At 47.0% G+C, this 142,661-nt stretch overlaps 3 protein-coding genes and 6 long non-coding RNA genes across 23 annotated transcripts in view; 1 reads left to right on the forward strand and 8 right to left on the reverse strand.

The window, feature by feature from the left end:
* Positions 1-2,959: 2,959 nt before the first annotated feature.
* On the reverse strand, positions 2,960-4,307 carry LOC148377972 (uncharacterized). Its single transcript, XR_015856272.1, has 5 exons — positions 4,046-4,307; positions 3,891-3,961; positions 3,650-3,754; positions 3,392-3,505; positions 2,960-3,310 (listed from the first exon to the last, which is right to left on the reverse strand). It is a non-coding gene; the product is annotated as an uncharacterized LOC148377972 (long non-coding RNA).
* Positions 4,308-6,549: 2,242 nt separating this feature from the next.
* On the reverse strand, positions 6,550-85,467 carry LOC148377973 (uncharacterized). Of its 7 annotated transcripts, none has more exons than XM_088368060.1 (25): positions 85,437-85,467; positions 83,801-83,847; positions 83,600-83,677; positions 81,865-82,035; positions 63,952-64,029; positions 62,217-62,387; positions 62,016-62,093; positions 60,281-60,451; positions 41,589-41,666; positions 39,854-40,024; positions 39,653-39,730; positions 37,918-38,088; positions 20,023-20,100; positions 18,288-18,458; positions 18,087-18,164; positions 16,344-16,514; positions 16,143-16,220; positions 14,400-14,570; positions 14,199-14,276; positions 12,266-12,354; positions 10,229-10,258; positions 9,871-10,038; positions 9,682-9,758; positions 9,038-9,214; positions 6,550-6,689 (listed from the first exon to the last, which is right to left on the reverse strand). In XM_088368060.1, the coding sequence occupies exons 1-22, from the start codon at positions 85,450-85,452 to the stop codon at positions 10,011-10,013; spliced, it is 2,280 nt and encodes a 759-aa protein (XP_088224186.1). In that variant the 5' UTR covers positions 85,453-85,467; the 3' UTR covers positions 6,550-6,689; positions 9,038-9,214; positions 9,682-9,758; positions 9,871-10,010. The 7 variants fall into 7 exon arrangements, 6 of the variants coding, with proteins under 6 accessions (XP_088224186.1, XP_088224185.1, XP_088224188.1 ...); XM_088368061.1 differs by lacking the exon at positions 6,550-6,689 and adding an exon at positions 8,755-8,910; XM_088368059.1 differs by lacking the exon at positions 6,550-6,689 and having other exon boundaries at positions 8,744-9,214.
* On the reverse strand, positions 23,283-24,630 carry LOC148377974 (uncharacterized). Its single transcript, XR_015856271.1, has 5 exons — positions 24,369-24,630; positions 24,214-24,284; positions 23,973-24,077; positions 23,715-23,828; positions 23,283-23,633 (listed from the first exon to the last, which is right to left on the reverse strand). It is a non-coding gene; the product is annotated as an uncharacterized LOC148377974 (long non-coding RNA).
* LOC148377975 (janus kinase and microtubule-interacting protein 3-like) lies at positions 26,324-30,316 on the reverse strand. Its single transcript, XM_088368065.1, has 5 exons — positions 30,185-30,316; positions 29,996-30,072; positions 29,352-29,528; positions 26,770-27,012; positions 26,324-26,623 (listed from the first exon to the last, which is right to left on the reverse strand). The coding sequence occupies exons 3-5, from the start codon at positions 29,475-29,477 to the stop codon at positions 26,339-26,341; spliced, it is 654 nt and encodes a 217-aa protein (XP_088224191.1). The 5' UTR covers positions 29,478-29,528; positions 29,996-30,072; positions 30,185-30,316; the 3' UTR covers positions 26,324-26,338.
* On the reverse strand, positions 45,832-46,748 carry LOC148377976 (uncharacterized). Its single transcript, XR_015856273.1, has 4 exons — positions 46,487-46,748; positions 46,332-46,402; positions 46,091-46,195; positions 45,832-45,946 (listed from the first exon to the last, which is right to left on the reverse strand). It is a non-coding gene; the product is annotated as an uncharacterized LOC148377976 (long non-coding RNA).
* Positions 68,183-69,099, reverse strand: LOC148377977 (uncharacterized). Its single transcript, XR_015856274.1, has 4 exons — positions 68,838-69,099; positions 68,683-68,753; positions 68,442-68,546; positions 68,183-68,297 (listed from the first exon to the last, which is right to left on the reverse strand). It is a non-coding gene; the product is annotated as an uncharacterized LOC148377977 (long non-coding RNA).
* An 11,777-nt stretch (positions 85,468-97,244) lies between the features above and the next one.
* Positions 97,245-105,914, forward strand: LOC148377978 (uncharacterized). Its single transcript, XR_015856284.1, has 6 exons — positions 97,245-97,410; positions 97,534-97,611; positions 99,456-99,544; positions 105,349-105,378; positions 105,569-105,736; positions 105,849-105,914. It is a non-coding gene; the product is annotated as an uncharacterized LOC148377978 (long non-coding RNA).
* Positions 105,915-118,448: 12,534 nt separating this feature from the next.
* LOC148377979 (uncharacterized) overlaps positions 118,449-142,661 on the reverse strand; it is a 69,315-nt gene continuing 45,102 nt past the window's right edge. For 2 of the 9 annotated variants that reach the window (XM_088368070.1, XM_088368071.1), the window contains exons 14-18: positions 139,282-139,370; positions 133,445-133,474; positions 133,087-133,254; positions 132,898-132,974; positions 132,019-132,430 (exon numbers count right to left, since the gene is read on the reverse strand). Coding sequence is in view for 2 of the 9 variants with exons in the window: in XM_088368073.1 (XP_088224199.1) it covers positions 118,476-118,568; positions 120,413-120,490; positions 120,614-120,784; positions 122,349-122,426; positions 141,416-141,586 (591 nt within the window). In the remaining 7 variants the exon portion in view is untranslated. Of the gene's footprint in view, positions 118,569-120,412; positions 120,491-120,613; positions 120,785-122,348; positions 122,427-131,997; positions 132,431-132,897; positions 132,975-133,086; positions 133,255-133,444; positions 133,475-139,281; positions 139,371-141,214; positions 141,293-141,415; positions 141,587-142,661 lie in introns of those variants that run through there. The other 7 variants (XM_088368075.1, XM_088368073.1, XM_088368067.1 and 4 more) reach the window with 7 other exon arrangements.
* LOC148377980 (uncharacterized) lies at positions 126,566-127,530 on the reverse strand. The gene is made up of 3 exons (XR_015856282.1): positions 127,259-127,530; positions 127,104-127,174; positions 126,566-126,967 (listed from the first exon to the last, which is right to left on the reverse strand). It is a non-coding gene; the product is annotated as an uncharacterized LOC148377980 (long non-coding RNA).

Raw genomic sequence — 142,661 nt, forward strand, 5'->3', positions numbered from 1 at the left:
ATCATTTACAACCGTTGACCAGAAAGAATCGTCGAAATTCGACGTCCCCCACAAACGCCACGCTCACTCGCTTTTCAGGGCAACAAAAGTACTTCTTTTTAAAAACGATGAGTTGTACTTACCGTGTACGCTCTGGACGGTCCAGTTGCAAGCAGAAAATAAAAATATTTCTCTTGTTAGTCGTATGTTACCATCCGCTGTGTCTTTGTCAACATCGCCGCCATTTTCCTACTTCCTGCTGCGAGCCACGCCCACGGATTTAAATTTGGGCGGAAGCTCTTTCCATTGGCGTCGTTTTCGCGTATAGCAAATCCGATTGGTTGGGAAGGGGGCACGGTTATGCAGCCGAGGAGTCCTGTGATCGGTGGGATGTAAAGTAGGCGTCGACGTCACGTCCGCGTCACGTGACCACGACGTGGCAGACGTCAAATAGCAACCGCTGTTTTGTTTAGTAGACTTACAGTTGTTATGCATTGACATAATGGCGCACACACCAAATAGATTTAAATAAATTAAATAATTCTTCTGCCCACTCTCTTTTAAACAAGTTAACTCTCCCCGCGGATTTGAATTCCGGCGAAAGTTACGCCCATCGACGTCACGTATGTCACGTGACCACGACGTGGCAGATGTCATATAGCAACCGCTGTTTTGTTTAGTAGATTTACAGTTATGCATTGGCATAATGGTGTGCACTCAAAATAGATTTAAATAAATTAAATATTTCTTCTGCCTACTCCCTTTTAAACAAGTTAACTCTGCCCACGTCCATTGACGTCTTGTCTGCGTCACGTGACCACGACGTAGCGACGTCATATAGTAACCGCTGTTTTGACCAGTAGACTTAGTTATTATGCGTTGACATAATGGCGCACTGGTTAGCATGGCCACCTCTTAAGCATGATGATGCGGGTTCGACGCCTGATCAATGTTAGCATGGAGTGAGCTGAAGTGCATGGCGCTGAAGATTTGAATCTTTGAAATGCGCTGAGGTCTGACATATCAGGCAGAATGGTTTGCCATCACGTTCAACAAAAAATAGAAACTTTCCCACTCTGATTAAAACGTCCTGTGTTCATCTACGTATTTTCGTTTTGCTGTGCATCTTTTCCCTGCCATTTCGAGAGCCCAATTGACACTCATAGTTTAAAGAAATGTGTTTGCCCATCCTACTTTGTGGAATTTCACCACATGCGCTTTTGACCAAAATACCAAATTGAACTCAAGTGAAGCCAACACGCACAACCCCCCCCCCCCCCCCCCACACACACACACACACACAAATGTTGATATGAACATAAAAGAGCCGCATGCGGTTCGGGAGTTGCGGCTTGGCCAAACCTGTACTATACAACTTTATTTGTATAAAATTTTCACAACAGCTGTCACACAAACAAAGCGGGAAAAACCGAAGACGTGCGTGTTCCGCCCACGCTGGATTTATTTGCACCTTTGAAAAGACACCGTATTGCCGCAGATGTGGCAAAGAGTACTTTTGGGCATCTGAGACGGAAGGATGTCCAAAGCATCACGTCACCTGCTCTGGTAGGCATGGTGGTGGGACGTTGAGGTCAACCGCTTTGGGGTTGGCTGACTCTTTGATCGCAGGATGCCACACACTTGAAGACAGAAGCAGAAAAGCAGAGCTAAATGCAAAATGTACTCACCGGTGACTCCAATTTTTTTCCCCCCTGAAGAAACAGCTGGACGGGTGGCCCCGGCTGGCCAGTGGGACTCTTGTTATTCTGACCCTTTTTAGTGCGCGTTTGGGGCAACAACCGTTTTTTGTGGCGCTCTCTTCTGGTTCAAAAGTGCCCTGCATGTGAATTTGCTTTTCCTGCCTTCTGATTGGATGAGCGCCGGTGTGACGCGGTGCCTCTGTCACCGTGGCGGGGGGTATACGTTGGCATCGGAGCGTCTGCCAACGTCTGAGACCGGCTGGCAGTGTATCGGAGGTGTCGAGTGCGGTGCCGCTGGAGCTCACTCACCAGCTGGTGTTAGGGCCACAGAATGAAGGCCAAGGAGAAGAATAGAAAGAGAAACAGAAACTTCTCCTCCAATTGTTTGATTTGTCTCTTCTGAGCTTCGATGAATTCTTTCAGCTCTTTGTTCCTCTAGGACGGACAAATGGAAAGTGGCATTCAAAAGCCAGTAAGCGTGCAAGTAAGTGCCGGGCTGGCTTTGGGCCCTTACCTGTTGCGCGCTGTGCAGCAGATCCATTCTCTCTTGGAGGATGCAAGCGTCGCGCTCCCTCAACTCGCACATCAGGGCTCGCTTCCATTGGTCCACGGCGCTCCTAAGCTCTTCTCTCTGATCCGCCGTCAGCACGTCATTCACGCCAGCGTGGCTGGCTTTTTCGCCGTCCGTGGCGGGGCAGTCCCGCTGCGGTAGCGCCTCGTACAACATGGCCTCCAGCTCCAGGATCCTCTGGGCCGCAATCCTCGTCCATCAGTGGTCCGGCGGGAGATTTGAGGGCGGCTTACCTTATGAGCCTGGTCCATGGAACACTTCCTGAAGTCCAACTCTTCATCCAGGTAGCCCTTCTGCTTGCAGAACATATCCTAGCACAGCTCAAGGTCAGAATTGTTGGGGCACATTGCCGGAGTTCCCCTTGGCTGATGTCGCGTGTCTGTCTACCTTCTCACTTTCAATGTCCAACATCTTCTGTTGAAGTGCTGACTTGGTCACTTTGATGTATTCTAACCACTGAGGAAAGGCTGCTGTCACATAAGCAGAATGCGAGAGCGTGCGTGGACGTGCGCGTTACCTTCTCGGCTAGGGTGAGAAGGGTCCTGGCGTGAATCACGACCACCTGCTCCTCGTTGGTGAGATTCTGCAAGAGCCCAAAGGCACAGCGTCAACAAGCTTCTTTCAGCGCAAAGCCTTCCAAAAGTCACATTTGAGCCGCCGAGTCTCGTGGAGTGCGAACATAAGGAGTTCGACATACACTTACGGCGTTATAGCCCAGGATGTCCAGCTTCTTCATCAGATCACTGATGACGATGTCCGGGGGAAAGGCGCAAGGAGCAATGTAAGGTGTTCTGGGACCTCGGGTTAAGGTTAGGGTTGCGAGGGACGCCTTACGTACGCTCACGCCCTCGGCCTCGCAGTAGATCTGCAAAGGGCTGAGGCCGTCTGGGAAACGGACTTGCAGAAACTTCAAGACGGGGGAGCGCCACTCCCTCTCCTGAAAGGCAGAGGCATGCATCCGTCCGTCCGTCCGTCCGTCCGTCCGTCACATCTCTGGCCTCAACACGCTTGTGCGAGTCTTCCCACCTCCAGCTCCAGGATGCGGAACTCAAGCAGTCTCCTTTCAGACCAGAGAACACCCGAGGCTGGGTGAGAACGGGGAGGCTGCGACCCGGCCGGGGGTTGCGGGAAGGGGCGCCACCTTGATCTCCTTCTCGGCGTCGTAGTCCCCTTTCGCTGGTCTGGGCTAGCAGAGCGTAGGCTCGTTGCAGCGCTTGATATTCTTGCGTCAGCTGGCGGTAGCGAAGCTCCGCCTCTTCATGCACACACCAATGCAACACAGCACTAGTACCAGAATCAGTCAGACCGGCGACAAAGCACCCGCGACGCAAAGACGAGTCCGATTCCAGGCTGAAGAGGAATGTTTGGTGCCAATACGCTGGCAGAAATGGCGGGCTACCTCTTCGGGTTCCGTGTCGGGGGTTCTGTCGGTGTGAAAAGACAAGGACGATCCGTCCGAGTCCACCAACACGTCTTCGTCGTAGCCGTAAAATGTTTCGATGACCTGCGGGCGCGGAAGCAAACATCTCTCTGAACAAACTGAAGCGACACCTCACGATGAATCGACGAGAGGAAGGATAGCGAGAAAAAGGCCATTTCATCTTGCGCAACACCAAGCAGCCGCAAACAAACAGACTCACCTTGCAGGACCTCACGCTTTGTTCCTCCTCAGAGATTCTCGACGTCGGTATCGTAGCAGCAAATCTCTCTCCTGTCGACACAAATAATCCGCCTTTGAGATTCTTTGGATGCAAAGGGAACGAACGGCTCCGGCGCAGAAACAAACGCGACTCACAATGACATTTCTGACATGAGCTCCTGTCTCCAGAGCCTGAAAAACACGTCACCGGCGATGATTGGAGGGACGCTCGTCTTTTCCAAAAGTGACAACTACAGGGTGTGTCAGGGTTTTCCAGATTATCTTTATCGTATCATTGTGTTGCTTTGACTTTGACTGCGACCTGTAATAAATAATATTATTTATCCCTTATTTATCCCTATCGCTTATCCCTTCCTACACAAAGTCGTAAAACACCCCTTGCTATGTTTTGACTAGAGGTCAAGGGCTTCCTCTATTCAATCCACTCTTACACCCACCCTGTTTCTCTTAATTAAAATGCTCGTGCAGGAGCCGAGAGTCAGACTTCATTCGTACAACGGATGGACTCTCCACCTGCAGGTGTCCAAAAGAACTTACTTGTCTCCCGTGTGGTTCTTGCAAAATAAGTTGGAGCGAGCGCAACTCTAACAGGGTGCATTTTGCCACTAGCTGCCTACGGACAATGACGTCGCGCTCGCGGCTCATGGTTGACGGGCTGAGCAGCCGGGCAAGTCCGTCGTTTTCAGCGCACAGCGAGTGGCAAAGGCGCTGACAAAACGGGAGCTTTGAGCTGCTGAAAACGGCAAAACAAGTCTAAAGCGTGTTCAAACGCGTGCGCACAATGCTCCTGCTTGAAAGGTCGGAATTTAAGGGGCCAATTTTTTGGATGGCGGCCGCCGGCCAAGCTTTGGACGGAAAAGGTTTCCTGGCGACAGCGAGCGAGCGCGGCGCTGCCGTACGTGCACCGAGTCGCCTGCCTGAAGACCTTGGACAAGTCGTCGATGATGTGCCGCTGCTCCACAACTTGAAGGAACTCCATTTCACCGTCCTGCTGGCCGCAACCGCGGTCCAGGTCATTGAGCGAACTAGGCCTTCTCTGTGGAACACAAATGCAGTGGACTCTGTTGGCACGCCGCCGTTGTCCGCGTCGACTTACCAAGCTTGCCATCTCCTCGTTCTCCTGGGTGACAAAGCGCACTTTGTTTTCAAGGCGACACAGCACCAGCGAGAGTTCTTCATTCTTCCTGCTCAGGCGTTTGTTTTTGTACAGGAGTGGCAGAAACTGGCTTTCTGTTTCTCTCAGTCGCTTTAGCTGCAAGCATGAAGTGCGGGATGTGAAAGACGCACAACACGCGGGCCAGAACGTATCCATTCCTTTTGCATCGGTTTGAACGGAATCGTGGCTTTGGCTCCCAATAAAAGACATCTACCAGGCAACCGACTCGCCGCGCCGCTCAACTAATAAGCAAGCGCAATGGGTGCCTCGCTGGATGGCGCGCATCAAACGTAGCGCAAACCTTCAAGCGTGCCGTCAATAAATTACCAGTTCATTGCGCTCTTCAGAAAGCAGGGCGTTTCGATCCTCCAGTTTCCTGATGACTGCGCTGAGCTCAGCGATTTTCAGATGAAACCGTCGCGTGTCCCGATCCTCCTGAGACTGAAAACGCCCCGCAACACACACACACAAGCACTCGTTCAAAGTTCAAAACTGTTTTTGTGCTACCTTCCTCCAGCAACGAACTAAGTCATGCGTACTGCAAGTGTGTGATGAGGTGGCTTACGCAATGAAGAGGATTGCTAGTAGCGGCGTTGACCCCACTTCCAGGGTAGTTTAGGCCCGCCCTTTGGGAATCCCTCAGGGCAGCGATCTGCTGCTCGGCAGCCTGAGTCTGCAGCTGAAGGCGGTGGACGTGGCCGGCCCCAGGGCTTCATCCAAAACACTAACCGCTCTGTCTTTCAGCTTGATCTCATCCGTCTGGATGTACAAACGGGGAGCGCTCAGGCAGGCGGGCAAACTCATTTGCCAGAATTGTGACAAAAACAAAGAGAGCAACCGGCCAATTTTTTTCTGGAATCGACTAGAACACCTTTGCTGTGACAAAAGCGAAGCGAGCAACCGGACATTTTCTTCTTGTGAAATAGAATAGAATAGAATGCCTTAGGTGTCATTGCACTGCAGGTATACAACGAAATTGGGAACATAGCCACGCACCGCGCATCTGATCAGTCCTACCAGTCGGCGGATCTCCCTCTCGCAGTCTCTCTTGGTTCGGCTCAGCTCCTCCCGATGCTGGTGATGAGCCGATCGGAGCTCGGCCGCTCGGGACTGCCAGGCCTGCTGGGCCGCTGCCAGGGCTTCTTCCGCGCTCCTGGTGGAGGCGACACCGCTCGGTCTCCCGACACCGCCGCGTCTCCTCCACCTCCGCCAGCAAAGCGCCCCCCCTCCTCACCTGAGCAGACATTGCGCCACACCGGGCCGTTGAGACCGCAACGGAGCGCCGCGACGCTTACTGGGGACAAGCTACACAATACGGTAGCGGCCGCATCGAAGCCCGACGTGGCGTGCGAATAGTCAGACACGGATAGAGCGGATCACCTTGTCCATGGAGCCGTCCCTCAGGCTGAGGACCAAGGCATTCAGTCGCTGGATCTCTCCATCTTTGATTTTGATCACTCTCATCAGCTCCATTTCATGCTGCCGCAGTAATGTCTCCCTGGTAATGGCTAACTCTTTCTGCTTCTCCTCATGGAGTTTGCTTTTGAGTTCCGTCATGGCGGCGGTGGCACGGTGGTGCTCCGCCCGCAGGTCCTGACTTCTCTCTCTCTCCAGACAGCTGACCTGACATGACTTAGACTTAGACAAACTTTATTGTCATCTTGTCTGCACATGGTGCATACAAAACGAAATTCCGTTGCATACGTCTTACAACAAAGTAGTGATATTGCAGTTGAATAGAAGTAACATATCCTATGAAAATATATATATATACATATATACTATATATATATATATATATATATATATATATTAAAAATAAGTATAAAGTGCAGCAGTGATAATTATGCAATAGTGCAAGTAGGCAAAACAGTATTCAAGAGTGTGCAGAGGAATGCTAAACCATGTATTAAACTTCTATTTAAAGGGTTTATACAAGTTCAGTAAAGTTGGTAGTGCGAGATAGTGCAAGATAGAGGTCCGTAGTGTCATAAAGTACAGTTCTGTGAATGTGTGATGCAGAGTTCAGTTTAGAGCTCAACAGTTCTAGTGTTCAACAGTCTGATGACAGCAGGGAAAAAGCTGTTGCAGAACCTGGTGGACCTGCAGCGGATGCTGCAAACCTCTTCCCAGAGGGCAGCAGGGAGAACAGTCCATGGTGGGGGTGTGATGGGTCATTGATGATGTTACGGGCACGGGACATGCAGCGCTGAGCTGAAATGTCCTGAATGGAGGGAAGAGGAGCCCCTATGATCCTCTCTGCTGTCCTCACCACTCTCCTCACGTTCTTCCAATCGGAGGCGGTGCAGCCTCCACACCACACAGAGAGACAGCTTGTCAGAATGCTCTCTATGGTGCTCCTGTAGAACGTCCTCATGATGGGTGGGGGCAGGTGGGCTCTCCTCATCCTCCGCAGGAAGTACAAGCGCTTCTGTGCCCTCTTGACCAGTGCCGTAGTGTTCATAGTCCAGGTGAGGTCTTCTGTGATGTGGACCCCCAGGAATTTGGTGGTGCTGACCACCTCCACAGCTGAGCTGTTGATGATCAGTGGAGCGTGGTGAGGCTGTTTTTTCCTGAAGTCGACGATGATCTCCTTCATCTTCTCCTCATTCAGGATCAGGCTGTTTTCTCTGCACCAGCCCACCAGCTGCTCCACCTCCTCTCTGTAGTCCAGGTCGTTGTTGTCTCTGATGAGCCCCACCACCGTTGTGTCGTCTGCTGACTTCACGATGTGATTGGTGGTGAACCTGAGGACGCAGTCGTGTGTCATCAGGGTGCACAGCAGGGGGCTCAGGACGCAGCCCTGAAGGGAGCCTGTGCTGAGGGTGATGACATCAGAGGTGTTCTGTCCGACCCGGACTGACTGAGGTCTGTTGGTGAGGAAGTCTAGCAGCCAGTTGCGAAGGGGGGTGTTGAAGCCCAGGTGTTCCAATTTTCCTACCAGATGCTGTGGGATGATGGTGTTAAACGCTGAGCTGAAGTCCAGGAACAGCCTCCGCACATGGGTGTTCTTCTCCTCCAGGTGAGCCAGGCTCAGGTGAAGAACGGAGGAGATGGCGTCCTGAGTGGAGCGGTTTTGCCGGTCGGCAAACTGGAACGGGTCAAATAATAGGGGGAGTCTGGAAACGATGTGACCTTTAAGCAGCCTTTCGAAGCACTTCATCATAACCGGAGTCAGTGCAACAGGCCGGTAATCATTAAATGAGGTGATTTGAGGTTTCTTCGGCACCGGAATGATGGAGGCAGTCTTAAAGCACGCCGGCACTGTGGCTTGGCCCAGCGAGGTGTTAAAAATGTCTGTGATGACCCCAGCCAGATGACTTGCACATTCCCTGAACACACGCCCAGGAATGTTGTCGGGGCCAGGGGCCTTACAGGGGTTGACTCTCCTCAGGGTCTTCAACACATCGGCGGAGTCAAGGCAGAGTACCTCCTCTTCCTGATGGGGGACAGTTTTAACTGCTGGAGTGCCGTTTAGTGCCTCGAACCTCCCAAAGAAGTTATTTAGACCATTTAGAAAGTCAGCATCAACTACACCCACCGGGGGGGGGGGAGGGTGAGTTGTAGTCTGTAATCGCCCGTATGCCTTGCCACATACTCCTGATGTTTTTGACGTCGTGGAAACGATCCTGAAATTTTCGACTGCGGTCTCGCTTCGCTATCCTGATGGCACGGTTCAAGTTGGCTCTCGCTGTCCTCAGTGTCTCCTTGTCGCCAGACTTGAAGGCAGAGTTCCGCGCTCGTAGCGTTTGACGTACCTCCTCAGTCATCCAGGGTCGTTGGTTGCCCCGGGTGATGATATTCTTAGTGGTGCTGACGTCCTCGGTGCATTTGTTGATGTAGGCTGACACAGTCATGGCACACGCATGTCTAATCTACATCGGGAAAACTGGGAGGGAGGGAGGCAGGCAGGGAGGCAGGCAGGGAGGCAGGCAGGGAGGCAGGCAGTGTCTGTCTGTTGAGGTTTTCACCTTGTTCTTCTCCTGCTGAAGTTCTAACTGGACGTCCATCAGTTTGGTTCTCAGCTCGTCATTGGCGGCCTGAAGGGCGTCCGTTCGCTCCGCCTTGGCCCGCCCTGCCGGAGCTCGTTTGGACATCTCTTACTCGAGTCTCGCCCGGTCGTCAGTCAGAGATCACAACATTTGTACCTGGAGAGCACAAACGCAGCGCTGTTTTCCACTGGCTTCGAACTCAACTTCAATCGGTACCGTAACTTACAACATCATAAACATAGAACTAGCTTGACTTATTCATTGAATAAATGCATTTGGTTCTTCAAAACTGCATCACGCAACATAGCGTGACCGAGACGGCCGTTATCCACCTGCGTGAAGTTATTTGGTGAAATGAATGAGATGTTTAAGACACCATCGTTCTGTCTCTATGTAGATGAAGGTAAATAATCGATTGCTGAAGGTCCAAAGGTGTTGTGATAAACAAATAAACATATTAGTGATTAGTGACATATTTGTGATAAACATATTAGGCAGGATAATCACATATGTTAACGTGACTGCCCACACTGTATTTATTTATGGTTATTTGTTAAATCGAGTACTGTTAGACATGAAATAGGAAGTGTTTAACATAAATGGAAGACGAAAGGGGTACTCACCATTGTAGCTCCTGCTGGTCAATGATACGAGCCTCTTCTTGCAGTGGAAAACATACAGCCAACAAACACCGTGGAACCTAAAGGAATGAAATTAAACATTAACATTTAGCCTCAACCAACATTCACAGATACAACGCAACGCAAACTACACAAACGTAAATCTTTTTAAACACAATGAGTTGTACTTACCGTGTACGCTCTAGACGGTCCACTTGCAAGCGGAAAATAAAGATATTTCTGTTGATAATCGTCGTGTTTGTATCCGGTGTCTCGCTCAAGGCCATTGCGCCCACAGATTTGAATTTTGGCGAGAGTTCAGCCTATTGACGTCATTTCCGCGGTGTAATACCCGCATATCTGAAACGGCAAAGTTAAGAGTAGAGTTAAATAAAGTTTTTAGTCAACGCAATAATTTACAACCGTTGACCAGTCGAAATAATCGTCGAAATTTGGCGTCTGTGGCTGGAAGCAGACGCCGAGTTCGACATTCCTCCCAAACGCCACACTCCCTTGCTTTTCAGGGCTAAAAAAAAACAGTTGTAATTACCTTGTACGCTCTAGACGGTCAAGTTGCAAGCTGAAAACAAAAATATTTGCCTTGTTAGTCATCGTGTTACTAACAGCTGTGTCTTGTTTGCCAGAACTGCCGCTTTCCTACTTCCTGTTGCAAGCCACGCCCACGGATTATAATTTTGCCGTGAGTTCCGCCTATTGACGTCATGTCCGCGTCACATGACTGCGACGTAATATTATCTAAAACTGTTTGTGCGGTATTGTGTTGTTCTGTGCGGTATTGTGTTATTCTGTGCGGCGTCGTGTTGTTCTGTGCGGCGTCGTGTTGTTCAGTGCGACGTCGTGTTGTTCAGTGCGGCAAGGTGTTGTTCAGTGCGGCATGGTGTTGTTCAGTGCGGCATGGTGTTGTTCAGTGCGGCATAATGTTGTTCAGTGCGGCATAATGTTGTTCAGTGCGGCATGGTGTTGTTCAGTGCGGCATGGTGTTGTTCAGTGCGGCATGGTGTTGTTCAGTGCGGCATAATGTTGTTCAGTGCGCCATAATGTTGTTCAGTGCGGCATGGTGTTGTTCAGTGCGGGATGGTGTTGTTCAGTGCAGGATGGTGTTGTTCAGTGCGGCACGGTGTTGTTCAATGCGGCATGGTGTTGTTCAGTGCGGGATGGTGTTGTTCAGTGCGGCATGGTGTTGTTCAGTGCGGCATAATGTTGTTCAGTGCGGCATGGTGTTGTTCAGTGCGGCATGGTGTTGTTCAGTGCGGCATGGTGTTGTTCAGTGCGGCATGGTGTTGTTCAGTGCGGAATGGTGTTGTTCAGTGCGGCATGGTGTTGTTCAGTCCGGGATGGTGTTGTTCAATGCGGGATCGTGTTGTTCAGTGCGGGGTGGTGTTGTTCAGTGCGGGATGGTGTTGTTCAGTGCGGCATGGTGTTGTTCAATGCGGCATGGTGTTGTTCAGTGCGGGATGGTGTTGTTCATTGCGGCATGGTGTTGTTCAGTGCGGCATGGTGTTGTTCAGTGCGGCATGGTGTTGTTCAGTGCGGCATGGTGTTGTTCAGTGCAGGATGGTGTTGTTCAGTGCGGCATGGTGTTGTTCAGTGCGGCATGGTGTTGTTCATTTCGGCATAATGTTGTTCAGTGCGGCATAATGTTGTTTAGTGCGGCATGGTGTTGTTCAGTGCGGGATGGTGTTGTTCAGTGCGTTATAATGTTGTTCAGTGCGGCATGGTGTTCAGTGCGGCATGGTGTTGTTCAGTGCGGCATGGTGTTGTTCAGTGCGGCATAATGTTGTTCAGTGCGGCATAATGTTGTTCAGTGCGGCATGGTGTTGTTCACTGCGGGATGGTGTTGTTCAGTGCGGGATGGTGTTGTTCAGTGCGGCATGGTGTTCAATGCGGAATGGTGTTGTTCAGTGCAGGATGGTGTTGTTCAGTGCAGCATGGTGTTGTTCAGTGCGGCATAATGTTGTTCAGTGCGGCATGGTGTTGTTCAGTGCGGCATGGTGTTGTTCAGTGCGGCATGGTGTTGTTCAGTGCGGCATAATGTTGTTCAGTGCGGCATGGTGTTGTTCAGTGCGGCATGGTGTTGTTCAGTGCGGCATAATGTTCAGTGCGGCATAATGTTGTTCAGTGCGGCATGGTGTTGTTCAGTGCGGGATGGTGTTGTTCAGTGCAGGATGGTGTTGTTCAGTGCGGCATGGTGTTCAGTGCGGGATGGTGTCTTTCAGTGCGGCATGGTGTCGTTCAGTGCGGCATGGTGTCTTTCAGTGCGGCATGGTGTCGTTCAGTGAGGCATGGTGTTGTTTAGTGCGGCATGGTGTTGTTTAGTGCGGCATGGTGTTGTTCAGTGCGGGATGGTGTTGTTCAGTGTGGCATGGTGTTCAGTGCGGCATGGTGTTGTTCAGTGCGGTATCGTGTTGTTCAGTGCGGTATCGTGTTTCTCAGTGCGGTATCGTGTTGTTCAGTGCAGTATCGTTGTGTTGTTCGTATTGTGTTTAACACTTAGCCTCTAACACTTAGCCTCTAACACTTAGCCTCTAGCATCTAGAAGGTAAATAAATAGGAAGGAAGGACTCACCGGTGACGTCTTCGCCCACGTCCAAGCGTTGTACTTTGTATTTTCATCCTTCTGACAGTGGAAAACATAGCCAACAAACACCGTGGAACCTAAACGAATGAAAGAAAACTATCATTTGGCCACAACCAACATTCACAGATACAACACAATGTGACGTGCGGGGTTGAGGTTAAAGGTTGAGTGAAGGGCCCTCGTTTTAAACTACTTTTTTGAAAAGGATTGGGAACAAGTAAGACGTATTTAATTTATTTAATGGGAAGTAGTAAGAGCTATTGAATTTAATCTATGTATTATATTCTATTGTATTGTATTCTGTTGTATTCTTTTGGATTGTATTCACACTAACCCCACTAAAACTTCAGCCCACAAAAACTCGCCTCTGGCGCCTAGCCTCTGGCACTTAGCCTCTAACACTTAGCCTTTAACACTTAGCCTTTAACACTTAGCCTTTAACACTTAGCCTAGAAGGTGAATAAATAGGGTTAAAGGTTGAGTGAAGGGACCTCGTTTTAAACTACTTTTTTGTAAAGGAGTGGGAACAAGTAAGACGTATTTAATTTATTTAATGGGAAGTAGTAAGACTTATTAAATTTATTTAATCTACTTTTCTTCCCAGGCAAAATTTGATGTGCTGCAATTCCAAATTTCCAAAGTGAATGAAGGAATGAAGTCCTTTAAATTATGATTTTGTATAAATACTAGGCATTAACACAAAATCGACGGCACAAAATGGGCAGACTTTACTTGTTTGAAAAGGACTGGTTACAAGACAGACTTTTTTAATTTATTTAATGGGAAGAAGACTTATTTAGTTTAATTGATCTATTTTTGTTCCCTGGCAAAATTCGATTTGCTGCAATTCCAAATTTCCAAAGTGAATGAAGGAAAGAAGTCGTTTAAATTATGATTTTGTTTAAATACTAGGCATAGACACAAAATCTACGGCACAAAATGGGCAGACTTTACTTGTTTGAAGAGGACTGGTTACAAGACAGACTTTTCTGATTTATTTAATGGGAAGAAGACTTATTTAGTTTATTTAATCTATTTTTGTTCCCTGGCAAAATTGGATTTGCTGAAATTGTATTTTGCCAAATCTTGCCTTGAGACCTGATAGGAAGTATTAAACGCTTAGTTAAATCAATACAAGTTGGTAATAAGAGCGAGTAATGTTGGTTGAACCGATGAATGAAGGTTGAAAGCAATTTAAATTATGACTTTGTATAAATACTAGATATTAACAGAACATCTACTGCGCGAAATGGGCAGAGTTTACTTGTTTGAGAAGGAGTGGCTTATTCAAAACTAAGATTTATTTAATCTGTTTGTTCCCAGGCAAAATTGGATGTGATGCAATTCCAAATTTCACCACATGATGGTGCCCAATTTTGACTTCATAGGACATATTAAACACTTAGCTTGTTATTATGTTCAAGGTAATCAGATTTGTTTATTATTCTAATGGCCTCTTCAAAACTATTCTGGATTACTACTTTGGATCTATTCTACATTACTTGGCAACAACATACTCTGTAACAGATTAGGCAGTATAATCATATCTGTTAACTTGAGAGTGCCCACACTCAATCTACTTATCGTGATGTGTTAAATCAATTACTGTTAGACATTATTTGTCTGATAATCTACCAAATCTTTGAATTGAAGAATTTGTGATTTAATTAATAGCTTGTTGTTATGTTAAGGGTAATCAGACTTGTATATAATTCTAATGGCCTTCTTTTGAAAACTATTCTGAATTACAACTTTGGATCTTATATTACTTTGCAACAATCTACTCCGTGACAGATTAGGCAGTATAATCACATATGTTAACTTCAGTGCCCACACTGTATTTATTTATGGTTATTTGTTAAATCAAGTACTGTTAGACATGAAATAGGAAGTGTTTAACATAAATGTTATGGCTACTCACCATTGTAGCTCGCTCCTGGTCAATGATACGAGCCTCTTCTTGCAGTGGAAAACTTGCAGCCAACAAACACCGTGGAACCTAAAGGAATGAAATTAAACATTAACATTTCGCCTCGACCAATTTTCACACGTACAACGCAACGCGGCTACACTTCTGCTATTACAAACGTAAATCTCCTTAAACACAATGAGTGTTACTTACCGTGTACGCTCTAGACGGTCCAGTTGCAAGCAGAAAATAAAGATATTTCTGTTGATAATCGTCGCTGCTCAGTGGCTCACGGCCATCGCGCCAACAGATTTGAATTTTGGCGGAGGTTCGGGCAATTACGTCATATCCACGGCACATGACTGCGACGTAATACCCGCTTATCTGAAACGGCAGTTAAAAGTAGAGTTACATCAAGTTTTCTTGGAACCTAAACGAATGAAAGAAAACTATCATTTGGCCACAACCAACATTCACAGATACAACACAACGTGCGGGGTTGGGGTTAAAGATTGAGTGAAGGGCCCTCGTTTTAAACTACTGTTTTGAAAAGGAGTGGGAACAAGTAAGACGTATTTAATTTATTTAATGGCAAGTAGTAAGACTTATTAAATTTATTTAATCTACTTTTCTTCCCAGGCAAAATTTGATGTGCTGCAATTCCAAATTTCCAAAGTGAATGAAGGAATGAAGTCCTTTAAATTATGATTTTGTATAAATACTAGGCATTAACACAAAATCGACGGCACAAAATGGGCAGACTTTACTTGTTTGAAAAGGACTGGTTACAAGACAGACTTTTTTAATTTATTTAATGGGAAGAAGACTTATTTAGTTTAATTGATCTATTTTTGTTCCCTGCCAAAATTCGATTTGCTGCAATTCCAAATTTCCAAAGTGAATGAAGGAAAGAAGTCGTTTAAATTATGATTTTGTTTAAATACTAGGCATAGACACAAAATCTACGGCACAAAATGGGCAGACTTTACTTGTTTGAAGAGGACTGGTTACAAGACAGACTTTTCTGATTTATTTAATGGGAAGAGGACTTATTTAGTTTATTTAATCTATTTTTGTTCCCTGGCAAAATTGGATTTGCTGAAATTGTATTTTGCCAAATCTCGATTTGAGACCTGATAGGAAGTATTAAACGCTTAGTTAAATCAATACAAGTTGGTAATAAGAGCGAGTAATGTTGGTTGAACCGATGAATGAAGGTTGAAAGCAATTTAAATTATGACTTTGTATAAATACTAGATATTAACAGAACATCTACTGCGCAAAATGGGCAGAGTTTACTTGTTTGAGAAGGAGTGGCTTATTCAAAACTAAGATTTATGTAATCTGTTTGTTCCCAGGCAAAATTGGATGTGATGCAATTCCAAATTTCACCACATGATGGTGCCCAATTTTGACTTCATAGGACATATTAAACACTTAGCTTGTTATTATGTTCAAGGTAATCAGATTTGTTTATCATTCTAATGGCCTCTTCAAAACTATTCTGGATTACTACTTTGGATCTATTCTACATTACTTGGCAACAACATACTCTGTAACAGATTAGGCAGTATAATCACATATGTTAACTTGAGAGTGCCCACACTCAATCTACTTATCGTGATGTGTTAAATCAATTACTGTTAGACATTATTTGTCTGATAATCTACCAAATCTTTGAATTGAAGAATTTGTGATTTAATTAATAGCTTGTTGTTATGTTAAGGGTAATCAGACTTGTATATAATTCTAATGGCCTTCTTTTGAAAACTATTCTGAATTACAACTTTGGATCTTATATTACTTTGCAACAATCTACTCCGTGACAGATTAGGCAGTATAATCACATATGTTAACTTCAGTGCCCACACTGTATTTATTTATGGTTATTTGTTAAATCAAGTACTGTTAGACATGAAATAGGAAGTGTTTAACATAAATGTTATGGCTACTCACCATTGTAGCTCGCTCCTGGTCAATGATACGAGCCTCTTCTTGCAGTGGAAAACTTGCAGCCAACAAACACCGTGGAACCTAAAGGAATGAAATTAAACATTAACATTTCGCCTCGACCAATTTTCACACGTACAACGCAACGCGGCTACACTTCTGCTATTACAAACGTAAATCTCCTTAAACACAATGAGTGTTACTTACCGTGTACGCTCTAGACGGTCCAGTTGCAAGCAGAAAATAAAGATATTTCTGTTGATAATCGTCGCTGCTCAGTGGCTCACGGCCATCGCGCCAACAGATTTGAATTTTGGCGGAGGTTCGGGCAATTACGTCATATCCACGGCACATGACTGCGACGTAATACCCGCTTATCTGAAACGGCAGTTAAAAGTAGAGTTACATCAAGTTTTCTTGGAACCTAAACGAATGAAAGAAAACTATCATTTGGCCACAACCAACATTCACAGATACAACACAACGTGCGGGGTTGGGGTTAAAGATTGAGTGAAGGGCCCTCGTTTTAAACTACTGTTTTGAAAAGGAGTGGGAACAAGTAAGACGTATTTAATTTATTTAATGGGAAGTAGTAAGACTTATTAAATTTATTTAATCTACTTTTCTTCCCAGGCAAAATTTGATGTGCTGCAATTCCAAATTTCCAAAGTGAATGAAGGAATGAAGTCCTTTAAATTATGATTTTGTATAAATACTAGGCATTAACACAAAATCGACGGCACAAAATGGGCAGACTTTACTTGTTTGAAAAGGACTGGTTACAAGACAGACTTTTTTAATTTATTTAATGGGAAGAAGACTTATTTAGTTTAATTGATCTATTTTTGTTCCCTGCCAAAATTCGATTTGCTGCAATTCCAAATTTCCAAAGTGAATGAAGGAAAGAAGTCGTTTAAATTATGATTTTGTTTAAATACTAGGCATAGACACAAAATCTACGGCACAAAATGGGCAGACTTTACTTGTTTGAAGAGGACTGGTTACAAGACAGACTTTTCTGATTTATTTAATGGGAAGAGGACTTATTTAGTTTATTTAATCTATTTTTGTTCCCTGGCAAAATTGGATTTGCTGAAATTGTATTTTGCCAAATCTCGATTTGAGACCTGATAGGAAGTATTAAACGCTTAGTTAAATCAATACAAGTTGGTAATAAGAGCGAGTAATGTTGGTTGAACCGATGAATGAAGGTTGAAAGCAATTTAAATTATGACTTTGTATAAATACTAGATATTAACAGAACATCTACTGCGCAAAATGGGCAGAGTTTACTTGTTTGAGAAGGAGTGGCTTATTCAAAACTAAGATTTATGTAATCTGTTTGTTCCCAGGCAAAATTGGATGTGATGCAATTCCAAATTTCACCACATGATGGTGCCCAATTTTGACTTCATAGGACATATTAAACACTTAGCTTGTTATTATGTTCAAGGTAATCAGATTTGTTTATCATTCTAATGGCCTCTTCAAAACTATTCTGGATTACTACTTTGGATCTATTCTACATTACTTGGCAACAACATACTCTGTAACAGATTAGGCAGTATAATCACATATGTTAACTTGAGAGTGCCCACACTCAATCTACTTATCGTGATGTGTTAAATCAATTACTGTTAGACATTATTTGTCTGATAATCTACCAAATCTTTGAATTGAAGAATTTGTGATTTAATTAATAGCTTGTTGTTATGTTAAGGGTAATCAGACTTGTATATAATTCTAATGGCCTTCTTTTGAAAACTATTCTGAATTACAACTTTGGATCTTATATTACTTTGCAACAATCTACTCCGTGACAGATTAGGCAGTATAATCACATATGTTAACTTCAGTGCCCACACTGTATTTATTTATGGTTATTTGTTAAATCAAGTACTGTTAGACATGAAATAGGAAGTGTTTAACATAAATGTTATGGCTACTCACCATTGTAGCTCGCTCCTGGTCAATGATACGAGCCTCTTCTTGCAGTGGAAAACTTGCAGCCAACAAACACCGTGGAACCTAAAGGAATGAAATTAAACATTAACATTTCGCCTCGACCAATTTTCACACGTACAACGCAACGCGGCTACACTTCTGCTATTACAAACGTAAATCTCCTTAAACACAATGAGTGTTACTTACCGTGTACGCTCTAGACGGTCCAGTTGCAAGCAGAAAATAAAGATATTTCTGTTGATAATCGTCGCTGCTCAGTGGCTCACGGCCATCGCGCCAACAGATTTGAATTTTGGCGGAGGTTCGGGCAATTACGTCATATCCACGGCACATGACTGCGACGTAATACCCGCTTATCTGAAACGGCAGTTAAAAGTAGAGTTACATCAAGTTTTCTTGGAACCTAAACGAATGAAAGAAAACTATCATTTGGCCACAACCAACATTCACAGATACAACACAACGTGCGGGGTTGGGGTTAAAGATTGAGTGAAGGGCCCTCGTTTTAAACTACTGTTTTGAAAAGGAGTGGGAACAAGTAAGACGTATTTAATTTATTTAATGGGAAGTAGTAAGACTTATTAAATTTATTTAATCTACTTTTCTTCCCAGGCAAAATTTGATGTTCTGCAATTCCAAATTTCCAAAGTGAATGAAGGAATGAAGTCCTTTAAATTATGATTTTGTATAAATACTAGGCATTAACACAAAATCGACGGCACAAAATGGGCAGACTTTACTTGTTTGAAAAGGACTGGTTACAAGACAGACTTTTTTAATTTATTTAATGGGAAGAAGACTTATTTAGTTTAATTGATCTATTTTTGTTCCCTGCCAAAATTCGATTTGCTGCAATTCCAAATTTCCAAAGTGAATGAAGGAAAGAAGTCGTTTAAATTATGATTTTGTTTAAATACTAGGCATAGACACAAAATCTACGGCACAAAATGGGCAGACTTTACTTGTTTGAAGAGGACTGGTTACAAGACAGACTTTTCTGATTTATTTAATGGGAAGAGGACTTATTTAGTTTATTTAATCTATTTTTGTTCCCTGGCAAAATTGGATTTGCTGAAATTGTATTTTGCCAAATCTCGATTTGAGACCTGATAGGAAGTATTAAACGCTTAGTTAAATCAATACAAGTTGGTAATAAGAGCGAGTAATGTTGGTTGAACCGATGAATGAAGGTTGAAAGCAATTTAAATTATGACTTTGTATAAATACTAGATATTAACAGAACATCTACTGCGCAAAATGGGCAGAGTTTACTTGTTTGAGAAGGAGTGGCTTATTCAAAACTAAGATTTATGTAATCTGTTTGTTCCCAGGCAAAATTGGATGTGATGCAATTCCAAATTTCACCACATGATGGTGCCCAATTTTGACTTCATAGGACATATTAAACACTTAGCTTGTTATTATGTTCAAGGTAATCAGATTTGTTTATCATTCTAATGGCCTCTTCAAAACTATTCTGGATTACTACTTTGGATCTATTCTACATTACTTGGCAACAACATACTCTGTAACAGATTAGGCAGTATAATCACATATGTTAACTTGAGAGTGCCCACACTCAATCTACTTATCGTGATGTGTTAAATCAATTACTGTTAGACATTATTTGTCTGATAATCTACCAAATCTTTGAATTGAAGAATTTGTGATTTAATTAATAGCTTGTTCAGGGTAATCAGACTTGTATATAATTCTAATGGCCTTCTTTTGAAAACTATTCTGAATTACAACTTTGGATCTTATATTACTTTGCAACAATCTACTCGGTGACAGATTAGGCAGTATAATCACATATGTTAACTTCAGTGCCCACACTGTATTTATTTATGGTTATTTGTTAAATCAAGTACTGTTAGACATGAAATAGGAAGTGTTTAACATAAATGTTATGGCTACTCACCATTGTAGCTCGCTCCTGGTCAATGATATGAGCCTCTTCTTGCAGTGGAAAACTTGCAGCCAACAAACACCGTGGAACCTAAAGGAATGAAATTAAACATTAACATTTCGCCTCGACCAATTTTCACACGTACAACGCAACGCGGCTACACTTCTGCTATTACAAACGTAAATCTCCTTAAACACAATGAGTGTTACTTACCGTGTACGCTCTAGGCAAAATTGGATGTGATGCAATTCCAAATCTATCTGAAACGGCAGTTAAAAGTAGAGTTACATCAAGTTTTCTTTTTTAATCAACACAATCATTTACAACCGTTGACCAGAAAGAATCGTCGAAATTCGACGTCCCCCACAAACGCCACGCTCACTCGCTTTTCAGGGCAACAAAAGTACTTCTTTTTAAAAACGATGAGTTGTACTTACCGTGTACGCTCTGGACGGTCCAGTTGCAAGCAGAAAATAAAAATATTTCTCTTGTTAGTCGTATGTTACCATCCGCTGTGTCTTTGTCAACATCGCCGCCATTTTCCTACTTCCTGCTGCGAGCCACGCCCACGGATTTAAATTTGGGCGGAAGCTCTTTCCATTGGCGTCGTTTTCGCGTATAGCAAATCCGATTGGTTGGGAAGGGGGCACGGTTATGCAGCCGAGGAGTCCTGTGATCGGTGGGATGTAAAGTAGGCGTCGACGTCACGTCCGCGTCACGTGACCACGACGTGGCAGACGTCAAATAGCAACCGCTGTTTTGTTTAGTAGACTTACAGTTGTTATGCATTGACATAATGGCGCACACACCAAATAGATTTAAATAAATTAAATAATTCTTCTGCCCACTCTCTTTTAAACAAGTTAACTCTCCCCGCGGATTTGAATTCCGGCGAAAGTTACGCCCATCGACGTCACGTATGTCACGTGACCACGACGTGGCAGATGTCATATAGCAACCGCTGTTTTGTTTAGTAGATTTACAGTTATGCATTGGCATAATGGTGTGCACTCAAAATAGATTTAAATAAATTAAATATTTCTTCTGCCTACTCCCTTTTAAACAAGTTAACTCTGCCCACGTCCATTGACGTCTTGTCTGCGTCACGTGACCACGACGTAGCGACGTCATATAGTAACCGCTGTTTTGACCAGTAGACTTAGTTATTATGCGTTGACATAATGGCGCACTGGTTAGCATGGCCACCTCTTAAGCATGATGATGCGGGTTCGACGCCTGATCAATGTTAGCATGGAGTGAGCTGAAGTGCATGGCGCTGAAGATTTGAATCTTTGAAATGCGCTGAGGTCTGACATATCAGGCAGAATGGTTTGCCATCACGTTCAACAAAAAATAGAAACTTTCCCACTCTGATTAAAACGTCCTGTGTTCATCTACGTATTTTCGTTTTGCTGTGCATCTTTTCCCTGCCATTTCGAGAGCCCAATTGACACTCATAGTTTAAAGAAATGTGTTTGCCCATCCTACTTTGTGGAATTTCACCACATGCGCTTTTGACCAAAATACCAAATTGAACTCAAGTGAAGCCAACACGCACAACCCCCCCCCCCCCCACACACACACACACACACACAAATGTTGATATGAACATAAAAGAGCCGCATGCGGTTCGGGAGTTGCGGCTTGGCCAAACCTGTACTATACAACTTTATTTGTATAAAATTTTCACAACAGCTGTCACACAAACAAAGCGGGAAAAACCGAAGACGTGCGTGTTCCGCCCACGCTGGATTTATTTGCACCTTTGAAAAGACACCGTATTGCCGCAGATGTGGCAAAGAGTACTTTTGGGCATCTGAGACGGAAGGATGTCCAAAGCATCACGTCACCTGCTCTGGTAGGCATGGTGGTGGGACGTTGAGGTCAACCGCTTTGGGGTTGGCTGACTCTTTGATCGCAGGATGCCACACACTTGAAGACAGAAGCAGAAAAGCAGAGCTAAATGCAAAATGTACTCACCGGTGACTCCAATTTTTTTCCCCCCTGAAGAAACAGCTGGACGGGTGGCCCCGGCTGGCCAGTGGGACTCTTGTTATTCTGACCCTTTTTAGTGCGCGTTTGGGGCAACAACCGTTTTTTGTGGCGCTCTCTTCTGGTTCAAAAGTGCCCTGCATGTGAATTTGCTTTTCCTGCCTTCTGATTGGATGAGCGCCGGTGTGACGCGGTGCCTCTGTCACCGTGGCGGGGGGTATACGTTGGCATCGGAGCGTCTGCCAACGTCTGAGACCGGCTGGCAGTGTATCGGAGGTGTCGAGTGCGGTGCCGCTGGAGCTCACTCACCAGCTGGTGTTAGGGCCACAGAATGAAGGCCAAGGAGAAGAATAGAAAGAGAAACAGAAACTTCTCCTCCAATTGTTTGATTTGTCTCTTCTGAGCTTCGATGAATTCTTTCAGCTCTTTGTTCCTCTAGGACGGACAAATGGAAAGTGGCATTCAAAAGCCAGTAAGCGTGCAAGTAAGTGCCGGGCTGGCTTTGGGCCCTTACCTGTTGCGCGCTGTGCAGGAGATCCATTCTCTCTTGGAGGATGCAAGCGTCGCGCTCCCTCAACTCGCACATCAGGGCTCGCTTCCATTGGTCCACGGCGCTCCTAAGCTCTTCTCTCTGATCCGCCGTCAGCACGTCATTCACGCCAGCGTGGCTGGCTTTTTCGCCGTCCGTGGCGGGGCAGTCCCGCTGCGGTAGCGCCTCGTACAACATGGCCTCCAGCTCCAGGATCCTCTGGGCCGCAATCCTCGTCCATCAGTGGTCCGGCGGGAGATTTGAGGGCGGCTTACCTTATGAGCCTGGTCCATGGAACACTTCCTGAAGTCCAACTCTTCATCCAGGTAGCCCTTCTGCTTGCAGAACATATCCTAGCACAGCTCAAGGTCAGAATTGTTGGGGCACATTGCCGGAGTTCCCCTTGGCTGATGTCGCGTGTCTGTCTACCTTCTCACTTTCAATGTCCAACATCTTCTGTTGAAGTGCTGACTTGGTCACTTTGATGTATTCTAACCACTGAGGAAAGGCTGCTGTCACATAAGCAGAATGCGAGAGCGTGCGTGGACGTGCGCGTTACCTTCTCGGCTAGGGTGAGAAGGGTCCTGGCGTGAATCACGACCACCTGCTCCTCGTTGGTGAGATTCTGCAAGAGCCCAAAGGCACAGCGTCAACAAGCTTCTTTCAGCGCAAAGCCTTCCAAAAGTCACATTTGAGCCGCCGAGTCTCGTGGAGTGCGAACATAAGGAGTTCGACATACACTTACGGCGTTATAGCCCAGGATGTCCAGCTTCTTCATCAGATCACTGATGACGATGTCCGGGGGAAAGGCGCAAGGAGCAATGTAAGGTGTTCTGGGACCTCGGGTTAAGGTTAGGGTTGCGAGGGACGCCTTACGTACGCTCACGCCCTCGGCCTCGCAGTAGATCTGCAAAGGGCTGAGGCCGTCTGGGAAACGGACTTGCAGAAACTTCAAGACGGGGGAGCGCCACTCCCTCTCCTGAAAGGCAGAGGCATGCATCCGTCCGTCCGTCCGTCCGTCCGTCCGTCACATCTCTGGCCTCAACACGCTTGTGCGAGTCTTCCCACCTCCAGCTCCAGGATGCGGAACTCAAGCAGTCTCCTTTCAGACCAGAGAACACCCGAGGCTGGGTGAGAACGGGGAGGCTGCGACCCGGCCGGGGGTTGCGGGAAGGGGCGCCACCTTGATCTCCTTCTCGGCGTCGTAGTCCCCTTTCGCTGGTCTGGGCTAGCAGAGCGTAGGCTCGTTGCAGCGCTTGATATTCTTGCGTCAGCTGGCGGTAGCGAAGCTCCGCCTCTTCATGCACACACCAATGCAACACAGCACTAGTACCAGAATCAGTCAGACCGGCGACAAAGCACCCGCGACGCAAAGACGAGTCCGATTCCAGGCTGAAGAGGAATGTTTGGTGCCAATACGCTGGCAGAAATGGCGGGCTACCTCTTCGGGTTCCGTGTCGGGGGTTCTGTCGGTGTGAAAAGACAAGGACGATCCGTCCGAGTCCACCAACACGTCTTCGTCGTAGCCGTAAAATGTTTCGATGACCTGCGGGCGCGGAAGCAAACATCTCTCTGAACAAACTGAAGCGACACCTCACGATGAATCGACGAGAGGAAGGATAGCGAGAAAAAGGCCATTTCATCTTGCGCAACACCAAGCAGCCGCAAACAAACAGACTCACCTTGCAGGACCTCACGCTTTGTTCCTCCTCAGAGATTCTCGACGTCGGTATCGTAGCAGCAAATCTCTCTCCTGTCGACACAAATAATCCGCCTTTGAGATTCTTTGGATGCAAAGGGAACGAACGGCTCCGGCGCAGAAACAAACGCGACTCACAATGACATTTCTGACATGAGCTCCTGTCTCCAGAGCCTGAAAAACACGTCACCGGCGATGATTGGAGGGACGCTCGTCTTTTCCAAAAGTGACAACTACAGGGTGTGTCAGGGTTTTCCAGATTATCTTTATCGTATCATTGTGTTGCTTTGACTTTGACTGCGACCTGTAATAAATAATATTATTTATCCCTTATTTATCCCTATCGCTTATCCCTTCCTACACAAAGTCGTAAAACACCCCTTGCTATGTTTTGACTAGAGGTCAAGGGCTTCCTCTATTCAATCCACTCTTACACCCACCCTGTTTCTCTTAATTAAAATGCTCGTGCAGGAGCCGAGAGTCAGACTTCATTCGTACAACGGATGGACTCTCCACCTGCAGGTGTCCAAAAGAACTTACTTGTCTCCCGTGTGGTTCTTGCAAAATAAGTTGGAGCGAGCGCAACTCTAACAGGGTGCATTTTGCCACTAGCTGCCTACGGACAATGACGTCGCGCTCGCGGCTCATGGTTGACGGGCTGAGCAGCCGGGCAAGTCCGTCGTTTTCAGCGCACAGCAAGTGGCAAAGGCGCTGACAAAACGGGAGCTTTGAGCTGCTGAAAACGGCAAAACAAGTCTAAAGCGTGTTCAAACGCGTGCGCACAATGCTCCTGCTTGAAAGGTCGGAATTTAAGGGGCCAATTTTTTGGATGGCGGCCGCCGGCCAAGCTTTGGACGGAAAAGGTTTCCTGGCGACAGCGAGCGAGCGCGGCGCTGCCGTACGTGCACCGAGTCGCCTGCCTGAAGACCTTGGACAAGTCGTCGATGATGTGCCGCTGCTCCACAACTTGAAGGAACTCCATTTCACCGTCCTGCTGGCCGCAACCGCGGTCCAGGTCATTGAGCGAACTAGGCCTTCTCTGTGGAACACAAATGCAGTGGACTCTGTTGGCACGCCGCCGTTGTCCGCGTCGACTTACCAAGCTTGCCATCTCCTCGTTCTCCTGGGTGACAAAGCGCACTTTGTTTTCAAGGCGACACAGCACCAGCGAGAGTTCTTCATTCTTCCTGCTCAGGCGTTTGTTTTTGTACAGGAGTGGCAGAAACTGGCTTTCTGTTTCTCTCAGTCGCTTTAGCTGCAAGCATGAAGTGCGGGATGTGAAAGACGCACAACACGCGGGCCAGAACGTATCCATTCCTTTTGCATCGGTTTGAACGGAATCGTGGCTTTGGCTCCCAATAAAAGACATCTACCAGGCAACCGACTCGCCGCGCCGCTCAACTAATAAGCAAGCGCAATGGGTGCCTCGCTGGATGGCGCGCATCAAACGTAGCGCAAACCTTCAAGCGTGCCGTCAATAAATTACCAGTTCATTGCGCTCTTCAGAAAGCAGGGCGTTTCGATCCTCCAGTTTCCTGATGACTGCGCTGAGCTCAGCGATTTTCAGATGAAACCGTCGCGTGTCCCGATCCTCCTGAGACTGAAAACGCCCCGCAACACACACACACAAGCACTCGTTCAAAGTTCAAAACTGTTTTTGTGCTACCTTCCTCCAGCAACGAACTAAGTCATGCGTACTGCAAGTGTGTGATGAGGTGGCTTACGCAATGAAGAGGATTGCTAGTAGCGGCGTTGACCCCACTTCCAGGGTAGTTTAGGCCCGCCCTTTGGGAATCCCTCAGGGCAGCGATCTGCTGCTCGGCAGCCTGAGTCTGCAGCTGAAGGCGGTGGACGTGGCCGGCCCCAGGGCTTCATCCAAAACACTAACCGCTCTGTCTTTCAGCTTGATCTCATCCGTCTGGATGTACAAACGGGGAGCGCTCAGGCAGGCGGGCAAACTCATTTGCCAGAATTGTGACAAAAACAAAGAGAGCAACCGGCCAATTTTTTTCTTGAATCGACTAGAACACCTTTGCTGTGACAAAAGCGAAGCGAGCAACCGGACATTTTCTTCTTGTGAAATAGAATAGAATAGAATGCCTTAGGTGTCATTGCACTGGAGGTATACAACGAAATTGGGAACATAGCCACGCACCGCGCATCTGATCAGTCCTACCAGTCGGCGGATCTCCCTCTCGCAGTCTCTCTTGGTTCGGCTCAGCTCCTCCCGATGCTGGTGATGAGCCGATCGGAGCTCGGCCGCTCGGGACTGCCAGGCCTGCTGGGCCGCTGCCAGGGCTTCTTCCGCGCTCCTGGTGGAGGCGACACCGCTCGGTCTCCCGACACCGCCGCGTCTCCTCCACCTCCGCCAGCAAAGCGCCCCCCCTCCTCACCTGAGCAGACATTGCGCCACACCGGGCCGTTGAGACCGCAACGGAGCGCCGCGACGCTTACTGGGGACAAGCTACACAATACGGTAGCGGCCGCATCGAAGCCCGACGTGGCGTGCGGATAGTCAGACACGGATAGAGCGGATCACCTTGTCCATGGAGCCGTCCCTCAGGCTGAGGACCAAGGCATTCAGTCGCTGGATCTCTCCATCTTTGATTTTGATCACTCTCATCAGCTCCATTTCATGCTGCCGCAGTAATGTCTCCCTGGTAATGGCTAACTCTTTCTGCTTCTCCTCATGGAGTTTGCTTTTGAGTTCCGTCATGGCGGCGGTGGCACGGTGGTGCTCCGCCCGCAGGTCCTGACTTCTCTCTCTCTCCAGACAGCTGACCTGACATGACTTAGACTTAGACAAACTTTATTGTCATCTTGTCTGCACATGGTGCATACAAAACGAAATTCCGTTGCATACGTCTTACAACAAAGTAGTGATATTGCAGTTGAATAGAAGTAACATATCCTATGAAAATATATATATATACATATATACTATATATATATATATATATATATTAAAAATAAGTATAAAGTGCAGCAGTGATAATTATGCAATAGTGCAAGTAGGCAAAACAGTATTCAAGAGTGTGCAGAGGAATGCTAAACCATGTATTAAACTTCTATTTAAAGGGTTTATACAAGTTCAGTAAAGTTGGTAGTGCGAGATAGTGCAAGATAGAGGTCCGTAGTGTCATAAAGTACAGTTCTGTGAATGTGTGATGCAGAGTTCAGTTTAGAGCTCAACAGTTCTAGTGTTCAACAGTCTGATGACAGCAGGGAAAAAGCTGTTGCAGAACCTGGTGGACCTGCAGCGGATGCTGCAAACCTCTTCCCAGAGGGCAGCAGGGAGAACAGTCCATGGTGGGGGTGTGATGGGTCATTGATGATGTTACGGGCACGGGACATGCAGCGCTGAGATGAAATGTCCTGAATGGAGGGAAGAGGAGCCCCTATGATCCTCTCTGCTGTCCTCACCACTCTCCTCACGTTCTTCCAATCGGAGGCGGTGCAGCCTCCACACCACACAGAGAGACAGCTTGTCAGAATGCTCTCTATGGTGCTCCTGTAGAACGTCCTCATGATGGGTGGGGGCAGGTGGGCTCTCCTCATCCTCCGCAGGAAGTACAAGCGCTTCTGTGCCCTCTTGACCAGTGCCGTAGTGTTCATAGTCCAGGTGAGGTCTTCTGTGATGTGGACCCCCAGGAATTTGGTGGTGCTGACCACCTCCACAGCTGAGCTGTTGATGATCAGTGGAGCGTGGTGAGGCTGTTTTTTCCTGAAGTCGACGATGATCTCCTTCATCTTCTCCTCATTCAGGATCAGGCTGTTTTCTCTGCACCAGCCCACCAGCTGCTCCACCTCCTCTCTGTAGTCCAGGTCGTTGTTGTCTCTGATGAGCCCCACCACCGTTGTGTCGTCTGCTGACTTCACGATGTGATTGGTGGTGAACCTGAGGACGCAGTCGTGTGTCATCAGGGTGCACAGCAGGGGGCTCAGGACGCAGCCCTGAAGGGAGCCTGTGCTGAGGGTGATGACATCAGAGGTGTTCTGTCCGACCCGGACTGACTGAGGTCTGTTGGTGAGGAAGTCTAGCAGCCAGTTGCGAAGGGGGGTGTTGAAGCCCAGGTGTTCCAATTTTCCTACCAGATGCTGTGGGATGATGGTGTTAAACGCTGAGCTGAAGTCCAGGAACAGCCTCCGCACATGGGTGTTCTTCTCCTCCAGGTGAGCCAGGCTCAGGTGAAGAACGGAGGAGATGGCGTCCTGAGTGGAGCGGTTTTGCCGGTCGGCAAACTGGAACGGGTCAAATAATAGGGGGAGTCTGGAAACGATGTGACCTTTAAGCAGCCTTTCGAAGCACTTCATCATAACCGGAGTCAGTGCAACAGGCCGGTAATCATTAAATGAGGTGATTTGAGGTTTCTTCGGCACCGGAATGATGGAGGCAGTCTTAAAGCACGCCGGCACTGTGGCTTGGCCCAGCGAGGTGTTAAAAATGTCTGTGATGACCCCAGCCAGATGACTTGCACATTCCCTGAACACACGCCCAGGAATGTTGTCGGGGCCAGGGGCCTTACAGGGGTTGACTCTCCTCAGGGTCTTCAACACATCGGCGGAGTCAAGGCAGAGTACCTCCTCTTCCTGATGGGGGACAGTTTTAACTGCTGGAGTGCCGTTTAGTGCCTCGAACCTCCCAAAGAAGTTATTTAGACCATTTAGAAAGTCAGCATCAACTACACCCACCGGGGGGGGGGAGGGTGAGTTGTAGTCTGTAATCGCCCGTATGCCTTGCCACATACTCCTGATGTTTTTGACGTCGTGGAAACGATCCTGAAATTTTCGACTGCGGTCTCGCTTCGCTATCCTGATGGCACGGTTCAAGTTGGCTCTCGCTGTCCTCAGTGTCTCCTTGTCGCCAGACTTGAAGGCAGAGTTCCGCGCTCGTAGCGTTTGACGTACCTCCTCAGTCATCCAGGGTCGTTGGTTGCCCCGGGTGATGATATTCTTAGTGGTGCTGACGTCCTCGGTGCATTTGTTGATGTAGGCTGACACAGTCATGGCACACGCATGTCTAATCTACATCGGGAAAACTGGGAGGGAGGGAGGCAGGCAGGGAGGCAGGCAGGGAGGCAGGCAGGGAGGCAGGCAGTGTCTGTCTGTTGAGGTTTTCACCTTGTTCTTCTCCTGCTGAAGTTCTAACTGGACGTCCATCAGTTTGGTTCTCAGCTCGTCATTGGCGGCCTGAAGGGCGTCCGTTCGCTCCGCCTTGGCCCGCCCTGCCGGAGCTCGTTTGGACATCTCTTACTCGAGTCTCGCCCGGTCGTCAGTCAGAGATCACAACATTTGTACCTGGAGAGCACAAACGCAGCGCTGTTTTCCACTGGCTTCGAACTCAACTTCAATCGGTACCGTAACTTACAACATCATAAACATAGAACTAGCTTGACTTATTCATTGAATAAATGCATTTGGTTCTTCAAAACTGCATCACGCAACATAGCGTGACCGAGACGGCCGTTATCCACCTGCGTGAAGTTATTTGGTGAAATGAATGAGATGTTTAAGACACCATCGTTCTGTCTCTATGTAGATGAAGGTAAATAATCGATTGCTGAAGGTCCAAAGGTGTTGTGATAAACAAATAAACATATTAGTGATTAGTGACATATTTGTGATAAACATATTAGGCAGGATAATCACATATGTTAACGTGACTGCCCACACTGTATTTATTTATGGTTATTTGTTAAATCGAGTACTGTTAGACATGAAATAGGAAGTGTTTAACATAAATGGAAGACGAAAGGGGTACTCACCATTGTAGCTCCTGCTGGTCAATGATACGAGCCTCTTCTTGCAGTGGAAAACATACAGCCAACAAACACCGTGGAACCTAAAGGAATGAAATTAAACATTAACATTTAGCCTCAACCAACATTCACAGATACAACGCAACGCAAACTACACAAACGTAAATCTTTTTAAACACAATGAGTTGTACTTACCGTGTACGCTCTAGACGGTCCACTTGCAAGCGGAAAATAAAGATATTTCTGTTGATAATCGTCGTGTTTGTATCCGGTGTCTCGCTCAAGGCCATTGCGCCCACAGATTTGAATTTTGGCGAGAGTTCAGCCTATTGACGTCATTTCCGCGGTGTAATACCCGCATATCTGAAACGGCAAAGTTAAGAGTAGAGTTAAATAAAGTTTTTAGTCAACGCAATAATTTACAACCGTTGACCAGTCGAAATAATCGTCGAAATTTGGCGTCTGTGGCTGGAAGCAGACGCCGAGTTCGACATTCCTCCCAAACGCCACACTCCCTTGCTTTTCAGGGCTAAAAAAAAACAGTTGTAATTACCTTGTACGCTCTAGACGGTCAAGTTGCAAGCTGAAAACAAAAATATTTGCCTTGTTAGTCATCGTGTTGCTAACAGCTGTGTCTTGTTTGCCAGAACTGCCGCTTTCCTACTTCCTGTTGCAAGCCACGCCCACGGATTATAATTTTGCCGTGAGTTCCGCCTATTGACGTCATGTCCGCGTCACATGACTGCGACGTAATATTATCTAAAACTGTTTGTGCGGTATTGTGTTGTTCTGTGCGGTATTGTGTTATTCTGTGCGGTGTCGTGTTGTTCTGTGCGGCGTCGTGTTGTTCAGTGCGACGTCGTGTTGTTCAGTGCGGCATGGTGTTGTTCAGTGCGGCATGGTGTTGTTCAGTGCGGCATGGTGTTGTTCAGTGCGGCATAATGTTGTTCAGTGCGGCATAATGTTGTTCAGTGCGGCATGGTGTTGTTCAGTGCGGCATGGTGTTGTTCAGTGCGGCATGGTGTTGTTCAGTGCGGCATAATGTTGTTCAGTGCGCCATAATGTTGTTCAGTGCGGCATGGTGTTGTTCAGTGCGGGATGGTGTTGTTCAGTGCAGGATGGTGTTGTTCAGTGCGGCACGGTGTTGTTCAATGCGGCATGGTGTTGTTCAGTGCGGGATGGTGTTGTTCAGTGCGGCATGGTGTTGTTCAGTGCGGCATAATGTTGTTCAGTGCGGCATGGTGTTGTTCAGTGCGGCATGGTGTTGTTCAGTGCGGCATGGTGTTGTTCAGTGCGGCATGGTGTTGTTCAGTGCGGAATGGTGTTGTTCAGTGCGGCATGGTGTTGTTCAGTCCGGGATGGTGTTGTTCAATGCGGGATCGGGTTGTTCAGTGCGGGGTGGTGTTGTTCAGTGCGGGATGGTGTTGTTCAGTGCGGCATGGTGTTGTTCAATGCGGCATGGTGTTGTTCAGTGCGGGATGGTGTTGTTCATTGCGGCATGGTGTTGTTCAGTGCGGCATGGTGTTGTTCAGTGCGGCATGGTGTTGTTCAGTGCGGCATGGTGTTGTTCAGTGCGGCATAATGTTGTTCAGTGCGGCATGGTGTTGTTCAGTGTGGAAAGGTGTTGTTCAGTGCAGGATGGTGTTGTTCAGTGCGGCATGGTGTTGTTCAATGCAGGATCGTGTTGTTCAGTGCAGCATAATGTTGTTCAGTGCAGCATGGTGTTGTTCAGTGCGGCATGGTGTTGTTCAATGCGGCATGGTGTTGTTCACTGCGGGATGGTGTTGTTCAATGCGGGATCGTGTTGTTCAGTGCGGCATAATGTTGTTCAGTGCAGCATGGTGTTGTTCAGTGCGGCATGGTGTTGTTCAGTGCGACATGATGTTGTTTAGTGCGGCATAATGTTGTTCAGTGCGGCATAATGTTGTTCAGTGCGGCATGGTGTTGTTCAGTGCGGCATGGTGTTGTTCAGTGCGGCATGGTGTTGTTCAGTGCAGGATGGTGTTGTTCAGTGCGGCATGGTGTTGTTCAATGCGGCATGGTGTTGTTCAGTGCGGGATGGTGTTGTTCAGTGCGGGATGGTGTTGTTCAGTGCGGCATGGTGTTGTTCAGTGCGGAATGGTGTTGTTCAGTGCGGCATGGTGTTGTTCAGTGCGGCATGGTGTTGTTCAGTGCAGGATGGTGTTGTTCAATGCGGGATCGTGTTGTTCAGTGCGGCATGGTGTTGTTCAGTGCGGCAAGGTGTTGTTCAGTGCGGCATAATGTTGTTCAGTGCGGCATGGTGTTGTTCAGTGCGGCATGGTGTTGTTCAGTGCGGCATGGTGTTGTTCAGTGCGGCATGGTGTTGTTCAGTGCGGCATAATGTTGTCCAGTGCGCCATAATGTTGTTCAGTGCGGCATGGTGTTGTTTAGTGCGGGATGGTGTTGTTCAGTGCAGGATGGTGTTGTTCAGTGCGGCATGGTGTTGTTCAATGCGGCATGGTGTTGTTCAGTGCGGGATGGTGTTGTTCAGTGCGGCATGGTGTTGTTCAGTGCGGCATAATGTTGTTCAGTGCGGCATGGTGTTGTTCAGTGCGGCATGGTGTTGTTCAGTGCGGCATGGTGTTGTTCAGTGCGGCATGGTGTTGTTCAGTGCGGAATGGTGTTGTTCAGTGCGGCATGGTGTTGTTCAGTGCGGGATGGTGTTGTTCAATGCGGGATCGTGTTGTTCAGTGCGGGGTGGTGTTGTTCAGTGCAGGATGGTGTTGTTCAGTGCAGGATGGTGTTGTTCAGTGCGGCATGGTGTTGTTCAATGCAGGATCGTGTTGTTCAGTGCAGCATAATGTTGTTCAGTGCAGCATGGTGTTGTTCAGTGCGGCATGGTGTTGTTCAATGCGGCATGGTGTTGTTCAGTGCGGGATGGTGTTGTTCAGTGCGGCATGGTGTTTTTCAGTGCGGCATAATGTTGTTCAGTGCGGCATGGTGTTGTTCAGTGCGGCATGGTGTTGTTCAGTGCAGGATGGTGTTGTTCAGTGCGGCATGGTGTTGTTCAATGCAGGATCGTGTTGTTCAGTGCAGCATAATGTTGTTCAGTGCAGCATGGTGTTGTTCAGTGCGGCATGGTGTTGTTCAATGCAGCATGGTGTTGTTCACTGCGGGATGGTGTTGTTCAATGCGGGATCGTGTTGTTCAGTGCGGCATAATGTTGTTCAGTGCAGCATGGTGTTGTTCAGTGCGGCATGGTGTTGTTCAGTGCGACAATGTTGTTTAGTGCGGCATAATGTTGTTCAGTGCGGCATAATGTTGTTCAGTGCGGCATGGTGTTGTTCAGTGCGGCATGGTGTTGTTCAGTGCGGCATGGTGTTGTTCAGTGCAGGATGGTGTTGTTCAGTGCGGCATGGTGTTGTTTAATGCGGCATGGTGTTGTTCAGTGCGGGATGGTGTTGTTCAGTGCAGGATGGTGTCGTTCAGTGCGGCATGGTGTTGTTCAGTGCGGAATGGTGTTGTTCAGTGCGGCATGGTGTTGTTCAGTGCGGCATGGTGTTGTTCAGTGCAGGATGGTGTTGTTCAATGCGGGATCGTGTTGTTCAGTGCGGCATGGTGTTGTTCAGTGCGGCATGGTGTTGTTCAGTGCGGCATAATGTTGTTCAGTGCGGCATGGTGTTGTTCAGTGCGGCATGGTGTTGTTCAGTGCGGCATGGTGTTGTTCAGTGCGGCATGGTGTTGTTCAGTGCGGCATAATGTTGTCCAGTGCGCCATAATGTTGTTCAGTGCGGCATGGTGTTGTTTAGTGCGGGATGGTGTTGTTCAGTGCAGGATGGTGTTGTTCAGTGCGGCATGGTGTTGTTCAATGCGGCATGGTGTTGTTCAGTGCGGGATGGTGTTGTTCAGTGCGGCATGGTGTTGTTCAGTGCGGCATAATGTTGTTCAGTGCGGCATGGTGTTGTTCAGTGCGGCATGGTGTTGTTCAGTGCGGCATGGTGTTGTTCAGTGCGGCATGGTGTTGTTCAGTGCGGAATGGTGTTGTTCAGTGCGGCATGGTGTTGTTCAGTGCGGGATGGTGTTCAATGCGGGATCGTGTTGTTCAGTGCGGGGTGGTGTTGTTCAGTGCAGGATGGTGTTGTTCAGTGCAGGATGGTGTTGTTCAGTGCGGCATGGTGTTGTTCAATGCAGGATCGTGTTGTTCAGTGCAGCATAATGTTGTTCAGTGCAGCATGGTGTTGTTCAGTGCGGCATGGTGTTGTTCAATGCGGCATGGTGTTGTTCAGTGCGGGATGGTGTTGTTCAGTGCGGCATGGTGTTTTTCAGTGCGGCATAATGTTGTTCAGTGCGGCATGGTGTTGTTCAGTGCGGCATGGTGTTGTTCAGTGCGACATAATGTTGTTCAGTGCGGCATAATGTTGTTCAGTGCGGCATGGTGTTGTTCAGTGCGGCATGGTGTTGTTCAGTGCGGCATGGTGTTGTTCAGTGCGGCATGGTGTTGTTCAGTGCAGGATGGTGTTGTTCAGTGCAGGATGGTGTTGTTCAGTGCGGCATGGTGTTGTTCAGTGCGGGATGGTGTTGTTCAGTGCGGGATGGTGTTGTTCAGTGCGGCATGGTGTTGTTCAGTGCGGAATGGTGTTGTTCAGTGCGGCATGGTGTTGTTCAGTGCGGCATGGTGTTGTTCAGTGCAGGATGGTGTTGTTCAATGCGGGATGGTGTTGTTCAGTGCGGGATGGTGTTGTTCAGTGCAGGATGGTGTTGTTCAGTGCGGCATGGTGTTGTTCAATGCGGCATGGTGTTGTTCAGTGCAGGATGGTGTTGTTCAGTGCGGCATGGTGTTGTTCAATGCGGCATGGTGTTGTTCAATGCGGCATGGTGTTGTTCAGTGCGGCATGGTGTTGTTCAGTGCGGCATGGTGTTGTTCAGTGCAGCGTAATGTTGTTCAGTGCGGCATGGTGTTGTTCAGTGCGGAATGGTGTTGTTCAGTGCGGCATGGTGTTGTTCAGTGCAGGATGGTGTTGTTCAGTGCGGCATGGTGTTGCTCAGTGCGGCATGGTGTTGTTCAGTGCGGGATGGTGTTGTTCATTGCGGCATGGTGTTGTTCAGTGCGGCATGGTGTTGTTCAGTGCGGCATGGTGTTGTTCAGTGCGGCATAATGTTGTTCAGTGCGCCATAATGTTGTTCAGTGCGGCATGGTGTTGTTCAGTGCGGGATGGTGTTGTTCAGTGCAGGATGGTGTTGTTCAGTGCGGCATGGTGTTGTTCAGTGCGGCATGGTGTTGTTCAGTGCGGCATAATGTTGTTCAGTGCAGCATAATGTTGTTCAGTGCGGGATGGTGTTGTTCATTGCGGCATGGTGTTGTTCAGTGCGGCATGGTGTTGTTCAGTGCGGCATGGTGTTGTTCAGTGCGGGATGGTGTTGTTCAGTGCAGGATGGTGTTGTTCAGTGCGGCATGGTGTTCAGTGCGGGATGGTGTCTTTCAGTGCGGCATGGTGTCGTTCAGTGCGGCATGGTGTCTTTCAGTGCGGCATGGTGTCGTTCAGTGAGGCATGGTGTTGTTCAGTGCGGCATGGTGTTGTTTAGTGCGGCATGGTGTTGTTCAGTGCGGGATGGTGTTGTTCAGTGTGGCATGGTGTTCAGTGCGGCATGGTGTTGTTCAGTGCGGTATCGTGTTGTTCAGTGCGGTATCGTGTTTCTCAGTGCGGTATCGTGTTGTTCAGTGCAGTATCGTTGTGTTGTTCGTATTGTGTTTAACACTTAGCCTCTAACACTTAGCCTCTAACACTTAGCCTCTAGCATCTAGAAGGTAAATAAATAGGAAGGAAGGACTCACCGGTGACGTCTTCGCCCACGTCCAAGCGTTGTACTTTGTATTTTCATCCTTCTGACAGTGGAAAACATAGCCAACAAACACCGTGGAACCTAAACGAATGAAAGAAAACTATCATTTGGCCACAACCAACATTCACAGATACAACACAATGTGACGTGCGGGGTTGAGGTTAAAGGTTGAGTGAAGGGCCCTCGTTTTAAACTACTTTTTTGAAAAGGATTGGGAACAAGTAAGACGTATTTAATTTATTTAATGGGAAGTAGTAAGAGCTATTGAATTTAATCTATGTATTATATTCTATTGTATTGTATTCTGTTGTATTCTTTTGGATTGTATTCACACTAACCCCACTAAAACTTCAGCCCACAAAAACTCGCCTCTGGCGCCTAGCCTCTGGCACTTAGCCTCTAACACTTAGCCTTTAACACTTAGCCTTTAACACTTAGCCTTTAACACTTAGCCTAGAAGGTGAATAAATAGGGTTAAAGGTTGAGTGAAGGGACCTCGTTTTAAACTACTTTTTTGTAAAGGAGTGGGAACAAGTAAGACGTATTTAATTTATTTAATGGGAAGTAGTAAGACTTATTAAATTTATTTAATCTACTTTTCTTCCCAGGCAAAATTTGATGTGCTGCAATTCCAAATTTCCAAAGTGAATGAAGGAATGAAGTCCTTTAAATTATGATTTTGTATAAATACTAGGCATTAACACAAAATCGACGGCACAAAATGGGCAGACTTTACTTGTTTGAAAAGGACTGGTTACAAGACAGACTTTTTTAATTTATTTAATGGGAAGAAGACTTATTTAGTTTAATTGATCTATTTTTGTTCCCTGGCAAAATTCGATTTGCTGCAATTCCAAATTTCCAAAGTGAATGAAGGAAAGAAGTCGTTTAAATTATGATTTTGTTTAAATACTAGGCATAGACACAAAATCTACGGCACAAAATGGGCAGACTTTACTTGTTTGAAGAGGACTGGTTACAAGACAGACTTTTCTGATTTATTTAATGGGAAGAAGACTTATTTAGTTTATTTAATCTATTTTTGTTCCCTGGCAAAATTGGATTTGCTGAAATTGTATTTTGCCAAATCTTGCCTTGAGACCTGATAGGAAGTATTAAACGCTTAGTTAAATCAATACAAGTTGGTAATAAGAGCGAGTAATGTTGGTTGAACCGATGAATGAAGGTTGAAAGCAATTTAAATTATGACTTTGTATAAATACTAGATATTAACAGAACATCTACTGCGCGAAATGGGCAGAGTTTACTTGTTTGAGAAGGAGTGGCTTATTCAAAACTAAGATTTATTTAATCTGTTTGTTCCCAGGCAAAATTGGATGTGATGCAATTCCAAATTTCACCACATGATGGTGCCCAATTTTGACTTCATAGGACATATTAAACACTTAGCTTGTTATTATGTTCAAGGTAATCAGATTTGTTTATTATTCTAATGGCCTCTTCAAAACTATTCTGGATTACTACTTTGGATCTATTCTATATTACTTGGCAACAACATACTCTGTAACAGATTAGGCAGTATAATCATATCTGTTAACTTGAGAGTGCCCACACTCAATCTACTTATCGTGATGTGTTAAATCAATTACTGTTAGACATTATTTGTCTGATAATCTACCAAATCTTTGAATTGAAGAATTTGTGATTTAATTAATAGCTTGTTGTTATGTTAAGGGTAATCAGACTTGTATATAATTCTAATGGCCTTCTTTTGAAAACTATTCTGAATTACAACTTTGGATCTTATATTACTTTGCAACAATCTACTCCGTGACAGATTAGGCAGTATAATCACATATGTTAACTTCAGTGCCCACACTGTATTTATTTATGGTTATTTGTTAAATCAAGTACTGTTAGACATGAAATAGGAAGTGTTTAACATAAATGTTATGGCTACTCACCATTGTAGCTCGCTCCTGGTCAATGATACGAGCCTCTTCTTGCAGTGGAAAACTTGCAGCCAACAAACACCGTGGAACCTAAAGGAATGAAATTAAACATTAACATTTCGCCTCGACCAATTTTCACACGTACAACGCAACGCGGCTACACTTCTGCTATTACAAACGTAAATCTCCTTAAACACAATGAGTGTTACTTACCGTGTACGCTCTAGACGGTCCAGTTGCAAGCAGAAAATAAAGATATTTCTGTTGATAATCGTCGCTGCTCAGTGGCTCACGGCCATCGCGCCAACAGATTTGAATTTTGGCGGAGGTTCGGGCAATTACGTCATATCCACGGCACATGACTGCGACGTAATACCCGCTTATCTGAAACGGCAGTTAAAAGTAGAGTTACATCAAGTTTTCTTGGAACCTAAACGAATGAAAGAAAACTATCATTTGGCCACAACCAACATTCACAGATACAACACAACGTGCGGGGTTGGGGTTAAAGATTGAGTGAAGGGCCCTCGTTTTAAACTACTGTTTTGAAAAGGAGTGGGAACAAGTAAGACGTATTTAATTTATTTAATGGCAAGTAGTAAGACTTATTAAATTTATTTAATCTACTTTTCTTCCCAGGCAAAATTTGATGTGCTGCAATTCCAAATTTCCAAAGTGAATGAAGGAATGAAGTCCTTTAAATTATGATTTTGTATAAATACTAGGCATTAACACAAAATCGACGGCACAAAATGGGCAGACTTTACTTGTTTGAAAAGGACTGGTTACAAGACAGACTTTTTTAATTTATTTAATGGGAAGAAGACTTATTTAGTTTAATTGATCTATTTTTGTTCCCTGCCAAAATTCGATTTGCTGCAATTCCAAATTTCCAAAGTGAATGAAGGAAAGAAGTCGTTTAAATTATGATTTTGTTTAAATACTAGGCATAGACACAAAATCTACGGCACAAAATGGGCAGACTTTACTTGTTTGAAGAGGACTGGTTACAAGACAGACTTTTCTGATTTATTTAATGGGAAGAGGACTTATTTAGTTTATTTAATCTATTTTTGTTCCCTGGCAAAATTGGATTTGCTGAAATTGTATTTTGCCAAATCTCGATTTGAGACCTGATAGGAAGTATTAAACGCTTAGTTAAATCAATACAAGTTGGTAATAAGAGCGAGTAATGTTGGTTGAACCGATGAATGAAGGTTGAAAGCAATTTAAATTATGACTTTGTATAAATACTAGATATTAACAGAACATCTACTGCGCAAAATGGGCAGAGTTTACTTGTTTGAGAAGGAGTGGCTTATTCAAAACTAAGATTTATGTAATCTGTTTGTTCCCAGGCAAAATTGGATGTGATGCAATTCCAAATTTCACCACATGATGGTGCCCAATTTTGACTTCATAGGACATATTAAACACTTAGCTTGTTATTATGTTCAAGGTAATCAGATTTGTTTATCATTCTAATGGCCTCTTCAAAACTATTCTGGATTACTACTTTGGATCTATTCTACATTACTCGGCAACAACATACTCTGTAACAGATTAGGCAGTATAATCACATATGTTAACTTGAGAGTGCCCACACTCAATCTACTTATCGTGATGTGTTAAATCAATTACTGTTAGACATTATTTGTCTGATAATCTACCAAATCTTTGAATTGAAGAATTTGTGATTTAATTAATAGCTTGTTCAGGGTAATCAGACTTGTATATAATTCTAATGGCCTTCTTTTGAAAACTATTCTGAATTACAACTTTGGATCTTATATTACTTTGCAACAATCTACTCCGTGACAGATTAGGCAGTATAATCACATATGTTAACTTCAGTGCCCACACTGTATTTATTTATGGTTATTTGTTAAATCAAGTACTGTTAGACATGAAATAGGAAGTGTTTAACATAAATGTTATGGCTACTCACCATTGTAGCTCGCTCCTGGTCAATGATACGAGCCTCTTCTTGCAGTGGAAAACTTGCAGCCAACAAACACCGTGGAACCTAAAGGAATGAAATTAAACATTAACATTTCGCCTCGACCAATTTTCACACGTACAACGCAACGCGGCTACACTTCTGCTATTACAAACGTAAATCTCCTTTAACACAATGAGTGTTACTTACCGTGTACGCTCTAGACGGTCCAGTTGCAAGCAGAAAATAAAGATATTTCTGTTGATAATCGTCGCTGCTCAGTGGCTCACGGCCATCGCGCCAACAGATTTGAATTTTGGCGGAGGTTCGGGCAATTACGTCATATCCGCGGCATTTGACTGCGACGTAATACCCGCTTATCTGAAACGGCAGTTAAAAGTAGAGTTACATCAAGTTTTCTTGGAACCTAAACGAATGAAAGAAAACTATCATTTGGCCACAACCAACATTCACAGATACAACACAACGTGCTGGGTTGAGGTTAAAGATTGAGTGAAGGGCCCTCGTTTTAAACTACTGTTTTGAAAAGGAGTGGGAACAAGTAAGACGTATTTAATTTATTTAATGGGAAGTAGTAAGACTTATTAAATTTATTTAATCTACTTTTCTTCCCAGGCAAAATTTGATGTGCTGCAATTCCAAATTTCCAAAGTGAATGAAGGAATGAAGTCCTTTAAATTATGATTTTGTATAAATACTAGGCATTAACACAAAATCGACGGCACAAAATGGGCAGACTTTACTTGTTTGAAAAGGACTGGTTACAAGACAGACTTTTTTAATTTATTTAATGGGAAGAAGACTTATTTAGTTTAATTGATCTATTTTTGTTCCCTGCCAAAATTCGATTTGCTGCAATTCCAAATTTCCAAAGTGAATGAAGGAAAGAAGTCGTTTAAATTATGATTTTGTTTAAATACTAGGCATAGACACAAAATCTACGGCACAAAATGGGCAGACTTTACTTGTTTGAAGAGGACTGGTTACAAGACAGACTTTTCTGATTTATTTAATGGGAAGAGGACTTATTTAGTTTATTTAATCTATTTTTGTTCCCTGGCAAAATTGGATTTGCTGAAATTGTATTTTGCCAAATCTCGATTTGAGACCTGATAGGAAGTATTAAACGCTTAGTTAAATCAATACAAGTTGGTAATAAGAGCGAGTAATGTTGGTTGAACCGATGAATGAAGGTTGAAAGCAATTTAAATTATGACTTTGTATAAATACTAGATATTAACAGAACATCTACTGCGCAAAATGGGCAGAGTTTACTTGTTTGAGAAGGAGTGGCTTATTCAAAACTAAGATTTATGTAATCTGTTTGTTCCCAGGCAAAATTGGATGTGATGCAATTCCAAATTTCACCACATGATGGTGCCCAATTTTGACTTCATAGGACATATTAAACACTTAGCTTGTTATTATGTTCAAGGTAATCAGATTTGTTTATCATTCTAATGGCCTCTTCAAAACTATTCTGGATTACTACTTTGGATCTATTCTACATTACTTGGCAACAACATACTCTGTAACAGATTAGGCAGTATAATCACATATGTTAACTTGAGAGTGCCCACACTCAATCTACTTATCGTGATGTGTTAAATCAATTACTGTTAGACATTATTTGTCTGATAATCTACCAAATCTTTGAATTGAAGAATTTGTGATTTAATTAATAGCTTGTTCAGGGTAATCAGACTTGTATATAATTCTAATGGCCTTCTTTTGAAAACTATTCTGAATTACAACTTTGGATCTTATATTACTTTGCAACAATCTACTCGGTGACAGATTAGGCAGTATAATCACATATGTTAACTTCAGTGCCCACACTGTATTTATTTATGGTTATTTGTTAAATCAAGTACTGTTAGACATGAAATAGGAAGTGTTTAACATAAATGTTATGGCTACTCACCATTGTAGCTCGCTCCTGGTCAATGATATGAGCCTCTTCTTGCAGTGGAAAACTTGCAGCCAACAAACACCGTGGAACCTAAAGGAATGAAATTAAACATTAACATTTCGCCCGGACCAACATTCACACGTACAACGCAACGCGGCTACACTTCTGCTATTACAAACGTAAATCTCCTTAAACACAACGAGTGTTACTTACCGTGTACGCTCTAGGCAAAATTGGATGTGATGCAATTCCAAATCTATCTGAAACGGCAGTTAAAAGTAGAGTTACATCAAGTTTTCTTTTTTAATCAACACAATCATTTACAACCGTTGACCAGAAAGAATCGTCGAAATTCGACGTCCCCCACAAACGCCACGCTCACTCGCTTTTCAGGGCAACAAAAGTACTTCTTTTTAAAAACGATGAGTTGTACTTACCGTGTACGCTCTGGACGGTCCAGTTGCAAGCAGAAAATAAAAATATTTCTCTTGTTAGTCGTATGTTACCATCCGCTGTGTCTTTGTCAACATCGCCGCCATTTTCCTACTTCCTGCTGCGAGCCACGCCCACGGATTTAAATTTGGGCGGAAGCTCTTTCCATTGGCGTCGTTTTCGCGTATAGCAAATCCGATTGGTTGGGAAGGGGGCACGGTTATGCAGCCGAGGAGTCCTGTGATCGGTGGGATGTAAAGTAGGCGTCGACGTCACGTCCGCGTCACGTGACCACGACGTGGCAGACGTCAAATAGCAACCGCTGTTTTGTTTAGTAGACTTACAGTTGTTATGCATTGACATAATGGCGCACACACCAAATAGATTTAAATAAATTAAATAATTCTTCTGCCCACTCTCTTTTAAACAAGTTAACTCTCCCCGCGGATTTGAATTCCGGCGAAAGTTACGCCCATCGACGTCACGTATGTCACGTGACCACGACGTGGCAGATGTCATATAGCAACCGCTGTTTTGTTTAGTAGATTTACAGTTGTTATGCATTGGCATAATGGTGTGCACTCAAAATAGATTTAAATAAATTAAATATTTCTTCTGCCTACTCCCTTTTAAACAAGTTAACTCTGCCCACGTCCATTGACGTCTTGTCTGCGTCACGTGACCACGACGTAGCGACGTCATATAGTAACCGCTGTTTTGACCAGTAGACTTAGTTATTATGCGTTGACATAATGGCGCACTGGTTAGCATGGCCACCTCTTAAGCATGATGATGCGGGTTCGACGCCTGATCAATGTTAGCATGGAGTGAGCTGAAGTGCATGGCGCTGAAGATTTGAATCTTTGAAATGCGCTGAGGTCTGACATATCAGGCAGAATGGTTTGCCATCACGTTCAACAAAAAATAGAAACTTTCCCACTCTGATTAAAACGTCCTGTGTTCATCTACGTATTTTCGTTTTGCTGTGCATCTTTTCCCTGCCATTTCGAGAGCCCAATTGACACTCATAGTTTAAAGAAATGTGTTTGCCCATCCTACTTTGTGGAATTTCACCACATGCGCTTTTGACCAAAATACCAAATTGAACTCAAGTGAAGCCAACACGCACAACCCCCCCCCCCCCACACACACACACACACACACACAAATGTTGATATGAACATAAAAGAGCCGCATGCGGTTCGGGAGTTGCGGCTTGGCCAAACCTGTACTATACAACTTTATTTGTATAAAATTTTCACAACAGCTGTCACACAAACAAAGCGGGAAAAACCGAAGACGTGCGTGTTCCGCCCACGCTGGATTTATTTGCACCTTTGAAAAGACACCGTATTGCCGCAGATGTGGCAAAGAGTACTTTTGGGCATCTGAGACGGAAGGATGTCCAAAGCATCACGTCACCTGCTCTGGTAGGCATGGTGGTGGGACGTTGAGGTCAACCGCTTTGGGGTTGGCTGACTCTTTGATCGCAGGATGCCACACACTTGAAGACAGAAGCAGAAAAGCAGAGCTAAATGCAAAATGTACTCACCGGTGACTCCAATTTTTTTCCCCCCTGAAGAAACAGCTGGACGGGTGGCCCCGGCTGGCCAGTGGGACTCTTGTTATTCTGACCCTTTTTAGTGCGCGTTTGGGGCAACAACCGTTTTTTGTGGCGCTCTCTTCTGGTTCAAAAGTGCCCTGCATGTGAATTTGCTTTTCCTGCCTTCTGATTGGATGAGCGCCGGTGTGACGCGGTGCCTCTGTCACCGTGGCGGGGGGTATACGTTGGCATCGGAGCGTCTGCCAACGTCTGAGACCGGCTGGCAGTGTATCGGAGGTGTCGAGTGCGGTGCCGCTGGAGCTCACTCACCAGCTGGTGTTAGGGCCACAGAATGAAGGCCAAGGAGAAGAATAGAAAGAGAAACAGAAACTTCTCCTCCAATTGTTTGATTTGTCTCTTCTGAGCTTCGATGAATTCTTTCAGCTCTTTGTTCCTCTAGGACGGACAAATGGAAAGTGGCATTCAAAAGCCAGTAAGCGTGCAAGTAAGTGCCGGGCTGGCTTTGGGCCCTTACCTGTTGCGCGCTGTGCAGCAGATCCATTCTCTCTTGGAGGATGCAAGCGTCGCGCTCCCTCAACTCGCACATCAGGGCTCGCTTCCATTGGTCCACGGCGCTCCTAAGCTCTTCTCTCTGATCCGCCGTCAGCACGTCATTCACGCCAGCGTGGCTGGCTTTTTCGCCGTCCGTGGCGGGGCAGTCCCGCTGCGGTAGCGCCTCGTACAACATGGCCTCCAGCTCCAGGATCCTCTGGGCCGCAATCCTCGTCCATCAGTGGTCCGGCGGGAGATTTGAGGGCGGCTTACCTTATGAGCCTGGTCCATGGAACACTTCCTGAAGTCCAACTCTTCATCCAGGTAGCCCTTCTGCTTGCAGAACATATCCTAGCACAGCTCAAGGTCAGAATTGTTGGGGCACATTGCCGGAGTTCCCCTTGGCTGATGTCGCGTGTCTGTCTACCTTCTCACTTTCAATGTCCAACATCTTCTGTTGAAGTGCTGACTTGGTCACTTTGATGTATTCTAACCACTGAGGAAAGGCTGCTGTCACATAAGCAGAATGCGAGAGCGTGCGTGGACGTGCGCGTTACCTTCTCGGCTAGGGTGAGAAGGGTCCTGGCGTGAATCACGACCACCTGCTCCTCGTTGGTGAGATTCTGCAAGAGCCCAAAGGCACAGCGTCAACAAGCTTCTTTCAGCGCAAAGCCTTCCAAAAGTCACATTTGAGCCGCCGAGTCTCGTGGAGTGCGAACATAAGGAGTTCGACATACACTTACGGCGTTATAGCCCAGGATGTCCAGCTTCTTCATCAGATCACTGATGACGATGTCCGGGGGAAAGGCGCAAGGAGCAATGTAAGGTGTTCTGGGACCTCGGGTTAAGGTTAGGGTTGCGAGGGACGCCTTACGTACGCTCACGCCCTCGGCCTCGCAGTAGATCTGCAAAGGGCTGAGGCCGTCTGGGAAACGGACTTGCAGAAACTTCAAGACGGGGGAGCGCCACTCCCTCTCCTGAAAGGCAGAGGCATGCATCCGTCCGTCCGTCCGTCCGTCCGTCACATCTCTGGCCTCAACACGCTTGTGCGAGTCTTCCCACCTCCAGCTCCAGGATGCGGAACTCAAGCAGTTCGTTTTGGTCTCGGATATCCTGGATGTGCTCTTTCAGACGCGCTTCTTCCGCCTCCATCCGCCTGACCTGAAAAGACAGTCAGACCTCATCTGCGGGGCTTCCCGACAGGTGTGACGCCAAGCGACTCCGCCCAGCGCCTTTCTTTCCGTCACCTTTTCGGCCAACTGCTGATTGCTCTGACGCAGCAGCTGCTTCTCCTCCACCCACTTGACATTCTAGAAGAGACAAACGCGTGGACAGCTTTGGAATGTTGTGTCATTTTCATCCACAAATTCTTTGGTTGACTGGAAAATGACATTTGCTTTTCTCCGCATTTTCCCAGCCACGTTCGGGGGGGGGGGGGGGGGGGGGTTGGTCCAGTAATGCCAGACGGATGAGTGACTGAAGAATGTAGCTATTTTGTCTGAGAAAAAGGTGTGCTCATTGATGAGCTTACCTGTCCTTGTTGCTTCAGCGCTGACTCCAGATCTGCTACTCTGCTTTGATAGTGACCCATTTCTACCATCAGCTTTTCTCTGGTCTGAAAGGAGGAGGAGGGAGGCTCCTCCTCCTCCTTTCAGACCAGAGAACACCCGAGGCTGGGTGAGAACGGGGAGGCTGCGACCCGGCCGGGGGTTGCGGGAAGGGGCGCCACCTTGATCTCCTTCTCGGCGTCGTAGTCCCCTTTCGCTGGTCTGGGCTAGCAGAGCGTAGGCTCGTTGCAGCGCTTGATATTCTTGCGTCAGCTGGCGGTAGCGAAGCTCCGCCTCTTCATGCACACACCAATGCAACACAGCACTAGTACCAGAATCAGTCAGACCGGCGACAAAGCACCCGCGACGCAAAGACGAGTCCGATTCCAGGCTGAAGAGGAATGTTTGGTGCCAATACGCTGGCAGAAATGGCGGGCTACCTCTTCGGGTTCCGTGTCGGGGGTTCTGTCGGTGTGAAAAGACAAGGACGATCCGTCCGAGTCCACCAACACGTCTTCGTCGTAGCCGTAAAATGTTTCGATGACCTGCGGGCGCGGAAGCAAACATCTCTCTGAACAAACTGAAGCGACACCTCACGATGAATCGACGAGAGGAACGATAGCGAGAAAAAGGCCATTTCATCTTGCGCAACACCAAGCAGCCGCAAACAAACAGACTCACCTTGCAGGACCTCACGCTTTGTTCCTCCTCAGAGATTCTCGACGTCGGTATCGTAGCAGCAAATCTCTCTCCTGTCGACACAAATAATCCGCCTTTGAGATTCTTTGGATGCAAAGGGAACGAACGGCTCCGGCGCAGAAACAAACGCGACTCACAATGACATTTCTGACATGAGCTCCTGTCTCCAGAGCCTGAAAAACACGTCACCGGCGATGATTGGAGGGACGCTCGTCTTTTCCAAAAGTGACAACTACAGGGTGTGTCAGGGTTTTCCAGATTATCTTTATCGTATCATTGTGTTGCTTTGACTTTGACTGCGACCTGTAATAAATAATATTATTTATCCCTTATTTATCCCTATCGCTTATCCCTTCCTACACAAAGTCGTAAAACACCCCTTGCTATGTTTTGACTAGAGGTCAAGGGCTTCCTCTATTCAATCCACTCTTACACCCACCCTGTTTCTCTTAATTAAAATGCTCGTGCAGGAGCCGAGAGTCAGACTTCATTCGTACAACGGATGGACTCTCCACCTGCAGGTGTCCAAAAGAACTTACTTGTCTCCCGTGTGGTTCTTGCAAAATAAGTTGGAGCGAGCGCAACTCTAACAGGGTGCATTTTGCCACTAGCTGCCTACGGACAATGACGTCGCGCTCGCGGCTCATGGTTGACGGGCTGAGCAGCCGGGCAAGTCCGTCGTTTTCAGCGCACAGCGAGTGGCAAAGGCGCTGACAAAACGGGAGCTTTGAGCTGCTGAAAACGGCAAAACAAGTCTAAAGCGTGTTCAAACGCGTGCGCACAATGCTCCTGCTTGAAAGGTCGGAATTTAAGGGGCCAATTTTTTGGATGGCGGCCGCCGGCCAAGCTTTGGACGGAAAAGGTTTCCTGGCGACAGCGAGCGAGCGCGGCGCTGCCGTACGTGCACCGAGTCGCCTGCCTGAAGACCTTGGACAAGTCGTCGATGATGTGCCGCTGCTCCACAACTTGAAGGAACTCCATTTCACCGTCCTGCTGGCCGCAACCGCGGTCCAGGTCATTGAGCGAACTAGGCCTTCTCTGTGGAACACAAATGCAGTGGACTCTGTTGGCACGCCGCCGTTGTCCGCGTCGACTTACCAAGCTTGCCATCTCCTCGTTCTCCTGGGTGACAAAGCGCACTTTGTTTTCAAGGCGACACAGCACCAGCGAGAGTTCTTCATTCTTCCTGCTCAGGCGTTTGTTTTTGTACAGGAGTGGCAGAAACTGGCTTTCTGTTTCTCTCAGTCGCTTTAGCTGCAAGCATGAAGTGCGGGATGTGAAAGACGCACAACACGCGGGCCAGAACGTATCCATTCCTTTTGCATCGGTTTGAACGGAATCGTGGCTTTGGCTCCCAATAAAAGACATCTACCAGGCAACCGACTCGCCGCGCCGCTCAACTAATAAGCAAGCGCAATGGGTGCCTCGCTGGATGGCGCGCATCAAACGTAGCGCAAACCTTCAAGCGTGCCGTCAATAAATTACCAGTTCATTGCGCTCTTCAGAAAGCAGGGCGTTTCGATCCTCCAGTTTCCTGATGACTGCGCTGAGCTCAGCGATTTTCAGATGAAACCGTCGCGTGTCCCGATCCTCCTGAGACTGAAAACGCCCCGCAACACACACACACAAGCACTCGTTCAAAGTTCAAAACTGTTTTTGTGCTACCTTCCTCCAGCAACGAACTAAGTCATGCGTACTGCAAGTGTGTGATGAGGTGGCTTACGCAATGAAGAGGATTGCTAGTAGCGGCGTTGACCCCACTTCCAGGGTAGTTTAGGCCCGCCCTTTGGGAATCCCTCAGGGCAGCGATCTGCTGCTCGGCAGCCTGAGTCTGCAGCTGAAGGCGGTGGACGTGGCCGGCCCCAGGGCTTCATCCAAAACACTAACCGCTCTGTCTTTCAGCTTGATCTCATCCGTCTGGATGTACAAACGGGGAGCGCTCAGGCAGGCGGGCAAACTCATTTGCCAGAATTGTGACAAAAACAAAGAGAGCAACCGGCCAATTTTTTTCTGGAATCGACTAGAACACCTTTGCTGTGACAAAAGCGAAGCGAGCAACCGGACATTTTCTTCTTGTGAAATAGAATAGAATAGAATGCCTTAGGTGTCATTGCACTGCAGGTATACAACGAAATTGGGAACATAGCCACGCACCGCGCATCTGATCAGTCCTACCAGTCGGCGGATCTCCCTCTCGCAGTCTCTCTTGGTTCGGCTCAGCTCCTCCCGATGCTGGTGATGAGCCGATCGGAGCTCGGCCGCTCGGGACTGCCAGGCCTGCTGGGCCGCTGCCAGGGCTTCTTCCGCGCTCCTGGTGGAGGCGACACCGCTCGGTCTCCCGACACCGCCGCGTCTCCTCCACCTCCGCCAGCAAAGCGCCCCCCCTCCTCACCTGAGCAGACATTGCGCCACACCGGGCCGTTGAGACCGCAACGGAGCGCCGCGACGCTTACTGGGGACAAGCTACACAATACGGTAGCGGCCGCATCGAAGCCCGACGTGGCGTGCGGATAGTCAGACACGGATAGAGCGGATCACCTTGTCCATGGAGCCGTCCCTCAGGCTGAGGACCAAGGCATTCAGTCGCTGGATCTCTCCATCTTTGATTTTGATCACTCTCATCAGCTCCATTTCATGCTGCCGCAGTAATGTCTCCCTGGTAATGGCTAACTCTTTCTGCTTCTCCTCATGGAGTTTGCTTTTGAGTTCCGTCATGGCGGCGGTGGCACGGTGGTGCTCCGCCCGCAGGTCCTGACTTCTCTCTCTCTCCAGACAGCTGACCTGACATGACTTAGACTTAGACAAACTTTATTGTCATCTTGTCTGCACATGGTGCATACAAAACGAAATTCCGTTGCATACGTCTTACAACAAAGTAGTGATATTGCAGTTGAATAGAAGTAACATATCCTATGAAAATATATATATATACATATATACTATATATATATATATATATATATTAAAAATAAGTATAAAGTGCAGCAGTGATAATTATGCAATAGTGCAAGTAGGCAAAACAGTATTCAAGAGTGTGCAGAGGAATGCTAAACCATGTATTAAACTTCTATTTAAAGGGTTTATACAAGTTCAGTAAAGTTGGTAGTGCGAGATAGTGCAAGATAGAGGTCCGTAGTGTCATAAAGTACAGTTCTGTGAATGTGTGATGCAGAGTTCAGTTTAGAGCTCAACAGTTCTAGTGTTCAACAGTCTGATGACAGCAGGGAAAAAGCTGTTGCAGAACCTGGTGGACCTGCAGCGGATGCTGCAAACCTCTTCCCAGAGGGCAGCAGGGAGAACAGTCCATGGTGGGGGTGTGATGGGTCATTGATGATGTTACGGGCACGGGACATGCAGCGCTGAGATGAAATGTCCTGAATGGAGGGAAGAGGAGCCCCTATGATCCTCTCTGCTGTCCTCACCACTCTCCTCACGTTCTTCCAATCGGAGGCGGTGCAGCCTCCACACCACACAGAGAGACAGCTTGTCAGAATGCTCTCTATGGTGCTCCTGTAGAACGTCCTCATGATGGGTGGGGGCAGGTGGGCTCTCCTCATCCTCCGCAGGAAGTACAAGCGCTTCTGTGCCCTCTTGACCAGTGCCGTAGTGTTCATAGTCCAGGTGAGGTCTTCTGTGATGTGGACCCCCAGGAATTTGGTGGTGCTGACCACCTCCACAGCTGAGCTGTTGATGATCAGTGGAGCGTGGTGAGGCTGTTTTTTCCTGAAGTCGACGATGATCTCCTTCATCTTCTCCTCATTCAGGATCAGGCTGTTTTCTCTGCACCAGCCCACCAGCTGCTCCACCTCCTCTCTGTAGTCCAGGTCGTTGTTGTCTCTGATGAGCCCCACCACCGTTGTGTCGTCTGCTGACTTCACGATGTGATTGGTGGTGAACCTGAGGACGCAGTCGTGTGTCATCAGGGTGCACAGCAGGGGGCTCAGGACGCAGCCCTGAAGGGAGCCTGTGCTGAGGGTGATGACATCAGAGGTGTTCTGTCCGACCCGGACTGACTGAGGTCTGTTGGTGAGGAAGTCTAGCAGCCAGTTGCGAAGGGGGGTGTTGAAGCCCAGGTGTTCCAATTTTCCTACCAGATGCTGTGGGATGATGGTGTTAAACGCTGAGCTGAAGTCCAGGAACAGCCTCCGCACATGGGTGTTCTTCTCCTCCAGGTGAGCCAGGCTCAGGTGAAGAACGGAGGAGATGGCGTCCTGAGTGGAGCGGTTTTGCCGGTCGGCAAACTGGAACGGGTCAAATAATAGGGGGAGTCTGGAAACGATGTGACCTTTAAGCAGCCTTTCGAAGCACTTCATCATAACCGGAGTCAGTGCAACAGGCCGGTAATCATTAAATGAGGTGATTTGAGGTTTCTTCGGCACCGGAATGATGGAGGCAGTCTTAAAGCACGCCGGCACTGTGGCTTGGCCCAGCGAGGTGTTAAAAATGTCTGTGATGACCCCAGCCAGATGACTTGCACATTCCCTGAACACACGCCCAGGAATATTGTCGGGGCCAGGGGCCTTACAGGGGTTGACTCTCCTCAGGGTCTTCAACACATCGGCGGAGTCAAGGCAGAGTACCTCCTCTTCCTGATGGGGGACAGTTTTAACTGCTGGAGTGTCGTTTAGTGCCTCGAACCTCCCAAAGAAGTTATTTAGACCATTTAGAAAGTCAGCATCAACTACACCCACCGGGGGGGGGGAGGGTGAGTTGTAGTCTGTAATCGCCCGTATGCCTTGCCACATACTCCTGATGTTTTTGACGTCGTGGAAACGATCCTGAAATTTTCGACTGCGGTCTCGCTTCGCTATCCTGATGGCACGGTTCAAGTTGGCTCTCGCTGTCCTCAGTGTCTCCTTGTCGCCAGACTTGAAGGCAGAGTTCCGCGCTCGTAGCGTTTGACGTACCTCCTCAGTCATCCAGGGTCGTTGGTTGCCCCGGGTGATGATATTCTTAGTGGTGCTGACGTCCTCGGTGCATTTGTTGATGTAGGCTGACACAGTAATGGCACACGCATGTCTAATCTACATCGGGAAAACTGGGAGGGAGGGAGGCAGGCAGGGAGGCAGGCAGGGAGGCAGGCAGGGAGGCAGGCAGGGAGGCAGGCAGTGTCTGTCTGTTGAGGTTTTCACCTTGTTCTTCTCCTGCTGAAGTTCTAACTGGACGTCCATCAGTTTGGTTCTCAGCTCGTCATTGGCGGCCTGAAGGGCGTCCGTTCGCTCCGCCTTGGCCCGCCCTGCCGGAGCTCGTTTGGACATCTCTTACTCGAGTCTCGCCCGGTCGTCAGTCAGAGATCACAACATTTGTACCTGGAGAGCACAAACGCAGCGCTGTTTTCCACTGGCTTCGAACTCAACTTCAATCGGTACCGTAACTTACAACATCATAAACATAGAACTAGCTTGACTTATTCATTGAATAAATGCATTTGGTTCTTCAAAACTGCATCACGCAACATAGCGTGACCGAGACGGCCGTTATCCACCTGCGTGAAGTTATTTGGTGAAATGAATGAGATGTTTAAGACACCATCGTTCTGTCTCTATGTAGATGAAGGTAAATAATCGATTGCTGAAGGTCCAAAGGTGTTGTGATAAACAAATAAACATATTAGTGATTAGTGACATATTTGTGATAAACATATTAGGCAGGATAATCACATATGTTAACGTGACTGCCCACACTGTATTTATTTATGGTTATTTGTTAAATCGAGTACTGTTAGACATGAAATAGGAAGTGTTTAACATAAATGGAAGACGAAAGGGGTACTCACCATTGTAGCTCCTGCTGGTCAATGATACGAGCCTCTTCTTGCAGTGGAAAACATACAGCCAACAAACACCGTGGAACCTAAAGGAATGAAATTAAACATTAACATTTAGCCTCAACCAACATTCACAGATACAACGCAACGCAAACTACACAAACGTAAATCTTTTTAAACACAATGAGTTGTACTTACCGTGTACGCTCTAGACGGTCCACTTGCAAGCGGAAAATAAAGATATTTCTGTTGATAATCGTCGTGTTTGTATCCGGTGTCTCGCTCAAGGCCATTGCGCCCACAGATTTGAATTTTGGCGAGAGTTCAGCCTATTGACGTCATTTCCGCGGTGTAATACCCGCATATCTGAAACGGCAAAGTTAAGAGTAGAGTTAAATAAAGTTTTTAGTCAACGCAATAATTTACAACCGTTGACCAGTCGAAATAATCGTCGAAATTTGGCGTCTGTGGCTGGAAGCAGACGCCGAGTTCGACATTCCTCCCAAACGCCACACTCCCTTGCTTTTCAGGGCTAAAAAAAAACAGTTGTAATTACCTTGTACGCTCTAGACGGTCAAGTTGCAAGCTGAAAACAAAAATATTTGCCTTGTTAGTCATCGTGTTACTAACAGCTGTGTCTTGTTTGCCAGAACTGCCGCTTTCCTACTTCCTGTTGCAAGCCACGCCCACGGATTATAATTTTGCCGTGAGTTCCGCCTATTGACGTCATGTCCGCGTCACATGACTGCGACGTAATATTATCTAAAACTGTTTGTGCGGTTTTGTGTTGTTCTGTGCGGTATTGTGTTATTCTGTGCGGCGTCGTGTTGTTCTGTGCGGCGTTGTGTTGTTCAGTGCGACGTCGTGTTGTTCAGTGCGGCATGGTGTTGTTCAGTGCGGCATGGTGTTGTTCAGTGCGGCATGGTGTTGTTCAGTGCGGCATAATGTTGTTCAGTGCGGCATAATGTTGTTCAGTGCGGCATGGTGTTGTTCAGTGCGGCATGGTGTTGTTCAGTGCGGCATGGTGTTGTTCAGTGCGGCATAATGTTGTTCAGTGCGCCATAATGTTGTTCAGTGCGGCATGGTGTTGTTCAGTGCGGGATGGTGTTGTTCAGTGCAGGATGGTGTTGTTCAGTGCGGCATGGTGTTGTTCAATGCGGCATGGTGTTGTTCAGTGCGGGATGGTGTTGTTCAGTGCGGCATGGTGTTGTTCAGTGCGGCATAATGTTGTTCAGTGCGGCATGGTGTTGTTCAGTGCGGCATGGTGTTGTTCAGTGCGGCATGGTGTTGTTCAGTGCGGCATGGTGTTGTTCAGTGCGGAATGGTGTTGTTCAGTGCGGCATGGTGTTGTTCAGTCCGGGATGGTGTTGTTCAATGCGGGATCGTGTTGTTCAGTGCGGGGTGGTGTTGTTCAGTGCGGGATGGTGTTGTTCAGTGCGGCATGGTGTTGTTCAATGCGGCATGGTGTTGTTCAGTGCGGGATGGTGTTGTTCATTGCGGCATGGTGTTGTTCAGTGCGGCATGGTGTTGTTCAGTGCGGCATGGTGTTGTTCAGTGCGGCATGGTGTTGTTCAGTGCGGCATGGTGTTGTTCAGTGCGGAATGGTGTTGTTCAGTGCGGCATGGTGTTGTTCAGTCCGGGATGGTGTTGTTCAATGCGGGATCGTGTTGTTCAGTGCGGGGTGGTGTTGTTCAGTGCGGGATGGTGTTGTTCAGTGCGGCATGGTGTTGTTCAATGCGGCATGGTGTTGTTCAGTGCGGGATGGTGTTGTTCATTGCGGCATGGTGTTGTTCAGTGCGGCATGGTGTTGTTCAGTGCGGCATGGTGTTGTTCAGTGCGGCATGGTGTTGTTCAGTGCGGCATAATGTTGTTCAGTGCGGCATGGTGTTGTTCAGTGTGGAAAGGTGTTGTTCAGTGCAGGATGGTGTTGTTCAGTGCGGCATGGTGTTGTTCAATGCAGGATCGTGTTGTTCAGTGCAGCATAATGTTGTTCAGTGCAGCATGGTGTTGTTCAGTGCGGCATGGTGTTGTTCAATGCGGCATGGTGTTGTTCACTGCGGGATGGTGTTGTTCAATGCGGGATCGTGTTGTTCAGTGCGGCATAATGTTGTTCAGTGCAGCATGGTGTTGTTCAGTGCGGCATGGTGTTGTTCAGTGCAACATAATGTTGTTTAGTGCGGCATAATGTTGTTCAGTGCGGCATAATGTTGTTCAGTGCGGCATGGTGTTGTTCAGTGCGGCATGGTGTTGTTCAGTGCGGCATGGTGTTGTTCAGTGCAGGATGGTGTTGTTCAGTGCGGCATGGTGTTGTTCAATGCGGCATGGTGTTGTTCAGTGCGGAATGGTGTTGTTCAGTGCAGGATGGTGTTGTTCAGTGCGGCATGGTGTTGTTCAGTGCGGAATGGTGTTGTTCAGTGCGGCATGGTGTTGTTCAGTGCGGCATGGTGTTGTTCAGTGCAGGATGGTGTTGTTCAATGCGGGATCGTGTTGTTCAGTGCGGCATGGTGTTGTTCAGTGCGGCATGGTGTTGTTCAGTGCGGCATAATGTTGTTCAGTGCGGCATGGTGTTGTTCAGTGCGGCATGGTGTTGTTCAGTGCGGCATGGTGTTGTTCAGTGCGGCATGGTGTTGTTCAGTGCGGCATAATGTTGTCCAGTGCGCCGTAATGTTGTTCAGTGCGGCATGGTGTTGTTTAGTGCGGGATGGTGTTGTTCAGTGCAGGATGGTGTTGTTCAGTGCGGCATGGTGTTGTTCAATGCGGCATGGTGTTGTTCAGTGCGGGATGGTGTTGTTCAGTGCGGCATGGTGTTGTTCAGTGCGGCATAATGTTGTTCAGTGCGGCATGGTGTTGTTCAGTGCGGCATGGTGTTGTTCAGTGCGGCATGGTGTTGTTCAGTGCGGCATGGTGTTGTTCAGTGCGGAATGGTGTTGTTCAGTGCGGCATGGTGTTGTTCAGTGCGGGATGGTGTTGTTCAATGCGGGATCGTGTTGTTCAGTGCGGGGTGGTGTTGTTCAGTGCAGGATGGTGTTGTTCAGTGCAGGATGGTGTTGTTCAGTGCGGCATGGTGTTGTTCAATGCAGGATCGTGTTGTTCAGTGCAGCATAATGTTGTTCAGTGCAGCATGGTGTTGTTCAGTGCGGCATGGTTTTGTTCAATGCGGCATGGTGTTGTTCAGTGCGGGATGGTGTTGTTCAGTGCGGCATGGTGTTTTTCAGTGCGGCATAATGTTGTTCAGTGCGGCATAATGTTGTTCAGTGCGGCATAATGTTGTTCAGTGCGGCATGGTGTTGTTCAGTGCGGCATGGTGTTGTTCAGTGCGGCATGGTGTTGTTCAGTGCAGGATGGTGTTGTTCAGTGCGGCATGGTGTTGTTTAATGCGGCATGGTGTTGTTCAGTGCGGGATGGTGTTGTTCAGTGCAGGATGGTGTCGTTCAGTGCGGCATGGTGTTGTTCAGTGCGGAATGGTGTTGTTCAGTGCGGCATGGTGTTGTTCAGTGCGGCATGGTGTTGTTCAGTGCAGGATGGTGTTGTTCAATGCGGGATCGTGTTGTTCAGTGCGGCATGGTGTTGTTCAGTGCGGCATGGTGTTGTTCAGTGCGGCATAATGTTGTTCAGTGCGGCATGGTGTTGTTCAGTGCGGCATGGTGTTGTTCAGTGCGGCATGGTGTTGTTCAGTGCGGCATGGTGTTGTTCAGTGCGGCATAATGTTGTCCAGTGCGCCATAATGTTGTTCAGTGCGGCATGGTGTTGTTTAGTGCGGGATGGTGTTGTTCAGTGCAGGATGGTGTTGTTCAGTGCGGCATGGTGTTGTTCAATGCGGCATGGTGTTGTTCAGTGCGGGATGGTGTTGTTCAGTGCGGCATGGTGTTGTTCAGTGCGGCATAATGTTGTTCAGTGCGGCATGGTGTTGTTCAGTGCGGCATGGTGTTGTTCAGTGCGGCATGGTGTTGTTCAGTGCGGCATGGTGTTGTTCAGTGCGGAATGGTGTTGTTCAGTGCGGCATGGTGTTGTTCAGTGCGGGATGGTGTTCAATGCGGGATCGTGTTGTTCAGTGCGGGGTGGTGTTGTTCAGTGCAGGATGGTGTTGTTCAGTGCAGGATGGTGTTGTTCAGTGCGGCATGGTGTTGTTCAATGCAGGATCGTGTTGTTCAGTGCAGCATAATGTTGTTCAGTGCAGCATGGTGTTGTTCAGTGCGGCATGGTGTTGTTCAATGCGGCATGGTGTTGTTCAGTGCGGGATGGTGTTGTTCAGTGCGGCATGGTGTTTTTCAGTGCGGCATAATGTTGTTCAGTGCGGCATGGTGTTGTTCAGTGCGGCATGGTGTTGTTCAGTGCGACATAATGTTGTTCAGTGCGGCATAATGTTGTTCAGTGCGGCATGGTGTTGTTCAGTGCGGCATGGTGTTGTTCAGTGCGGCATGGTGTTGTTCAGTGCGGCATGGTGTTGTTCAGTGCAGGATGGTGTTGTTCAGTGCAGGATGGTGTTGTTCAGTGCGGCATGGTGTTGTTCAGTGCGGGATGGTGTTGTTCAGTGCGGGATGGTGTTGTTCAGTGCGGCATGGTGTTGTTCAGTGCGGAATGGTGTTGTTCAGTGCGGCATGGTGTTGTTCAGTGCGGCATGGTGTTGTTCAGTGCAGGATGGTGTTGTTCAATGCGGGATGGTGTTGTTCAGTGCGGGATGGTGTTGTTCAGTGCGGCATGGTGTTGTTCAGTGCGGCATGGTGTTGTTCAGTGCGGCATAATGTTGTTCAGTGCGCCATAATGTTGTTCAGTGCGGCATGGTGTTGTTCAGTGCGGGATGGTGTTGTTCAGTGCAGGATGGTGTTGTTCAGTGCGGCATGGTGTTGTTCAGTGCGGCATGGTGTTGTTCAGTGCGGCATAATGTTGTTCAGTGCGGCATAATGTTGTTCAGTGCGGGATGGTGTTGTTCATTGCGGCATGGTGTTGTTCAGTGCGGCATGGTGTTGTTCAGTGCGGCATGGTGTTGTTCAGTGCGGGATGGTGTTGTTCAGTGCAGGATGGTGTTGTTCAGTGCGGCATGGTGTTGTTCAGTGCGGCATGGTGTTGTTCATTTCGGCATAATGTTGTTCAGTGCGGCATAATGTTGTTTAGTGCGGCATGGTGTTGTTCAGTGCGGGATGGTGTTGTTCAGTGCGTTATAATGTTGTTCAGTGCGGCATGGTGTTGTTCAGTGCGGCATGGTGTTGTTCAGTGCGGCATGGTGTTGTTCAGTGCGGCATAATGTTGTTCAGTGCGGCATAATGTTGTTCAATGCGGCATGGTGTTGTTCAGTGCGGGATGGTGTTGTTCAGTGCGGGATGGTGTTGTTCAGTGCGGCATGGTGTTCAATGCGGAATGGTGTTGTTCAGTGCAGGATGGTGTTGTTCAGTGCGGCATGGTGTTGTTCAGTGCGGCATAATGTTGTTCAGTGCGGCATGGTGTTGTTCAGTGCGGCATGGTGTTGTTCAGTGCGGCATGGTGTTGTTCAGTGCGGCATAATGTTGTTCAGTGCGGCATGGTGTTGTTCAGTGCGGCATGGTGTTGTTCAGTGCGGCATAATGTTCAGTGCGGCATAATGTTGTTCAGTGCGGCATGGTGTTGTTCAGTGCGGGATGGTGTTGTTCAGTGCAGGATGGTGTTGTTCAGTGCGGCATGGTGTTCAGTGCGGGATGGTGTCTTTCAGTGCGGCATGGTGTCGTTCAGTGCGGCATGGTGTCTTTCAGTGCGGCATGGTGTCGTTCAGTGAGGCATGGTGTTGTTCAGTGCGGCATGGTGTTGTTTAGTGCGGCATGGTGTTCAGTGCGGGATGGTGTTGTTCAGTGTGGCATGGTGTTCAGTGCGGCATGGTGTTGTTCAGTGCGGTATCGTGTTGTTCAGTGCGGTATCGTGTTTCTCAATGCGGTATCGCGTTGTTCAGTGCAGTATCGTTGTGTTGTTCGTATTGTGTTTAACACTTAGCCTCTAACACTTAGCCTCTAACACTTAGCCTCTAGCATCTAGAAGGTAAATAAATAGGAAGGAAGGACTCACCGGTGACGTCTTCGCCCACGTCCAAGCGTTGTACTTTGTATTTTCATCCTTCTGACAGTGGAAAACATAGCCAACAAACACCGTGGAACCTAAACGAATGAAAGAAAACTATCATTTGGCCACAACCAACATTCACAGATACAACACAATGTGACGTGCGGGGTTGAGGTTAAAGGTTGAGTGAAGGGCCCTCGTTTTAAACTACTTTTTTGAAAAGGATTGGGAACAAGTAAGACGTATTTAATTTATTTAATGGGAAGTAGTAAGAGCTATTGAATTTAATCTATGTATTATATTCTATTGTATTGTATTCTGTTGTATTCTTTTGGATTGTATTCACACTAACCCCACTAAAACTTCAGCCCACAAAAACTCGCCTCTGGCGCCTAGCCTCTGGCACTTAGCCTCTAACACTTAGCCTTTAACACTTAGCCTTTAACACTTAGCCTTTAACACTTAGCCTAGAAGGTGAATAAATAGGGTTAAAGGTTGAGTGAAGGGACCTCGTTTTAAACTACTTTTTTGTAAAGGAGTGGGAACAAGTAAGACGTATTTAATTTATTTAATGGGAAGTAGTAAGACTTATTAAATTTATTTAATCTACTTTTCTTCCCAGGCAAAATTTGATGTGCTGCAATTCCAAATTTCCAAAGTGAATGAAGGAATGAAGTCCTTTAAATTATGATTTTGTATAAATACTAGGCATTAACACAAAATCGACGGCACAAAATGGGCAGACTTTACTTGTTTGAAAAGGACTGGTTACAAGACAGACTTTTTTAATTTATTTAATGGGAAGAAGACTTATTTAGTTTAATTGATCTATTTTTGTTCCCTGGCAAAATTCGATTTGCTGCAATTCCAAATTTCCAAAGTGAATGAAGGAAAGAAGTCGTTTAAATTATGATTTTGTTTAAATACTAGGCATAGACACAAAATCTACGGCACAAAATGGGCAGACTTTACTTGTTTGAAGAGGACTGGTTACAAGACAGACTTTTCTGATTTATTTAATGGGAAGAAGACTTATTTAGTTTATTTAATCTATTTTTGTTCCCTGGCAAAATTGGATTTGCTGAAATTGTATTTTGCCAAATCTTGCCTTGAGACCTGATAGGAAGTATTAAACGCTTAGTTAAATCAATACAAGTTGGTAATAAGAGCGAGTAATGTTGGTTGAACCGATGAATGAAGGTTGAAAGCAATTTAAATTATGACTTTGTATAAATACTAGATATTAACAGAACATCTACTGCGCGAAATGGGCAGAGTTTACTTGTTTGAGAAGGAGTGGCTTATTCAAAACTAAGATTTATTTAATCTGTTTGTTCCCAGGCAAAATTGGATGTGATGCAATTCCAAATTTCACCACATGATGGTGCCCAATTTTGACTTCATAGGACATATTAAACACTTAGCTTGTTATTATGTTCAAGGTAATCAGATTTGTTTATTATTCTAATGGCCTCTTCAAAACTATTCTGGATTACTACTTTGGATCTATTCTACATTACTTGGCAACAACATACTCTGTAACAGATTAGGCAGTATAATCATATCTGTTAACTTGAGAGTGCCCACACTCAATCTACTTATCGTGATGTGTTAAATCAATTACTGTTAGACATTATTTGTCTGATAATCTACCAAATCTTTGAATTGAAGAATTTGTGATTTAATTAATAGCTTGTTGTTATGTTAAGGGTAATCAGACTTGTATATAATTCTAATGGCCTTCTTTTGAAAACTATTCTGAATTACAACTTTGGATCTTATATTACTTTGCAACAATCTACTCCGTGACAGATTAGGCAGTATAATCACATATGTTAACTTCAGTGCCCACACTGTATTTATTTATGGTTATTTGTTAAATCAAGTACTGTTAGACATGAAATAGGAAGTGTTTAACATAAATGTTATGGCTACTCACCATTGTAGCTCGCTCCTGGTCAATGATACGAGCCTCTTCTTGCAGTGGAAAACTTGCAGCCAACAAACACCGTGGAACCTAAAGGAATGAAATTAAACATTAACATTTCGCCTCGACCAATTTTCACACGTACAACGCAACGCGGCTACACTTCTGCTATTACAAACGTAAATCTCCTTAAACACAATGAGTGTTACTTACCGTGTACGCTCTAGACGGTCCAGTTGCAAGCAGAAAATAAAGATATTTCTGTTGATAATCGTCGCTGCTCAGTGGCTCACGGCCATCGCGCCAACAGATTTGAATTTTGGCGGAGGTTCGGGCAATTACGTCATATCCACGGCACATGACTGCGACGTAATACCCGCTTATCTGAAACGGCAGTTAAAAGTAGAGTTACATCAAGTTTTCTTGGAACCTAAACGAATGAAAGAAAACTATCATTTGGCCACAACCAACATTCACAGATACAACACAACGTGCGGGGTTGGGGTTAAAGATTGAGTGAAGGGCCCTCGTTTTAAACTACTGTTTTGAAAAGGAGTGGGAACAAGTAAGACGTATTTAATTTATTTAATGGGAAGTAGTAAGACTTATTAAATTTATTTAATCTACTTTTCTTCCCAGGCAAAATTTGATGTGCTGCAATTCCAAATTTCCAAAGTGAATGAAGGAATGAAGTCCTTTAAATTATGATTTTGTATAAATACTAGGCATTAACACAAAATCGACGGCACAAAATGGGCAGACTTTACTTGTTTGAAAAGGACTGGTTACAAGACAGACTTTTTTAATTTATTTAATGGGAAGAAGACTTATTTAGTTTAATTGATCTATTTTTGTTCCCTGCCAAAATTCGATTTGCTGCAATTCCAAATTTCCAAAGTGAATGAAGGAAAGAAGTCGTTTAAATTATGATTTTGTTTAAATACTAGGCATAGACACAAAATCTACGGCACAAAATGGGCAGACTTTACTTGTTTGAAGAGGACTGGTTACAAGACAGACTTTTCTGATTTATTTAATGGGAAGAGGACTTATTTAGTTTATTTAATCTATTTTTGTTCCCTGGCAAAATTGGATTTGCTGAAATTGTATTTTGCCAAATCTCGATTTGAGACCTGATAGGAAGTATTAAACGCTTAGTTAAATCAATACAAGTTGGTAATAAGAGCGAGTAATGTTGGTTGAACCGATGAATGAAGGTTGAAAGCAATTTAAATTATGACTTTGTATAAATACTAGATATTAACAGAACATCTACTGCGCAAAATGGGCAGAGTTTACTTGTTTGAGAAGGAGTGGCTTATTCAAAACTAAGATTTATGTAATCTGTTTGTTCCCAGGCAAAATTGGATGTGATGCAATTCCAAATTTCACCACATGATGGTGCCCAATTTTGACTTCATAGGACATATTAAACACTTAGCTTGTTATTATGTTCAAGGTAATCAGATTTGTTTATCATTCTAATGGCCTCTTCAAAACTATTCTGGATTACTACTTTGGATCTATTCTACATTACTCGGCAACAACATACTCTGTAACAGATTAGGCAGTATAATCACATATGTTAACTTGAGAGTGCCCACACTCAATCTACTTATCGTGATGTGTTAAATCAATTACTGTTAGACATTATTTGTCTGATAATCTACCAAATCTTTGAATTGAAGAATTTGTGATTTAATTAATAGCTTGTTCAGGGTAATCAGACTTGTATATAATTCTAATGGCCTTCTTTTGAAAACTATTCTGAATTACAACTTTGGATCTTATATTACTTTGCAACAATCTACTCCGTGACAGATTAGGCAGTATAATCACATATGTTAACTTCAGTGCCCACACTGTATTTATTTATGGTTATTTGTTAAATCAAGTACTGTTAGACATGAAATAGGAAGTGTTTAACATAAATGTTATGGCTACTCACCATTGTAGCTCGCTCCTGGTCAATGATACGAGCCTCTTCTTGCAGTGGAAAACTTGCAGCCAACAAACACCGTGGAACCTAAAGGAATGAAATTAAACATTAACATTTCGCCTCGACCAATTTTCACACGTACAACGCAACGCGGCTACACTTCTGCTATTACAAACGTAAATCTCCTTTAACACAATGAGTGTTACTTACCGTGTACGCTCTAGACGGTCCAGTTGCAAGCAGAAAATAAAGATATTTCTGTTGATAATCGTCGCTGCTCAGTGGCTCACGGCCATCGCGCCAACAGATTTGAATTTTGGCGGAGGTTCGGGCAATTACGTCATATCCGCGGCATTTGACTGCGACGTAATACCCGCTTATCTGAAACGGCAGTTAAAAGTAGAGTTACATCAAGTTTTCTTGGAACCTAAACGAATGAAAGAAAACTATCATTTGGCCACAACCAACATTCACAGATACAACACAACGTGCTGGGTTGAGGTTAAAGATTGAGTGAAGGGCCCTCGTTTTAAACTACTGTTTTGAAAAGGAGTGGGAACAAGTAAGACGTATTTAATTTATTTAATGGGAAGTAGTAAGACTTATTAAATTTATTTAATCTACTTTTCTTCCCAGGCAAAATTTGATGTGCTGCAATTCCAAATTTCCAAAGTGAATGAAGGAATGAAGTCCTTTAAATTATGATTTTGTATAAATACTAGGCATTAACACAAAATCGACGGCACAAAATGGGCAGACTTTACTTGTTTGAAAAGGACTGGTTACAAGACAGACTTTTTTAATTTATTTAATGGGAAGAAGACTTATTTAGTTTAATTGATCTATTTTTGTTCCCTGCCAAAATTCGATTTGCTGCAATTCCAAATTTCCAAAGTGAATGAAGGAAAGAAGTCGTTTAAATTATGATTTTGTTTAAATACTAGGCATAGACACAAAATCTACGGCACAAAATGGGCAGACTTTACTTGTTTGAAGAGGACTGGTTACAAGACAGACTTTTCTGATTTATTTAATGGGAAGAGGACTTATTTAGTTTATTTAATCTATTTTTGTTCCCTGGCAAAATTGGATTTGCTGAAATTGTATTTTGCCAAATCTCGATTTGAGACCTGATAGGAAGTATTAAACGCTTAGTTAAATCAATACAAGTTGGTAATAAGAGCGAGTAATGTTGGTTGAACCGATGAATGAAGGTTGAAAGCAATTTAAATTATGACTTTGTATAAATACTAGATATTAACAGAACATCTACTGCGCAAAATGGGCAGAGTTTACTTGTTTGAGAAGGAGTGGCTTATTCAAAACTAAGATTTATGTAATCTGTTTGTTCCCAGGCAAAATTGGATGTGATGCAATTCCAAATTTCACCACATGATGGTGCCCAATTTTGACTTCATAGGACATATTAAACACTTAGCTTGTTATTATGTTCAAGGTAATCAGATTTGTTTATCATTCTAATGGCCTCTTCAAAACTATTCTGGATTACTACTTTGGATCTATTCTACATTACTTGGCAACAACATACTCTGTAACAGATTAGGCAGTATAATCACATATGTTAACTTGAGAGTGCCCACACTCAATCTACTTATCGTGATGTGTTAAATCAATTACTGTTAGACATTATTTGTCTGATAATCTACCAAATCTTTGAATTGAAGAATTTGTGATTTAATTAATAGCTTGTTCAGGGTAATCAGACTTGTATATAATTCTAATGGCCTTCTTTTGAAAACTATTCTGAATTACAACTTTGGATCTTATATTACTTTGCAACAATCTACTCGGTGACAGATTAGGCAGTATAATCACATATGTTAACTTCAGTGCCCACACTGTATTTATTTATGGTTATTTGTTAAATCAAGTACTGTTAGACATGAAATAGGAAGTGTTTAACATAAATGTTATGGCTACTCACCATTGTAGCTCGCTCCTGGTCAATGATATGAGCCTCTTCTTGCAGTGGAAAACTTGCAGCCAACAAACACCGTGGAACCTAAAGGAATGAAATTAAACATTAACATTTCGCCCGGACCAACATTCACACGTACAACGCAACGCGGCTACACTTCTGCTATTACAAACGTAAATCTCCTTAAACACAACGAGTGTTACTTACCGTGTACGCTCTAGGCAAAATTGGATGTGATGCAATTCCAAATCTATCTGAAACGGCAGTTAAAAGTAGAGTTACATCAAGTTTTCTTTTTTAATCAACACAATCATTTACAACCGTTGACCAGAAAGAATCGTCGAAATTCGACGTCCCCCACAAACGCCACGCTCACTCGCTTTTCAGGGCAACAAAAGTACTTCTTTTTAAAAACGATGAGTTGTACTTACCGTGTACGCTCTGGACGGTCCAGTTGCAAGCAGAAAATAAAAATATTTCTCTTGTTAGTCGTATGTTACCATCCGCTGTGTCTTTGTCAACATCGCCGCCATTTTCCTACTTCCTGCTGCGAGCCACGCCCACGGATTTAAATTTGGGCGGAAGCTCTTTCCATTGGCGTCGTTTTCGCGTATAGCAAATCCGATTGGTTGGGAAGGGGGCACGGTTATGCAGCCGAGGAGTCCTGTGATCGGTGGGATGTAAAGTAGGCGTCGACGTCACGTCCGCGTCACGTGACCACGACGTGGCAGACGTCAAATAGCAACCGCTGTTTTGTTTAGTAGACTTACAGTTGTTATGCATTGACATAATGGCGCACACACCAAATAGATTTAAATAAATTAAATAATTCTTCTGCCCACTCTCTTTTAAACAAGTTAACTCTCCCCGCGGATTTGAATTCCGGCGAAAGTTACGCCCATCGACGTCACGTATGTCACGTGACCACGACGTGGCAGATGTCATATAGCAACCGCTGTTTTGTTTAGTAGATTTACAGTTGTTATGCATTGGCATAATGGTGTGCACTCAAAATAGATTTAAATAAATTAAATATTTCTTCTGCCTACTCCCTTTTAAACAAGTTAACTCTGCCCACGTCCATTGACGTCTTGTCTGCGTCACGTGACCACGACGTAGCGACGTCATATAGTAACCGCTGTTTTGACCAGTAGACTTAGTTATTATGCGTTGACATAATGGCGCACTGGTTAGCATGGCCACCTCTTAAGCATGATGATGCGGGTTCGACGCCTGATCAATGTTAGCATGGAGTGAGCTGAAGTGCATGGCGCTGAAGATTTGAATCTTTGAAATGCGCTGAGGTCTGACATATCAGGCAGAATGGTTTGCCATCACGTTCAACAAAAAATAGAAACTTTCCCACTCTGATTAAAACGTCCTGTGTTCATCTACGTATTTTCGTTTTGCTGTGCATCTTTTCCCTGCCATTTCGAGAGCCCAATTGACACTCATAGTTTAAAGAAATGTGTTTGCCCATCCTACTTTGTGGAATTTCACCACATGCGCTTTTGACCAAAATACCAAATTGAACTCAAGTGAAGCCAACACGCACAACCCCCCCCCCCCCCCCCACACACACACACACACACAAATGTTGATATGAACATAAAAGAGCCGCATGCGGTTCGGGAGTTGCGGCTTGGCCAAACCTGTACTATACAACTTTATTTGTATAAAATTTTCACAACAGCTGTCACACAAACAAAGCGGGAAAAACCGAAGACGTGCGTGTTCCGCCCACGCTGGATTTATTTGCACCTTTGAAAAGACACCGTATTGCCGCAGATGTGGCAAAGAGTACTTTTGGGCATCTGAGACGGAAGGATGTCCAAAGCATCACGTCACCTGCTCTGGTAGGCATGGTGGTGGGACGTTGAGGTCAACCGCTTTGGGGTTGGCTGACTCTTTGATCGCAGGATGCCACACACTTGAAGACAGAAGCAGAAAAGCAGAGCTAAATGCAAAATGTACTCACCGGTGACTCCAATTTTTTTCCCCCCTGAAGAAACAGCTGGACGGGTGGCCCCGGCTGGCCAGTGGGACTCTTGTTATTCTGACCCTTTTTAGTGCGCGTTTGGGGCAACAACCGTTTTTTGTGGCGCTCTCTTCTGGTTCAAAAGTGCCCTGCATGTGAATTTGCTTTTCCTGCCTTCTGATTGGATGAGCGCCGGTGTGACGCGGTGCCTCTGTCACCGTGGCGGGGGGTATACGTTGGCATCGGAGCGTCTGCCAACGTCTGAGACCGGCTGGCAGTGTATCGGAGGTGTCGAGTGCGGTGCCGCTGGAGCTCACTCACCAGCTGGTGTTAGGGCCACAGAATGAAGGCCAAGGAGAAGAATAGAAAGAGAAACAGAAACTTCTCCTCCAATTGTTTGATTTGTCTCTTCTGAGCTTCGATGAATTCTTTCAGCTCTTTGTTCCTCTAGGACGGACAAATGGAAAGTGGCATTCAAAAGCCAGTAAGCGTGCAAGTAAGTGCCGGGCTGGCTTTGGGCCCTTACCTGTTGCGCGCTGTGCAGCAGATCCATTCTCTCTTGGAGGATGCAAGCGTCGCGCTCCCTCAACTCGCACATCAGGGCTCGCTTCCATTGGTCCACGGCGCTCCTAAGCTCTTCTCTCTGATCCGCCGTCAGCACGTCATTCACGCCAGCGTGGCTGGCTTTTTCGCCGTCCGTGGCGGGGCAGTCCCGCTGCGGTAGCGCCTCGTACAACATGGCCTCCAGCTCCAGGATCCTCTGGGCCGCAATCCTCGTCCATCAGTGGTCCGGCGGGAGATTTGAGGGCGGCTTACCTTATGAGCCTGGTCCATGGAACACTTCCTGAAGTCCAACTCTTCATCCAGGTAGCCCTTCTGCTTGCAGAACATATCCTAGCACAGCTCAAGGTCAGAATTGTTGGGGCACATTGCCGGAGTTCCCCTTGGCTGATGTCGCGTGTCTGTCTACCTTCTCACTTTCAATGTCCAACATCTTCTGTTGAAGTGCTGACTTGGTCACTTTGATGTATTCTAACCACTGAGGAAAGGCTGCTGTCACATAAGCAGAATGCGAGAGCGTGCGTGGACGTGCGCGTTACCTTCTCGGCTAGGGTGAGAAGGGTCCTGGCGTGAATCACGACCACCTGCTCCTCGTTGGTGAGATTCTGCAAGAGCCCAAAGGCACAGCGTCAACAAGCTTCTTTCAGCGCAAAGCCTTCCAAAAGTCACATTTGAGCCGCCGAGTCTCGTGGAGTGCGAACATAAGGAGTTCGACATACACTTACGGCGTTATAGCCCAGGATGTCCAGCTTCTTCATCAGATCACTGATGACGATGTCCGGGGGAAAGGCGCAAGGAGCAATGTAAGGTGTTCTGGGACCTCGGGTTAAGGTTAGGGTTGCGAGGGACGCCTTACGTACGCTCACGCCCTCGGCCTCGCAGTAGATCTGCAAAGGGCTGAGGCCGTCTGGGAAACGGACTTGCAGAAACTTCAAGACGGGGGAGCGCCACTCCCTCTCCTGAAAGGCAGAGGCATGCATCCGTCCGTCCGTCCGTCACATCTCTGGCCTCAACACGCTTGTGCGAGTCTTCCCACCTCCAGCTCCAGGATGCGGAACTCAAGCAGTTCGTTTTGGTCTCGGATATCCTGGATGTGCTCTTTCAGACGCGCTTCTTCCGCCTCCATCCGCCTGACCTGAAAAGACAGTCAGACCTCATCTGCGGGGCTTCCCGACAGGTGTGACGCCAAGCGACTCCGCCCAGCGCCTTTCTTTCCGTCACCTTTTCGGCCAACTGCTGATTGCTCTGACGCAGCAGCTGCTTCTCCTCCACCCACTTGACATTCTAGAAGAGACAAACGCGTGGACAGCTTTGGAATGTTGTGTCATTTTCATCCACAAATTCTTTGGTTGACTGGAAAATGACATTTGCTTTTCTCCGCATTTTCCCAGCCACGTTCGGGGGGGGGGGGGGGGGTTGGTCCAGTAATGCCAGACGGATGAGTGACTGAAGAATGTAGCTATTTTGTCTGAGAAAAAGGTGTGCTCATTGATGAGCTTACCTGTCCTTGTTGCTTCAGCGCTGACTCCAGATCTGCTACTCTGCTTTGATAGTGACCCATTTCTACCATCAGCTTTTCTCTGGTCTGAAAGGAGGAGGAGGGAGGCTCCTCCTCCTCCTTTCAGACCAGAGAACACCCGAGGCTGGGTGAGAACGGGGAGGCTGCGACCCGGCCGGGGGTTGCGGGAAGGGGCGCCACCTTGATCTCCTTCTCGGCGTCGTAGTCCCCTTTCGCTGGTCTGGGCTAGCAGAGCGTAGGCTCGTTGCAGCGCTTGATATTCTTGCGTCAGCTGGCGGTAGCGAAGCTCCGCCTCTTCATGCACACACCAATGCAACACAGCACTAGTACCAGAATCAGTCAGACCGGCGACAAAGCACCCGCGACGCAAAGACGAGTCCGATTCCAGGCTGAAGAGGAATGTTTGGTGCCAATACGCTGGCAGAAATGGCGGGCTACCTCTTCGGGTTCCGTGTCGGGGGTTCTGTCGGTGTGAAAAGACAAGGACGATCCGTCCGAGTCCACCAACACGTCTTCGTCGTAGCCGTAAAATGTTTCGATGACCTGCGGGCGCGGAAGCAAACATCTCTCTGAACAAACTGAAGCGACACCTCACGATGAATCGACGAGAGGAACGATAGCGAGAAAAAGGCCATTTCATCTTGCGCAACACCAAGCAGCCGCAAACAAACAGACTCACCTTGCAGGACCTCACGCTTTGTTCCTCCTCAGAGATTCTCGACGTCGGTATCGTAGCAGCAAATCTCTCTCCTGTCGACACAAATAATCCGCCTTTGAGATTCTTTGGATGCAAAGGGAACGAACGGCTCCGGCGCAGAAACAAACGCGACTCACAATGACATTTCTGACATGAGCTCCTGTCTCCAGAGCCTGAAAAACACGTCACCGGCGATGATTGGAGGGACGCTCGTCTTTTCCAAAAGTGACAACTACAGGGTGTGTCAGGGTTTTCCAGATTATCTTTATCGTATCATTGTGTTGCTTTGACTTTGACTGCGACCTGTAATAAATAATATTATTTATCCCTTATTTATCCCTATCGCTTATCCCTTCCTACACAAAGTCGTAAAACACCCCTTGCTATGTTTTGACTAGAGGTCAAGGGCTTCCTCTATTCAATCCACTCTTACACCCACCCTGTTTCTCTTAATTAAAATGCTCGTGCAGGAGCCGAGAGTCAGACTTCATTCGTACAACGGATGGACTCTCCACCTGCAGGTGTCCAAAAGAACTTACTTGTCTCCCGTGTGGTTCTTGCAAAATAAGTTGGAGCGAGCGCAACTCTAACAGGGTGCATTTTGCCACTAGCTGCCTACGGACAATGACGTCGCGCTCGCGGCTCATGGTTGACGGGCTGAGCAGCCGGGCAAGTCCGTCGTTTTCAGCGCACAGCGAGTGGCAAAGGCGCTGACAAAACGGGAGCTTTGAGCTGCTGAAAACGGCAAAACAAGTCTAAAGCGTGTTCAAACGCGTGCGCACAATGCTCCTGCTTGAAAGGTCGGAATTTAAGGGGCCAATTTTTTGGATGGCGGCCGCCGGCCAAGCTTTGGACGGAAAAGGTTTCCTGGCGACAGCGAGCGAGCGCGGCGCTGCCGTACGTGCACCGAGTCGCCTGCCTGAAGACCTTGGACAAGTCGTCGATGATGTGCCGCTGCTCCACAACTTGAAGGAACTCCATTTCACCGTCCTGCTGGCCGCAACCGCGGTCCAGGTCATTGAGCGAACTAGGCCTTCTCTGTGGAACACAAATGCAGTGGACTCTGTTGGCACGCCGCCGTTGTCCGCGTCGACTTACCAAGCTTGCCATCTCCTCGTTCTCCTGGGTGACAAAGCGCACTTTGTTTTCAAGGCGACACAGCACCAGCGAGAGTTCTTCATTCTTCCTGCTCAGGCGTTTGTTTTTGTACAGGAGTGGCAGAAACTGGCTTTCTGTTTCTCTCAGTCGCTTTAGCTGCAAGCATGAAGTGCGGGATGTGAAAGACGCACAACACGCGGGCCAGAACGTATCCATTCCTTTTGCATCGGTTTGAACGGAATCGTGGCTTTGGCTCCCAATAAAAGACATCTACCAGGCAACCGACTCGCCGCGCCGCTCAACTAATAAGCAAGCGCAATGGGTGCCTCGCTGGATGGCGCGCATCAAACGTAGCGCAAACCTTCAAGCGTGCCGTCAATAAATTACCAGTTCATTGCGCTCTTCAGAAAGCAGGGCGTTTCGATCCTCCAGTTTCCTGATGACTGCGCTGAGCTCAGCGATTTTCAGATGAAACCGTCGCGTGTCCCGATCCTCCTGAGACTGAAAACGCCCCGCAACACACACACACAAGCACTCGTTCAAAGTTCAAAACTGTTTTTGTGCTACCTTCCTCCAGCAACGAACTAAGTCATGCGTACTGCAAGTGTGTGATGAGGTGGCTTACGCAATGAAGAGGATTGCTAGTAGCGGCGTTGACCCCACTTCCAGGGTAGTTTAGGCCCGCCCTTTGGGAATCCCTCAGGGCAGCGATCTGCTGCTCGGCAGCCTGAGTCTGCAGCTGAAGGCGGTGGACGTGGCCGGCCCCAGGGCTTCATCCAAAACACTAACCGCTCTGTCTTTCAGCTTGATCTCATCCGTCTGGATGTACAAACGGGGAGCGCTCAGGCAGGCGGGCAAACTCATTTGCCAGAATTGTGACAAAAACAAAGAGAGCAACCGGCCAATTTTTTTCTGGAATCGACTAGAACACCTTTGCTGTGACAAAAGCGAAGCGAGCAACCGGACATTTTCTTCTTGTGAAATAGAATAGAATAGAATGCCTTAGGTGTCATTGCACTGCAGGTATACAACGAAATTGGGAACATAGCCACGCACCGCGCATCTGATCAGTCCTACCAGTCGGCGGATCTCCCTCTCGCAGTCTCTCTTGGTTCGGCTCAGCTCCTCCCGATGCTGGTGATGAGCCGATCGGAGCTCGGCCGCTCGGGACTGCCAGGCCTGCTGGGCCGCTGCCAGGGCTTCTTCCGCGCTCCTGGTGGAGGCGACACCGCTCGGTCTCCCGACACCGCCGCGTCTCCTCCACCTCCGCCAGCAAAGCGCCCCCCCTCCTCACCTGAGCAGACATTGCGCCACACCGGGCCGTTGAGACCGCAACGGAGCGCCGCGACGCTTACTGGGGACAAGCTACACAATACGGTAGCGGCCGCATCGAAGCCCGACGTGGCGTGCGGATAGTCAGACACGGATAGAGCGGATCACCTTGTCCATGGAGCCGTCCCTCAGGCTGAGGACCAAGGCATTCAGTCGCTGGATCTCTCCATCTTTGATTTTGATCACTCTCATCAGCTCCATTTCATGCTGCCGCAGTAATGTCTCCCTGGTAATGGCTAACTCTTTCTGCTTCTCCTCATGGAGTTTGCTTTTGAGTTCCGTCATGGCGGCGGTGGCACGGTGGTGCTCCGCCCGCAGGTCCTGACTTCTCTCTCTCTCCAGACAGCTGACCTGACATGACTTAGACTTAGACAAACTTTATTGTCATCTTGTCTGCACATGGTGCATACAAAACGAAATTCCGTTGCATACGTCTTACAACAAAGTAGTGATATTGCAGTTGAATAGAAGTAACATATCCTATGAAAATATATATATATACATATATACTATATATATATATATATATATATTAAAAATAAGTATAAAGTGCAGCAGTGATAATTATGCAATAGTGCAAGTAGGCAAAACAGTATTCAAGAGTGTGCAGAGGAATGCTAAACCATGTATTAAACTTCTATTTAAAGGGTTTATACAAGTTCAGTAAAGTTGGTAGTGCGAGATAGTGCAAGATAGAGGTCCGTAGTGTCATAAAGTACAGTTCTGTGAATGTGTGATGCAGAGTTCAGTTTAGAGCTCAACAGTTCTAGTGTTCAACAGTCTGATGACAGCAGGGAAAAAGCTGTTGCAGAACCTGGTGGACCTGCAGCGGATGCTGCAAACCTCTTCCCAGAGGGCAGCAGGGAGAACAGTCCATGGTGGGGGTGTGATGGGTCATTGATGATGTTACGGGCACGGGACATGCAGCGCTGAGATGAAATGTCCTGAATGGAGGGAAGAGGAGCCCCTATGATCCTCTCTGCTGTCCTCACCACTCTCCTCACGTTCTTCCAATCGGAGGCGGTGCAGCCTCCACACCACACAGAGAGACAGCTTGTCAGAATGCTCTCTATGGTGCTCCTGTAGAACGTCCTCATGATGGGTGGGGGCAGGTGGGCTCTCCTCATCCTCCGCAGGAAGTACAAGCGCTTCTGTGCCCTCTTGACCAGTGCCGTAGTGTTCATAGTCCAGGTGAGGTCTTCTGTGATGTGGACCCCCAGGAATTTGGTGGTGCTGACCACCTCCACAGCTGAGCTGTTGATGATCAGTGGAGCGTGGTGAGGCTGTTTTTTCCTGAAGTCGACGATGATCTCCTTCATCTTCTCCTCATTCAGGATCAGGCTGTTTTCTCTGCACCAGCCCACCAGCTGCTCCACCTCCTCTCTGTAGTCCAGGTCGTTGTTGTCTCTGATGAGCCCCACCACCGTTGTGTCGTCTGCTGACTTCACGATGTGATTGGTGGTGAACCTGAGGACGCAGTCGTGTGTCATCAGGGTGCACAGCAGGGGGCTCAGGACGCAGCCCTGAAGGGAGCCTGTGCTGAGGGTGATGACATCAGAGGTGTTCTGTCCGACCCGGACTGACTGAGGTCTGTTGGTGAGGAAGTCTAGCAGCCAGTTGCGAAGGGGGGTGTTGAAGCCCAGGTGTTCCAATTTTCCTACCAGATGCTGTGGGATGATGGTGTTAAACGCTGAGCTGAAGTCCAGGAACAGCCTCCGCACATGGGTGTTCTTCTCCTCCAGGTGAGCCAGGCTCAGGTGAAGAACGGAGGAGATGGCGTCCTGAGTGGAGCGGTTTTGCCGGTCGGCAAACTGGAACGGGTCAAATAATAGGGGGAGTCTGGAAACGATGTGACCTTTAAGCAGCCTTTCGAAGCACTTCATCATAACCGGAGTCAGTGCAACAGGCCGGTAATCATTAAATGAGGTGATTTGAGGTTTCTTCGGCACCGGAATGATGGAGGCAGTCTTAAAGCACGCCGGCACTGTGGCTTGGCCCAGCGAGGTGTTAAAAATGTCTGTGATGACCCCAGCCAGATGACTTGCACATTCCCTGAACACACGCCCAGGAATGTTGTCGGGGCCAGGGGCCTTACAGGGGTTGACTCTCCTCAGGGTCTTCAACACATCGGCGGAGTCAAGGCAGAGTACCTCCTCTTCCTGATGGGGGACAGTTTTAACTGCTGGAGTGCCGTTTAGTGCCTCGAACCTCCCAAAGAAGTTATTTAGACCATTTAGAAAGTCAGCATCAACTACACCCACCGGGGGGGGGGGGAGGGTGAGTTGTAGTCTGTAATCGCCCGTATGCCTTGCCACATACTCCTGATGTTTTTGACGTCGTGGAAACGATCCTGAAATTTTCGACTGCGGTCTCGCTTCGCTATCCTGATGGCACGGTTCAAGTTGGCTCTCGCTGTCCTCAGTGTCTCCTTGTCGCCAGACTTGAAGGCAGAGTTCCGCGCTCGTAGCGTTTGACGTACCTCCTCAGTCATCCAGGGTCGTTGGTTGCCCCGGGTGATGATATTCTTAGTGGTGCTGACGTCCTCGGTGCATTTGTTGATGTAGGCTGACACAGTCATGGCACACGCATGTCTAATCTACATCGGGAAAACTGGGAGGGAGGGAGGCAGGCAGGGAGGCAGGCAGGGAGGCAGGCAGGGAGGCAGGCAGTGTCTGTCTGTTGAGGTTTTCACCTTGTTCTTCTCCTGCTGAAGTTCTAACTGGACGTCCATCAGTTTGGTTCTCAGCTCGTCATTGGCGGCCTGAAGGGCGTCCGTTCGCTCCGCCTTGGCCCGCCCTGCCGGAGCTCGTTTGGACATCTCTTACTCGAGTCTTGCCCGGTCGTCAGTCAGAGATCACAACATTTGTACCTGGAGAGCACAAACGCAGCGCTGTTTTCCACTGGCTTCGAACTCAACTTCAATCGGTACCGTAACTTACAACATCATAAACATAGAACTAGCTTGACTTATTCATTGAATAAATGCATTTGGTTCTTCAAAACTGCATCACGCAACATAGCGTGACCGAGACGGCCGTTATCCACCTGCGTGAAGTTATTTGGTGAAATGAATGAGATGTTTAAGACACCATCGTTCTGTCTCTATGTAGATGAAGGTAAATAATCGATTGCTGAAGGTCCAAAGGTGTTGTGATAAACAAATAAACATATTAGTGATTAGTGACATATTTGTGATAAACATATTAGGCAGGATAATCACATATGTTAACGTGACTGCCCACACTGTATTTATTTATGGTTATTTGTTAAATCGAGTACTGTTAGACATGAAATAGGAAGTGTTTAACATAAATGGAAGACGAAAGGGGTACTCACCATTGTAGCTCCTGCTGGTCAATGATACGAGCCTCTTCTTGCAGTGGAAAACATACAGCCAACAAACACCGTGGAACCTAAAGGAATGAAATTAAACATTAACATTTAGCCTCAACCAACATTCACAGATACAACGCAACGCAAACTACACAAACGTAAATCTTTTTAAACACAATGAGTTGTACTTACCGTGTACGCTCTAGACGGTCCACTTGCAAGCGGAAAATAAAGATATTTCTGTTGATAATCGTCGTGTTTGTATCCGGTGTCTCGCTCAAGGCCATTGCGCCCACAGATTTGAATTTTGGCGAGAGTTCAGCCTATTGACGTCATTTCCGCGGTGTAATACCCGCATATCTGAAACGGCAAAGTTAAGAGTAGAGTTAAATAAAGTTTTTAGTCAACGCAATAATTTACAACCGTTGACCAGTCGAAATAATCGTCGAAATTTGGCGTCTGTGGCTGGAAGCAGACGCCGAGTTCGACATTCCTCCCAAACGCCACACTCCCTTGCTTTTCAGGGCTAAAAAAAAACAGTTGTAATTACCTTGTACGCTCTAGACGGTCAAGTTGCAAGCTGAAAACAAAAATATTTGCCTTGTTAGTCATCGTGTTACTAACAGCTGTGTCTTGTTTGCCAGAACTGCCGCTTTCCTACTTCCTGTTGCAAGCCACGCCCACGGATTATAATTTTGCCGTGAGTTCCGCCTATTGACGTCATGTCCGCGTCACATGACTGCGACGTAATATTATCTAAAACTGTTTGTGCGGTTTTGTGTTGTTCTGTGCGGTATTGTGTTATTCTGTGCGGCGTCGTGTTGTTCTGTGCGGCGTCGTGTTGTTCAGTGCGACGTCGTGTTGTTCAGTGCGGCAAGGTGTTGTTCAGTGCGGCATGGTGTTGTTCAGTGCGGCATGGTGTTGTTCAGTGCGGCATAATGTTGTTCAGTGCGGCATAATGTTGTTCAGTGCGGCATGGTGTTGTTCAGTGCGGCATGGTGTTGTTCAGTGCGGCATGGTGTTGTTCAGTGCGGCATAATGTTGTTCAGTGCGCCATAATGTTGTTCAGTGCGGCATGGTGTTGTTCAGTGCGGGATGGTGTTGTTCAGTGCAGGATGGTGTTGTTCAGTGCGGAACGGTGTTGTTCAATGCGGCATGGTGTTGTTCAGTGCGGGATGGTGTTGTTCAGTGCGGCATGGTGTTGTTCAGTGCGGCATAATGTTGTTCAGTGCGGCATGGTGTTGTTCAGTGCGGCATGGTGTTGTTCAGTGCGGCATGGTGTTGTTCAGTGCGGAATGGTGTTGTTCAGTGCGGCATGGTGTTGTTCAGTGCGGCATGGTGTTGTTCAGTCCGGGATGGTGTTGTTCAATGCGGGATCGTGTTGTTCAGTGCGGGATGGTGTTGTTCAGTGCGGCATGGTGTTGTTCAATGCGGCATGGTGTTGTTCAGTGCGGCATGGTGTTGTTCAGTGCGGCATGGTGTTGTTCAGTGCGGAATGGTGTTGTTCAGTGCGGCATGGTGTTGTTCAGTGCGGGATGGTGTTGTTCAATGCGGGATCGTGTTGTTCAGTGCGGGGTGGTGTTGTTCAGTGCAGGATGGTGTTGTTCAGTGCAGGATGGTGTTGTTCAGTGCGGCATGGTGTTGTTCAATGCAGGATCGTGTTGTTCAGTGCAGCATAATGTTGTTCAGTGCAGCATGGTGTTGTTCAGTGCGGCATGGTGTTGTTCAATGCGGCATGGTGTTGTTCAGTGCGGGATGGTGTTGTTCAGTGCGGCATGGTGTTTTTCAGTGCGGCATAATGTTGTTCAGTGCGGCATGGTGTTGTTCAGTGCGGCATGGTGTTGTTCAGTGCAGGATGGTGTTGTTCAGTGCGGCATGGTGTTGTTCAATGCAGGATCGTGTTGTTCAGTGCAGCATAATGTTGTTCAGTGCAGCATGGTGTTGTTCAGTGCGGCATGGTGTTGTTCAATGCGGCATGGTGTTGTTCACTGCGGGATGGTGTTGTTCAATGCGGGATCGTGTTGTTCAGTGCGGCATAATGTTGTTCAGTGCAGCATGGTGTTGTTCAGTGCGGCATGGTGTTGTTCAGTGCGACATAATGTTGTTTAGTGCGGCATAATGTTGTTCAGTGCGGCATAATGTTGTTCAGTGCGGCATGCTGTTGTTCAGTGCGGCATGGTGTTGTTCAGTGCGGCATGGTGTTGTTCAGTGCAGGATGGTGTTGTTCAGTGCGGCATGGTGTTGTTTAATGCGGCATGGTGTTGTTCAGTGCGGGATGGTGTTGTTCAGTGCAGGATGGTGTCGTTCAGTGCGGCATGGTGTTGTTCAGTGCGGGATGGTGTTGTTCAGTGCGGCATGGTGTTGTTCAGTGCGGCATGGTGTTGTTCAGTGCAGGATGGTGTTGTTCAATGCGGGATCGTGTTGTTCAGTGCGGCATGGTGTTGTTCAGTGCGGCATGGTGTTGTTCAGTGCGGCATAATGTTGTTCAGTAAGGCATGGTGTTGTTCAGTGCGGCATGGTGTTGTTCAGTGCGGCATGGTGTTGTTCAGTGCGGCATGGTGTTGTTCAGTGCGGCATAATGTTGTCCAGTGCGCCATAATGTTGTTCAGTGCGGCATGGTGTTGTTTAGTGCGGGATGGTGTTGTTCAGTGCAGGATGGTGTTGTTCAGTGCGGCATGGTGTTGTTCAATGCGGCATGGTGTTGTTCAGTGCGGGATGGTGTTGTTCAGTGCGGCATGGTGTTGTTCAGTGCGGCATAATGTTGTTCAGTGCGGCATGGTGTTGTTCAGTGCGGCATGGTGTTGTTCAGTGCGGCATGGTGTTGTTCAGTGCGGCATGGTGTTGTTCAGTGCGGAATGGTGTTGTTCAGTGCGGCATGGTGTTGTTCAGTGCGGGATGGTTTTCAATGCGGGATCGTGTTGTTCAGTGCGGGGTGGTGTTGTTCAGTGCAGGATGGTGTTGTTCAGTGCAGGATGGTGTTGTTCAGTGCGGCATGGTGTTGTTCAATGCAGGATCGTGTTGTTCAGTGCAGCATAATGTTGTTCAGTGCAGCATGGTGTTGTTCAGTGCGGCATGGTGTTGTTCAATGCGGCATGGTGTTGTTCAGTGCGGGATGGTGTTGTTCAGTGCGGCATGGTGTTTTTCAGTGCGGCATAATGTTGTTCAGTGCGGCATGGTGTTGTTCAGTGCGGCATGGTGTTGTTCAGTGCGACATAATGTTGTTCAGTGCGGCATGGTGTTGTTCAGTGCGGCATGGTGTTGTTCAGTGCGGCATGGTGTTGTTCAGTGCGGCATGGTGTTGTTCAGTGCGGCATGGTGTTGTTCAGTGCAGGATGGTGTTGTTCAGTGCAGGATGGTGTTGTTCAATGCGGCATGGTGTTGTTCAGTGCGGGATGGTGTTGTTCAGTGCAGGATGGTGTTGTTCAGTGCGGCATGGTGTTGTTCAGTGCGGAATGGTGTTGTTCAGTGCGGCATGGTGTTGTTCAGTGCGGCATGGTGTTGTTCAGTGCAGGATGGTGTTGTTCAATGCGGGATGGTGTTGTTCAGTGCGGGATGGTGTTGTTCAGTGCAGGATGGTGTTGTTCAGTGCGGCATGGTGTTGTTCAATGCGGCATGGTGTTGTTCAGTGCAGGATGGTGTTGTTCAGTGCGGCATGGTGTTGTTCAATGCGGCATGGTGTTGTTCAATGCGGCATGGTGTTGTTCAGTGCGGCATGGTGTTGTTCAGTGCGGCATGGTGTTGTTCAGTGCAGCGTAATGTTGTTCAGTGCGGCATGGTGTTGTTCAGTGCGGAATGGTGTTGTTCAGTGCGGCATGGTGTTGTTCAGTGCAGGATGGTGTTGTTCAGTGCGGCATGGTGTTGCTCAGTGCGGCATGGTGTTGTTCAGTGCGGGATGGTGTTGTTCATTGCGGCATGGTGTTGTTCAGTGCGGCATGGTGTTGTTCAGTGCGGCATGGTGTTGTTCAGTGCGGCATAATGTTGTTCAGTGCGCCATAATGTTGTTCAGTGCGGCATGGTGTTGTTCAGTGCGGGATGGTGTTGTTCAGTGCAGGATGGTGTTGTTCAGTGCGGCATGGTGTTGTTCAGTGCGGCATGGTGTTGTTCAGTGCAGCATAATGTTGTTCAGTGCGGCATAATGTTGTTCAGTGCGGGATGGTGTTGTTCATTGCGGCATGGTGTTGTTCAGTGCGGCATGGTGTTGTTCAGTGCGGCATGGTGTTGTTCAGTGCGGGATGGTGTTGTTCAGTGCAGCATGGTGTTGTTCAGTGCGGCATGGTGTTGTTCAGTGCGGCATGGTGTTGTTCATTTCGGCATAATGTTGTTCAGTGCGGCATAATGTTGTTTAGTGCGGCATGGTGTTGTTCAGTGCGGGATGGTGTTGTTCAGTGCGTTATAATGTTGTTCAGTGCGGCATGGTGTTGTTCAGTGCGGCATGGTGTTGTTCAGTGCGGCATGGTGTTGTTCAGTGCGGCATAATGTTGTTCAGTGCGGCATAATGTTGTTCAGTGCGGCATGGTGTTGTTCAGTGCGGGATGGTGTTGTTCAGTGCGGGATGGTGTTGTTCAGTGCGGCATGGTGTTCAATGCGGAATGGTGTTGTTCAGTGCAGGATGGTGTTGTTCAGTGCAGCATGGTGTTGTTCAGTGCGGCATAATGTTGTTCAGTGCGGCATGGTGTTGTTCAGTGCGGCATGGTGTTGTTCAGTGCGGCATGGTGTTGTTCAGTGCGGCATAATGTTGTTCAGTGCGGCATGGTGTTGTTCAGTGCGGCATGGTGTTGTTCAGTGCGGCATAATGTTCAGTGCGGCATAATGTTGTTCAGTGCGGCATGGTGTTGTTCAGTGCGGGATGGTGTTGTTCAGTGCAGGATGGTGTTGTTCAGTGCGGCATGGTGTTCAGTGCGGGATGGTGTCTTTCAGTGCGGCATGGTGTCGTTCAGTGCGGCATGGTGTCTTTCAGTGCGGCATGGTGTCGTTCAGTGAGGCATGGTGTTGTTCAGTGCGGCATGGTGTTGTTTAGTGCGGCATGGTGTTGTTCAGTGCGGGATGGTGTTGTTCAGTGTGGCATGGTGTTCAGTGCGGCATGGTGTTGTTCAGTGCGGTATCGTGTTGTTCAGTGCGGTATCGTGTTTCTCAGTGCGGTATCGTGTTGTTCAGTGCAGTATCGTTGTGTTGTTCGTATTGTGTTTAACACTTAGCCTCTAACACTTAGCCTCTAACACTTAGCCTCTAGCATCTAGAAGGTAAATAAATAGGAAGGAAGGACTCACCGGTGACGTCTTCGCCCACGTCCAAGCGTTGTACTTTGTATTTTCATCCTTCTGACAGTGGAAAACATAGCCAACAAACACCGTGGAACCTAAACGAATGAAAGAAAACTATCATTTGGCCACAACCAACATTCACAGATACAACACAATGTGACGTGCGGGGTTGAGGTTAAAGGTTGAGTGAAGGGCCCTCGTTTTAAACTACTTTTTTGAAAAGGATTGGGAACAAGTAAGACGTATTTAATTTATTTAATGGGAAGTAGTAAGAGCTATTGAATTTAATCTATGTATTATATTCTATTGTATTGTATTCTGTTGTATTCTTTTGGATTGTATTCACACTAACCCCACTAAAACTTCAGCCCACAAAAACTCGCCTCTGGCGCCTAGCCTCTGGCACTTAGCCTCTAACACTTAGCCTTTAACACTTAGCCTTTAACACTTAGCCTTTAACACTTAGCCTAGAAGGTGAATAAATAGGGTTAAAGGTTGAGTGAAGGGACCTCGTTTTAAACTACTTTTTTGTAAAGGAGTGGGAACAAGTAAGACGTATTTAATTTATTTAATGGGAAGTAGTAAGACTTATTAAATTTATTTAATCTACTTTTCTTCCCAGGCAAAATTTGATGTGCTGCAATTCCAAATTTCCAAAGTGAATGAAGGAATGAAGTCCTTTAAATTATGATTTTGTATAAATACTAGGCATTAACACAAAATCGACGGCACAAAATGGGCAGACTTTACTTGTTTGAAAAGGACTGGTTACAAGACAGACTTTTTTAATTTATTTAATGGGAAGAAGACTTATTTAGTTTAATTGATCTATTTTTGTTCCCTGGCAAAATTCGATTTGCTGCAATTCCAAATTTCCAAAGTGAATGAAGGAAAGAAGTCGTTTAAATTATGATTTTGTTTAAATACTAGGCATAGACACAAAATCTACGGCACAAAATGGGCAGACTTTACTTGTTTGAAGAGGACTGGTTACAAGACAGACTTTTCTGATTTATTTAATGGGAAGAAGACTTATTTAGTTTATTTAATCTATTTTTGTTCCCTGGCAAAATTGGATTTGCTGAAATTGTATTTTGCCAAATCTTGCCTTGAGACCTGATAGGAAGTATTAAACGCTTAGTTAAATCAATACAAGTTGGTAATAAGAGCGAGTAATGTTGGTTGAACCGATGAATGAAGGTTGAAAGCAATTTAAATTATGACTTTGTATAAATACTAGATATTAACAGAACATCTACTGCGCGAAATGGGCAGAGTTTACTTGTTTGAGAAGGAGTGGCTTATTCAAAACTAAGATTTATTTAATCTGTTTGTTCCCAGGCAAAATTGGATGTGATGCAATTCCAAATTTCACCACATGATGGTGCCCAATTTTGACTTCATAGGACATATTAAACACTTAGCTTGTTATTATGTTCAAGGTAATCAGATTTGTTTATTATTCTAATGGCCTCTTCAAAACTATTCTGGATTACTACTTTGGATCTATTCTACATTACTTGGCAACAACATACTCTGTAACAGATTAGGCAGTATAATCATATCTGTTAACTTGAGAGTGCCCACACTCAATCTACTTATCGTGATGTGTTAAATCAATTACTGTTAGACATTATTTGTCTGATAATCTACCAAATCTTTGAATTGAAGAATTTGTGATTTAATTAATAGCTTGTTGTTATGTTAAGGGTAATCAGACTTGTATATAATTCTAATGGCCTTCTTTTGAAAACTATTCTGAATTACAACTTTGGATCTTATATTACTTTGCAACAATCTACTCCGTGACAGATTAGGCAGTATAATCACATATGTTAACTTCAGTGCCCACACTGTATTTATTTATGGTTATTTGTTAAATCAAGTACTGTTAGACATGAAATAGGAAGTGTTTAACATAAATGTTATGGCTACTCACCATTGTAGCTCGCTCCTGGTCAATGATACGAGCCTCTTCTTGCAGTGGAAAACTTGCAGCCAACAAACACCGTGGAACCTAAAGGAATGAAATTAAACATTAACATTTCGCCTCGACCAATTTTCACACGTACAACGCAACGCGGCTACACTTCTGCTATTACAAACGTAAATCTCCTTAAACACAATGAGTGTTACTTACCGTGTACGCTCTAGACGGTCCAGTTGCAAGCAGAAAATAAAGATATTTCTGTTGATAATCGTCGCTGCTCAGTGGCTCACGGCCATCGCGCCAACAGATTTGAATTTTGGCGGAGGTTCGGGCAATTACGTCATATCCACGGCACATGACTGCGACGTAATACCCGCTTATCTGAAACGGCAGTTAAAAGTAGAGTTACATCAAGTTTTCTTGGAACCTAAACGAATGAAAGAAAACTATCATTTGGCCACAACCAACATTCACAGATACAACACAACGTGCGGGGTTGGGGTTAAAGATTGAGTGAAGGGCCCTCGTTTTAAACTACTGTTTTGAAAAGGAGTGGGAACAAGTAAGACGTATTTAATTTATTTAATGGGAAGTAGTAAGACTTATTAAATTTATTTAATCTACTTTTCTTCCCAGGCAAAATTTGATGTGCTGCAATTCCAAATTTCCAAAGTGAATGAAGGAATGAAGTCCTTTAAATTATGATTTTGTATAAATACTAGGCATTAACACAAAATCGACGGCACAAAATGGGCAGACTTTACTTGTTTGAAAAGGACTGGTTACAAGACAGACTTTTTTAATTTATTTAATGGGAAGAAGACTTATTTAGTTTAATTGATCTATTTTTGTTCCCTGCCAAAATTCGATTTGCTGCAATTCCAAATTTCCAAAGTGAATGAAGGAAAGAAGTCGTTTAAATTATGATTTTGTTTAAATACTAGGCATAGACACAAAATCTACGGCACAAAATGGGCAGACTTTACTTGTTTGAAGAGGACTGGTTACAAGACAGACTTTTCTGATTTATTTAATGGGAAGAGGACTTATTTAGTTTATTTAATCTATTTTTGTTCCCTGGCAAAATTGGATTTGCTGAAATTGTATTTTGCCAAATCTCGATTTGAGACCTGATAGGAAGTATTAAACGCTTAGTTAAATCAATACAAGTTGGTAATAAGAGCGAGTAATGTTGGTTGAACCGATGAATGAAGGTTGAAAGCAATTTAAATTATGACTTTGTATAAATACTAGATATTAACAGAACATCTACTGCGCAAAATGGGCAGAGTTTACTTGTTTGAGAAGGAGTGGCTTATTCAAAACTAAGATTTATGTAATCTGTTTGTTCCCAGGCAAAATTGGATGTGATGCAATTCCAAATTTCACCACATGATGGTGCCCAATTTTGACTTCATAGGACATATTAAACACTTAGCTTGTTATTATGTTCAAGGTAATCAGATTTGTTTATCATTCTAATGGCCTCTTCAAAACTATTCTGGATTACTACTTTGGATCTATTCTACATTACTTGGCAACAACATACTCTGTAACAGATTAGGCAGTATAATCACATATGTTAACTTGAGAGTGCCCACACTCAATCTACTTATCGTGATGTGTTAAATCAATTACTGTTAGACATTATTTGTCTGATAATCTACCAAATCTTTGAATTGAAGAATTTGTGATTTAATTAATAGCTTGTTCAGGGTAATCAGACTTGTATATAATTCTAATGGCCTTCTTTTGAAAACTATTCTGAATTACAACTTTGGATCTTATATTACTTTGCAACAATCTACTCGGTGACAGATTAGGCAGTATAATCACATATGTTAACTTCAGTGCCCACACTGTATTTATTTATGGTTATTTGTTAAATCAAGTACTGTTAGAAATGAAATAGGAAGTGTTTAACATAAATGTTATGGCTACTCACCATTGTAGCTCGCTCCTGGTCAATGATATGAGCCTCTTCTTGCAGTGGAAAACTTGCAGCCAACAAACACCGTGGAACCTAAAGGAATGAAATTAAACATTAACATTTCGCCCGGACCAACATTCACACGTACAACGCAACGCGGCTACACTTCTGCTATTACAAACGTAAATCTCCTTAAACACAACGAGTGTTACTTACCGTGTACGCTCTAGGCAAAATTGGATGTGATGCAATTCCAAATCTATCTGAAACGGCAGTTAAAAGTAGAGTTACATCAAGTTTTCTTTTTTAATCAACACAATCATTTACAACCGTTGACCAGAAAGAATCGTCGAAATTCGACGTCCCCCACAAACGCCACGCTCACTCGCTTTTCAGGGCAACAAAAGTACTTCTTTTTAAAAACGATGAGTTGTACTTACCGTGTACGCTCTGGACGGTCCAGTTGCAAGCAGAAAATAAAAATATTTCTCTTGTTAGTCGTTTGTTACCATCCGCTGTGTCTTTGTCAACATCGCCGCCATTTTCCTACTTCCTGCTGCGAGCCACGCCCACGGATTTAAATTTGGGCGGAAGCTCTTTCCATTGGCGTCGTTTTCGCGTATAGCAAATGCGATTGGTTGGGAAGGGGGCACGGTTATGCAGCCGAGGGGTCCTGTGATCGGTGGGATGTAAAGTAGGCGTCGACGTCACGTCCGCGTCACGTGACCACGACGTGGCAGACGTCATATAGCAACCGCTGTTTTGTTTAGTAGACTTACAGTTGTTATGCATTGACATAATGGCGCACACACCAAATAGATTTAAATAAATTAAATAATTCTTCTGCCCACTCTCTTTTAAACAAGTTAACTCTCCCCGCGGATTTGAATTCCGGCGAAAGTTACGCCCATCGACGTCACGTATGTCACGTGACCACGAAGTGGCAGATGTCATATAGCAACCGCTGTTTTGTTTAGTAGATTTACAGTTGTTATGCATTGGCATAATGGTGTGCACTCAAAATAGATTTAAATAAATTAAATATTTCTTCTGCCTACTCCCTTTTAAACAAGTTAACTCTGCCCACGTCCATTGACGTCTTGTCTGCGTCACGTGACCACGACGTAGCGACGTCATATAGTAACCGCTGTTTTGACCAGTAGACTTAGTTATTATGCGTTGACATAATGGCGCACTGGTTAGCATGGCCACCTCTTAAGCATGATGATGCGGGTTCGACGCCTGATCAATGTTAGCATGGAGTGAGCTGAAGTGCATGGCGCTGAAGATTTGAATCTTTGAAATGCGCTGAGGTCTGACATATCAGGCAGAATGGTTTGCCATCACGTTCAACAAAAAATAGAAACTTTCCCACTCTGATTAAAACGTCCTGTGTTCATCTACGTATTTTCGTTTTGCTGTGCATCTTTTCCCTGCCATTTCGAGAGCCCAATTGACACTCATAGTTTAAAGAAATGTGTTTGCCCATCCTACTTTGTGGAATTTCACCACATGCGCTTTTGACCAAAATACCAAATTGAACTCAAGTGAAGCCAACACGCACAACCCCCCCCCCCCCCCCACACACACACACACAAATGTTGATATGAACATAAAAGAGCCGCATGCGGTTCGGGAGTTGCGGCTTGGCCAAACCTGTACTATACAACTTTATTTGTATAAAATTTTCACAACAGCTGTCACACAAACAAAGCGGGAAAAACCGAAGACGTGCGTGTTCCGCCCACGCTGGATTTATTTGCACCTTTGAAAAGACACCGTATTGCCGCAGATGTGGCAAAGAGTACTTTTGGGCATCTGAGACGGAAGGATGTCCAAAGCATCACGTCACCTGCTCTGGTAGGCATGGTGGTGGGACGTTGAGGTCAACCGCTTTGGGGTTGGCTGACTCTTTGATCGCAGGATGCCACACACTTGAAGACAGAAGCAGAAAAGCAGAGCTAAATGCAAAATGTACTCACCGGTGACTCCAATTTTTTTCCCCCCTGAAGAAACAGCTGGACGGGTGGCCCCGGCTGGCCAGTGGGACTCTTGTTATTCTGACCCTTTTTAGTGCGCGTTTGGGGCAACAACCGTTTTTTGTGGCGCTCTCTTCTGGTTCAAAAGTGCCCTGCATGTGAATTTGCTTTTCCTGCCTTCTGATTGGATGAGCGCCGGTGTGACGCGGTGCCTCTGTCACCGTGGCGGGGGGTATACGTTGGCATCGGAGCGTCTGCCAACGTCTGAGACCGGCTGGCAGTGTATCGGAGGTGTCGAGTGCGGTGCCGCTGGAGCTCACTCACCAGCTGGTGTTAGGGCCACAGAATGAAGGCCAAGGAGAAGAATAGAAAGAGAAACAGAAACTTCTCCTCCAATTGTTTGATTTGTCTCTTCTGAGCTTCGATGAATTCTTTCAGCTCTTTGTTCCTCTAGGACGGACAAATGGAAAGTGGCATTCAAAAGCCAGTAAGCGTGCAAGTAAGTGCCGGGCTGGCTTTGGGCCCTTACCTGTTGCGCGCTGTGCAGCAGATCCATTCTCTCTTGGAGGATGCAAGCGTCGCGCTCCCTCAACTCGCACATCAGGGCTCGCTTCCATTGGTCCACGGCGCTCCTAAGCTCTTCTCTCTGATCCGCCGTCAGCACGTCATTCACGCCAGCGTGGCTGGCTTTTTCGCCGTCCGTGGCGGGGCAGTCCCGCTGCGGTAGCGCCTCGTACAACATGGCCTCCAGCTCCAGGATCCTCTGGGCCGCAATCCTCGTCCATCAGTGGTCCGGCGGGAGATTTGAGGGCGGCTTACCTTATGAGCCTGGTCCATGGAACACTTCCTGAAGTCCAACTCTTCATCCAGGTAGCCCTTCTGCTTGCAGAACATATCCTAGCACAGCTCAAGGTCAGAATTGTTGGGGCACATTGCCGGAGTTCCCCTTGGCTGATGTCGCGTGTCTGTCTACCTTCTCACTTTCAATGTCCAACATCTTCTGTTGAAGTGCTGACTTGGTCACTTTGATGTATTCTAACCACTGAGGAAAGGCTGCTGTCACATAAGCAGAATGCGAGAGCGTGCGTGGACGTGCGCGTTACCTTCTCGGCTAGGGTGAGAAGGGTCCTGGCGTGAATCACGACCACCTGCTCCTCGTTGGTGAGATTCTGCAAGAGCCCAAAGGCACAGCGTCAACAAGCTTCTTTCAGCGCAAAGCCTTCCAAAAGTCACATTTGAGCCGCCGAGTCTCGTGGAGTGCGAACATAAGGAGTTCGACATACACTTACGGCGTTATAGCCCAGGATGTCCAGCTTCTTCATCAGATCACTGATGACGATGTCCGGGGGAAAGGCGCAAGGAGCAATGTAAGGTGTTCTGGGACCTCGGGTTAAGGTTAGGGTTGCGAGGGACGCCTTACGTACGCTCACGCCCTCGGCCTCGCAGTAGATCTGCAAAGGGCTGAGGCCGTCTGGGAAACGGACTTGCAGAAACTTCAAGACGGGGGAGCGCCACTCCCTCTCCTGAAAGGCAGAGGCATGCATCCGTCCGTCCGTCCGTCCGTCCGTCCGTCACATCTCTGGCCTCAACACGCTTGTGCGAGTCTTCCCACCTCCAGCTCCAGGATGCGGAACTCAAGCAGTTCGTTTTGGTCTCGGATATCCTGGATGTGCTCTTTCAGACGCGCTTCTTCCGCCTCCATCCGCCTGACCTGAAAAGACAGTCAGACCTCATCTGCGGGGCTTCCCGACAGGTGTGACGCCAAGCGACTCCGCCCAGCGCCTTTCTTTCCGTCACCTTTTCGGCCAACTGCTGATTGCTCTGACGCAGCAGCTGCTTCTCCTCCACCCACTTGACATTCTAGAAGAGACAAACGCGTGGACAGCTTTGGAATGTTGTGTCATTTTCATCCACAAATTCTTTGGTTGACTGGAAAATGACATTTGCTTTTCTCCGCATTTTCCCAGCCACGTTCGGGGGGGGGGGGGGGTTGGTCCAGTAATGCCAGACGGATGAGTGACTGAAGAATGTAGCTATTTTGTCTGAGAAAAAGGTGTGCTCATTGATGAGCTTACCTGTCCTTGTTGCTTCAGCGCTGACTCCAGATCTGCTACTCTGCTTTGATAGTGACCCATTTCTACCATCAGCTTTTCTCTGGTCTGAAAGGAGGAGGAGGGAGGCTCCTCCTCCTCCTTTCAGACCAGAGAACACCCGAGGCTGGGTGAGAACGGGGAGGCTGCGACCCGGCCGGGGGTTGCGGGAAGGGGCGCCACCTTGATCTCCTTCTCGGCGTCGTAGTCCCCTTTCGCTGGTCTGGGCTAGCAGAGCGTAGGCTCGTTGCAGCGCTTGATATTCTTGCGTCAGCTGGCGGTAGCGAAGCTCCGCCTCTTCATGCACACACCAATGCAACACAGCACTAGTACCAGAATCAGTCAGACCGGCGACAAAGCACCCGCGACGCAAAGACGAGTCCGATTCCAGGCTGAAGAGGAATGTTTGGTGCCAATACGCTGGCAGAAATGGCGGGCTACCTCTTCGGGTTCCGTGTCGGGGGTTCTGTCGGTGTGAAAAGACAAGGACGATCCGTCCGAGTCCACCAACACGTCTTCGTCGTAGCCGTAAAATGTTTCGATGACCTGCGGGCGCGGAAGCAAACATCTCTCTGAACAAACTGAAGCGACACCTCACGATGAATCGACGAGAGGAACGATAGCGAGAAAAAGGCCATTTCATCTTGCGCAACACCAAGCAGCCGCAAACAAACAGACTCACCTTGCAGGACCTCACGCTTTGTTCCTCCTCAGAGATTCTCGACGTCGGTATCGTAGCAGCAAATCTCTCTCCTGTCGACACAAATAATCCGCCTTTGAGATTCTTTGGATGCAAAGGGAACGAACGGCTCCGGCGCAGAAACCATGCCGCACTAAACAACATTATGCCGCACTGAACAACATTATGCCGAAATGAACAACACCATGCCGCACTGAACAACACCATGCCGCACTGAACAACACCATCCTGCACTGAACAACACCATCCCGCACTGAACAACACCATGCCGCACTGAACAACACCATGCCGCACTGAACAACACCATGCCGCAATGAACAACACCATCCCGCACTGAACAACATTATGCCGCACTGAACAACATTATGCCGCACTGAACAACACCATGCCGCACTGAACAACACCATGCCGCACTGAACAACACCATCCTGCACTGAACAACACCATCCCGCACTGAACAACACCATGCCGCACTGAACAACATTATGGCGCACTGAACAACATTATGCCGCACTGAACAACACCATGCCGCACTGAACAACACCATGCCGCACTGAACAACACCATGCCGCAATGAACAACACCATCCCGCACTGAACAACACCATGCCGCACTGAGCAACACCATGCCGCACTGAACAACACCATCCTGCACTGAACAACACCATGCCGCACTGAACAACACCATTCCGCACTGAACAACACCATGCCGCACTGAACAACATTACGCTGCACTGAACAACACCATGCCGCACTGAACAACACCATGCCGCACTGAACAACACCATGCCGCATTGAACAACACCATGCCGCATTGAACAACACCATGCCGCACTGAACAACACCATCCTGCACTGAACAACACCATGCCGCATTGAACAACACCATGCCGCACTGAACAACACCATCCTGCACTGAACAACACCATGAACGAGTGCTTGTGTGTGTGTGTTGCGGGGCGTTTTCAGTCTCAGGAGGATCGGGACACGCGACGGTTTCATCTGAAAATCGCTGAGCTCAGCGCAGTCATCAGGAAACTGGAGGATCGAAACGCCCTGCTTTCTGAAGAGCGCAATGAACTGGTAATTTATTGACGGCACGCTTGAAGGTTTGCGCTACGTTTGATGCGCGCCATCCAGCGAGGCACCCATTGCGCTTGCTTATTAGTTGAGCGGCGCAGCGAGTCGGTTGCCTGGTAGATGTCTTTTATTGGGAGCCAAAGCCACGATTCCGTTCAAACCGATGCAAAAGGAATGGATACGTTCTGGCCCGCGTGTTGTGCGTCTTTCACATCCCGCACTTCATGCTTGCAGCTAAAGCGACTGAGAGAAACAGAAAGCCAGTTTCTGCCACTCCTGTACAAAAACAAACGCCTGAGCAGGAAGAATGAAGAACTCTCGCTGGTGCTGTGTCGCCTTGAAAACAAAGTGCGCTTTGTCACCCAGGAGAACGAGGAGATGGCAAGCTTGGTAAGTCGACGCGGACAACTGCGGCGTGCCAACAGAGTCCACTGCATTTGTGTTCCACAGAGAAGGCCTAGTTCGCTCAATGACCTGGACCGCGGTTGCGGCCAGCAGGACGGTGAAATGGAGTTCCTTCAAGTTGTGGAGCAGCGGCACATCATCGACGACTTGTCCAAGGTCTTCAGGCAGGCGACTCGGTGCACGTACGGCAGCGCCGCGCTCGCTCGCTGTCGCCAGGAAACCTTTTCCGTCCAAAGCTTGGCCGGCGGCCGCCATCCAAAAAATTGGCCCCTTAAATTCCGACCTTTCAAGCAGGAGCATTGTGCGCACGCGTTTGAACACGCTTTAGACTTGTTTTGCCGTTTTCAGCAGCTCAAAGCTCCCGTTTTGTCAGCGCCTTTGCCACTCGCTGTGCGCTGAAAACGACGGACTTGCCCGGCTGCTCAGCCCGTCAACCATGAGCCGCGAGCGCGACGTCATTGTCCGTAGGCAGCTAGTGGCAAAATGCACCCTGTTAGAGTTGCGCTCGCTCCAACTTATTTTGCAAGAACCACACGGGAGACAAGTAAGTTCTTTTGGACACCTGCAGGTGGAGAGTCCATCCGTTGTACGAATGAAGTCTGACTCTCGGCTCCTGCACGAGCATTTTAATTAAGAGAAACAGGGTGGGTGTAAGAGTGGATTGAATAGAGGAAGCCCTTGACCTCTAGTCAAAACATAGCAAGGGGTGTTTTACGACTTTGTGTAGGAAGGGATAAGCGATAGGGATAAATAAGGGATATATAATATTATTTATTACAGGTCGCAGTCAAAGTCAAAGCAACACAATGATACGATAAAGATAATCTGGAAAACCCTGACACACCCTGTAGTTGTCACTTTTGGAAAAGACGAGCGTCCCTCCAATCATCGCCGGTGACGTGTTTTTCAGGCTCTGGAGACAGGAGCTCATGTCAGAAATGTCATTGTGAGTCGCGTTTGTTTCTGCGCCGGAGCCGTTCGTTCCCTTTGCATCCAAAGAATCTCAAAGGCGGATTATTTGTGTCGACAGGAGAGAGATTTGCTGCTACGATACCGACGTCGAGAATCTCTGAGGAGGAACAAAGCGTGAGGTCCTGCAAGGTGAGTGTGTTTGTTTGCGGCTGCTTGGTGTTGCGCAAGATGAAATGGCCTTTTTCTCGCTATCGTTCCTCTCGTCGATTCATCGTGAGGTGTCGCTTCAGTTTGTTCAGAGAGATGTTCGCTTCCGCGCCCGCAGGTCATCGAAACATTTTACGGCTACGACGAAGACGTGTTGGTGGACTCGGACGGATCGTCCTTGTCTTTTCACACCGACAGAACCCCCGACACGGAACCCGAAGAGGTAGCCCGCCATTTCTGCCAGCGTATTGACACCAAACATTCCTCTTCAGCCTGGAATCGGACTCGTCTTTGCGTCGCGGGTGCTTTGTCGCCGGTCTGACTGATTCTGGTACTAGTGCTGTGTTGCATTGGTGTGTGCATGAAGAGGCGGAGCTTCGCTACCGCCAGCTGACGCAAGAATATCAAGCGCTGCAACGAGCCTACGCTCTGCTAGCCCAGACCAGCGAAAGGGGACTACGACGCCGAGAAGGAGATCAAGGTGGCGCCCCTTCCCGCAACCCCCGGCCGGGTCGCAGCCTCCCCGTTCTCACCCAGCCTCGGGTGTTCTCTGGTCTGAAAGGAGGAGGAGGAGCCTCCCTCCTCCTCCTTTCAGACCAGAGAAAAGCTGATGGTAGAAATGGGTCACTATCAAAGCAGAGTAGCAGATCTGGAGTCAGCGCTGAAGCAACAAGGACAGGTAAGCTCATCAATGAGCACACTTTTTTCTCAGACAAAATAGCTACATTCTTCAGTCACTCATCCGTCTGGCATTACTGGACCAACCCCCCCGAACGTGGCTGGGAAAATGCGGAGAAAAGCAAATGTCATTTTCCAGTCAACCAAAGAATTTGTGGATGAAAATGACACAACATTCCAAAGCTGTCCACGCGTTTGTCTCTTCTAGAATGTCAAGTGGGTGGAGGAGAAGCAGCTGCTGCGTCAGAGCAATCAGCAGTTGGCCGAAAAGGTGACGGAAAGAAAGGCGCTGGGCGGAGTCGCTTGGCGTCACACCTGTCGGGAAGCCCCGCAGATGAGGTCTGACTGTCTTTTCAGGTCAGGCGGATGGAGGCGGAAGAAGCGCGTCTGAAAGAGCACATCCAGGATATCCGAGACCAAAACGAACTGCTTGAGTTCCGCATCCTGGAGCTGGAGGTGGGAAGACTCGCACAAGCGTGTTGAGGCCAGAGATGTGACGGACGGACGGACGGACGGACGGACGGACGGATGCATGCCTCTGCCTTTCAGGAGAGGGAGTGGCGCTCCCCCGTCTTGAAGTTTCTGCAAGTCCGTTTCCCAGACGGCCTCAGCCCTTTGCAGATCTACTGCGAGGCCGAGGGCGTGAGCGTACGTAAGGCGTCCCTCGCAACCCTAACCTTAACCCGAGGTCCCAGAACACCTTACATTGCTCCTTGCGCCTTTCCCCCGGACATCGTCATCAGTGATCTGATGAAGAAGCTGGACATCCTGGGCTATAACGCCGTAAGTGTATGTCGAACTCCTTATGTTCGCACTCCACGAGACTCGGCGGCTCAAATGTGACTTTTGGAAGGCTTTGCGCTGAAAGAAGCTTGTTGACGCTGTGCCTTTGGGCTCTTGCAGAATCTCACCAACGAGGAGCAGGTGGTCGTGATTCACGCCAGGACCCTTCTCACCCTAGCCGAGAAGGTAACGCGCACGTCCACGCACGCTCTCGCATTCTGCTTATGTGACAGCAGCCTTTCCTCAGTGGTTAGAATACATCAAAGTGACCAAGTCAGCACTTCAACAGAAGATGTTGGACATTGAAAGTGAGAAGGTAGACAGACACGCGACATCAGCCAAGGGGAACTCCGGCAATGTGCCCCAACAATTCTGACCTTGAGCTGTGCTAGGATATGTTCTGCAAGCAGAAGGGCTACCTGGATGAAGAGTTGGACTTCAGGAAGTGTTCCATGGACCAGGCTCATAAGGTAAGCCGCCCTCAAATCTCCCGCCGGACCACTGATGGACGAGGATTGCGGCCCAGAGGATCCTGGAGCTGGAGGCCATGTTGTACGAGGCGCTACCGCAGCGGGACTGCCCCGCCACGGACGGCGAAAAAGCCAGCCACGCTGGCGTGAATGACGTGCTGACGGCGGATCAGAGAGAAGAGCTTAGGAGCGCCGTGGACCAATGGAAGCGAGCCCTGATGTGCGAGTTGAGGGAGCGCGACGCTTGCATCCTCCAAGAGAGAATGGATCTGCTGCACAGCGCGCAACAGGTAAGGGCCCAAAGCCAGCCCGGCACTTACTTGCACGCTTACTGGCTTTTGAATGCCACTTTCCATTTGTCCGTCCTAGAGGAACAAAGAGCTGAAAGAATTCATCGAAGCTCAGAAGAGACAAATCAAACAATTGGAGGAGAAGTTTCTGTTTCTCTTTCTATTCTTCTCCTTGGCCTTCATTCTGTGGCCCTAACACCAGCTGGTGAGTGAGCTCCAGCGGCACCGCACTCGACACCTCCGATACACTGCCAGCCGGTCTCAGACGTTGGCAGACGCTCCGATGCCAACGTATACCCCCCGCCACTGTGACAGAGGCACCGCGTCACACCGGCGCTCATCCAATCAGAAGGCAGGAAAAGCAAATTCACATGCAGGGCACTTTTGAACCAGAAGAGAGCGCCACAAAAAACGGTTGTTGCCCCAAACGCGCACTAAAAAGGGTCAGAATAACAAGAGTCCCACTGGCCAGCCGGGGCCACCCGTCCAGCTGTTTCTTCAGGGGGGAAAAAAATTGGAGTCACCGGTGAGTACATTTTGCATTTAGCTCTGCTTTTCTGCTTCTGTCTTCAAGTGTGTGGCATCCTGCGATCAAAGAGTCAGCCAACCCCAAAGCGGTTGACCTCAACGTCCCACCACCATGCCTACCAGAGCAGGTGACGTGATGCTTTGGACATCCTTCCGTCTCAGATGCCCAAAAGTACTCTTTGCCACATCTGCGGCAATACGGTGTCTTTTCAAAGGTGCAAATAAATCCAGCGTGGGCGGAACACGCACGTCTTCGGTTTTTCCCGCTTTGTTTGTGTGACAGCTGTTGTGAAAATTTTATACAAATAAAGTTGTATAGTACAGGTTTGGCCAAGCCGCAACTCCCGAACCGCATGCGGCTCTTTTATGTTCATATCAACATTTGTGTGTGTGTGTGTGTGTGTGTGGGGGGGGGGGGGGTTGTGCGTGTTGGCTTCACTTGAGTTCAATTTGGTATTTTGGTCAAAAGCGCATGTGGTGAAATTCCACAAAGTAGGATGGGCAAACACATTTCTTTAAACTATGAGTGTCAATTGGGCTCTCGAAATGGCAGGGAAAAGATGCACAGCAAAACGAAAATACGTAGATGAACACAGGACGTTTTAATCAGAGTGGGAAAGTTTCTATTTTTTGTTGAACGTGATGGCAAACCATTCTGCCTGATATGTCAGACCTCAGCGCATTTCAAAGATTCAAATCTTCAGCGCCATGCACTTCAGCTCACTCCATGCTAACATTGATCAGGCGTCGAACCCGCATCATCATGCTTAAGAGGTGGCCATGCTAACCAGTGCGCCATTATGTCAACGCATAATAACTAAGTCTACTGGTCAAAACAGCGGTTACTATATGACGTCGCTACGTCGTGGTCACGTGACGCAGACAAGACGTCAATGGACGTGGGCAGAGTTAACTTGTTTAAAAGGGAGTAGGCAGAAGAAATATTTAATTTATTTAAATCTATTTTGAGTGCACACCATTATGCCAATGCATAACAACTGTAAATCTACTAAACAAAACAGCGGTTGCTATATGACATCTGCCACGTCGTGGTCACGTGACATACGTGACGTCGATGGGCGTAACTTTCGCCGGAATTCAAATCCGCGGGGAGAGTTAACTTGTTTAAAAGAGAGTGGGCAGAAGAATTATTTAATTTATTTAAATCTATTTGGTGTGTGCGCCATTATGTCAATGCATAACAACTGTAAGTCTACTAAACAAAACAGCGGTTGCTATTTGACGTCTGCCACGTCGTGGTCACGTGACGCGGACGTGACGTCGACGCCTACTTTACATCCCACCGATCACAGGACTCCTCGGCTGCATAACCGTGCCCCCTTCCCAACCAATCGGATTTGCTATACGCGAAAACGACGCCAATGGAAAGAGCTTCCGCCCAAATTTAAATCCGTGGGCGTGGCTCGCAGCAGGAAGTAGGAAAATGGCGGCGATGTTGACAAAGACACAGCGGATGGTAACATACGACTAACAAGAGAAATATTTTTATTTTCTGCTTGCAACTGGACCGTCCAGAGCGTACACGGTAAGTACAACTCATCGTTTTTAAAAAGAAGTACTTTTGTTGCCCTGAAAAGCGAGTGAGCGTGGCGTTTGTGGGGGACGTCGAATTTCGACGATTCTTTCTGGTCAACGGTTGTAAATGATTGTGTTGATTAAAAAAGAAAACTTGATGTAACTCTACTTTTAACTGCCGTTTCAGATAGATTTGGAATTGCATCACATCCAATTTTGCCTAGAGCGTACACGGTAAGTAACACTCGTTGTGTTTAAGGAGATTTACGTTTGTAATAGCAGAAGTGTAGCCGCGTTGCGTTGTACGTGTGAATGTTGGTCCGGGCGAAATGTTAATGTTTAATTTCATTCCTTTAGGTTCCACGGTGTTTGTTGGCTGCAAGTTTTCCACTGCAAGAAGAGGCTCATATCATTGACCAGGAGCGAGCTACAATGGTGAGTAGCCATAACATTTATGTTAAACACTTCCTATTTCATGTCTAACAGTACTTGATTTAACAAATAACCATAAATAAATACAGTGTGGGCACTGAAGTTAACATATGTGATTATACTGCCTAATCTGTCACCGAGTAGATTGTTGCAAAGTAATATAAGATCCAAAGTTGTAATTCAGAATAGTTTTCAAAAGAAGGCCATTAGAATTATATACAAGTCTGATTACCCCGAACAAGCTATTAATTAAATCACAAATTCTTCAATTCAAAGATTTGGTAGATTATCAGACAAATAATGTCTAACAGTAATTGATTTAACACATCACGATAAGTAGATTGAGTGTGGGCACTCTCAAGTTAACCTATGTGATTATACTGCCTAATCTGTTACAGAGTATGTTGTTGCCAAGTAATGTAGAATAGATCCAAAGTAGTAATCCAGAATAGTTTTGAAGAGGCCATTAGAATGATAAACAAATCTGATTACCTTGAACATAATAACAAGCTAAGTGTTTAATATGTCCTATGAAGTCAAAATTGGGCACCATCATGTGGTGAAATTTGGAATTGCATCACATCCAATTTTGCCTGGGAACAAACAGATTACATAAATCTTAGTTTTGAATAAGCCACTCCTTCTCAAACAAGTAAACTCTGCCCATTTTGCGCAGTAGATGTTCTGTTAATATCTAGTATTTATACAAAGTCATAATTTAAATTGCTTTCAACCTTCATTCATCGGTTCAACCAACATTACTCGCTCTTATTACCAACTTGTATTGATTTAACTAAGCGTTTAATACTTCCTATCAGGTCTCAAATCGAGATTTGGCAAAATACAATTTCAGCAAATCCAATTTTGCCAGGGAACAAAAATAGATTAAATAAACTAAATAAGTCCTCTTCCCATTAAATAAATCAGAAAAGTCTGTCTTGTAACCAGTCCTCTTCAAACAAGTAAAGTCTGCCCATTTTGTGCCGTAGATTTTGTGTCTATGCCTAGTATTTAAACAAAATCATAATTTAAACGACTTCTTTCCTTCATTCACTTTGGAAATTTGGAATTGCAGCAAATCGAATTTTGGCAGGGAACAAAAATAGATCAATTAAACTAAATAAGTCTTCTTCCCATTAAATAAATTAAAAAAGTCTGTCTTGTAACCAGTCCTTTTCAAACAAGTAAAGTCTGCCCATTTTGTGCCGTCGATTTTGTGTTAATGCCTAGTATTTATACAAAATCATAATTTAAAGGACTTCATTCCTTCATTCACTTTGGAAATTTGGAATTGCAGCACATCAAATTTTGCCTGGGAAGAAAAGTAGATTAAATAAATTTAATAAGTCTTACTACTTCCCATTAAATAAATTAAATACGTCTTACTTGTTCCCACTCCTTTTCAAAACAGTAGTTTAAAACGAGGGCCCTTCACTCAATCTTTAACCCCAACCCCGCACGTTGTGTTGTATCTGTGAATGTTGGTTGTGGCCAAATGATAGTTTTCTTTCATTCGTTTAGGTTCCAAGAAAACTTGATGTAACTCTACTTTTAACTGCCGTTTCAGATAAGCGGGTATTACGTCGCAGTCATGTGCCGTGGATATGACGTAATTGCCCGAACCTCCGCCAAAATTCAAATCTGTTGGCGCGATGGCCGTGAGCCACTGAGCAGCGACGATTATCAACAGAAATATCTTTATTTTCTGCTTGCAACTGGACCGTCTAGAGCGTACACGGTAAGTAACACTCATTGTGTTTAAGGAGATTTACGTTTGTAATAGCAGAAGTGTAGCCGCGTTGCGTTGTACGTGTGAAAATTGGTCGAGGCGAAATGTTAATGTTTAATTTCATTCCTTTAGGTTCCACGGTGTTTGTTGGCTGCAAGTTTTCCACTGCAAGAAGAGGCTCGTATCATTGACCAGGAGCGAGCTACAATGGTGAGTAGCCATAACATTTATGTTAAACACTTCCTATTTCATGTCTAACAGTACTTGATTTAACAAATAACCATAAATAAATACAGTGTGGGCACTGAAGTTAACATATGTGATTATACTGCCTAATCTGTCACGGAGTAGATTGTTGCAAAGTAATATAAGATCCAAAGTTGTAATTCAGAATAGTTTTCAAAAGAAGGCCATTAGAATTATATACAAGTCTGATTACCCTTAACATAACAACAAGCTATTAATTAAATCACAAATTCTTCAATTCAAAGATTTGGTAGATTATCAGACAAATAATGTCTAACAGTAATTGATTTAACACATCATGATAAGTAGATTGAGTGTGGGCACTCTCAAGTTAACAGATATGATTATACTGCCTAATCTGTTACAGAGTATGTTGTTGCCAAGTAATGTAGAATAGATCCAAAGTAGTAATCCAGAATAGTTTTGAAGAGGCCATTAGAATAATAAACAAATCTGATTACCTTGAACATAATAACAAGCTAAGTGTTTAATATGTCCTATGAAGTCAAAATTGGGCACCATCATGTGGTGAAATTTGGAATTGCATCACATCCAATTTTGCCTGGGAACAAACAGATTAAATAAATCTTAGTTTTGAATAAGCCACTCCTTCTCAAACAAGTAAACTCTGCCCATTTCGCGCAGTAGATGTTCTGTTAATATCTAGTATTTATACAAAGTCATAATTTAAATTGCTTTCAACCTTCATTCATCGGTTCAACCAACATTACTCGCTCTTATTACCAACTTGTATTGATTTAACTAAGCGTTTAATACTTCCTATCAGGTCTCAAGGCAAGATTTGGCAAAATACAATTTCAGCAAATCCAATTTTGCCAGGGAACAAAAATAGATTAAATAAACTAAATAAGTCTTCTTCCCATTAAATAAATCAGAAAAGTCTGTCTTGTAACCAGTCCTCTTCAAACAAGTAAAGTCTGCCCATTTTGTGCCGTAGATTTTGTGTCTATGCCTAGTATTTAAACAAAATCATAATTTAAACGACTTCTTTCCTTCATTCACTTTGGAAATTTGGAATTGCAGCAAATCGAATTTTGCCAGGGAACAAAAATAGATCAATTAAACTAAATAAGTCTTCTTCCCATTAAATAAATTAAAAAAGTCTGTCTTGTAACCAGTCCTTTTCAAACAAGTAAAGTCTGCCCATTTTGTGCCGTCGATTTTGTGTTAATGCCTAGTATTTATACAAAATCATAATTTAAAGGACTTCATTCCTTCATTCACTTTGGAAATTTGGAATTGCAGCACATCAAATTTTGCCTGGGAAGAAAAGTAGATTAAATAAATTTAATAAGTCTTACTACTTCCCATTAAATAAATTAAATACGTCTTACTTGTTCCCACTCCTTTACAAAAAAGTAGTTTAAAACGAGGTCCCTTCACTCAACCTTTAACCCTATTTATTCACCTTCTAGGCTAAGTGTTAAAGGCTAAGTGTTAAAGGCTAAGTGTTAAAGGCTAAGTGTTAGAGGCTAAGTGCCAGAGGCTAGGCGCCAGAGGCGAGTTTTTGTGGGCTGAAGTTTTAGTGGGGTTAGTGTGAATACAATCCAAAAGAATACAACAGAATACAATACAATAGAATATAATACATAGATTAAATTCAATAGCTCTTACTATTTCCCATTAAATAAATTAAATACGTCTTACTTGTTCCCAATCCTTTTCAAAAAAGTAGTTTAAAACGAGGGCCCTTCACTCAACCTTTAACCTCAACCCCGCACGTCACATTGTGTTGTATCTGTGAATGTTGGTTGTGGCCAAATGATAGTTTTCTTTCATTCGTTTAGGTTCCACGGTGTTTGTTGGCTATGTTTTCCACTGTCAGAAGGATGAAAATACAAAGTACAACGCTTGGACGTGGGCGAAGACGTCACCAGTGAGTCCTTCCTTCCTATTTATTTACCTTCTAGATGCTAGAGGCTAAGTGTTAGAGGCTAAGTGTTAGAGGCTAAGTGTTAAACACAATACGAACAACACAACGATACTGCACTGAACAACGCGATACCGCACTGAGAAACACGATACCGCACTGAACAACACGATACCGCACTGAACAACACCATGCCGCACTGAACACCATGCCACACTGAACAACACCATCCCGCACTGAACACCATGCCGCACTAAACAACACCATGCCGCACTGAACAACACCATGCCTCACTGAACGACACCATGCCGCACTGAAAGACACCATGCCGCACTGAACGACACCATGCCGCACTGAAAGACACCATCCCGCACTGAACACCATGCCGCACTGAACAACACCATCCTGCACTGAACAACACCATCCCGCACTGAACAACACCATGCCGCACTGAACAACATTATGCCGCACTGAACATTATGCCGCACTGAACAACACCATGCCGCACTGAACAACACCATGCCGCACTGAACAACATTATGCCGCACTGAACAACACCATGCCGCACTGAACAACACCATGCCGCACTGAACAACACCATGCCGCACTGAACAACATTATGCCGCACTGAACAACACCATGCCGCACTGAACAACACCATCCTGCACTGAACAACACCATTCCGCATTGAACACCATGCCGCACTGAACAACACCATCCCGCACTGAACAACACCATCCCGCACTGAACAACACCATGCCGCATTGAACAACATTATGCCGCACTGAACAACATTATGCCGCACTGAACAACACCATGCCGCACTGAACAACACCATGCCGCACTGAACAACACCATGCCGCACTGAACAACATTATAACGCACTGAACAACACCATCCCGCACTGAACAACACCATGCCGCACTAAACAACATTATGCCGCACTGAACAACATTATGCCGAAATGAACAACACCATGCCGCACTGAACAACACCATGCCGCACTGAACAACACCATCCTGCACTGAACAACACCATCCCGCACTGAACAACACCATGCCGCACTGAACAACACCATGCCGCACTGAACAACACCATGCCGCAATGAACAACACCATCCCGCACTGAACAACATTATGCCGCACTGAACAACATTATGCCGCACTGAACAACACCATGCCGCACTGAACAACACCATGCCGCACTGAACAACACCATCCTGCACTGAACAACACCATCCCGCACTGAACAACACCATGCCGCACTGAACAACATTATGGCGCACTGAACAACATTATGCCGCACTGAACAACACCATGCCGCACTGAACAACACCATGCCGCACTGAACAACACCATGCCGCAATGAACAACACCATCCCGCACTGAACAACACCATGCCGCACTGAGCAACACCATGCCGCACTGAACAACACCATCCTGCACTGAACAACACCATGCCGCACTGAACAACACCATTCCGCACTGAACAACACCATGCCGCACTGAACAACATTACGCTGCACTGAACAACACCATGCCGCACTGAACAACACCATGCCGCACTGAACAACACCATGCCGCATTGAACAACACCATGCCGCATTGAACAACACCATGCCGCACTGAACAACACCATCCTGCACTGAACAACACCATGCCGCATTGAACAACACCATGCCGCACTGAACAACACCATCCTGCACTGAACAACACCATCCCGCACTGAACAACACCATCCCGCATTGAACAACACCATCCTGCACTGAACAACACCATGCCGCACTGAACAACACCATGCCGCACTGAACAACACCATTCCGCACTGAACAACACCATGCCGCACTGAACAACACCATCCCGCACTGAACAACACCATCCCGCACTGAACAACACCATGCCGCACTGAACAACACCATCCTGCACTGAACAACACCATCCTGCACTGAACAACACCATGCCGCACTGAACAACACCATGCCGCACTGAACAACACCATGCCGCACTGAACAACACCATGCCGCACTGAACAACATTATGCCGCACTGAACAACATTATGTCGCACTGAACAACACCATGCCGCACTGAACAACACCATGCCGCACTGAACAACATTATGCCGCACTGAAAAACACCATGCCGCACTGAACAACACCATCCCGCACTAAACAACACCATGCCGCATTGAACAACACCATGCCGCACTGAACAACACCATGCTGCACTGAACAACATTATGCTGCACTGAACAACACGATCCTGCATTGAACAACACCATGCCGCACTGAACAACACCATCCTGCACTGAACAACACCATCCTGCACTGAACAACACCACCCCGCACTGAACAACACGATCCCGCATTGAACACCATCCCGCACTGAACAACACCATGCCGCACTGAACAACACCATTCCGCACTGAACAACACCATGCCGCACTGAACAACACCATGCCGCACTGAACAACACCATGCCGCACTGAACAACACCATGCCGCACTGAACAACATTATGCCGCACTGAACAACACCATGCCGCACTGAACAACACCATCCCGCACTGAACAACACCATGCCGCATTGAACAACACCATGCCGCACTGAACAACACCATCCTGCACTGAACAACACCATCCCGCACTAAACAACACCATGCCGCACTGAACAACATTATGGCGCACTGGACAACATTATGCCGCACTGAACAACACCATGCCGCACTGAACAACACCATGCCGCACTGAACAACACCATGCCGCACTGAACAACACCATGCCGCACTGAACAACATTATGCCGCACTGAACAACACCATGCCGCACTGAACAACACCATGCCGCACTGAACAACACGATCCCGCATTGAACAACACCATCCTGCACTGAACAACACCATGCCGCACTGAACAACACCATGCCGCACTGAACAACACCATTCCGCACTGAACAACACCATGCCGCACTGAACGACACCATCCTGCACTGAACAACACCATCCCGCACTGAACAACACCATGCCGCATTAAACAACACCATGCCGCACTGAACAACACCATCCTGCACTGAACAACACCATGCCGCACTGAACAACACCATGCCGCACTGAACAACACCATGCCGCACTGAACAACATTATGCCGCACTGAACAACATTATGCCGCACTGAACAACATTATGCCGCACTGAAAAACACCATGCCGCACTGAACAACACCATCCCGCACTGAACAACACCATGCCGCATTGAACAACACCATGCCGCACTGAACAACACCATGCTGCACTGAACAACATTATGCTGCACTGAACAACACGATCCTGCATTGAACAACACCATGCCGCACTGAACAACACCATCCTGCACTGAACAACACCATCCTGCACTGAACAACACCACCCCGCACTGAACAACACGATCCCGCATTGAACAACACCATCCCGCACTGAACAACACCATGCCGCACTGAACAACACCATTCCGCACTGAACAACACCATGCCGCACTGAACAACACCATGCCGCACTGAACAACACCATGCCGCACTGAACAACACCATGCCGCACTGAACAACATTATGCCGCACTGAACAACACCATGCCGCACTGAACAACACCATCCCGCACTGAACAACACCATGCCGCATTGAACAACACCATGCCGCACTGAACAACACCATCCTGCACTGAACAACACCATCCCGCACTAAACAACACCATGCCGCACTGAACAACATTACGGCGCACTGGACAACATTATGCCGCACTGAACAACACCATGCCGCACTGAACAACACCATGCCGCACTGAACAACACCATGCCGCACTGAACAACACCATGCCGCACTGAACAACATTATGCCGCACTGAACAACACCATGCCGCACTGAACAACACCATGCCGCACTGAACAACACGATCCCGCATTGAACAACACCATCCTGCACTGAACAACACCATGCCGCACTGAACAACACCATGCCGCACTGAACAACACCATTCCGCACTGAACAACACCATGCCGCACTGAACAACACCATCCTGCACTGAACAACACCATTCCGCACTGAACAACACCATGCCGCATTGAACAACACCATGCCGCACTGAACAACACCATCCTGCACTGAACAACACCATGCCGCACTGAACAACACCATGCCGCACTGAACAACACCATGCCGCACTGAACAACATTATGCCGCACTGAACAACATTATGCCGCACTAAACAACATTATGTTGCACTGAACAACACCATGCCGCACTGAACAACACCATGCTGCACTGAACAACATTATGCCGCACTGAACAACACGATCCCGCATTGAACAACACCATCCCGCAGTGAACAACACCATGCCGCATTGAACAACACCATGCCGCACTGAACAACACCATGCTGCACTGAACAACATTATGCTGCACTGAACAACACGATCCTGCATTGAACAACACCATGCCGCACTGAACAACACCATCCTGCACTGAACAACACCTTTCCACACTGAACAACACCATGCCGCACTGAACAACATTATGCCGCACTGAACAACACCATGCCGCACTGAACAACACCATGCCGCACTGAACAACACCATGCCGCACTGAACAACACCATGCCGCAATGAACAACACCATCCCGCACTGAACAACACCATGCCGCATTGAACAACACCATGCCGCACTGAACAACACCATCCCGCACTGAACAACACCACCCCGCACTGAACAACACGATCCCGCATTGAACAACACCATCCCGGACTGAACAACACCATGCCGCACTGAACAACACCATTCCGCACTGAACAACACCATGCCGCACTGAACAACACCATGCCGCACTGAACAACACCATGCCGCACTGAACAACACCATGCCGCACTGAACAACACCATGCCGCAATGAACAACACCATCCCGCACTGAACAACACCATGCCGCATTGAACAACACCATGCCGCACTGAACAACACCATCCCGCACTGAACAACACCACCCCGCACTGAACAACACGATCCCGCATTGAACAACACCATCCCGGACTGAACAACACCATGCCGCACTGAACAACACCATTCCGCACTGAACAACACCATGCCGCACTGAACAACACCATGCCGCACTGAACAACACCATGCCGCACTGAACAACACCATGCCGCACTGAACAACATTATGCCGCACTGAACAACACCATGCCGCACTGAACAACACCATCCCGCACTGAACAACACCATGCCGCATTGAACAACACCATGCCGCACTGAACAACACCATCCTGCACTGAACAACACCATCCCGCACTGAACAACACCATGCCGCACTGAACAACATTATGGCGCACTGAACAACATTATGCCGCACTGAACAACACCATGCCGCACTGAACAACACCATGCCGCACTGAACAACACCATGCCGCACTGAACAACATTATGCCGCACTGAACAACATTATGCCGCACTGAACAACACCATGCCGCACTGAACAACACCATGCCGCACTGAACAACACCATGCCGCACTGAACAACACGACGTCGCACTGAACAACACAACGCCGCACAGAACAACACGACGCCGCACAGAATAACACAATACCGCACAGAACAACACAAAACCGCACAAACAGTTTTAGATAATATTACGTCGCAGTCATGTGACGCGGACATGACGTCAATAGGCGGAACTCACGGCAAAATTATAATCCGTGGGCGTGGCTTGCAACAGGAAGTAGGAAAGCGGCAGTTCTGGCAAACAAGACACAGCTGTTATTAACACGATGACTAACAAGGCAAATATTTTTGTTTTCAGCTTGCAACTTGACCGTCTAGAGCGTACAAGGTAATTACAACTGTTTTTTTTTAGCCCTGAAAAGCAAGGGAGTGTGGCGTTTGGGAGGAATGTCGAACTCGGCGTCTGCTTCCAGCCACAGACGCCAAATTTCGACGATTATTTCGACTGGTCAACGGTTGTAAATTATTGCGTTGACTAAAAACTTTATTTAACTCTACTCTTAACTTTGCCGTTTCAGATATGCGGGTATTACACCGCGGAAATGACGTCAATAGGCTGAACTCTCGCCAAAATTCAAATCTGTGGGCGCAATGGCCTTGAGCGAGACACCGGATACAAACACGACGATTATCAACAGAAATATCTTTATTTTCCGCTTGCAAGTGGACCGTCTAGAGCGTACACGGTAAGTACAACTCATTGTGTTTAAAAAGATTTACGTTTGTGTAGTTTGCGTTGCGTTGTATCTGTGAATGTTGGTTGAGGCTAAATGTTAATGTTTAATTTCATTCCTTTAGGTTCCACGGTGTTTGTTGGCTGTATGTTTTCCACTGCAAGAAGAGGCTCGTATCATTGACCAGCAGGAGCTACAATGGTGAGTACCCCTTTCGTCTTCCATTTATGTTAAACACTTCCTATTTCATGTCTAACAGTACTCGATTTAACAAATAACCATAAATAAATACAGTGTGGGCAGTCACGTTAACATATGTGATTATCCTGCCTAATATGTTTATCACAAATATGTCACTAATCACTAATATGTTTATTTGTTTATCACAACACCTTTGGACCTTCAGCAATCGATTATTTACCTTCATCTACATAGAGACAGAACGATGGTGTCTTAAACATCTCATTCATTTCACCAAATAACTTCACGCAGGTGGATAACGGCCGTCTCGGTCACGCTATGTTGCGTGATGCAGTTTTGAAGAACCAAATGCATTTATTCAATGAATAAGTCAAGCTAGTTCTATGTTTATGATGTTGTAAGTTACGGTACCGATTGAAGTTGAGTTCGAAGCCAGTGGAAAACAGCGCTGCGTTTGTGCTCTCCAGGTACAAATGTTGTGATCTCTGACTGACGACCGGGCGAGACTCGAGTAAGAGATGTCCAAACGAGCTCCGGCAGGGCGGGCCAAGGCGGAGCGAACGGACGCCCTTCAGGCCGCCAATGACGAGCTGAGAACCAAACTGATGGACGTCCAGTTAGAACTTCAGCAGGAGAAGAACAAGGTGAAAACCTCAACAGACAGACACTGCCTGCCTCCCTGCCTGCCTCCCTGCCTGCCTCCCTGCCTGCCTCCCTCCCTCCCAGTTTTCCCGATGTAGATTAGACATGCGTGTGCCATGACTGTGTCAGCCTACATCAACAAATGCACCGAGGACGTCAGCACCACTAAGAATATCATCACCCGGGGCAACCAACGACCCTGGATGACTGAGGAGGTACGTCAAACGCTACGAGCGCGGAACTCTGCCTTCAAGTCTGGCGACAAGGAGACACTGAGGACAGCGAGAGCCAACTTGAACCGTGCCATCAGGATAGCGAAGCGAGACCGCAGTCGAAAATTTCAGGATCGTTTCCACGACGTCAAAAACATCAGGAGTATGTGGCAAGGCATACGGGCGATTACAGACTACAACTCACCCTCCCCCCCCCCGGTGGGTGTAGTTGATGCTGACTTTCTAAATGGTCTAAATAACTTCTTTGGGAGGTTCGAGGCACTAAACGGCACTCCAGCAGTTAAAACTGTCCCCCATCAGGAAGAGGAGGTACTCTGCCTTGACTCCGCCGATGTGTTGAAGACCCTGAGGAGAGTCAACCCCTGTAAGGCCCCTGGCCCCGACAACATTCCTGGGCGTGTGTTCAGGGAATGTGCAAGTCATCTGGCTGGGGTCATCACAGACATTTTTAACACCTCGCTGGGCCAAGCCACAGTGCCGGCGTGCTTTAAGACTGCCTCCATCATTCCGGTGCCGAAGAAACCTCAAATCACCTCATTTAATGATTACCGGCCTGTTGCACTGACTCCGGTTATGATGAAGTGCTTCGAAAGGCTGCTTAAAGGTCACATCGTTTCCAGACTCCCCCTATTATTTGACCCGTTCCAGTTTGCCGACCGGCAAAACCGCTCCACTCAGGACGCCATCTCCTCCGTTCTTCACCTGAGCCTGGCTCACCTGGAGGAGAAGAACACCCATGTGCGGAGGCTGTTCCTGGACTTCAGCTCAGCGTTTAACACCATCATCCCACAGCATCTGGTAGGAAAATTGGAACACCTGGGCTTCAACACCCCCCTTCGCAACTGGCTGCTAGACTTCCTCACCAACAGACCTCAGTCAGTCCGGGTCGGACAGAACACCTCTGATGTCATCACCCTCAGCACAGGCTCCCTTCAGGGCTGCGTCCTGAGCCCCCTGCTGTGCACCCTGATGACACACGACTGCGTCCTCAGGTTCACCACCAATCACATCGTGAAGTCAGCAGACGACACAACGGTGGTGGGGCTCATCAGAGACAACAACGACCTGGACTACAGAGAGGAGGTGGAGCAGCTGGTGGGCTGGTGCAGAGAAAACAGCCTGATCCTGAATGAGGAGAAGATGAAGGAGATCATCGTCGACTTCAGGAAAAAACAGCCTCACCACGCTCCACTGATCATCAACAGCTCAGCTGTGGAGGTGGTCAGCACCACCAAATTCCTGGGGGTCCACATCACAGAAGACCTCACCTGGACTATGAACACTACGGCACTGGTCAAGAGGGCACAGAAGCGCTTGTACTTCCTGCGGAGGATGAGGAGAGCCCACCTGCCCCCACCCATCATGAGGACGTTCTACAGGAGCACCATAGAGAGCATTCTGACAAGCTGTCTCTCTGTGTGGTGTGGAGGCTGCACCGCCTCCGATTGGAAGAACGTGAGGAGAGTGGTGAGGACAGCAGAGAGGATCATAGGGGCTCCTCTTCCCTCCATTCAGGACATTTCATCTCAGCGCTGCATGTCCCGTGCCCGTAACATCATCAATGACCCATCACACCCCCACCATGGACTGTTCTCCCTGCTGCCCTCTGGGAAGAGGTTTGCAGCATCCGCTGCATGTCCACCAGGTTCTGCAACAGCTTTTTCCCTGCTGTCATCAGACTGTTGAACACTAGAACTGTTGAGCTCTAAACTGAACTCTGCATCACACATTCACAGAACTGTACTTTATGACACTACGGACCTCTATCTTGCACTATCTCGCACTACCAACTTTACTGAACTTGTATAAACCCTTTAAATAGAAGTTTAATACATGGTTTAGCATTCCTCTGCACACTCTTGAATACTGTTTTGCCTACTTGCACTATTGCATAATTATCACTGCTGCACTTTATACTTATTTTTAATATATATATATATATATATATATATATAGTATATATGTATATATATATATTTTCATAGGATATGTTACTTCTATTCAACTGCAATATCACTACTTTGTTGTAAGACGTATGCAACGGAATTTCGTTTTGTATGCACCATGTGCAGACAAGATGACAATAAAGTTTGTCTAAGTCTAAGTCATGTCAGGTCAGCTGTCTGGAGAGAGAGAGAAGTCAGGACCTGCGGGCGGAGCACCACCGTGCCACCGCCGCCATGACGGAACTCAAAAGCAAACTCCATGAGGAGAAGCAGAAAGAGTTAGCCATTACCAGGGAGACATTACTGCGGCAGCATGAAATGGAGCTGATGAGAGTGATCAAAATCAAAGATGGAGAGATCCAGCGACTGAATGCCTTGGTCCTCAGCCTGAGGGACGGCTCCATGGACAAGGTGATCCGCTCTATCCGTGTCTGACTATCCGCACGCCACGTCGGGCTTCGATGCGGCCGCTACCGTATTGTGTAGCTTGTCCCCAGTAAGCGTCGCGGCGCTCCGTTGCGGTCTCAACGGCCCGGTGTGGCGCAATGTCTGCTCAGGTGAGGAGGGGGGGCGCTTTGCTGGCGGAGGTGGAGGAGACGCGGCGGTGTCGGGAGACCGAGCGGTGTCGCCTCCACCAGGAGCGCGGAAGAAGCCCTGGCAGCGGCCCAGCAGGCCTGGCAGTCCCGAGCGGCCGAGCTCCGATCGGCTCATCACCAGCATCGGGAGGAGCTGAGCCGAACCAAGAGAGACTGCGAGAGGGAGATCCGCCGACTGGTAGGACTGATCAGATGCGCGGTGCGTGGCTATGTTCCCAATTTCGTTGTATACCTGCAGTGCAATGACACCTAAGGCATTCTATTCTATTCTATTTCACAAGAAGAAAATGTCCGGTTGCTCGCTTCGCTTTTGTCACAGCAAAGGTGTTCTAGTCGATTCCAGAAAAAAATTGGCCGGTTGCTCTCTTTGTTTTTGTCACAATTCTGGCAAATGAGTTTGCCCGCCTGCCTGAGCGCTCCCCGTTTGTACATCCAGACGGATGAGATCAAGCTGAAAGACAGAGCGGTTAGTGTTTTGGATGAAGCCCTGGGGCCGGCCACGTCCACCGCCTTCAGCTGCAGACTCAGGCTGCCGAGCAGCAGATCGCTGCCCTGAGGGATTCCCAAAGGGCGGGCCTAAACTACCCTGGAAGTGGGGTCAACGCCGCTACTAGCAATCCTCTTCATTGCGTAAGCCACCTCATCACACACTTGCAGTACGCATGACTTAGTTCGTTGCTGGAGGAAGGTAGCACAAAAACAGTTTTGAACTTTGAACGAGTGCTTGTGTGTGTGTGTTGCGGGGCGTTTTCAGTCTCAGGAGGATCGGGACACGCGACGGTTTCATCTGAAAATCGCTGAGCTCAGCGCAGTCATCAGGAAACTGGAGGATCGAAACGCCCTGCTTTCTGAAGAGCGCAATGAACTGGTAATTTATTGACGGCACGCTTGAAGGTTTGCGCTACGTTTGATGCGCGCCATCCAGCGAGGCACCCATTGCGCTTGCTTATTAGTTGAGCGGCGCGGCGAGTCGGTTGCCTGGTAGATGTCTTTTATTGGGAGCCAAAGCCACGATTCCGTTCAAACCGATGCAAAAGGAATGAATACGTTCTGGCCCGCGTGTTGTGCGTCTTTCACATCCCGCACTTCATGCTTGCAGCTAAAGCGACTGAGAGAAACAGAAAGCCAGTTTCTGCCACTCCTGTACAAAAACAAACGCCTGAGCAGGAAGAATGAAGAACTCTCGCTGGTGCTGTGTCGCCTTGAAAACAAAGTGCGCTTTGTCACCCAGGAGAACGAGGAGATGGCAAGCTTGGTAAGTCGACGCGGACAACGGCGGCGTGCCAACAGAGTCCACTGCATTTGTGTTCCACAGAGAAGGCCTAGTTCGCTCAATGACCTGGACCGCGGTTGCGGCCAGCAGGACGGTGAAATGGAGTTCCTTCAAGTTGTGGAGCAGCGGCACATCATCGACGACTTGTCCAAGGTCTTCAGGCAGGCGACTCGGTGCACGTACGGCAGCGCTGCGCTCGCTCGCTGTCGCCAGGAAACCTTTTCCGTCCAAAGCTTGGCCGGCGGCCGCCATCCAAAAAATTGGCCCCTTAAATTCCGACCTTTCAAGCAGGAGCATTGTGCGCACGCGTTTGAACACGCTTTAGACTCGTTTTGCCGTTTTCAGCAGCTCAAAGCTCCCGTTTTGTCAGCGCCTTTGCCACTCGCTGTGCGCTGAAAACGACGGACTTGCCCGGCTGCTCAGCCCGTCAACCATGAGCCGCGAGCGCGACGTCATTGTCCGTAGGCAGCTAGTGGCAAAATGCACCCTGTTAGAGTTGCGCTCGCTCCAACTTATTTTGCAAGAACCACACGGGAGACAAGTAAGTTCTTTTGGACACCTGCAGGTGGAGAGTCCATCCGTTGTACGAATGAAGTCTGACTCTCGGCTCCTGCACGAGCATTTTAATTAAGAGAAACAGGGTGGGTGTAAGAGTGGATTGAATAGAGGAAGCCCTTGACCTCTAGTCAAAACATAGCAAGGGGTGTTTTACGACTTTGTGTAGGAAGGGATAAGCGATAGGGATAAATAAGGGATAAATAATATTATTTATTACAGGTCGCAGTCAAAGTCAAAGCAACACAATGATACGATAAAGATAATCTGGAAAACCCTGACACACCCTGTAGTTGTCACTTTTGGAAAAGACGAGCGTCCCTCCAATCATCGCCGGTGACGTGTTTTTCAGGCTCTGGAGACAGGAGCTCATGTCAGAAATGTCATTGTGAGTCGCGTTTGTTTCTGCGCCGGAGCCGTTCGTTCCCTTTGCATCCAAAGAATCTCAAAGGCGGATTATTTGTGTCGACAGGAGAGAGATTTGCTGCTACGATACCGACGTCGAGAATCTCTGAGGAGGAACAAAGCGTGAGGTCCTGCAAGGTGAGTCTGTTTGTTTGCGGCTGCTTGGTGTTGCGCAAGATGAAATGGCCTTTTTCTCGCTATCGTTCCTCTCGTCGATTCATCGTGAGGTGTCGCTTCAGTTTGTTCAGACAGATGTTTGCTTCCGCGCCCGCAGGTCATCGAAACATTTTACGGCTACGACGAAGACGTGTTGGTGGACTCGGACGGATCGTCCTTGTCTTTTCACACCGACAGAACCCCCGACACGGAACCCGAAGAGGTAGCCCGCCATTTCTGCCAGCGTATTGGCACCAAACATTCCTCTTCAGCCTGGAATCGGACTCGTCTTTGCGTCGCGGGTGCTTTGTCGCCGGTCTGACTGATTCTGGTACTAGTGCTGTGTTGCATTGGTGTGTGCATGAAGAGGCGGAGCTTCGCTACCGCCAGCTGACGCAAGAATATCAAGCGCTGCAACGAGCCTACGCTCTGCTAGCCCAGACCAGCGAAAGGGGACTACGACGCCGAGAAGGAGATCAAGGTGGCGCCCCTTCCCGCAACCCCCGGCCGGGTCGCAGCCTCCCCGTTCTCACCCAGCCTCGGGTGTTCTCTGGTCTGAAAGGAGGAGGAGGAGCCTCCCTCCTCCTCCTTTCAGACCAGAGAAAAGCTGATGGTAGAAATGGGTCACTATCAAAGCAGAGTAGCAGATCTGGAGTCAGCGCTGAAGCAACAAGGACAGGTAAGCTCATCAATGAGCACACCTTTTTCTCAGACAAAATAGCTACATTCTTCAGTCACTCATCCGTCTGGCATTACTGGACCAACCCCCCCCCCCCCCGAACGTGGCTGGGAAAATGCGGAGAAAAGCAAATGTCATTTTCCAGTCAACCAAAGAATTTGTGGATGAAAATGACACAACATTCCAAAGCTGTCCACGCGTTTGTCTCTTCTAGAATGTCAAGTGGGTGGAGGAGAAGCAGCTGCTGCGTCAGAGCAATCAGCAGTTGGCCGAAAAGGTGACGGAAAGAAAGGCGCTGGGCGGAGTCGCTTGGCGTCACACCTGTCGGGAAGCCCCGCAGATGAGGTCTGACTGTCTTTTCAGGTCAGGCGGATGGAGGCGGAAGAAGCGCGTCTGAAAGAGCACATCCAGTGCAGGATGGTGTTGTTCAGTGCGGCATGGTGTTGTTCAATGCAGGATCGTGTTGTTCAGTGCAGCATAATGTTGTTCAGTGCAGCATGGTGTTGTTCAGTGCGGCATGGTGTTGTTCAATGCGGCATGGTGTTGTTCAGTGCGGGATGGTGTTGTTCAGTGCGGCATGGTGTTTTTCAGTGCGGCATAATGTTGTTCAGTGCGGCATAATGTTGTTCAGTGCGGCATAATGTTGTTCAGTGCGGCATGGTGTTGTTCAGTGCGGCATGGTGTTGTTCAGTGCGGCATGGTGTTGTTCAGTGCAGGATGGTGTTGTTCAGTGCGGCATGGTGTTGTTTAATGCGGCATGGTGTTGTTCAGTGCGGGATGGTGTTGTTCAGTGCAGGATGGTGTCGTTCAGTGCGGCATGGTGTTGTTCAGTGCGGAATGGTGTTGTTCAGTGCGGCATGGTGTTGTTCAGTGCGGCATGGTGTTGTTCAGTGCAGGATGGTGTTGTTCAATGCGGGATCGTGTTGTTCAGTGCGGCATGGTGTTGTTCAGTGCGGCATGGTGTTGTTCAGTGCGGCATAATGTTGTTCAGTGCGGCATGGTGTTGTTCAGTGCGGCATGGTGTTGTTCAGTGCGGCATGGTGTTGTTCAGTGCGGCATGGTGTTGTTCAGTGCGGCATAATGTTGTCCAGTGCGCCATAATGTTGTTCAGTGCGGCATGGTGTTGTTTAGTGCGGGATGGTGTTGTTCAGTGCAGGATGGTGTTGTTCAGTGCGGCATGGTGTTGTTCAGTGCGGCATGGTGTTGTTCAGTGCGGCATGGTGTTGTTCAGTGCGGCATGGTGTTGTTCAGTCCGGCATAATGTTGTTCAGTGCGGCATGGTGTTGTTCAGTGTGGAAAGGTGTTGTTCAGTGCAGGATGGTGTTGTTCAGTGCGGCATGGTGTTGTTCAATGCAGGATCGTGTTGTTCAGTGCAGCATAATGTTGTTCAGTGCAGCATGGTGTTGTTCAGTGCGGCATGGTGTTGTTCAATGCGGCATGGTGTTGTTCACTGCGGGATGGTGTTGTTCAATGCGGGATCGTGTTGTTCAGTGCGGCATAATGTTGTTCAGTGCAGCATGGTGTTGTTCAGTGCGGCATGGTGTTGTTCAGTGCGACATAATGTTGTTTAGTGCGGCATAATGTTGTTCAGTGCGGCATAATGTTGTTCAGTGCGGCATGGTGTTGTTCAGTGCGGCATGGTGTTGTTCAGTGCGGCATGGTGTTGTTCAGTGCAGGATGGTGTTGTTCAGTGCGGCATGGTGTTGTTCAATGCGGCATGGTGTTGTTCAGTGCGGGATGGTGTTGTTCAGTGCAGGATGGTGTTGTTCAGTGCGGCATGGTGTTGTTCAGTGCGGAATGGTGTTGTTCAGTGCGGCATGGTGTTGTTCAGTGCGGCATGGTGTTGTTCAGTGCAGGATGGTGTTGTTCAATGCGGGATCGTGTTGTTCAGTGCGGCATGGTGTTGTTCAGTGCGGCATGGTGTTGTTCAGTGCGGCATAATGTTGTTCAGTGCGGCATGGTGTTGTTCAGTGCAGCATGGTGTTGTTCAGTGCGGCATGGTGTTGTTCAGTGCGGCATGGTGTTGTTCAGTGCGGCATAATGTTGTCCAGTGCGCCATAATGTTGTTCAGTGCGGCATGGTGTTGTTCAGTGCGGGATGGTGTTGTTCAGTGCAGGATGGTGTTGTTCAGTGCGGCATGGTGTTGTTCAATGCGGCATGGTGTTGTTCAGTGCGGGATGGTGTTGTTCAGTGCGGCATGGTGTTGTTCAGTGCGGCATAATGTTGTTCAGTGCGGCATGGTGTTGTTCAGTGCGGCATGGTGTTGTTCAGTGCGGCATGGTGTTGTTCAGTGCGGCATGGTGTTGTTCAGTGCGGAATGGTGTTGTTCAGTGCGGCATGGTGTTGTTCAGTGCGGGATGGTGTTGTTCAATGCGGGATCGTGTTGTTCAGTGCGGGGTGGTGTTGTTCAGTGCAGGATGGTGTTGTTCAGTGCAGGATGGTGTTGTTCAGTGCGGCATGGTGTTGTTCAATGCAGGATCGTGTTGTTCAGTGCAGCATAATGTTGTTCAGTGCAGCATGGTGTTGTTCAGTGCGGCATGGTGTTGTTCAATGCGGCATGGTGTTGTTCAGTGCGGGATGGTGTTGTTCAGTGCGGCATGGTGTTTTTCAGTGCGGCATAATGTTGTTCAGTGCGGCATGGTGTTGTTCAGTGCGGCATGGTGTTGTTCAGTGCAGGATGGTGTTGTTCAGTGCGGCATGGTGTTGTTCAATGCAGGATCGTGTTGTTCAGTGCAGCATAATGTTGTTCAGTGCAGCATGGTGTTGTTCAGTGCGGCATGGTGTTGTTCAATGCGGCATGGTGTTGTTCACTGCGGGATGGTGTTGTTCAATGCGGGATCGTGTTGTTCAGTGCGGCATAATGTTGTTCAGTGCAGCATGGTGTTGTTCAGTGCGGCATGGTGTTGTTCAGTGCGACATAATGTTGTTCAGTGCGGCATAATGTTGTTCAGTGCGGCATAATGTTGTTCAGTGCGGCATGCTGTTGTTCAGTGCGGCATGGTGTTGTTCAGTGCGGCATGGTGTTGTTCAGTGCAGGATGGTGTTGTTCAGTGCGGCATGGTGTTGTTTAATGCGGCATGGTGTTGTTCAGTGCGGGATGGTGTTGTTCAGTGCAGGATGGTGTCGTTCAGTGCGGCATGGTGTTGTTCAGTGCGGGATGGTGTTGTTCAGTGCGGCATGGTGTTGTTCAGTGCGGCATGGTGTTGTTCAGTGCAGGATGGTGTTGTTCAATGCGGGATCGTGTTGTTCAGTGCGGCATGGTGTTGTTCAGTGCGGCATGGTGTTGTTCAGTGCGGCATAATGTTGTTCAGTGCGGCATGGTGTTGTTCAGTGCGGCATGGTGTTGTTCAGTGCGGCATGGTGTTGTTCAGTGCGGCATGGTGTTGTTCAGTGCGGCATAATGTTGTCCAGTGCGCCATAATGTTGTTTAGTGCGGGATGGTGTTGTTCAGTGCAGGATGGTGTTGTTCAGTGCGGCATGGTGTTGTTCAATGCGGCATGGTGTTGTTCAGTGCGGGATGGTGTTGTTCAGTGCGGCATGGTGTTGTTCAGTGCGGCATAATGTTGTTCAGTGCGGCATGGTGTTGTTCAGTGCGGCATGGTGTTGTTCAGTGCGGCATGGTGTTGTTCAGTGCGGCATGGTGTTGTTCAGTGCGGAATGGTGTTGTTCAGTGCGGCATGGTGTTGTTCAGTGCGGGATGGTTTTCAATGCGGGATCGTGTTGTTCAGTGCGGGGTGGTGTTGTTCAGTGCAGGATGGTGTTGTTCAGTGCAGGATGGTGTTGTTCAGTGCGGCATGGTGTTGTTCAATGCAGGATCGTGTTGTTCAGTGCAGCATAATGTTGTTCAGTGCAGCATGGTGTTGTTCAGTGCGGCATGGTGTTGTTCAATGCGGCATGGTGTTGTTCAGTGCGGGATGGTGTTGTTCAGTGCGGCATGGTGTTTTTCAGTGCGGCATAATGTTGTTCAGTGCGGCATGGTGTTGTTCAGTGCGGCATGGTGTTGTTCAGTGCGACATAATGTTGTTCAGTGCGGCATGGTGTTGTTCAGTGCGGCATGGTGTTGTTCAGTGCGGCATGGTGTTGTTCAGTGCGGCATGGTGTTGTTCAGTGCGGCATGGTGTTGTTCAGTGCAGGATGGTGTTGTTCAGTGCAGGATGGTGTTGTTCAATGCGGCATGGTGTTGTTCAGTGCGGGATGGTGTTGTTCAGTGCAGGATGGTGTTGTTCAGTGCGGCATGGTGTTGTTCAGTGCGGAATGGTGTTGTTCAGTGCGGCATGGTGTTGTTCAGTGCGGCATGGTGTTGTTCAGTGCAGGATGGTGTTGTTCAATGCGGGATGGTGTTGTTCAGTGCGGGATGGTGTTGTTCAGTGCAGGATGGTGTTGTTCAGTGCGGCATGGTGTTGTTCAATGCGGCATGGTGTTGTTCAGTGCAGGATGGTGTTGTTCAGTGCGGCATGGTGTTGTTCAATGCGGCATGGTGTTGTTCAATGCGGCATGGTGTTGTTCAGTGCGGCATGGTGTTGTTCAGTGCGGCATGGTGTTGTTCAGTGCAGCGTAATGTTGTTCAGTGCGGCATGGTGTTGTTCAGTGCGGAATGGTGTTGTTCAGTGCGGCATGGTGTTGTTCAGTGCAGGATGGTGTTGTTCAGTGCGGCATGGTGTTGCTCAGTGCGGCATGGTGTTGTTCAGTGCGGGATGGTGTTGTTCATTGCGGCATGGTGTTGTTCAGTGCGGCATGGTGTTGTTCAGTGCGGCATGGTGTTGTTCAGTGCGGCATAATGTTGTTCAGTGCGCCATAATGTTGTTCAGTGCGGCATGGTGTTGTTCAGTGCGGGATGGTGTTGTTCAGTGCAGGATGGTTTTGTTCAGTGCGGCATGGTGTTGTTCAGTGCGGCATGGTGTTGTTCAGTGCAGCATAATGTTGTTCAGTGCGGCATAATGTTGTTCAGTGCGGGATGGTGTTGTTCATTGCGGCATGGTGTTGTTCAGTGCGGCATGGTGTTGTTCAGTGCGGCATGGTGTTGTTCAGTGCGGGATGGTGTTGTTCAGTGCAGGATGGTGTTGTTCAGTGCGGCATGGTGTTGTTCAGTGCGGCATGGTGTTGTTCATTTCGGCATAATGTTGTTCAGTGCGGCATAATGTTGTTTAGTGCGGCATGGTGTTGTTCAGTGCGGGATGGTGTTGTTCAGTGCGTTATAATGTTGTTCAGTGCGGCATGGTGTTGTTCAGTGCGGCATGGTGTTGTTCAGTGCGGCATGGTGTTGTTCAGTGCGGCATAATGTTGTTCAGTGCGGCATAATGTTGTTCAGTGCGGCATGGTGTTGTTCAGTGCGGGATGGTGTTGTTCAGTGCGGGATGGTGTTGTTCAGTGCGGCATGGTGTTCAATGCGGAATGGTGTTGTTCAGTGCAGGATGGTGTTGTTCAGTGCAGCATGGTGTTGTTCAGTGCGGCATAATGTTGTTCAGTGCGGCATGGTGTTGTTCAGTGCGGCATGGTGTTGTTCAGTGCGGCATGGTGTTGTTCAGTGCGGCATAATGTTGTTCAGTGCGGCATGGTGTTGTTCAGTGCGGCATGGTGTTGTTCAGTGCGGCATAATGTTCAGTGCGGCATAATGTTGTTCAGTGCGGCATGGTGTTGTTCAGTGCGGGATGGTGTTGTTCAGTGCAGGATGGTGTTGTTCAGTGCGGCATGGTGTTCAGTGCGGGATGGTGTCTTTCAGTGCGGCATGGTGTCGTTCAGTGCGGCATGGTGTCTTTCAGTGCGGCATGGTGTCGTTCAGTGAGGCATGGTGTTGTTCAGTGCGGCATGGTGTTGTTTAGTGCGGCATGGTGTTATTCAGTGCGGGATGGTGTTGTTCAGTGTGGCATGGTGTTCAGTGCGGCATGGTGTTGTTCAGTGCGGTATCGTGTTGTTCAGTGCGGTATCGTGTTTCTCAGTGCGGTATCGTGTTGTTCAGTGCAGTATCGTTGTGTTGTTCGTATTGTGTTTAACACTTAGCCTCTAACACTTAGCCTCTAACACTTAGCCTCTAGCATCTAGAAGGTAAATAAATAGGAAGGAAGGACTCACCGGTGACGTCTTCGCCCACGTCCAAGCGTTGTACTTTGTATTTTCATCCTTCTGACAGTGGAAAACATAGCCAACAAACACCGTGGAACCTAAACGAATGAAAGAAAACTATCATTTGGCCACAACCAACATTCACAGATACAACACAATGTGACGTGCGGGGTTGAGGTTAAAGGTTGAGTGAAGGGCCCTCGTTTTAAACTACTTTTTTGAAAAGGATTGGGAACAAGTAAGACGTATTTAATTTATTTAATGGGAAGTAGTAAGAGCTATTGAATTTAATCTATGTATTATATTCTATTGTATTGTATTCTGTTGTATTCTTTTGGATTGTATTCACACTAACCCCACTAAAACTTCAGCCCACAAAAACTCGCCTCTGGCGCCTAGCCTCTGGCACTTAGCCTCTAACACTTAGCCTTTAACACTTAGCCTTTAACACGTAGCCTTTAACACTTAGCCTAGAAGGTGAATAAATAGGGTTAAAGGTTGAGTGAAGGGACCTCGTTTTAAACTACTTTTTTGTAAAGGAGTGGGAACAAGTAAGACGTATTTAATTTATTTAATGGGAAGTAGTAAGACTTATTAAATTTATTTAATCTACTTTTCTTCCCAGGCAAAATTTGATGTGCTGCAATTCCAAATTTCCAAAGTGAATGAAGGAATGAAGTCCTTTAAATTATGATTTTGTATAAATACTAGGCATTAACACAAAATCGACGGCACAAAATGGGCAGACTTTACTTGTTTGAAAAGGACTGGTTACAAGACAGACTTTTTTAATTTATTTAATGGGAAGAAGACTTATTTAGTTTAATTGATCTATTTTTGTTCCCTGGCAAAATTCGATTTGCTGCAATTCCAAATTTCCAAAGTGAATGAAGGAAAGAAGTCGTTTAAATTATGATTTTGTTTAAATACTAGGCATAGACACAAAATCTACGGCACAAAATGGGCAGACTTTACTTGTTTGAAGAGGACTGGTTACAAGACAGACTTTTCTGATTTATTTAATGGGAAGAAGACTTATTTAGTTTATTTAATCTATTTTTGTTCCCTGGCAAAATTGGATTTGCTGAAATTGTATTTTGCCAAATCTTGCCTTGAGACCTGATAGGAAGTATTAAACGCTTAGTTAAATCAATACAAGTTGGTAATAAGAGCGAGTAATGTTGGTTGAACCGATGAATGAAGGTTGAAAGCAATTTAAATTATGACTTTGTATAAATACTAGATATTAACAGAACATCTACTGCGCGAAATGGGCAGAGTTTACTTGTTTGAGAAGGAGTGGCTTATTCAAAACTAAGATTTATTTAATCTGTTTGTTCCCAGGCAAAATTGGATGTGATGCAATTCCAAATTTCACCACATGATGGTGCCCAATTTTGACTTCATAGGACATATTAAACACTTAGCTTGTTATTATGTTCAAGGTAATCAGATTTGTTTATTATTCTAATGGCCTCTTCAAAACTATTCTGGATTACTACTTTGGATCTATTCTACATTACTTGGCAACAACATACTCTGTAACAGATTAGGCAGTATAATCATATCTGTTAACTTGAGAGTGCCCACACTCAATCTACTTATCGTGATGTGTTAAATCAATTACTGTTAGACATTATTTGTCTGATAATCTACCAAATCTTTGAATTGAAGAATTTGTGATTTAATTAATAGCTTGTTGTTATGTTAAGGGTAATCAGACTTGTATATAATTCTAATGGCCTTCTTTTGAAAACTATTCTGAATTACAACTTTGGATCTTATATTACTTTGCAACAATCTACTCCGTGACAGATTAGGCAGTATAATCACATATGTTAACTTCAGTGCCCACACTGTATTTATTTATGGTTATTTGTTAAATCAAGTACTGTTAGACATGAAATAGGAAGTGTTTAACATAAATGTTATGGCTACTCACCATTGTAGCTCGCTCCTGGTCAATGATACGAGCCTCTTCTTGCAGTGGAAAACTTGCAGCCAACAAACACCGTGGAACCTAAAGGAATGAAATTAAACATTAACATTTCGCCTCGACCAATTTTCACACGTACAACGCAACGCGGCTACACTTCTGCTATTACAAACGTAAATCTCCTTAAACACAATGAGTGTTACTTACCGTGTACGCTCTAGACGGTCCAGTTGCAAGCAGAAAATAAAGATATTTCTGTTGATAATCGTCGCTGCTCAGTGGCTCACGGCCATCGCGCCAACAGATTTGAATTTTGGCGGAGGTTCGGGCAATTACGTCATATCCACGGCACATGACTGCGACGTAATACCCGCTTATCTGAAACGGCAGTTAAAAGTAGAGTTACATCAAGTTTTCTTGGAACCTAAACGAATGAAAGAAAACTATCATTTGGCCACAACCAACATTCACAGATACAACACAACGTGCGGGGTTGGGGTTAAAGATTGAGTGAAGGGCCCTCGTTTTAAACTACTGTTTTGAAAAGGAGTGGGAACAAGTAAGACGTATTTAATTTATTTAATGGGAAGTAGTAAGACTTATTAAATTTATTTAATCTACTTTTCTTCCCAGGCAAAATTTGATGTGCTGCAATTCCAAATTTCCAAAGTGAATGAAGGAATGAAGTCCTTTAAATTATGATTTTGTATAAATACTAGGCATTAACACAAAATCGACGGCACAAAATGGGCAGACTTTACTTGTTTGAAAAGGACTGGTTACAAGACAGACTTTTTTAATTTATTTAATGGGAAGAAGACTTATTTAGTTTAATTGATCTATTTTTGTTCCCTGCCAAAATTCGATTTGCTGCAATTCCAAATTTCCAAAGTGAATGAAGGAAAGAAGTCGTTTAAATTATGATTTTGTTTAAATACTAGGCATAGACACAAAATCTACGGCACAAAATGGGCAGACTTTACTTGTTTGAAGAGGACTGGTTACAAGACAGACTTTTCTGATTTATTTAATGGGAAGAGGACTTATTTAGTTTATTTAATCTATTTTTGTTCCCTGGCAAAATTGGATTTGCTGAAATTGTATTTTGCCAAATCTCGATTTGAGACCTGATAGGAAGTATTAAACGCTTAGTTAAATCAATACAAGTTGGTAATAAGAGCGAGTAATGTTGGTTGAACCGATGAATGAAGGTTGAAAGCAATTTAAATTATGACTTTGTATAAATACTAGATATTAACAGAACATCTACTGCGCAAAATGGGCAGAGTTTACTTGTTTGAGAAGGAGTGGCTTATTCAAAACTAAGATTTATGTAATCTGTTTGTTCCCAGGCAAAATTGGATGTGATGCAATTCCAAATTTCACCACATGATGGTGCCCAATTTTGACTTCATAGGACATATTAAACACTTAGCTTGTTATTATGTTCAAGGTAATCAGATTTGTTTATCATTCTAATGGCCTCTTCAAAACTATTCTGGATTACTACTTTGGATCTATTCTACATTACTCGGCAACAACATACTCTGTAACAGATTAGGCAGTATAATCACATATGTTAACTTGAGAGTGCCCACACTCAATCTACTTATCGTGATGTGTTAAATCAATTACTGTTAGACATTATTTGTCTGATAATCTACCAAATCTTTGAATTGAAGAATTTGTGATTTAATTAATAGCTTGTTCGGGGTAATCAGACTTGTATATAATTCTAATGGCCTTCTTTTGAAAACTATTCTGAATTACAACTTTGGATCTTATATTACTTTGCAACAATCTACTCGGTGACAGATTAGGCAGTATAATCACATATGTTAACTTCAGTGCCCACACTGTATTTATTTATGGTTATTTGTTAAATCAAGTACTGTTAGACATGAAATAGGAAGTGTTTAACATAAATGTTATGGCTACTCACCATTGTAGCTCGCTCCTGGTCAATGATATGAGCCTCTTCTTGCAGTGGAAAACTTGCAGCCAACAAACACCGTGGAACCTAAAGGAATGAAATTAAACATTAACATTTCGCCCGGACCAACATTCACACGTACAACGCAACGCGGCTACACTTCTGCTATTACAAACGTAAATCTCCTTAAACACAACGAGTGTTACTTACCGTGTACGCTCTAGGCAAAATTGGATGTGATGCAATTCCAAATCTATCTGAAACGGCAGTTAAAAGTAGAGTTACATCAAGTTTTCTTTTTTAATCAACACAATCATTTACAACCGTTGACCAGAAAGAATCGTCGAAATTCGACGTCCCCCACAAACGCCACGCTCACTCGCTTTTCAGGGCAACAAAAGTACTTCTTTTTAAAAACGATGAGTTGTACTTACCGTGTACGCTCTGGACGGTCCAGTTGCAAGCAGAAAATAAAAATATTTCTCTTGTTAGTCGTATGTTACCATCCGCTGTGTCTTTGTCAACATCGCCGCCATTTTCCTACTTCCTGCTGCGAGCCACGCCCACGGATTTAAATTTGGGCGGAAGCTCTTTCCATTGGCGTCGTTTTCGCGTATAGCAAATCCGATTGGTTGGGAAGGGGGCACGGTTATGCAGCCGAGGAGTCCTGTGATCGGTGGGATGTAAAGTAGGCGTCGACGTCACGTCCGCGTCACGTGACCACGACGTGGCAGACGTCAAATAGCAACCGCTGTTTTGTTTAGTAGACTTACAGTTGTTATGCATTGACATAATGGCGCACACACCAAATAGATTTAAATAAATTAAATAATTCTTCTGCCCACTCTCTTTTAAACAAGTTAACTCTCCCCGCGGATTTGAATTCCGGCGAAAGTTACGCCCATCGACGTCACGTATGTCACGTGACCACGACGTGGCAAATGTCATATAGCAACCGCTGTTTTGTTTAGTAGATTTACAGTTGTTATGCATTGGCATAATGGTGTGCACTCAAAATAGATTTAAATAAATTAAATATTTCTTCTGCCTACTCCCTTTTAAACAAGTTAACTCTGCCCACGTCCATTGACGTCTTGTCTGCGTCACGTGACCACGACGTAGCGACGTCATATAGTAACCGCTGTTTTGACCAGTAGACTTCGTTATTATGCGTTGACATAATGGCGCACTGGTTAGCATGGCCACCTCTTAAGCATGATGATGCGGGTTCGACGCCTGATCAATGTTAGCATGGAGTGAGCTGAAGTGCATGGCGCTGAAGATTTGAATCTTTGAAATGCGCTGAGGTCTGACATATCAGGCAGAATGGTTTGCCATCACGTTCAACAAAAAATAGAAACTTTCCCACTCTGATTAAAACGTCCTGTGTTCATCTACGTATTTTTGTTTTGCTGTGCATCTTTTCCCTGCCATTTCGAGAGCCCAATTGACACTCATAGTTTAAAGAAATGTGTTTGCCCATCCTACTTTGTGGAATTTCACCACATGCGCTTTTGACCAAAATACCAAATTGAACTCAAGTGAAGCCAACACGCACAACCCCCCCCCCCCCCCCCCCCACACACACACACACACACACAAATGTTGATATGAACATAAAAGAGCCGCATGCGGTTCGGGAGTTGCGGCTTGGCCAAACCTGTACTATACAACTTTATTTGTATAAAATTTTCACAACAGCTGTCACACAAACAAAGCGGGAAAAACCGAAGACGTGCGTGTTCCGCCCACGCTGGATTTATTTGCACCTTTGAAAAGACACCGTATTGCCGCAGATGTGGCAAAGAGTACTTTTGGGCATCTGAGACGGAAGGATGTCCAAAGCATCACGTCACCTGCTCTGGTAGGCATGGTGGTGGGACGTTGAGGTCAACCGCTTTGGGGTTGGCTGACTCTTTGATCGCAGGATGCCACACACTTGAAGACAGAAGCAGAAAAGCAGAGCTAAATGCAAAATGTACTCACCGGTGACTCCAATTTTTTTCCCCCCTGAAGAAACAGCTGGACGGGTGGCCCCGGCTGGCCAGTGGGACTCTTGTTATTCTGACCCTTTTTAGTGCGCGTTTGGGGCAACAACCGTTTTTTGTGGCGCTCTCTTCTGGTTCAAAAGTGCCCTGCATGTGAATTTGCTTTTCCTGCCTTCTGATTGGATGAGCGCCGGTGTGACGCGGTGCCTCTGTCACCGTGGCGGGGGGTATACGTTGGCATCGGAGCGTCTGCCAACGTCTGAGACCGGCTGGCAGTGTATCGGAGGTGTCGAGTGCGGTGCCGCTGGAGCTCACTCACCAGCTGGTGTTAGGGCCACAGAATGAAGGCCAAGGAGAAGAATAGAAAGAGAAACAGAAACTTCTCCTCCAATTGTTTGATTTGTCTCTTCTGAGCTTCGATGAATTCTTTCAGCTCTTTGTTCCTCTAGGACGGACAAATGGAAAGTGGCATTCAAAAGCCAGTAAGCGTGCAAGTAAGTGCCGGGCTGGCTTTGGGCCCTTACCTGTTGCGCGCTGTGCAGCAGATCCATTCTCTCTTGGAGGATGCAAGCGTCGCGCTCCCTCAACTCGCACATCAGGGCTCGCTTCCATTGGTCCACGGCGCTCCTAAGCTCTTCTCTCTGATCCGCCGTCAGCACGTCATTCACGCCAGCGTGGCTGGCTTTTTCGCCGTCCGTGGCGGGGCAGTCCCGCTGCGGTAGCGCCTCGTACAACATGGCCTCCAGCTCCAGGATCCTCTGGGCCGCAATCCTCGTCCATCAGTGGTCCGGCGGGAGATTTGAGGGCGGCTTACCTTATGAGCCTGGTCCATGGAACACTTCCTGAAGTCCAACTCTTCATCCAGGTAGCCCTTCTGCTTGCAGAACATATCCTAGCACAGCTCAAGGTCAGAATTGTTGGGGCACATTGCCGGAGTTCCCCTTGGCTGATGTCGCGTGTCTGTCTACCTTCTCACTTTCAATGTCCAACATCTTCTGTTGAAGTGCTGACTTGGTCACTTTGATGTATTCTAACCACTGAGGAAAGGCTGCTGTCACATAAGCAGAATGCGAGAGCGTGCGTGGACGTGCGCGTTACCTTCTCGGCTAGGGTGAGAAGGGTCCTGGCGTGAATCACGACCACCTGCTCCTCGTTGGTGAGATTCTGCAAGAGCCCAAAGGCACAGCGTCAACAAGCTTCTTTCAGCGCAAAGCCTTCCAAAAGTCACATTTGAGCCGCCGAGTCTCGTGGAGTGCGAACATAAGGAGTTCGACATACACTTACGGCGTTATAGCCCAGGATGTCCAGCTTCTTCATCAGATCACTGATGACGATGTCCGGGGGAAAGGCGCAAGGAGCAATGTAAGGTGTTCTGGGACCTCGGGTTAAGGTTAGGGTTGCGAGGGACGCCTTACGTACGCTCACGCCCTCGGCCTCGCAGTAGATCTGCAAAGGGCTGAGGCCGTCTGGGAAACGGACTTGCAGAAACTTCAAGACGGGGGAGCGCCACTCCCTCTCCTGAAAGGCAGAGGCATGCATCCGTCCGTCCGTCCGTCCGTCCGTCCGTCCGTCACATCTCTGGCCTCAACACGCTTGTGCGAGTCTTCCCACCTCCAGCTCCAGGATGCGGAACTCAAGCAGTTCGTTTTGGTCTCGGATATCCTGGATGTGCTCTTTCAGACGCGCTTCTTCCGCCTCCATCCGCCTGACCTGAAAAGACAGTCAGACCTCATCTGCGGGGCTTCCCGACAGGTGTGACGCCAAGCGACTCCGCCCAGCGCCTTTCTTTCCGTCACCTTTTCGGCCAACTGCTGATTGCTCTGACGCAGCAGCTGCTTCTCCTCCACCCACTTGACATTCTAGAAGAGACAAACGCGTGGACAGCTTTGGAATGTTGTGTCATTTTCATCCACAAATTCTTTGGTTGACTGGAAAATGACATTTGCTTTTCTCCGCATTTTCCCAGCCACGTTCGGGGGGGGGGGGGGGGGGGGTTGGTCCAGTAATGCCAGACGGATGAGTGACTGAAGAATGTAGCTATTTTGTCTGAGAAAAAGGTGTGCTCATTGATGAGCTTACCTGTCCTTGTTGCTTCAGCGCTGACTCCAGATCTGCTACTCTGCTTTGATAGTGACCCATTTCTACCATCAGCTTTTCTCTGGTCTGAAAGGAGGAGGAGGGAGGCTCCTCCTCCTCCTTTCAGACCAGAGAACACCCGAGGCTGGGTGAGAACGGGGAGGCTGCGACCCGGCCGGGGGTTGCGGGAAGGGGCGCCACCTTGATCTCCTTCTCGGCGTCGTAGTCCCCTTTCGCTGGTCTGGGCTAGCAGAGCGTAGGCTCGTTGCAGCGCTTGATATTCTTGCGTCAGCTGGCGGTAGCGAAGCTCCGCCTCTTCATGCACACACCAATGCAACACAGCACTAGTACCAGAATCAGTCAGACCGGCGACAAACCACCCGCGACGCAAAGACGAGTCCGATTCCAGGCTGAAGAGGAATGTTTGGTGCCAATACGCTGGCAGAAATGGCGGGCTACCTCTTCGGGTTCCGTGTCGGGGGTTCTGTCGGTGTGAAAAGACAAGGACGATCCGTCCGAGTCCACCAACACGTCTTCGTCGTAGCCGTAAAATGTTTCGATGACCTGCGGGCGCGGAAGCAAACATCTCTCTGAACAAACTGAAGCGACACCTCACGATGAATCGACGAGAGGAACGATAGCGAGAAAAAGGCCATTTCATCTTGCGCAACACCAAGCAGCCGCAAACAAACAGACTCACCTTGCAGGACCTCACGCTTTGTTCCTCCTCAGAGATTCTCGACGTCGGTATCGTAGCAGCAAATCTCTCTCCTGTCGACACAAATAATCCGCCTTTGAGATTCTTTGGATGCAAAGGGAACGAACGGCTCCGGCGCAGAAACAAACGCGACTCACAATGACATTTCTGACATGAGCTCCTGTCTCCAGAGCCTGAAAAACACGTCACCGGCGATGATTGGAGGGACGCTCGTCTTTTCCAAAAGTGACAACTACAGGGTGTGTCAGGGTTTTCCAGATTATCTTTATCGTATCATTGTGTTGCTTTGACTTTGACTGCGACCTGTAATAAATAATATTATTTATCCCTTATTTATCCCTATCGCTTATCCCTTCCTACACAAAGTCGTAAAACACCCCTTGCTATGTTTTGACTAGAGGTCAAGGGCTTCCTCTATTCAATCCACTCTTACACCCACCCTGTTTCTCTTAATTAAAATGCTCGTGCAGGAGCCGAGAGTCAGACTTCATTCGTACAACGGATGGACTCTCCACCTGCAGGTGTCCAAAAGAACTTACTTGTCTCCCGTGTGGTTCTTGCAAAATAAGTTGGAGCGAGCGCAACTCTAACAGGGTGCATTTTGCCACTAGCTGCCTACGGACAATGACGTCGCGCTCGCGGCTCATGGTTGACGGGCTGAGCAGCCGGGCAAGTCCGTCGTTTTCAGCGCACAGCGAGTGGCAAAGGCGCTGACAAAACGGGAGCTTTGAGCTGCTGAAAACGGCAAAACAAGTCTAAAGCGTGTTCAAACGCGTGCGCACAATGCTCCTGCTTGAAAGGTCGGAATTTAAGGGGCCAATTTTTTGGATGGCGGCCGCCGGCCAAGCTTTGGACGGAAAAGGTTTCCTGGCGACAGCGAGCGAGCGCGGCGCTGCCGTACGTGCACCGAGTCGCCTGCCTGAAGACCTTGGACAAGTCGTCGATGATGTGCCGCTGCTCCACAACTTGAAGGAACTCCATTTCACCGTCCTGCTGGCCGCAACCGCGGTCCAGGTCATTGAGCGAACTAGGCCTTCTCTGTGGAACACAAATGCAGTGGACTCTGTTGGCACGCCGCCGTTGTCCGCGTCGACTTACCAAGCTTGCCATCTCCTCGTTCTCCTGGGTGACAAAGCGCACTTTGTTTTCAAGGCGACACAGCACCAGCGAGAGTTCTTCATTCTTCCTGCTCAGGCGTTTGTTTTTGTACAGGAGTGGCAGAAACTGGCTTTCTGTTTCTCTCAGTCGCTTTAGCTGCAAGCATGAAGTGCGGGATGTGAAAGACGCACAACACGCGGGCCAGAACGTATCCATTCCTTTTGCATCGGTTTGAACGGAATCGTGGCTTTGGCTCCCAATAAAAGACATCTACCAGGCAACCGACTCGCCGCGCCGCTCAACTAATAAGCAAGCGCAATGGGTGCCTCGCTGGATGGCGCGCATCAAACGTAGCGCAAACCTTCAAGCGTGCCGTCAATAAATTACCAGTTCATTGCGCTCTTCAGAAAGCAGGGCGTTTCGATCCTCCAGTTTCCTGATGACTGCGCTGAGCTCAGCGATTTTCAGATGAAACCGTCGCGTGTCCCGATCCTCCTGAGACTGAAAACGCCCCGCAACACACACACACAAGCACTCGTTCAAAGTTCAAAACTGTTTTTGTGCTACCTTCCTCCAGCAACGAACTAAGTCATGCGTACTGCAAGTGTGTGATGAGGTGGCTTACGCAATGAAGAGGATTGCTAGTAGCGGCGTTGACCCCACTTCCAGGGTAGTTTAGGCCCGCCCTTTGGGAATCCCTCAGGGCAGCGATCTGCTGCTCGGCAGCCTGAGTCTGCAGCTGAAGGCGGTGGACGTGGCCGGCCCCAGGGCTTCATCCAAAACACTAACCGCTCTGTCTTTCAGCTTGATCTCATCCGTCTGGATGTACAAACGGGGAGCGCTCAGGCAGGCGGGCAAACTCATTTGCCAGAATTGTGACAAAAACAAAGAGAGCAACCGGCCAATTTTTTTCTGGAATCGACTAGAACACCTTTGCTGTGACAAAAGCGAAGCGAGCAACCGGACATTTTCTTCTTGTGAAATAGAATAGAATAGAATGCCTTAGGTGTCATTGCACTGCAGGTATACAACGAAATTGGGAACATAGCCACGCACCGCGCATCTGATCAGTCCTACCAGTCGGCGGATCTCCCTCTCGCAGTCTCTCTTGGTTCGGCTCAGCTCCTCCCGATGCTGGTGATGAGCCGATCGGAGCTCGGCCGCTCGGGACTGCCAGGCCTGCTGGGCCGCTGCCAGGGCTTCTTCCGCGCTCCTGGTGGAGGCGACACCGCTCGGTCTCCCGACACCGCCGCGTCTCCTCCACCTCCGCCAGCAAAGCGCCCCCCCTCCTCACCTGAGCAGACATTGCGCCACACCGGGCCGTTGAGACCGCAACGGAGCGCCGCGACGCTTACTGGGGACAAGCTACACAATACGGTAGCGGCCGCATCGAAGCCCGACGTGGCGTGCGGATAGTCAGACACGGATAGAGCGGATCACCTTGTCCATGGAGCCGTCCCTCAGGCTGAGGACCAAGGCATTCAGTCGCTGGATCTCTCCATCTTTGATTTTGATCACTCTCATCAGCTCCATTTCATGCTGCCGCAGTAATGTCTCCCTGGTAATGGCTAACTCTTTCTGCTTCTCCTCATGGAGTTTGCTTTTGAGTTCCGTCATGGCGGCGGTGGCACGGTGGTGCTCCGCCCGCAGGTCCTGACTTCTCTCTCTCTCCAGACAGCTGACCTGACATGACTTAGACTTAGACAAACTTTATTGTCATCTTGTCTGCACATGGTGCATACAAAACGAAATTCCGTTGCATACGTCTTACAACAAAGTAGTGATATTGCAGTTGAATAGAAGTAACATATCCTATGAAAATATATATATATACATATATACTATATATATATATATATATATATATATATATATTAAAAATAAGTATAAAGTGCAGCAGTGATAATTATGCAATAGTGCAAGTAGGCAAAACAGTATTCAAGAGTGTGCAGAGGAATGCTAAACCATGTATTAAACTTCTATTTAAAGGGTTTATACAAGTTCAGTAAAGTTGGTAGTGCGAGATAGTGCAAGATAGAGGTCCGTAGTGTCATAAAGTACAGTTCTGTGAATGTGTGATGCAGAGTTCAGTTTAGAGCTCAACAGTTCTAGTGTTCAACAGTCTGATGACAGCAGGGAAAAAGCTGTTGCAGAACCTGGTGGACCTGCAGCGGATGCTGCAAACCTCTTCCCAGAGGGCAGCAGGGAGAACAGTCCATGGTGGGGGTGTGATGGGTCATTGATGATGTTACGGGCACGGGACATGCAGCGCTGAGATGAAATGTCCTGAATGGAGGGAAGAGGAGCCCCTATGATCCTCTCTGCTGTCCTCACCACTCTCCTCACGTTCTTCCAATCGGAGGCGGTGCAGCCTCCACACCACACAGAGAGACAGCTTGTCAGAATGCTCTCTATGGTGCTCCTGTAGAACGTCCTCATGATGGGTGGGGGCAGGTGGGCTCTCCTCATCCTCCGCAGGAAGTACAAGCGCTTCTGTGCCCTCTTGACCAGTGCCGTAGTGTTCATAGTCCAGGTGAGGTCTTCTGTGATGTGGACCCCCAGGAATTTGGTGGTGCTGACCACCTCCACAGCTGAGCTGTTGATGATCAGTGGAGCGTGGTGAGGCTGTTTTTTCCTGAAGTCGACGATGATCTCCTTCATCTTCTCCTCATTCAGGATCAGGCTGTTTTCTCTGCACCAGCCCACCAGCTGCTCCACCTCCTCTCTGTAGTCCAGGTCGTTGTTGTCTCTGATGAGCCCCACCACCGTTGTGTCGTCTGCTGACTTCACGATGTGATTGGTGGTGAACCTGAGGACGCAGTCGTGTGTCATCAGGGTGCACAGCAGGGGGCTCAGGACGCAGCCCTGAAGGGAGCCTGTGCTGAGGGTGATGACATCAGAGGTGTTCTGTCCGACCCGGACTGACTGAGGTCTGTTGGTGAGGAAGTCTAGCAGCCAGTTGCGAAGGGGGGTGTTGAAGCCCAGGTGTTCCAATTTTCCTACCAGATGCTGTGGGATGATGGTGTTAAACGCTGAGCTGAAGTCCAGGAACAGCCTCCGCACATGGGTGTTCTTCTCCTCCAGGTGAGCCAGGCTCAGGTGAAGAACGGAGGAGATGGCGTCCTGAGTGGAGCGGTTTTGCCGGTCGGCAAACTGGAACGGGTCAAATAATAGGGGGAGTCTGGAAACGATGTGACCTTTAAGCAGCCTTTCGAAGCACTTCATCATAACCGGAGTCAGTGCAACAGGCCGGTAATCATTAAATGAGGTGATTTGAGGTTTCTTCGGCACCGGAATGATGGAGGCAGTCTTAAAGCACGCCGGCACTGTGGCTTGGCCCAGCGAGGTGTTAAAAATGTCTGTGATGACCCCAGCCAGATGACTTGCACATTCCCTGAACACACGCCCAGGAATGTTGTCGGGGCCAGGGGCCTTACAGGGGTTGACTCTCCTCAGGGTCTTCAACACATCGGCGGAGTCAAGGCAGAGTACCTCCTCTTCCTGATGGGGGACAGTTTTAACTGCTGGAGTGCCGTTTAGTGCCTCGAACCTCCCAAAGAAGTTATTTAGACCATTTAGAAAGTCAGCATCAACTACACCCACCGGGGGGGGGGGGAGGGTGAGTTGTAGTCTGTAATCGCCCGTATGCCTTGCCACATACTCCTGATGTTTTTGACGTCGTGGAAACGATCCTGAAATTTTCGACTGCGGTCTCGCTTCGCTATCCTGATGGCACGGTTCAAGTTGGCTCTCGCTGTCCTCAGTGTCTCCTTGTCGCCAGACTTGAAGGCAGAGTTCCGCGCTCGTAGCGTTTGACGTACCTCCTCAGTCATCCAGGGTCGTTGGTTGCCCCGGGTGATGATATTCTTAGTGGTGCTGACGTCCTCGGTGCATTTGTTGATGTAGGCTGACACAGTCATGGCACACGCATGTCTAATCTACATCGGGAAAACTGGGAGGGAGGGAGGCAGGCAGGGAGGCAGGCAGGGAGGCAGGCAGGGAGGCAGGCAGTGTCTGTCTGTTGAGGTTTTCACCTTGTTCTTCTCCTGCTGAAGTTCTAACTGGACGTCCATCAGTTTGGTTCTCAGCTCGTCATTGGCGGCCTGAAGGGCGTCCGTTCGCTCCGCCTTGGCCCGCCCTGCCGGAGCTCGTTTGGACATCTCTTACTCGAGTCTTGCCCGGTCGTCAGTCAGAGATCACAACATTTGTACCTGGAGAGCACAAACGCAGCGCTGTTTTCCACTGGCTTCGAACTCAACTTCAATCGGTACCGTAACTTACAACATCATAAACATAGAACTAGCTTGACTTATTCATTGAATAAATGCATTTGGTTCTTCAAAACTGCATCACGCAACATAGCGTGACCGAGACGGCCGTTATCCACCTGCGTGAAGTTATTTGGTGAAATGAATGAGATGTTTAAGACACCATCGTTCTGTCTCTATGTAGATGAAGGTAAATAATCGATTGCTGAAGGTCCAAAGGTGTTGTGATAAACAAATAAACATATTAGTGATTAGTGACATATTTGTGATAAACATATTAGGCAGGATAATCACATATGTTAACGTGACTGCCCACACTGTATTTATTTATGGTTATTTGTTAAATCGAGTACTGTTAGACATGAAATAGGAAGTGTTTAACATAAATGGAAGACGAAAGGGGTACTCACCATTGTAGCTCCTGCTGGTCAATGATACGAGCCTCTTCTTGCAGTGGAAAACATACAGCCAACAAACACCGTGGAACCTAAAGGAATGAAATTAAACATTAACATTTAGCCTCAACCAACATTCACAGATACAACGCAACGCAAACTACACAAACGTAAATCTTTTTAAACACAATGAGTTGTACTTACCGTGTACGCTCTAGACGGTCCACTTGCAAGCGGAAAATAAAGATATTTCTGTTGATAATCGTCGTGTTTGTATCCGGTGTCTCGCTCAAGGCCATTGCGCCCACAGATTTGAATTTTGGCGAGAGTTCAGCCTATTGACGTCATTTCCGCGGTGTAATACCCGCATATCTGAAACGGCAAAGTTAAGAGTAGAGTTAAATAAAGTTTTTAGTCAACGCAATAATTTACAACCGTTGACCAGTCGAAATAATCGTCGAAATTTGGCGTCTGTGGCTGGAAGCAGACGCCGAGTTCGACATTCCTCCCAAACGCCACACTCCCTTGCTTTTCAGGGCTAAAAAAAAACAGTTGTAATTACCTTGTACGCTCTAGACGGTCAAGTTGCAAGCTGAAAACAAAAATATTTGCCTTGTTAGTCATCGTGTTGCTAACAGCTGTGTCTTGTTTGCCAGAACTGCCGCTTTCCTACTTCCTGTTGCAAGCCACGCCCACGGATTATAATTTTGCCGTGAGTTCCGCCTATTGACGTCATGTCCGCGTCACATGACTGCGACGTAATATTATCTAAAACTGTTTGTGCGGTATTGTGTTGTTCTGTGCGGTATTGTGTTATTCTGTGCGGCGTCGTGTTGTTCTGTGCGGCGTCGTGTTGTTCAGTGCGACGTCGTGTTGTTCAGTGCGGCAAGGTGTTGTTCAGTGCGGCATGGTGTTGTTCAGTGCGGCATGGTGTTGTTCAGTGCGGCATAATGTTGTTCAGTGCGGCATAATGTTGTTCAGTGCGGCATGGTGTTGTTCAGTGCGGCATGGTGTTGTTCAGTGCGGCATGGTGTTGTTCAGTGCGGCATAATGTTGTTCAGTGCGCCATAATGTTGTTCAGTGCGGCATGGTGTTGTTCAGTGCGGGATGGTGTTGTTCAGTGCAGGATGGTGTTGTTCAGTGCGGCACGGTGTTGTTCAATGCGGCATGGTGTTGTTCAGTGCGGGATGGTGTTGTTCAGTGCGGCATGGTGTTGTTCAGTGCGGCATAATGTTGTTCAGTGTGGCATGGTGTTGTTCAGTGCGGCATGGTGTTGTTCAGTGCGGCATGGTGTTGTTCAGTGCGGCATGGTGTTGTTCAGTGCGGAATGGTGTTGTTCAGTGCGGCATGGTGTTGTTCAGTCCGGGATGGTGTTGTTCAATGCGGGATCGTGTTGTTCAGTGCGGGGTGGTGTTGTTCAGTGCGGGATGGTGTTGTTCAGTGCGGCATGGTGTTGTTCAATGCGGCATGGTGTTGTTCAGTGCGGGATGGTGTTGTTCATTGCGGCATGGTGTTGTTCAGTGCGGCATGGTGTTGTTCAGTGCGGCATGGTGTTGTTCAGTGCGGCATGGTGTTGTTCAGTGCGGCATAATGTTGTTCAGTGCGGCATGGTGTTGTTCAGTGTGGAAAGGTGTTGTTCAGTGCAGGATGGTGTTGTTCAGTGCGGCATGGTGTTGTTCAATGCAGGATCGTGTTGTTCAGTGCAGCATAATGTTGTTCAGTGCAGCATGGTGTTGTTCAGTGCGGCATGGTGTTGTTCAATGCGGCATGGTGTTGTTCACTGCGGGATGGTGTTGTTCAATGCGGGATCGTGTTGTTCAGTGCGGCATAATGTTGTTCAGTGCAGCATGGTGTTGTTCAGTGCGGCATGGTGTTGTTCAGTGCGACATAATGTTGTTTAGTGCGGCATAATGTTGTTCAGTGCGGCATAATGTTGTTCAGTGCGGCATGGTGTTGTTCAGTGCGGCATGGTGTTGTTCAGTGCGGCATGGTGTTGTTCAGTGCAGGATGGTGTTGTTCAGTGCGGCATGGTGTTGTTCAATGCGGCATGGTGTTGTTCAGTGCGGGATGGTGTTGTTCAGTGCAGGATGGTGTTGTTCAGTGCGGCATGGTGTTGTTCAGTGCGGAATGGTGTTGTTCAGTGCGGCATGGTGTTGTTCAGTGCGGCATGGTGTTGTTCAGTGCGGCATGGTGTTGTTCAGTGCGGGATGGTGTTGTTCAATGCGGGATCGTGTTGTTCAGTGCGGCATGGTGTTGTTCAGTGCGGCATGGTGTTGTTCAGTGCGGCATAATGTTGTTCAGTGCGGCATGGTGTTGTTCAGTGCGGCATGGTGTTGTTCAGTGCGGCATGGTGTTGTTCAGTGCGGCATGGTGTTGTTCAGTGCGGCATAATGTTGTCCAGTGCGCCATAATGTTGTTCAGTGCGGCATGGTGTTGTTTAGTGCGGGATGGTGTTGTTCAGTGCAGGATGGTGTTGTTCAGTGCGGCATGGTGTTGTTCAATGCGGCATGGTGTTGTTCAGTGCGGGATGGTGTTGTTCAGTGCGGCATGGTGTTGTTCAGTGCGGCATAATGTTGTTCAGTGCGGCATGGTGTTGTTCAGTGCGGCATGGTGTTGTTCAGTGCGGCATGGTGTTGTTCAGTGCGGCATGGTGTTGTTCAGTGCGGAATGGTGTTGTTCAGTGCGGCATGGTGTTGTTCAGTGCGGGATGGTGTTGTTCAATGCGGGATCGTGTTGTTCAGTGCGGGGTGGTGTTGTTCAGTGCAGGATGGTGTTGTTCAGTGCAGGATGGTGTTGTTCAGTGCGGCATGGTGTTGTTCAATGCAGGATCGTGTTGTTCAGTGCAGCATAATGTTGTTCAGTGCAGCATGGTGTTGTTCAGTGCGGCATGGTGTTGTTCAATGCGGCATGGTGTTGTTCAGTGCGGGATGGTGTTGTTCAGTGCGGCATGGTGTTTTTCAGTGCGGCATAATGTTGTTCAGTGCGGCATGGTGTTGTTCAGTGCGGCATGGTGTTGTTCAGTGCAGGATGGTGTTGTTCAGTGCGGCATGGTGTTGTTCAATGCAGGATCGTGTTGTTCAGTGCAGCATAATGTTGTTCAGTGCAGCATGGTGTTGTTCAGTGCGGCATGGTGTTGTTCAATGCGGCATGGTGTTGTTCACTGCGGGATGGTGTTGTTCAATGCGGGATCGTGTTGTTCAGTGCGGCATAATGTTGTTCAGTGCAGCATGGTGTTGTTCAGTGCGGCATGGTGTTGTTCAGTGCGACATAATGTTGTTTAGTGCGGCATAATGTTGTTCAGTGCGGCATAATGTTGTTCAGTGCGGCATGCTGTTGTTCAGTGCGGCATGGTGTTGTTCAGTGCGGCATGGTGTTGTTCAGTGCAGGATGGTGTTGTTCAGTGCGGCATGGTGTTGTTTAATGCGGCATGGTGTTGTTCAGTGCGGGATGGTGTTGTTCAGTGCAGGATGGTGTCGTTCAGTGCGGCATGGTGTTGTTCAGTGCGGAATGGTGTTGTTCAGTGCGGCATGGTGTTGTTCAGTGCGGCATGGTGTTGTTCAGTGCAGGATGGTGTTGTTCAATGCGGGATCGTGTTGTTCAGTGCGGCATGGTGTTGTTCAGTGCGGCATGGTGTTGTTCAGTGCGGCATAATGTTGTTCAGTGCGGCATGGTGTTGTTCAGTGCGGCATGGTGTTGTTCAGTGCGGCATGGTGTTGTTCAGTGCGGCATGGTGTTGTTCAGTGCGGCATAATGTTGTCCAGTGCGCCATAATGTTGTTCAGTGCGGCATGGTGTTGTTTAGTGCGGGATGGTGTTGTTCAGTGCAGGATGGTGTTGTTCAGTGCGGCATGGTGTTGTTCAATGCGGCATGGTGTTGTTCAGTGCGGGATGGTGTTGTTCAGTGCGGCATGGTGTTGTTCAGTGCGGCATAATGTTGTTCAGTGCGGCATGGTGTTGTTCAGTGCGGCATGGTGTTGTTCAGTGCGGCATGGTGTTGTTCAGTGCGGCATGGTGTTGTTCAGTGCGGAATGGTGTTGTTCAGTGCGGCATGGTGTTGTTCAGTGCGGGATGGTTTTCAATGCGGGATCGTGTTGTTCAGTGCGGGGTGGTGTTGTTCAGTGCAGGATGGTGTTGTTCAGTGCAGGATGGTGTTGTTCAGTGCGGCATGGTGTTGTTCAATGCAGGATCGTGTTGTTCAGTGCAGCATAATGTTGTTCAGTGCAGCATGGTGTTGTTCAGTGCGGCATGGTGTTGTTCAATGCGGCATGGTGTTGTTCAGTGCGGGATGGTGTTGTTCAGTGCGGCATGGTGTTGTTCAGTGCGACATAATGTTGTTCAGTGCGGCATGGTGTTGTTCAGTGCGGCATGGTGTTGTTCAGTGCGGCATGGTGTTGTTCAGTGCGGCATGGTGTTGTTCAGTGCGGCATGGTGTTGTTCAGTGCGGCATGGTGTTGTTCAGTGCAGGATGGTGTTGTTCAGTGCAGGATGGTGTTGTTCAATGCGGCATGGTGTTGTTCAGTGCGGGATGGTGTTGTTCAGTGCAGGATGGTGTTGTTCAGTGCGGCATGGTGTTGTTCAGTGCGGAATGGTGTTGTTCAGTGCGGCATGGTGTTGTTCAGTGCGGCATGGTGTTGTTCAGTGCAGGATGGTGTTGTTCAATGCGGGATGGTGTTGTTCAGTGCGGGATGGTGTTGTTCAGTGCAGGATGGTGTTGTTCAGTGCGGCATGGTGTTGTTCAATGCGGCATGGTGTTGTTCAGTGCAGGATGGTGTTGTTCAGTGCGGCATGGTGTTGTTCAATGCGGCATGGTGTTGTTCAATGCGGCATGGTGTTGTTCAGTGCGGCATGGTGTTGTTCAGTGCGGCATGGTGTTGTTCAGTGCAGCGTAATGTTGTTCAGTGCGGCATGGTGTTGTTCAGTGCGGAATGGTGTTGTTCAGTGCGGCATGGTGTTGTTCAGTGCAGGATGGTGTTGTTCAGTGCGGCATGGTGTTGCTCAGTGCGGCATGGTGTTGTTCAGTGCGGGATGGTGTTGTTCATTGCGGCATGGTGTTGTTCAGTGCGGCATGGTGTTGTTCAGTGCGGCATGGTGTTGTTCAGTGCGGCATAATGTTGTTCAGTGCGCCATAATGTTGTTCAGTGCGGCATGGTGTTGTTCAGTGCGGGATGGTGTTGTTCAGTGCAGGATGGTTTTGTTCAGTGCGGCATGGTGTTGTTCAGTGCGGCATGGTGTTGTTCAGTGCAGCATAATGTTGTTCAGTGCGGCATAATGTTGTTCAGTGCGGGATGGTGTTGTTCATTGCGGCATGGTGTTGTTCAGTGCGGCATGGTGTTGTTCAGTGCGGCATGGTGTTGTTCAGTGCGGGATGGTGTTGTTCAGTGCAGGATGGTGTTGTTCAGTGCGGCATGGTGTTGTTCAGTGCGGCATGGTGTTGTTCATTTCGGCATAATGTTGTTCAGTGCGGCATAATGTTGTTTAGTGCGGCATGGTGTTGTTCAGTGCGGGATGGTGTTGTTCAGTGCGTTATAATGTTGTTCAGTGCGGCATGGTGTTGTTCAGTGCGGCATGGTGTTGTTCAGTGCGGCATGGTGTTGTTCAGTGCGGCATAATGTTGTTCAGTGCGGCATAATGTTGTTCAGTGCGGCATGGTGTTGTTCAGTGCGGGATGGTGTTGTTCAGTGCGGGATGGTGTTGTTCAGTGCGGCATGGTGTTCAATGCGGAATGGTGTTGTTCAGTGCAGGATGGTGTTGTTCAGTGCAGCATGGTGTTGTTCAGTGCGGCATAATGTTGTTCAGTGCGGCATGGTGTTGTTCAGTGCGGCATGGTGTTGTTCAGTGCGGCATGGTGTTGTTCAGTGCGGCATAATGTTGTTCAGTGCGGCATGGTGTTGTTCAGTGCGGCATGGTGTTGTTCAGTGCGGCATAATGTTCAGTGCGGCATAATGTTGTTCAGTGCGGCATGGTGTTGTTCAGTGCGGGATGGTGTTGTTCAGTGCAGGATGGTGTTGTTCAGTGCGGCATGGTGTTCAGTGCGGGATGGTGTCTTTCAGTGCGGCATGGTGTCGTTCAGTGCGGCATGGTGTCTTTCAGTGCGGCATGGTGTCGTTCAGTGAGGCATGGTGTTGTTCAGTGCGGCATGGTGTTGTTTAGTGCGGCATGGTGTTATTCAGTGCGGGATGGTGTTGTTCAGTGTGGCATGGTGTTCAGTGCGGCATGGTGTTGTTCAGTGCGGTATCGTGTTGTTCAGTGCGGTATCGTGTTTCTCAGTGCGGTATCGTGTTGTTCAGTGCAGTATCGTTGTGTTGTTCGTATTGTGTTTAACACTTAGCCTCTAACACTTAGCCTCTAACACTTAGCCTCTAGCATCTAGAAGGTAAATAAATAGGAAGGAAGGACTCACCGGTGACGTCTTCGCCCACGTCCAAGCGTTGTACTTTGTATTTTCATCCTTCTGACAGTGGAAAACATAGCCAACAAACACCGTGGAACCTAAACGAATGAAAGAAAACTATCATTTGGCCACAACCAACATTCACAGATACAACACAATGTGACGTGCGGGGTTGAGGTTAAAGGTTGAGTGAAGGGCCCTCGTTTTAAACTACTTTTTTGAAAAGGATTGGGAACAAGTAAGACGTATTTAATTTATTTAATGGGAAGTAGTAAGAGCTATTGAATTTAATCTATGTATTATATTCTATTGTATTGTATTCTGTTGTATTCTTTTGGATTGTATTCACACTAACCCCACTAAAACTTCAGCCCACAAAAACTCGCCTCTGGCGCCTAGCCTCTGGCACTTAGCCTCTAACACTTAGCCTTTAACACTTAGCCTTTAACACGTAGCCTTTAACACTTAGCCTAGAAGGTGAATAAATAGGGTTAAAGGTTGAGTGAAGGGACCTCGTTTTAAACTACTTTTTTGTAAAGGAGTGGGAACAAGTAAGACGTATTTAATTTATTTAATGGGAAGTAGTAAGACTTATTAAATTTATTTAATCTACTTTTCTTCCCAGGCAAAATTTGATGTGCTGCAATTCCAAATTTCCAAAGTGAATGAAGGAATGAAGTCCTTTAAATTATGATTTTGTATAAATACTAGGCATTAACACAAAATCGACGGCACAAAATGGGCAGACTTTACTTGTTTGAAAAGGACTGGTTACAAGACAGACTTTTTTAATTTATTTAATGGGAAGAAGACTTATTTAGTTTAATTGATCTATTTTTGTTCCCTGGCAAAATTCGATTTGCTGCAATTCCAAATTTCCAAAGTGAATGAAGGAAAGAAGTCGTTTAAATTATGATTTTGTTTAAATACTAGGCATAGACACAAAATCTACGGCACAAAATGGGCAGACTTTACTTGTTTGAAGAGGACTGGTTACAAGACAGACTTTTCTGATTTATTTAATGGGAAGAAGACTTATTTAGTTTATTTAATCTATTTTTGTTCCCTGGCAAAATTGGATTTGCTGAAATTGTATTTTGCCAAATCTTGCCTTGAGACCTGATAGGAAGTATTAAACGCTTAGTTAAATCAATACAAGTTGGTAATAAGAGCGAGTAATGTTGGTTGAACCGATGAATGAAGGTTGAAAGCAATTTAAATTATGACTTTGTATAAATACTAGATATTAACAGAACATCTACTGCGCGAAATGGGCAGAGTTTACTTGTTTGAGAAGGAGTGGCTTATTCAAAACTAAGATTTATTTAATCTGTTTGTTCCCAGGCAAAATTGGATGTGATGCAATTCCAAATTTCACCACATGATGGTGCCCAATTTTGACTTCATAGGACATATTAAACACTTAGCTTGTTATTATGTTCAAGGTAATCAGATTTGTTTATTATTCTAATGGCCTCTTCAAAACTATTCTGGATTACTACTTTGGATCTATTCTACATTACTTGGCAACAACATACTCTGTAACAGATTAGGCAGTATAATCATATCTGTTAACTTGAGAGTGCCCACACTCAATCTACTTATCGTGATGTGTTAAATCAATTACTGTTAGACATTATTTGTCTGATAATCTACCAAATCTTTGAATTGAAGAATTTGTGATTTAATTAATAGCTTGTTGTTATGTTAAGGGTAATCAGACTTGTATATAATTCTAATGGCCTTCTTTTGAAAACTATTCTGAATTACAACTTTGGATCTTATATTACTTTGCAACAATCTACTCCGTGACAGATTAGGCAGTATAATCACATATGTTAACTTCAGTGCCCACACTGTATTTATTTATGGTTATTTGTTAAATCAAGTACTGTTAGACATGAAATAGGAAGTGTTTAACATAAATGTTATGGCTACTCACCATTGTAGCTCGCTCCTGGTCAATGATACGAGCCTCTTCTTGCAGTGGAAAACTTGCAGCCAACAAACACCGTGGAACCTAAAGGAATGAAATTAAACATTAACATTTCGCCTCGACCAATTTTCACACGTACAACGCAACGCGGCTACACTTCTGCTATTACAAACGTAAATCTCCTTAAACACAATGAGTGTTACTTACCGTGTACGCTCTAGACGGTCCAGTTGCAAGCAGAAAATAAAGATATTTCTGTTGATAATCGTCGCTGCTCAGTGGCTCACGGCCATCGCGCCAACAGATTTGAATTTTGGCGGAGGTTCGGGCAATTACGTCATATCCACGGCACATGACTGCGACGTAATACCCGCTTATCTGAAACGGCAGTTAAAAGTAGAGTTACATCAAGTTTTCTTGGAACCTAAACGAATGAAAGAAAACTATCATTTGGCCACAACCAACATTCACAGATACAACACAACGTGCGGGGTTGGGGTTAAAGATTGAGTGAAGGGCCCTCGTTTTAAACTACTGTTTTGAAAAGGAGTGGGAACAAGTAAGACGTATTTAATTTATTTAATGGGAAGTAGTAAGACTTATTAAATTTATTTAATCTACTTTTCTTCCCAGGCAAAATTTGATGTGCTGCAATTCCAAATTTCCAAAGTGAATGAAGGAATGAAGTCCTTTAAATTATGATTTTGTATAAATACTAGGCATTAACACAAAATCGACGGCACAAAATGGGCAGACTTTACTTGTTTGAAAAGGACTGGTTACAAGACAGACTTTTTTAATTTATTTAATGGGAAGAAGACTTATTTAGTTTAATTGATCTATTTTTGTTCCCTGCCAAAATTCGATTTGCTGCAATTCCAAATTTCCAAAGTGAATGAAGGAAAGAAGTCGTTTAAATTATGATTTTGTTTAAATACTAGGCATAGACACAAAATCTACGGCACAAAATGGGCAGACTTTACTTGTTTGAAGAGGACTGGTTACAAGACAGACTTTTCTGATTTATTTAATGGGAAGAGGACTTATTTAGTTTATTTAATCTATTTTTGTTCCCTGGCAAAATTGGATTTGCTGAAATTGTATTTTGCCAAATCTCGATTTGAGACCTGATAGGAAGTATTAAACGCTTAGTTAAATCAATACAAGTTGGTAATAAGAGCGAGTAATGTTGGTTGAACCGATGAATGAAGGTTGAAAGCAATTTAAATTATGACTTTGTATAAATACTAGATATTAACAGAACATCTACTGCGCAAAATGGGCAGAGTTTACTTGTTTGAGAAGGAGTGGCTTATTCAAAACTAAGATTTATGTAATCTGTTTGTTCCCAGGCAAAATTGGATGTGATGCAATTCCAAATTTCACCACATGATGGTGCCCAATTTTGACTTCATAGGACATATTAAACACTTAGCTTGTTATTATGTTCAAG

Source organism: Syngnathus floridae, unplaced genomic scaffold (genome assembly GCF_059516105.1).
Source record: "Syngnathus floridae isolate MCC-2025c unplaced genomic scaffold, RoL_Sflo_1.0 HiC_scaffold_71, whole genome shotgun sequence".
Classification (NCBI taxonomy): domain Eukaryota; kingdom Metazoa; phylum Chordata; class Actinopteri; order Syngnathiformes; family Syngnathidae; genus Syngnathus; species Syngnathus floridae.

What these genes read in the sequence shown, in the direction of transcription:
- LOC148377975 (XM_088368065.1), bottom strand. Translation starts at nt 29,477, where the DNA reads ATGTCCAAACGAGCTCCGGCAGGGCGGGCCAAGGCGGAGCGAACGGAC. An exon ending in TTCAGCAGGAGAAGAACAAG is followed by an intron (nt 27,013 to 29,351) that starts GTGAAAACCTCA and finishes AAGTCATGTCAG; the next exon opens with GTCAGCTGTCTGGAGAGAGA. An exon ending in GGGACGGCTCCATGGACAAG is followed by an intron (nt 26,624 to 26,769) that starts GTGATCCGCTCT and finishes ATGTCTGCTCAG; the next exon opens with GTGAGGAGGGGGGGCGCTTT.
- LOC148377973 (XM_088368060.1), bottom strand. An exon ending in ACCAGGAGCGAGCTACAATG is followed by an intron (nt 40,025 to 41,588) that starts GTGAGTAGCCAT and finishes CTGCCGTTTCAG; the next exon opens with ATAAGCGGGTATTACGTCGC. An exon ending in ACCAGGAGCGAGCTACAATG is followed by an intron (nt 38,089 to 39,652) that starts GTGAGTAGCCAT and finishes CTGCCGTTTCAG; the next exon opens with ATAAGCGGGTATTACGTCGC.